Source organism: Giraffa tippelskirchi, chromosome 8 (genome assembly GCF_054371585.1).
Source record: "Giraffa tippelskirchi isolate mGirTip1 chromosome 8, T2T-mGirTip1v1.2.pri, whole genome shotgun sequence".
NCBI lineage: Eukaryota > Metazoa > Chordata > Mammalia > Artiodactyla > Giraffidae > Giraffa > Giraffa tippelskirchi.
In genome coordinates this window covers 58,256,733-58,400,911 of record NC_137282.1, presented here as the reverse complement: position 1 = coordinate 58,400,911, position 144,179 = coordinate 58,256,733, and the positions used below count along the sequence as shown (strand labels likewise).

Sequence of the window (144,179 nt, the reverse complement as noted above, 5' to 3'; positions counted from 1 at the left end):
AACTCAATGGACATGAGTCTGAATAAACTCTGGGAGTTGGTGATGGACAGGGAGGCCTGGCATGCTGCAGTCCATGGGGTCGCAAAGAGTTGGACAGGACTGAGTGACTGAACTGAACTGAACACTACACAAAACACCTAGACACCCCTTGTGAAGCTGTGATCTGAGGCTTGTTCTGTACCCATTTTATAGGACAAGCAGTTGAGACAGAGAGCGAGTCACCCAGGCAAGGCTATGCAGAGGTCAAGGAAGCTCTGAAATCAGTAACCAACAGCAGACCTGGACCAAGTCCCCTCCATCCAACTCTTCCTGCCCTCAAACCTCATGTAAGATTCATGATAATTGCACTGTGTGTATGCTCATCTAATGCAAAGTCAGAAAGGCAGGGACCATAATGTGACTTGCTGCCAAATAAAGAAAATGCTTCCATGTGAATTCTCATGTGTTTGGGGTCAGCAGAAGCTGGTTCTATATTCAGTTCCACCTCATAAACAGAGACCTCTGTGCCCAGCAAGTACATTCAAAGGGCAAGGTCACTGAGCCAAGAGACCAAGCGATGCCTGAGATCACCTACAGGCAGCATCTTCCCAAGGAGGACCCAGGAGGCCTGCTCTGAGGTCCCCAGGGACTCACCCCCAAACCCTGGCTTCTGCAGCCAGTTCTGGCCTGCTCCCACCTGCCAGCAATAGAAGTCCCACTGCTCCACGTTTCTCCAAGCATATCCTGGGTAAATGAGTCCCCGCAGCAGATGGATCCTGGCACGGATGCTGACCAGCTGCCCTTTCCCCAACAACCCCAGCCCTGATCACCTGGTGTCGCTCCATGGGCAGAGCCCCGTATCAAGATGTCAAGGCAGAAACTGTCAATCCTGATGGCCTCAAATTAAAGATGAGAAGATTACCGAGTCCCTCTGCCCATAATTACCTGTAAGTCACTTTTATTCCCCTGGTTCTCGTTCCAGAAATACCATGCGGGATAGACCCCGAGTGATCAGCAGACAGCTGCAGATGCTGCCTTTCCAACACTTGTTAAGAGGCCTTAACTCAAGAACCCTGAATCTCTGCATTATCATTCATGTCTGCCATGATCATCTCGCATCTCTAACTGCTGGTCCATGGGGGAAGGGAAACCTTCTCTCCCTGAAGCGGTCCCTTTTGACTCATTGGCTCAGTCTCCTTGCCAACCATCCACGTGGATCAGCCCCAGCAGTTGAAGGTCTTTGCCAGTGTCTCTCTGGCACAGCTTCTGATGCTGGGTCCCCTAATATCGTTGAACTTTCTGATACGGACATGGATGATAAGAGAGCTTGTCCTATGGATAAGCTCACCATGGACCATAAGAGAGCTTCCTGCACGCCCTCACTGAGGAGGGGTGAGGGGGAGAGGCTGTCCTTGCCCCCATAAGGTTCCAGGTGCCTGGGATGTCATGATCATTCCTCCCTACTCAGAGAAGGTGAGTAATTGTCTCAAGGTCACACAGCCGGTCAGTGCAATGAGTGTACTTTGATATCTGCTCTATGTAACCCCTGCTGTGCTCTCTTCAGTAGTGCTTCCTGGACCCAAAATTCTTCAGTGAAGCAAATGCATGAACGATGGTGACACCCATTTTGCAAAACAGCAAAGAGGAAGCCTGAGACCATGGAGAGCCCAGGTGTCACTGCCCAGCTGGCCCCCTGTATTTAGGAGCCATGATGAGCAACTGCTCAGAATCACACAGCCACCCATTGGACAAGGATCTTAGAGCCAATACCACTTTTCTCCCCACATCAAGTCTACTGGAAAGGAAAAGATAACATCTCCTTTGGTGGCTCAGATGGTAAAGAATCTGCCTGCAATGCAGGCAAACCCAGGTTGGGTTCCTGGGTCAGAAAGATCCTCTGGAGAAGGAAATGGCAACCCACTCCAGTGTTCTTGCCTTCGAAATACCATGGGCAGAGGAACCTGGCCAGCTACTGTCCATGGAGTCACAAAGAGCCAGACATGACTGGAGAGTCTAACACTTTCACTTTTTCTCCATCAGCTGTTCCCTTTTATGGAAGCACATTTTGGATAGGATGTAATTCCTTAACTGAAAGTCTCTATTATGGGCTTCCCGGGTGGTGCTAGTGGTAAAGAATCTGCCTGCCAATATGGAAGATGACAGTTTGATCTCTGTGTCGGGAAGATCCCCTGGAGAAGGAAATGGCAATCCACTCCAATATTCTTGCTTAGAGAATCCCATGGACAGAGGAGCTTGGCAGGCCATGGTCTATAGAGTTGCAAACAGCTGGACACAACTGAAGTGAGCACACACATTATGTACAGACACACTGTCCATCTAATGACAAAATCAGGGGGAAAGTGCACAATAACTGCAAGGATATCTCTTTTTTCGAAAGGTTAACATGAGGCCTATTAAAGACATGCATCTGAGAACTGGGTGAACACTCCAGCACAGTTTTGTGTAGGAGGAAGATGGAGAGCCACTGGATGCTTTTGTTAATATCAATACTTATCCTGGGGAGGTTTAGCTCAAAGAAGGAAGGACAGCCTCACTGAGAGATGAAGAGTTCCAAGAGGTGGAAGGAAATGTGAGTCTGCTTTTAATATGAAGATGGGTTTCTGTGAACCAACATTCAAGCCAGACTCAGCAGTTTGGAATGAAGAAATGAACCCTAGTGGCAAAGCAATGTGCCAGGTGGTTTTCCAAACATGGATGTACCTTGTTCACAGTTGGTAAGACTTGAAAGTTGAATATAAAACAAGTGTGTGTGTGTGTGTGTGTGTGTGTGTGTGTGTGTGTGTCTGGGTGTTGCCTCTTGACTCTTCCAACCTCCACTGGACTCATTATTTATTAGGCAAATTCTACTGAGCACCTCTCCTGGTACCCTACTCAGCATCTTCTGTAGAACAGAAGGTTGATTTTCACGTGCTGGGTTTACTCAGTACCTGCATTTGCTCCAGGCACCAGGCTAGGTTTGGAGACACCATGGGAAAGAAACTGAACCTTTGTTTTCAGGAGACAGTTGAGCAGATTGAAAGAGACTCTGAAGTCTATAATGTGCTAAATTAAGTTGTTGACAAGTGAGATGTTTTTGACATTAAGTTTAAGTGGGAAAAAAAAATCAAACTTACTTGGTTTTAGGTCAGCAATTCAATAGAATGTTTCGTTGGAATTACTTTGCCCAAAACCTTTCTCTTTAGCGGCCATGATTGTAATGGCTTCTCTCCATGCTGCTTGTGGCTGGGGTAAGTGGAGACACTGTCTATCCTGAGTCAAGTGGTGATGCACAGAAGGAACGCTGAACACATTTGCAGGTGGTGCAGACTACTCTGAGTGGGCATCTGCAGGTGGCAGGTTTCTCAGTGATGTTCTAGTTTTGCTTTTGATGTTTGAAGCCCAGACATATTTTAGGCTCCAGCCTTCCTTCCCTGAACCTCAACAGTGAAGCTTCTCCAGCACTATCTCCTAACCCTTCACACTCCGTCACATTGCATTAAATGTATATGGGGAGGGGTGCTTGGCTTAGCCTTAGGTGGACTGGGAGTTCCCCAAAGATGTTTTGACTCATCTTTGCATCCCTAGCAGATGGCTTTGTGCTCAGTGTATAACAGATATTCAATACATGTCTTGAATGGATTCAAAGATGATGCTTCAGTCCAAATAAGCAAACTTCCTGTGTGGTATATTCACTCATCTGTGGTATGAGCCTAAAGTACAAGGAAAGAGGGACCTGCCCAAGTAACATCTGCTCACCTGTGGTAAGAAGTTACAGGGACTTCACACGGTCATCTTCTGTTCCTCTTCTGGAGTGTGGTCCACAGACATACATTTCTTCTCCCACACTCTTGTCTAGAAGAACATCTCACAGGCACTGGGGGATATGACAGGGATTCAGGGTCTCCCCTGGAATCATGGAAGTCCCTCTCAGAGCCACCAGTTCAGAAACTGAACTCACATTCCCAATGGAGTGCCCCGCACGTTAATGGACACTGGCAAGACGAGTGTCACTCTCACAGCTGGTGGGGGTAATCACCAGACGCGAGTGGGGCTCAGGGCTGGGGAGGGGGCTGAACTGGAGAATACATTATTTTCTATGACATAAAATCAGAAGAATTTGCTTTAACTTGCCTTTAGCTGCTGGAAATCATCAGAAAGCTGAGACCTGAAGACTGAGAAGCAGTTTGCATGTGAGGGCCTTGGCTGTACATGGTGGGCATGAGAGGATGCATTAACAGTGGACCAGGGGGTCCAAGCGCATCAGCAGCCACACCAGGGGGAGGCTACCTCTGGCAGTGATGCTGTCAGAACCTCATGGGAGACTCCTTGGGCTTCCCTTCAGCCAAAAATGAATGTGGGAACTGATTTTCTCTCTTACACCCAGATGGAATTACTGATACTACATGTGTATTATATATAAAGAGTACACTATCTGTATTACATATACGTATATATGTGATGTATATATATATATACATATATATATATATGTATATATATATATATATATACATGTGACAGCTTCCCTGATAGCTCAGTTGGTAAAAAATCTGCCTGCAATGCAGGAGACCCCAGTTTGATTCCTGGGTCAGAAAGGTCTGCTGGAGAAGAGGTAGGCTACTCACTCCAGTATTCCTGGGCTTCCCTTGTGGCTCAACTGGTAAAGAATCCACCTGCAATGCAGGGGACCTGGGTTCAACCCCTGGGTTGGGGAGATCCCCTGGAGAAGGGAACGGCTACCCACTCCAGTATTCTGGCCTGGAGAATTCCATGGACTGTATAGTCCATGGGATCACAGAGAGTCGGACACCACTGATCGACTTTCACATATTATGTGTGGGCTTCCCAGATGGCACAGTGGTAAATAATCCACCTGCCAAAGCAGGAGACACAAGAGAGGCAGGTTCGATCCCTGGGTGGGGAAGATCTCCTGGAGGAGGGCATGGAACCCCACCCCAGTATTCTTGCCTGGAGAATCCCATGGACAGAGGGGCCTGGGGGGCTACAGTTCATAGGGTTGCAAAGAGTCAGACCTGGCAGAGCAAAGGACACAGTGAAGCATATATTTTGTGTGTGTGCTTGTGCTAAGCTGCTTCAGTTGTGTCTGATCAGTGCAACACTATGGATCGTAGCCCACCAGTTCCTCTGTTCATGGGATTCTACAGGCAAGAAACTGAAATCGGTTGCCATTTCCTTCTCCCGGGGATCTTCCTGACCCAAGGATCGAACCTGGGTCTCTTAGGTCTCCTGCATTGGCAGGCAGGTTCTTTACCACTAGCACCACCCGGGAAGCCCTTCTAATGCTTAAAGCTATCTTATTCATTCATCGGTAATTTCAGACATTTCAGGGGTAATATAGGAAACCATGTTGTGGGTTTCCGCTCCGTTTTCTGGATGACCTTCTTAGTGGGTTAGTGGTCATTTAGTCACTCTCCCCCAGTCCACTTCACAAAGTGCCTTTTCAAGGCTTGTGCCCTTTTTTTTTTTTAATTGGGTTATTGGCCTTTGGCTTATGGATTTGTAGCTATCTTTATACATTCTGGATACAAGTTTTACCAATGTCTTCTCTCTCTCTGTGGCTTTCTTTCCTATTCTCTGACTAGTGTCTCTTGGAGAACGAAATTTCTTTATCTTAATATAATAAAATGTATTGGCCTTTTATGTAATGATCAGGGCTTTCCGTGTCCTGCTTAAGAAACTTGTCTATCTCATGATGGTAGAAAATAAACAACAAATTAAATGCCAAAAAATGGAAAAAGAAAATAATAAAGATAAGAACATAAACCAGTATTATTTTCTATATTCTATATATAGGTGTTAATACACAGTATTAGAAACCAATACAACACTGTAAAGCAATTATCCTCCGGTTAAAAAGAAATAAAAATTTTAAAAGAACATAAATCAATAAAATAAAACCAAAGAAAAAGCTTCTTAGAAAAACAAAATTAATTTTCTAGCATGAATATTAAAAAACATAAAGAGAGAATATACAAATACAAATATTAGGAAAGATAAAAGTGATGGCTATGTAGGTTTTACACACATTAAAATAATAAAGATATGTTAAAGTCGCTCAACTGTGTCCGACTCTTTGTGACCCCGTAAACTATACAATCCATGGAATTCTCCAGACCAGAATACTGGAGTGGGTAGCCTTTTCCTTCTCCAGGGGATCTTCCCAACCCAGGAATTGAACCGGAGTCTCCTGCATTGCAGGCAGATTCTTTAACAACTGAGCTATCAGGGAGCAGATCTATAAATTTGAAATATATTTCAAAATTTGAAAACTTAGATAAAATGGAAAAGTTGTTGGCAAAAATATTGCCAAACCCAGCATAATATGGAAAATAACAATAATTATATATTTACTAAAGGGAACTGTCACCATATCTAGGGGCTTCCCTGGTGGCTTAGACAGTAAAGAATCTGCCTACAATGCAGGAGACCCATGTTCAATCCCCGGGAAAAGAGAATGGCAACTCACTCCAGTATTCTTGCCTGGAGAATTCTATGGTGAGATGAACCTGCTGGGCTATGGTCCATGGGGTCACAAAGAATTGGACACGATTGAATGACTAACACTTTTACCATATCTATAAATACTTTATTTAAATACTTTATTTAAATGTTTTAAAAAGGTAAGTGTTAAAGAGGCAGAATTAAGCTGTCATTTCATTATTAAAATGTAATATGCTTTTTAAAAAGAAATCTAAATTAATCTACAGATAAAAAATACTAAAATAATAAATCAGTTTACTAAGTCTAGTGGATACTACACCAGCAAAGATGATTAGAAAATTAAAAAAAAATGTTTCAATATACTTTATAATCTCGAAAACACCAAAACAGAAGACTTCCACACAGAAAATTATAAAATTACTACTGAAAAAAAAAAAAGAAAAGAAAACCAAAACCTGAATAAATACTGGGCTATGCCTTCTCTGTGGGTTAGAAGATGAAGTAGACTATGATGTTAACTATCCTCTAGAATAATCTCAGAATTTTATGTAGTTCCAATTAAAGTCAAATAAGTATGCCTTTTGTTATTTATTTACCCTTCTGAAATTTTGACTGGGATTTTATAAACATTATAGAATAGTTTGGAGAGAATTAAAATCCTAAGATATAACACTTTCTACTCCACGGATATAAACTGTATTTGAACTGCTGCAGAGAGTAGGGAATCAGGGAGGCAGAGACATCTGACCTTGGTTAACAACAGGGAAATCACTACCGAATTGACTCAATGAAAGGCAGTGTGACTCATTTTCATGGTCGACTGCGTACATGTAGTAGAGAGGAAATCAGAGCAGAAAGAAGAGTGGGTTCCCCGAGGAGACCCAAAATGAGCTGGCACAGTGGATGATCAATGGCCTCATCAATAACCACCAGCCAAGCCCAGGAACCTAGGCTGAGGACCCTCCTGGGGACCGGGCACTGGCCATTACTGCCACTGCACAGAAGCTTCCTCAGTTAATTGAATGTTCACAGAAGGCCCTGATCCCCTCTCTGTGATCATTAATTCTTTAAGGCCAAGACCGGGGTCACCAGCAGATTATTCACACAGCAGGTAGAAACAGTGCCTTGACATTGGAAATTGCTGACTGCAAAGTGCCATATACCCAAACTCAGAAGAGACTCCCAGGAGGTCACACTGAAAAGAGCAGATCTTCTAAAGCTGGCACTGTTTTTAGGAAGAAGAAGGCAGTGAGTGAAAGATTGAATTTTCCAAGATGGCCTGGCCCCCCGGGGGGTGGGAACCAGGACAGCAGACCAGGTTCCAGATCCCAGGACTTCTGTCCTTCCCTCCTCTCTCTGTGCCAACCCCAGGCCTCAGAATCCTGGGGCAGTGCAGGATTTCCTGAACCAGTTGTGCATTTCCTTTGAATTGAATTAGGCTTCCCTGGTGGCTCAGAGGGTAAAGAATCTGCCTGAAATTCAGGAGACCCAGGATCGATCCCCAAGTTGGAAAGATCCCTTGGAGAAGGGAATGGCTACCCACTCCAGGATTCTTGCCTGGAGAATTCCATGGCCAGAGGAGTCTGGTGGGCTACAGCCCATGGGGTCACAAAGAGTCGGACACAACTGAGCCACTTTCACACTTTCAGAAACACACACACACTTTCTCTAACACACATATACTATATTTTGCAACTATATTGATGCTACTGTGATTAATAATATAAAAAATTACTCCAAACTGTTACTGAATTCGTATCTTTTACAATAATATGTTTCCTCAATTAGTGTGTTAAAAGTGCAAGCATCTCATGAATTCTCACTAAATTGATGAAATTCCAAAAGAAGTCCTTTATTGGAAGCATTGAAAAGCCACTGCCCCGCTGTACCCTGCTCTTATTCTTTCTAGCTTTCCATTCTGAAAGAAATAAGACAAAGAGGTAAAAAGCAAGAATTTGAGAATCTCTTTCTTTTATGTCTTAGATGATAAGAATATCTTTGTGAATTCTGTGCACTAGCCCACAGGCATGGTAAACAGTGAACACTTTACATTCTTCTTGAAAGGTAGCAATTTCTAAATTGACTTGTTGCCACTGGTATCAGACCTATGAATGATGTGCAGGAAAAAGTAGGCATTCCATTACGGATAAAATTTGAAGCTCCAAACTACTCAAATGTTTTCTCACATCACAAATTACTTTGAATGCATCCTTAAAATAGGACAAAGGAGCAAATCCATAGGTGTTTTAGGTATTTGGCATTTAAAATCTACAGCACTGTCTTCTACAGTAGACAGAAAGATTACATGTGTTCACATAGAATATCATCTTTATTTTCAGCAAACAAAAGTAAACGCAGTTGCAGCACAGAATGTCCTTGGATTGTGCAGTCTCAGATGTGTATTCTAATTGAGGCCACCCCCCATACAGGTTAGGAATATAACATTTAAAGCAGCCTGATGGCTCATTGGGTAAAAAATCCACTTGCCCTGCAGGTGACACAGGAGACTCAATCCCTGGGTTGGGACAATCCCCTGGAGGAGGAAATGGCAACCTACTGCAGTATTCTTGCTTGGAAAATCCCATGGACAGGGGAGCCTGGCGAGCTACCATCTGTGGGGTTGCAACGCATCAGACATGACTGAGCGACTGAACGTACATAGATAAGAAGCACAGCCTGATAATCTGTTGTGTTCCTTATAGAGAATTCGTAGTGCTTCTGAAGTCAGACTTAACAGACGGAGGAAGCAGCAATTTGCTCATGTTGCTGAACAAACAGTGCTGAGCCATTAGGTGAACTCACAGCTATATAAAATCACAAGAATTTCTATAGAATCTGTTGTTCTCTCACAGACCCTGTATTTGTGCAAATTCAACTTTGGAAAACCTAAATGTGCACATGCGCATACACACATGTGCAAGCGTATCTGTGTATCTGTGTGTGTGTGTACTTAGTCACTCAATTGTGTCTGACTCTTTGAGACTCTTTGGACTCTAGTCCACCAGGCTCCTCTGTCCAGTGGATTTTTCAGGCAAGAATACTGGAGTGGGCTGCCATTTGCTTCTCCAGGGGATCTTCCTGACTGAGGGATCGAACCCACATCTCCTGTACCTCCTGCAATGGCAGGGGGATTCTTTACCTGCTGAACCGTCAGTGGAGCTGAACCTAAATGCAGGCTTGGTATTTACTCTAAGGCATCAGACTCTCCAGGGAAACAGAGACAGAGGCCCTGGTCTCTGCAGAGGTTTGCTGAAGACCATCCTGAGGTGAAGGGAGGAGGACGCAGGGCAGTGCAGAGGGACAAACTGAGGCTGCACTGTCACGATGGTCTCAGCTGATCCCTGGGGGGCTCAGGAGCTTGGATGACCCTGCAGAGGGGTCCCTCTGCCTACCAATCCTAAAGGAGGGGCCCACTGATAACCTTCAACACATGCTCCTGCCACAGGGCTCACCAGCAGCTGAGTCAAGGACCAAGAGGAAGCCAAGCACAGCCCACAAGAATGACCTGTAACAGTCAAATGAATGAGTTAAGAACAGATCCCTTTTACTGAGAATCTGCATGCATCAGGCACCAAACTGGGCTCACACAACCCTTGTTTACTGCTCATGAGCAGTCCCTAAGTTAGGTGCATTCCTAGAGCTGCTGTTACAAAGGCCCACAAACCAGATGGCTTAAAACAATGCAAAGCAGTGTCTTCAAAATTCTGGAGGCTGGAAGTCCAACATCAAGGTGTGGGCAGAATCGTTTCTTCCTGAGGACTCTGGGGAGGGGGGAAGGTCTTCTGTGCCTCTCTCCCCCTGAGCTGGGGGCACCAAGGGAAGAGGGTGAGCTGATTAGGGTTCAGAAACTTGGGTGAGCATGTGGGGAAGTTGCATCACCGGTATTGATGGTCCAACTCAGGACGCTGATACTAAACCTTAACTGTGGGGGTGTTTGTCCGGCTGGTATTCTTGAATCTGAGCCGGTGCACTGGGGCTGGTTTGGGGGCGTGGGTAGAACTGGAAACTGGGGCCAACAGGCACTGTCACGGTGAAGGCAGGTTCCTAGAATCATCACACTGAGCAGATCAAGTCCCACTCTGACCCCCAGCCTAGCGGTCTCCCTCCAGCAACTCCTTTGTTAGAACCTCACGAGAATCAACTGGCAAAGCAGAGACGTGGTTGGAAGAGCCCCGGCCACAGCAACGCAAAGCGGGGTCCAGAAGAATGAGACACTACCTCCATTCCAACCCACTGGGATTCAGAAGATCTCAAGGAGGGGCTCAGGTTTGTGACACCCTCTACTCAGATCCTGGTCATTCAATTTCCATGGCCTTAAGGTGGACATTCAAGAACAGCTGCATGTGAACTTCTTTTACTCTAAAACCAAAATCCAAGAACTAATGGTTGTTCAGTGGCTAAGTCGTGTCCGACTCTTTGCGACCCTGTGGACTGCAGCACGCCAGGCTCCTCTGTCCTCCACTATCTCCTGAAAATTGCTCAAATTTGTGTCTAATGAGTTTTAATGAGTTGGTGATGCTATCTAACTATCTCATCCTGCAATTTCTGATAAGGACCCGCCTCATTAGCCAAATGTAGATCATAAGTAAGGAATTAATTGTGCTCGCTTACAAATACATTCAATAGCAGGGCTTAGTAAAAATGTTTTTTAAATGTTCCAGCAGGGGAACAGCAGCTGCAACAGCTGACCCTCAGAATAAGGAAGGAAATATGGGATATAAAAGTTTAGTAAAGTCAATCAGATGCTGTCCATCAAATAAAAAAATCTTGGATTTAGGATGGCAACATGTAAAATGAAGTTAATAATCTAGAAAAAAAAAAATGTCCTTATGATTGGAAGCCAAGTAATAAGTCCTTCAGCGAAGAATAAGGGATGCTGGCTTCTAAAACAACAGTCTAGGCATGTTTCTCAGGCAGTCATACCTCTGATCTGTAAACAGATATTTTCTAGAAATGTTTAAGCTGAATGTCTATAAATTGAATTATACTTTGCTTACACTTCAGTCTCTCAGGCTCTCTATTTCATAAAAAAAAAAATGAACAAGCAATAGAACAATTTCAATGTCCTATGCAAGTGCGACTTCATGGAACCCTAGAAGTCTCTATTTTTTTCTGTATCCGACAATCCTAAAGTGTAGCATTTATGTGACTGTCACACTTTCCCATTGTTTTTCACACCTTATAAACCTTTTCTGAATTTGCAGGATTGTGACAGAGTCTCTCTGGGCCCCAGTTGTTTAAGGACATTAAACCAGAGCAGAAAAACAGTTGTATCTTTGCATAAAGTAGGACATGGGAGTCATTAACAGAGGTAGGCCGAAAGGGAGACCCTTTGTTTGATCTCTGACCTTCTGAATACAGTGGAGACTTGGCCTTGACTTTCCACTGGATGTCCAGTTTCTGCTTGTTTCTGTCCCAAGACATACCCGTTGGCCACCAATCACTCCTGTGTTCCCAGCAGGCCGAATCGGTGGCTCTGCGCCCCTGGCTCCTCTTCCCCAGGGACCCATCTGTCTTCTCCTCTGGACCCCTGACTCATTACTCACAGCGCAGTTGAGAGGAGGAAACGCAGGCATCAGTTAGGTGGAAAGGCCTCAAACTATCACTCTGTTGCTTTCTACCCATGAGACCTCTCGGTAAGTTCATCTGCAAAACAAGAGATGTTGATTTTGCCAACCTTGGAGGGCTTTTAACATGATTCAATGAGACCGTATGAAGATGTCTAGCACACAGTAGGAGTTTCACAAAGAGCCCCCTTACCTCAGCTCATGATTTTGTGTTTGTGACCCTCTGTGAGTCAGGTTCCTGGCTAATCAATCATTCAAATGGACAGAAGGGGGAAAAAAACCCTTCTGACAGACAGCTTGGTGACCATCTCTCTGTCTTCTGAGCTTGCTTTGAGATACTGAAGGAACATTTTGAGATAAAATCCAGCTACATTTGTACAAGTCACTGGTAAATAGAGACATCTGAGGTCTGATATCACAGTATTAAAGTCAGAATGTGTAAGCACCAGAAAAAAATGTCTGGACCATTCGCACTAATATCCTTGTTTCTCAGCTAGCAAGGGGCACCCTTAGATTAAACTGGTACCGTGTTTCTCAGTATGGGGGTGGGGGTGCTATAGCTAATGATGTCAGAAAAAGAACAGACACGTTTTTCTCACCGCTCTGGAGGCTGCAAGTCAGATCGGGGCCTCAGTGGTGCAGTGAGCGCCTGCTTCTGGGTTGCAGACTTCTTGTGCCCCTACATGGGGGCAAGGGCAGAATTAGAGCAAGTTCTTGTGTCTTTTCTTAAAAGGGAAGTAATCCCACTCATGAGGGCGCGTCCTTGTGACCTGATAACCTTCAAGAACCCACTTCCCAGTACCATCACACTGGGGTTAGGGTTTCAGCATATGAATTTGGGGAGACACGGACATTTAGCCCATTGCATCATTTGCTGGACAAGTGCTGAATGTATATGATCCCATTTAGCTCTCACAGCAACTCTAAAAGGTAAGAATCATTCCCAGTTCATGTGCAGTAAAACGTCAAAGGATCATCCAGCCAGCGAGCAAAAGTGTCAGGACTGAGGGAGGCCCAGGCATTTCCCACCTCACTGTACCACAGCCGTTCAGCCTTCTGTGAACTCCAGACAGAGCGGCCTTCATCGTCACTTTCCAGGGCTGGACACTGGGTATTTAATCTTGCCTGGTGCTTCTGATAGTCTAAAACAGGATCAAGTGAGAATGTGGAACGGATCCCATGCGGATCCCCTATAAATCATGCAGCTCAGACTGCAAAACAAGCAGGTGAACATGTGTGCATGCACACATGCACACATACATAGGTAAATTTATGCTCGATGCAAGCCGGAGTAGGCACCTAGTACTGTCGAATACACTTTGGACCAGCAAGTCTTATAACGTTGCTCCTGGTGAGTTTGGATCTATGGAAAATCCTCTTCTTAGCTGGTACCAGGGGCCTGAGGTGGACATCCTCTCTAATAGTGAGTGCAGTTTCGGGACAAAGAGGTCAACCAGGAAAGAGTGGGTGCCCCAAGTCCAACCCCAAGCCAGCCTTGGGGTCTGTGGAGTGCAGAGGTCACAGAGCTCCCCTTACGGCTGGAAAAGGCTTGAGAATATTCATCTCTCTGGGAAGTAATGGTTTCAGTGTATTATTCTCTCAGTAGCCTAAGAAATACTAGAGAATGAAGAGATAAGTGGAGTTGACAGGAAGAAACTTGACAGACTGTGAGAGCCCTGTGGGTCTCTCACTGCTTCTTTATTAAGCAGGAGAAAAGCCAATTGCCGAAGCACAGACCGAATGCCGGGATCCTGGAGTGTCAAATGCGATTGGCTTCAACAAAGGGGCCGGCATGGACTGACGGATTAAAACTGCTCCCCGTGGGTCGGCTTCCCTGCCTGTATGCATCCTGGAAATCGATGGGCACTCCACGAGGCTCACCAGGCTGTCTCTGAGCATAATTAATTAATCAGGGCATTAAACTACCGGAATGAAATCTACTTTTCATTACGTGCATTCTTAACAAACAGTGACTCCAGGGTATCTGACACTTGTAAGAGTTTTAAGGTGACTGTATTTTATATAATACGAAGAAAACTGATGTCATGTTCCCGATGTTCTCATTTCACACTAATTTTCAAACAATATGTTCAAATTGTATGAGACAACTGAAAAGTTAACATTCTTTTTAGCTCAGGAAAAACTCTGATGATTACTGTGGCCTCACAGTCCAGCATTATGCTTCCAAGTTTTCACCGTGGTTATAGAATTAAGAATTAATATTAGAAATCTCCTTTTTAAAACTTTTTACTAGGAATTCAGTGAGATGTTGAGAAGAAAGATAATTTATACACATTTTGTGTAGCCTCTGAGTTGCATTCCAGTGTGACCATCAACAACTCTAAGTTTTATGCGCAAGCATGCACGCGCACACACACACACACTCACACACACTCACACACGTCACTGCCCCTTTTCTAAGCATCTGGTCCTGACGGCATGTTTCTATTTTCTGCTTCTCCCTCCCACACCTTCTGAATCTGATTGCTCCTTTCCTTGTGATGTCTTTCTCATAATCCTCCCTACTCTCACAAGCTGTTTTGCCATAATTTACCTAACGATTCAAGTTCAAAAGTGCAACCAGTTTTAAACAGGAAAAATAAAAACAAATCCACATGAAGATAGATTAAAACGAAACCTCAAAAACTGAAAGGATAATAAGAATCATAAAAGCAGCCAGAAATATATATATATTTATATATATACACACACGTGTGAGTAGGAGTGTGTGTGTGTGTATTTGTAGAAAGAGAGACGAGGACAGTCCTTCAAAGGAATGAGAATCCCAGTTGACTTCTTGTTGACAGCCACTGAAGTCAGAAGACAAAGAACTGGCATCTTCAATGAGTAGGGGAGAAATAATCTATATCCATTAGATATATCCTCCAAGAATGAGGGCTAAACAATTGCTCTTTATATCAAAGACTGAAAGCACTGGCCACAGCAGGCTAAAGGAAATTCTTAAGAATACAGGCCAAGTAGAGGAAAAATTATCCCAGGTCAAAGGTTTGAAATGCAAGAAGATAATCAAAACCACAATGAGGAACCATCTCACGCCGCTGGTCAGAATGGCTGCTATCCAAAAATCTACAAACAATAAATGCTGGAGAGGGTGTGGAGAAAAGGGAACCCTCTCACACTGTTGGTGGGAATGCAAACTAGTACAGCCACTATGGAGAATAGTGTGGAGATTTCTTTAAAAAAAACTGGAAATAGAACTGCCATACGACCCAGCAATTCCACTGCTGGGCATACACACAGAGGAAAGCAGAATTGAAAGAGACACGTTTACTCCAAAGTTCATCGCAGCACTGTTTATAATAGCCAGGACATGGAAGCAACCTAGCTGTCCATTGGCAGATGAATGGATAAGAAAGCTGTGGTACATATACACAATGGAATATTACTCAGCCATTTAAAAGAATACATTTGAATCAGTTCTAATGAGGTGGATGAAACTGGAGCCCATTATACAGAGTGAAGTAAGCCAGAAAGAAAAACACCAATACAGTATATTAACACATATATATGTAATTTAGAAAAATGATAATGATAACCCTATATGCAAGACAACAAAAGAGACATAGATGTATAGAACAGTCTTTTGGACTCTGTGGGAGAAAGTGAGGGTGGGATGATCTGAGAGAATAGCACTGAAACATGTATGTTATCATATGTGCAACAGATCGCCAGTCCAGGTTCGATGCATGAGACAGGGTGTTCCAGGCAGGTGCACTAGGATTACCCAGAGGGGTGGGATGGGGAGGGAGGTGGGAGCGGGGTTCAGGATGGGGAACACATGTAAACCCATGGCTGATTCATATCATTGTATGGCAAAAACCACTACCATCAGTTCAGCTCAGTCGCTCAGTCGTGTCCAACTCTTTGTGACCCCATGAACCACAGCACACCAAGCCTCCCTGTCCATCACCAGTTCCCAGAGTCCACCCAAACCCATGTCCACTGAGTCGGTGATGCCATCCAACCATCTCATCCTTTGTCATCCCCTTCTCCTCCTGCCTTCAATCTTTCCCAGCATCAGGGTCTTTTCCAATGAGTCAGCTCTTCACATCAGGTGGCCAAAATATTAGAGTTTCAGCTTCAACATCAGTCCTTCCAATGAACACCCAGGACTGGTCTCCTTTAGGATGGACTGACTGGATCTCCTCAAAGTCCAGGGGACTCTCAAGAGTCTTCTCCAACACCACAGTTCAAAAGTATCAATTCTTTGGCTCTCAGCTTTCTTTACAGTCCAGCTCTCACAACCATACATAAGCACTGGAAAAACCATGGCCTTGACTAAAAGGACCTTTGTTGGCAAAGTAATGTCTCTGCTTTTTAATATGCTGTCTAGATTGGTCATAACTTTCCTTCCAGGGAGTAAGTGTCTTTTAATTTCATGGCTGCAATCACCATCTGCAGCGATTTTGGAGCCCAGAAAAATAAAGTCAGCCACAGTTTCCCCATCTATTTGCCATGAAGTGATGGGACTGGATGCCATGATCGTAAAGTAATTAGCCTCCAACTAAAATATATAAATTAAAAAAAAAAAGAAAATAAGGACAAATAAAGTAGAAGTGCTAGTCACCCAGTCATATCCAACTCTTTGCAACCCCACGGGTTGTAGCCTGCCAGGATCCTTTATCTATGGGTTTCTCCAGGCAAGAATACCGAAGTGGGTTACCATTCCCTTCTCCAGGGGATCTTCCAAACCCAGAGATCAAACCGCGGTCTCTGCACTGCAGGCAGATTCTTTACTGTCTGAGCCACCAGGGAAGCTCCATCAAAGTGGAGATAAATGGGTAAATCTAAATAAAATTTACTATACAAAAATAATGTCTCTTGAGGATTAAAAAAGCTTTAAAATAACAATGATAAATTAAGCAGGTAAGAATAAACGGTCAAGTGTTATCTCCTTGCATTGTTCTAAAAAAAGGATGAAAGGAACAAGTTGTTTTAAAAGTAGTAAGTTAAGTAGATGGTACAATTTCTAGAATGAGTATTAAAAGAACAACAGTAGAATGCCTGACTTTTATACCAGTGAAGAGGGAAATTTGATTTAAAAAATACTCTGTTACTAGCTAGTGAGAAGGTGCTATGTAACACAGAGAGCCCAGCCTGGCACCCTGTGAAGACCTAGGGGAGTGGGATGGGGTGGGAGCGAGGCTCGACAGGGAGGTGATACAGGTACAATCATGACTGATTCATGTTGTTGCATGACAGAAAGCAACACAACATTTTAAAGCAATTTTCGTCCAATTAAAAATAGATGGAAAAAAATACTCTGTTAAATTAAGGAACAACAAACAAGAGAAAAATACACAGAACTTGTGGGGAAAGTTCAAACTACAAAGTAAGATGTACATTTAAGCCCAGATATACCAGTAAATATAAACAGAATACTCCCATAATAAAGAGCTTTAAAAAACCTGCAAGAAAAACTCTAGGTCCGAGTGTCTTGTCACAGAGCTTTTCTCTGTAAAAAATAAATAAATAAATACATACATACGTATAAATTCATTTGGAGAATAGAAAACACCTCATGTCACTTTCTGAAATTAATATAAAACCTTAACATAAAATCTGACAAGAATGGTAGGTGAAATGAAATTACAGATCAATATTTCTCAAATATCCCTTGGAGAAGGAAATGGCAACCCAGTCCAGTATTCTTGCCTGGGAAATCCCACAGACAGAGGAGCCTGGTGGGCTACAGTCTGTGGGGTTGCACAGTTGAGCACAACTTAGTGACTAAACCACCACCATACAGAAAAAGTCTAAATAGAATATTAACAAATCGAATCTGCCAAAAAGTATAGTTATCACGAATAAATTAGGTTTAACTCCACAGTGCAAGTTTGGTTTGACTTTGGAAAATCAACTGATGTAATCCTACATTAAAACAGAACAAATGAAGAAAGTCACAAATGCGGAAACAGCGCTTGATAAAAAAGTGTTTTCATGATAAAAATCACAAATTGCCTAATAAACTAAGAATAGAAGAGATTTTTCTCAGTCTAATGAAATTATTCTACAAAAGAAAATCTATAGCAAATATTGCAATTAATCATTTAAAAGTTAATTTTTTTGTTTTGAGATTAGGAACAACGAAAAAAAATGGTGCTTTATATCACAAGTTTCTTTCCACAGTGTACTGGAGGGCCCAGTCATCAGGATAGGCAGTCCACAGGGTTGCAAAGAGTAGGACACGACTGAAGCGACTGAATACACGTGCATTCAGCAACCAGGTAAGCCAGCAAACAGGAAACCCGGGAAACATCTCCCAAACCACCCCCTCCTCCTGACTTCACTTTTCATCATGTTTCTAATCATGCAGACACGAAACTCTCCATTCATTTTTTGTTCTTTCCTCTCTTTCTCACCTCCCTGCATAGCTGATCAGTTGCCTAGCCCTGGGCAGTTTTCTCCATGTGGTTCAGTCTGCATTTCCAGTCCTTCCTTCCTGTTTGCACTGCCCACCCTCTCAATCGCCACGCCTTCAGCACCTCCCCCCGAATTCCCATACCATGCTCCTGACCATCTCTTTGCCTCTGGTCCACCCGTTACCAGACTATTTCTCCCACGATTGTATTGCTTGGTGGTGGTGGTTTAGTTGCTAAGTTGTGTCCGACTCTTGCGACCCCATGGACTGTAGTCCGCCAGACTCCTCTGTCCGTGGGATTCTCCAGGCAAGAACACTGGAGTGGGCTGCCATTTCCTTGATCACTTTGCTTGATCACCGTGTTTGCTAAACACTGGGGACTGTGGCTGCACTCCCTATGTTCTGGACCCCTCATGTGAGTCTATGTGGTCACCGTTCTCCATCAGCTGCTGATCCTTCCTTGTCCTACCTCTGCACCTCTGCCCAGTAACCCCTCCTGGATGTTCTCTTTCATATCTAGTGTCTTAAATTCTATTTATTTTCTCATCATCTCACTTAAATGTGACTTGCACTTGAATCACCTGAGCTTAAGTTTGCCTTCTTCTGAAATACCAGCCTTTGTGATCTCTCCTTATAAGACTGCTTTTCCAACGATTTGGTTGCAGTTTCCCATACAAGTTTTGGGTTATTATTATTATTATTGAAGTATAATTGCTTTACAATGGTGTGTTAGTTTCTGCCGTACAACGAAGTGAATCAGCTATATGTATACATATATTCCCTCCCTCTTGGGCCTCCCACCCCCCCCCCAGCCTAGCCCTCTAGGTCATCACAGAGCACTGAGTTGAGCTCCCTCTGCTATATGCACATGCATATACGGATTTGTTTCCTTTTAACCCACTAGGTTCTTCATGAACTAATGGCATGATGCCTTAGCTTTCCACTAGCCATCTATTTTACATGTAGTCGTGTATATATGTCAAAGCTGGTCTCCCAATTCCTCCCATCCTCCCTTCCCCCCTCATGTCCACAAGTCCATTCTCTATGTCTGCATCTCGTTTCCTGCCCTGCAAATAGACTCATCTGTACCATTTTTCTAGATTTCACATATATGTGTTCATATATGATATTAATTTTTCTGCTTTTGACTTACTTCGCTCTGCATGACAGGCCCTAGGTCCATCCACATCTCTACAAATGACCCAATTTCCTTCCCTTTTATGGCATGTCCCCTGAGGAAACCATAATTCAAAAAGACACACATACCTTCAGTGCTCACTGCAGCAGTATTTACAATAGCCAGGAAAAGCAACCTGAAGGTCCACTGACAAACGAACAGGTGAAGAAGATGTGGCCCATATGCACAACGGACTATTACCCAGTCCTTGCATGTTTTAGTCTTGACTCACTAGATAATGAGCTGTCTTTGGTCACAGACATGAGGTCATGTTACTTTGTAGCCTCGGTGATACTTAACAAGGTATTTTCCTCATAAAAGATGATAAATAATGAAGCATCCATGTTTTCACTGTTTTCTTATGCCAAAATGTCCACTTAATGGTAAATTGTTCTAAAAATTCAACTGCCACCTGCTTCTCCAGGAAAAAAAATGTATGCTATCAATTCCTTTGAGTAACACATTGGACACATAGAGAATTGATTAAATGTGTTCAGTTTTAAAAGCTTTCTTATTTTGGATTTCTATATCTTCAACATGTTCACCTCACCATATAGTTTCCTCTAGATAATTAAAGGTTTCCAGAAAACTATCCAAGAAAACTCAACTTCCTCTAAATGTGGAGCAAGAAGACCAGAAGTGAGATATTTATCACCAAAGAAAACACTAACCAAGTGATCATTTACACTGGTCCTTGAGATAAATTAATCTTTCAATCTTCTCTGGTGGAGGATAATACCTGCTTTTAAAATTAGGAAATGAAATATAATTTGGTCCAATGGAGAAGACAAGAAAGAGGAGGAGGAAGATGAGGGAGACGAGGAGGAGGAGAGGAGGAAGAAGAAAGGAAAGAAGCCATGATGCATGAGCTCTAACTGCACAGTACTTCAAATTTTACTGTCTCTATTCCTTCCTTGGAAACTAAACGCCTGCTGCAGTAGAACAGGCTTCTCAACGACAGGCTGCTGGACGGCCACGTTTAATTACCTGAACAATCAGAATGCAAGATAAAAAGCAAACAAAAAGTCACAGGTCATCCAGAACATCCATTGTAGCCATTCATTCTGATCTGGTCACATCTCGGCGTGTTGCCTAGCAACTCTCAATCGGACCCCCTTCTGTCCTGTACGACCTGTGAATCAGCTCACCAGAAGGTGCTTCTTGCTCCTAGTGGTGGGGCTGGGGGTGGGGGTGGGGGTGGACTGGGTATAGAAGTCAGGATTCTCACATGCTTGAGGTCATCTTGTCTACTCCCAAAGGAGGGATCCATGTGCACCCACTTCTATTTCCGACTCTTTGGAGACCCCAGGGACTGTAGCTCTCTGGGCTCCTCTATCCATGGAATTGTCCAGGCAAGAATACTGGAGTGGGTAGCCGTTCCTTATCCAATGGAGTGGGAAGCCTCCCTTTCCAGGGATCAAATCCAGGTCTCCTGCATTGCAGGCAGATTCTTTACTGTTGGAGCCACCAGGGAAGCCCTTTATTTCCAAAAGTCAGGGCAACTCTGAGGCTGTTTAGGGTTTCAGGCAGTCCAGCCACAGTAGACAACCCAGCCATCTCTGTGGCCTCTGACACTTTAGAGGAGGCTCCCAGGGCTCTAAAGCCATCAGGACACTTCAAGATTCTTCTGGAAGAGTTCATGTTTCCTGGGTTCATTTTTCACTTCACTAGGGAAACCCCCCACCCCTAATGCAGACCAGCTCTACCTGTTCACTAAGTAAAGAACAGATTCTTCAGCTTCTGGGAGGTCCGACTGTCCTGGTGCTCATGGAGATGGGCAAGAGATCGACATGGATTTTCTCAGGAGCTCCACTGGAGGCAGCAGCAGTCCAGTCACTCCCCAGCATCCAGCATCGCCCAGGATGCTACTCTAGAGTCTCCATGGATCAGTGTCCCCTGTGGCATTTCTCAGAAAAGTCGTACGGCCTCGTTATCCTATCCCTGAAGGTGGCCAGAGGAACCATCCCCACTGGGACTAGCTGAGCATGAATGGAAACACTGGATCCAGTCCCACTGAACCCACAGAATCTCACATCCCACAAAATCATCCTAGTTCAGTTGAAGGGCACTAGCTTTGCCCTAATGCCTAAATTCTTGGCAGAATCGAGGCAGCAAAATTGCTCCCCAAGGGGAAAAATTGATTGTTGGAGGAAATCTTACACATTGCAATGGCTGGTGGCTCTTCAAAGATGAAAGCTGTTTAGCAAAAATCTGTTCCTACTTTTAATGTATCTCATCAAATTAAATTAGAACTTTCTCCTTAGTGGGATGATACTGAAAACAAGTTCAGAAACACTGACCCAAGGCTTTTGAGTAAAGTTGACCAAAAAGTTCATCAAAATTAAAAACTATATGTATTAAAGAAGCACTCAAGGAAGTAAAAGGACAATCTAGAGAATGGGGGAAGTGTTTGAAAATCATGGACCTGGTATGAATCTTGTATCTAAAATACAAGGAGACCCCAGAGATATTATGAGTTCATTTCCAGATCACTGCAGCAAGGTTAATATAGAGATAAAGTGAGTTACACAAGTGTTATGGCTGCCCAGTGCATATAATATTCATTGTGTGAATATTCAACAGAGGGACTCATGCTGAAGCTGAAGCTCCAATACTCTGGCCACTTGATGTGAAAAGTTGACTTATTGGAAAAGACCCTGATGCTGGGAAAGATTAAAGGCAAAAGAAGAAGGGGGAGGCAGAGGATGAGATAGTTAGATAACATCACCAACTCAATGAGTGAACTCAATGAATGAGTTTGAGTGAACTCCAGGAGATAGTGAAGGACAGGGAAGCCTGGCGTGCTATAGTCCATGGGGTCGCAGAGTCAGACACAACTGAGCAACTGAACAACAACATAGTGCATATAAAAACTATATTTACATTATAGTTTGTGTACAATAGCATTATGTCTAAAAAATAATATATATGTCTTAATCAAAAAATACTTTATTGGGACTTCCCTGGTGGCCCAGTGGTTAAGACTCTGAGATCCCAATGCAGGGTACCTGGGTTTGATCCCTGGTTAGGGAAATAGATCCCACATGCCACAATTAAAGATCTCTCATGCTGCAACTAAGACTCAGTGCAGCCAAATGAGTTTACAAAAAAAAAAACCCTTTATTGCTAAAAGATGTTAAATATCATCTAACAACATGGGGTTGCCACTACCTTCAATATGTAAAAACCACAATATCTGTGAAGCACAATAAAGTGAAAGAACAATAAAATGAGATCTCCCTGCATATAAAAGCATTTTAAAACTCAACATTAAAAAAGATAAATAGTCCAATTAAAATATGGGCAAAGAATTTGAATAGATATTTTCCCGGAGAACATACACAAGTACATAAAAAGAGGTTCAACACCATTAGTAGTCACCACAGGGACATACTGCTTCACACCCACTCAGGCTGGCTTTAATCTGTAAAGGAGAAAATCACGAGTTGGCAAGGATATGGAAAAATAGGAATCCTCATCATTTCTGCCAAGAGTATAAAACAATGAACCCACTGTGGAAAGCACTTGACAGGTCTTCTAAAATTTAACATAAAATTACCATATCACCCAGGAAATCCATTCATAGGCAAATACATAAAAGAACTGAAAACACATGTTCACACAAAACTTGAATACATAAATTCAAAGTAATACTACTTACAACAAACAAACAACGGCAAGGAGTGGAAACAACCCAAATGTCCATCAGTTGATTGTGTGGATAAACAAAATATTCCGGAATATGTATAACATTCCGTAAGATGGAATATTATTCAACCATAAAAAGAAATGAAGGCTTGAAGCTCAAAAATATGCTAAATGAAAGATGCCAGACACAAAAGGTTATACATTATATGACTGCATGTATGTTAATATGAAATACCCAGAACAGGTAGATCTATAGCATCAATTAGGGGTTGCCAGGGGCTGGGGAGGGAGGGGAAGACTGCTGCGGTACAGGGTTTCTTTTTGGAGTGGTGAAAGTGTTCTGGAATTATGTTTGCACAGCATTGTGAGCATTCTAAAAACCACTGGAACAACGCTCTCACGTGTTGAATTTCATGATAGGTACACTATGTGCTCAGTTGCTCAGTTGTATCCGACTCTTTGCAGCCCCATGGGCAGTAGGCCACCAAGCTCCTCTGTCCATAGGATTCTCCAGGCAAGAGTACTGGAGTGGGCTGCCATTTCCTCCTCCAGGGGATCTTCCCGACCCAGGGGTCAAAGCCATGTCTCTTGCAATTCCTTCATTGACAGACAGATTCTTTACTACATCTGGGAAGTCCCTGTGACTTATATGTTATTTTTTAAAAAATTGGCCAAAGTGTTTTTCCTGGACAAACCTGTAAGATGCAAGTGTGCATTCTATTTAAGATGCAGAGGTTAAAGTGGGGCCATGATCTTTTAATCTCAGTTCTTGGGCTGATGTCAAGAAGAGATATCAACCTGATTATAGCATCCCCAGGTCACTACTCCCCAGATGCCACACCATCCTAGACTTTGCAAATTTTCTCTTTTTTCCCCCCAGCTTGGTGGTTTATTTTTTTCAAAAAACCAAAAAAATCTGGTTATCTTATTTTCTTCCTTGTCCATCATTTTCCCTAACAGAACAAGTTACAAAAAAAACTGGGGAGGGGGGTTTATATTATCTTTGCAGACTGACATATTTGAGGAGGACCTGTGAATAATAACAAGGATTCAAAAGCTCTGAGATTTACTCCTGAATCAAGCAAAGAGCAAAGGACAACACAAGAAGGAATTTTGTTGACAACAATCTTGTAATACGACCTTGTTTGTAATACAATGATGTTCACAATGGGATATCCCTTGCCCAAACACCAGACTCGCTAAAATCACCCATCTGCTTACAAACTGGAGGAACCAGTGCAAACAGTCATCTGAAGAGTGGAAACCAGAATGGGTAAGGCTTCTCTGGAGGGGAGACCCTGACATCAGCAGCTCCTCGCCTGGGCCACCCTCCCTCACTCTGAGTCCTGGTCTTGTTTCATCTAAGAGGGTGGAGCGGATGCCTAGCTTTTTCAGTTCTTCCACCAGGTCCCCGATTTGGTGCATCTGCAGGAGAATGTCAGAGCCCCCCACGAACTCGCCGTGGAGGTACACCTGCAGGATGGTGGGCCAGTTGGAGTAGCCTTTAATGCCTCACTGAAGCTGGGGGTGGCCTAGCATGTTGTAGGCTGAGTAGTCACAGGATGTGCAGCAATACGTTGCTGAAGCCACACTGGGGCTGCTCCGGCGTCCCCTTGAGGAAGGCCAACATCCTTGGCCTTCTTCACCAATGCGTCCAGGCGCTCCGACCAGCTGCACGCTGGAGCTCTGCAGGCCGCTGCCTGGCCCAGGGACCTGCTCATCCCTGCCTGTTGGCCAGAGCCCTGGACCACTGGCGACCTGGGCCCAGCCCGCAGCTGCAACTTTTCCATGGAAACAAACAAAATGATCTCCAGCAAAAGAAACATTTAGCCAGGTAGGGTGTCATCTGTATCATCTAATTGCACAAAGCTCAGTGATTAAGCCACTGATTGCTCCCGTTAAGCAAGCACAATGATGCCTGGTAACTGCTGGGAAGATTAATCATTGCCCGGTTCTGGTGATGTTCATGATGAATACCTATGAAATCAGAGAAGAGATGAACTCAGATTTATATGAGGATTTGGCACGGAAAGCAAGCAGTGGCTCTATTTACTCTCTGCCCATCTTAGCAGAGGTTCAATAAGTGGAGTTTCAGCTTCCATTATATTGCTCTGAGGCAAGAAATATTAATACAAGACAAGTACCATCACAGAGTGATAGCCATCGAGAACCCGGGAGGAATTCTCCGCTGATAACAATCTCTGAGGCAGACTTTGCGGCATTACACGAACTGAATTTACAGCCTCTGCTCTCAAAAGATTAGAGAGAGATTATTCCTAATATAGTCAGTAGCCATCCCCTCTAGAATCAGAGAACTCCACGCTTGCTGCTTCAAAAGAGATTCTGAGAATGGGTCTATGATGGCATTTTTTTTAAAGTAGAATCAAAGTCTTTGCTTGGTTTTAGTTGGGCTGCTGGCATTATTACCGAATTACTTGGAAGCATGTGCCAGGGGTGGGTCTGGCTGGTGGCAACAAGGTGGGTGAGTTGAACTGGCCGTGGTCTTGGAAGTGGGGAAGGAAGGAGGCAGAAACACAAGTGAGAATCTCAAGGTTGTGGGGAGGCTTCATCTAGAATGGGATGTGGGGAGGTCTGGACTGCCCCCTCACCCCGCCCCCTGGCCCCCTTCCCCCACTCCCCACCCGGTCCCCCACTCTGCCCTTCCCTGTCAACTCGAGGCCTTTGTTCCAGCCTCACTGGAGAGAGGGGACAGCTGGTCACCCTCCTCAGCATAACAGCCCTTTTGATTCTTGAAAACGGTTATTACATCACTTGACTAAATCATCCTTTTCCCTCTTCTCTGATTCACAGTTTTGCAAGCCCTGAAGCACTGTCACTGCTCTCTGCAGGACCCCCCCCAATCACCCCTGCACGCAATTTGCAGACTCTGGTGGGACGCCTCTATTTATTGGTCTCTCATTATGGGAATGAGCATAATGATTTAGCAGAGGCCTTTCTATCTGCGTTTTAATACCAATTTGTCACTAATTCCCCTTGTCGCTTCCTTGTTAGCTTCCCAGCAGACACCCCCTCACCACTAATGAGCTGGCTCCTCCTGCTAATTAATCTCCCCCGGACCCCTCCCGCCCATCTGACTCTTGGCCTGAGTGAGAGATGCTGGTGGGGTCCCCGCAGAGGCAACAGCAGCTGTTGGCACACCCAGGGAAGCCTGCCGGCTGCCACACTGAGACCTGGAGACAGAACAATAGTTGGAGGTGTCAGGGCACTCTCCACTTCAAACCCTGCCCCCCAAATCTCCTAAAAAAGAACAGGAAAGTGAAACGCCAGCAAAAACTATCCCCTCATATTTCAAAAGTAGTTTAAAAAGAATAATGGATTTACAAGAATTATAAGGATTGAAAAAAAAGTCTAGATTCTTTCGGCAATCATTTCCATGATTTCTCCTGTTATTATCAAGAGAGTGTGTGTCGTCAACTCTCAGATCCACTCACCCCAGCGGGACCACGTGAGATGCTGCCTAGCTGATTCCTCTCATGGTGCACCAAGGACCACAGCCTCTCTCCAAGCATCCTGCATCTTGTTCAGGATGCCTTCCATCACCTCCCATCAAGCGTTCCTTATGAAACATACAACAACCTCTTTGAGCTCAGTGTATGTTGATATCCTGCCTCACAGACTGGTTTTCTCCAGTGACGTATTGTTCTATTTCAGGCTCAGTGACGTTTTTCCTGAAATTTATCTAATCTCTGTGATGACACAGAGTGTGTGTCCTTAGATAGCCCATGCTCTGCCGTCTTCAGAAGCACCTTCCCCACCTTTTCTTCGTTTTCTTAACACCCAAGAAGAGCTGCAACATGGTGAGTTCTGCTGCCATCCATTTTTCCAAAGCCTTGAGCATAGCAGGCCATTCCTTTATGAAGTCTTCTGCTCAGGGCTTTCCAACTTATTCAGATGCGGTTAGCAGAATAATACATCCATCGTTCACAAGAACACAGCCAGGTATTAATAGGAAGTTCTTCTCATGACGGGGTGATTAATTTGGGTTGATTTTTTGTGCATTCTTTTGCTTTGCTGAAACTGAAGTCATTGACTGGCAATAAACTGGCCTTGGGTGAGATGCAGTCTTTGCACTGAAAGCTAAAAGAGTATAACTGACCCAATAAGGGAGGGTCCTGGATGGCCCCCACTCCAGCCAATTAATTAGCTGGCATCAAGCCTTGCTTTGTCTCACAGGCTGGAAAAGGCGTTATAATTAGATTTTCCTGTCCTTGCTGCAAAATAAGGGTTGATTGTCTTGCATGCCCAGTCACAATTGCACCACGCTTATTGCGGGTTTAATCCATGTGCTGAGAAATTATACGGGGATCGAATGCATACTGGCATCGGAGAACAACTCCAGATTGCTCTCAATGGTCAAATTTCTTCCGAAAAATAAGTGCTGATTTACATGAATTTACATCTGAAATGCAAATCACAGGGTTCCCCAGAGGCAGCAGAAGGAAAGTTTGAAGGCAGCTAGCTTCTCCTTTATTTTGAAAGCAGAAGTCCCGTCGGTCTTTAGAGTGGAAACCCCCAAACAGGTTTCCATCAGCAGCCCCGCATGCAAAATATAAAGCGCCAGATTACGTGAACACAAGCCCCTTTATGCTCCGGGCAGCAATTCTGAACCATGAGCTTCCATCTGTGCTTGATTTACAGCAGGCGGTTGCTCCACCACCTGTTAACAACATGGGAGATATAGGCATTCCTAGGGGGATGGGGATGCTTCTGTTTCGAAGAAAACCGTGGCTAGGAGTCAAGTGGTGGGGCTTCCCTCATGGCTCAGAGGTAAAGAATCTGCCTGCAATGCAGGAGACCTGCGTTCGATCCCTGGGTTGGGAAGATCCTCTGGAGAAGGGAAAGGCTACCCACTCCAGTATTCTGGCCTGGAGAATCCCATGGGCAGAGGAGCCTGGAGGGCTACAAGTCATGGGGTTGCAAAGAGTCAGAGATGACTGAAGTGACTTAGCACAGCACAGCACACAGGAGACCAGTGGAAACAGTTGGCTACGTCATCTGTCACTCCCGGGAGTGGATCAGGAGAAGTCAGTTTGGGTGTTGAGGTCAGCATTCACCCAGTAGCCTAGGGACGGGTTCCTGTGTCTGGAATGAGAAGTGACATTCCAGGTAAGGGGCAGGCGTGGGTGCAAACATATATGTCCGTGCATTGCACTCGAGTGTGAGTATATAAGAATGTGAGTGTGTATGTGCATGCACGTAGGTGAGCACAAGCACTTGTGGTCAAAGTCTCCTGTATGTTAAGTGACATGTTGAACATATGCCAATTGAAAAGGAAATCTAGCTGTAAAAATATATATTTTTTTTAATTTAAGAAAATAACCCATGTACATGACATGTTACAGGTTGAATTCCATACCCCCTGCCTCAGACCCACTGCTCCCGGCCCTCCAGGAGAGGAACTCTGCGTCATTAGAGAATTCAGCCGGGCCTTACTGGACAATACAGGAGGCAGAAAGCAAGCATAGCATGATGACTTTATTATTCCAGTAGACATGGGAAGAGCTGGGGGAGGCCTGATTAATAAGGCGCCGTTTCTTCTTCAATATGGATTTACTGTTTAGACTGAAAATCAATACCTGACCTTGAAAGATTGTGTGTGGGCTTGTTCTCAGAGGCTGAAGAGTTACAGACAGACAGGCATGAAGATGCAGCTCAGACTGATGGTCTTGGTGAATCTGAAGGGCACTGGTGCCCGGGAGGGAGGGAACCTCTCCCCGCAACCCTGGCCCCACCAAGACGCAAGCAGTGAGAAGCGTCATCATCTAGTGGGCTGGGGTCCCATCAATGGGCACTGTCCTGCAGACCCACCAGGAGCTGCGGGAGCAGATGGTTGTCTTGTCGAGTTGTCCTTCTCTGGAAGGAGTCTGCCAGAGTGCCAGGGGTCTCCTGGGCTGTGACACCAAGAGTTCTTCTTGCTTTGCCCAGATTTCAGAGACGGCTGCCCTCTGGGAGCACAAGAAATCAGAAATTTGGAACACAGGTGCACAGAACAAAGAGAGGATGACTTGCAGCAAAATGTACTTTTTCATGAGTCATAGCCTTCCACAACTTTCTAGCTCGAGCTTCTGTTATTACAAAAATAACAGCTTAAAAAATATCTACGTTCTATGACCATGCATGCTTGCGTGCTAAGTTGCTTCAGTCGTGTCTGACTCTGTGAGACCCTATGAGCCGTAACCCGCTAGTCTCCTCTGTCCATGGGATTCTCCAGGCAAGAATACTGGAGTGGGTTGCCATACCCTCTTCCAGGAGATCTTCCCAAGTCAGGGATTGAACCCAGGTCTCCTGCATTGCAGGCAGATTTTTTACCATCTAAGCCACCAGGGAAGCCCTGGATTGTACTATTATCCTAATTTAAAGGACAGTCTTTTTCTCTTCTTTCCTTATTCTTCCCCCCTCCCCAATTATGGAAACCCTCTCTCTATTCCTACCTGATGAGGAATTCCTGATGAGGAATCAGGTTGCAACACTTCATTCAGAGCAAGGCAGTTACATGAACACATAGAAAATATGCATCACTTGTTTACAGAAATTAAAACATACAAGTTTCTCTGCAGCTCATCATCCTACCTGCACAGTACTTTGCAGAAATCTTCCCAACTCATCTGATGTAGCTGTTAGTGCATTCAGTAGCCCAACTTACGCAGTGCATACGTCAGGAATTATTCAACCATTCAGCAATTCCCCTACCAATGGGCAATTAATTGTATGCTGATCAGATTTGCCACCTCAAAATAATACATTTGTCCATCTATGCCTGCAAAACTCCTGTGTTCACATCTGGGAAATGGATTTCCAGGCGACAGATACTAGTTTGTGAACTGTAACAGCCCTCGACAAAGAAGGGCGCACTTCATAGCCCATCAGAAACGCCCCTTCTCACATTCTCTCTACACCTGCCCCAGCAGTGGGTCCCTGGTTCTTTGTTGGGTTTTGATGTCAGATGTGGATAAAGTGGCAGTTGCTTTCTAAGCTAATTTGCATTCCCCTAAGGTTGGTGAATTTGATCTTTTCATAGGCTTATAAATCATTTAGATTTGCTCTCCTCTGGATTTGCGATTCAGATCTTCACCCATTTGTCTTTTGCGCTGTTTGATTTATAAAGCTCATCATGCTATTTTAAGATTTCCCCAGTGGCTCAGTGGTAAAGAATCCGCCTGCCAATGCAGGAGATGCAGGAGACGCAGGTTAGATCCCTGGGTCGGGAAGATCCTTTGGAAGAGGAAATGGCAGCCCGCTCCAGTATTCTCGCCTGGAGAATCCCATGGACAGATAGCCTGGCGGACTATAGTTCGTAGGGTCGAAAAGAATCAAACACGATTGTGCACATACGCACATGCAAACCCTGAAGCTCAGCCGGGAGGGTGTGCATCTCGGCTCTGCGTCTGGAGAACTACGCTGCCGTCTCTTGCTTCAGCTTCCTCACGTTTATGCTGCGGATAGAAATTCTATCTCACGGGGATACAGGAAGCCATGTTGGGAAGTGTCAACTACAAATTGGCACTTACCAAGAGCCAGTGACTGAACAACATAGGCGCTTGCCATCTGCCTTTGCAGAGATTGAACCCCACGCTGCTATAGCTGCTGACCTTTAACAACCCCTGAGGGAGTTCAGGGTGGAGTGAGGCCCTCTGTGCTCCAGGGAATCTGGCGGCACAGCTCTTTGGGTAGTTGGATGTTTTTAGAAACAGATTTTATGATCTCAATCCTTCCATCTCTTCATACCTAGAGAAGCACTAAATCCCTTCATGGTGACATCAGACCCTCATGACTAACAAAAACCTTTGGTAAATTGAGTGCTTCGTGGCACTGAACTCCCCCTTCACCAAAACCTTATATATTGACGGTCCCCCACTGCCACTTTGGAGCAATCTCTCAGAGCCAACTGAGATGATGCCTCCCAGGCTGCAGTCCTCATTTTGCCCCAAATAAAACTTAACTCACAACTCTCAAGTTGTACATCTTTTTTTTAGTCGACAGAAGGTACAAAGATTTATAACCCAGATGTTGGTTAACTCAAGCTTGTTTCTATTTATTCAGTGTACGATATCACAGGATTTACAAACTTTAAAAAAATTTTATGTTGTAAAAATATGTATTTATTTTCTATTTTTTTTAATTTTTTACTAGAGTATAGTTGATTTACAATGTTGTTAGTTTCAGGGTACAGCAAAGTGATTCTTTTATACATATATGTTCTTTTTCAGATTCTTTTCCATTATAGTTTATTTAAGATATTGAATACAGTTTATTATAAGATATTGAATATAGTTCCCTATGCTACACTGTAGGTCCTTGTTGTTTATCTATTTTATTTATAGTGTGTATATCTGTACAGAGAAAGACAAATATCATATGATATCACTTATTTGTGATCTCTAAAAAAAAAAAAGTGATCCTGAGCCAATGAACTTCTTTACAAAGCAGAAAAGATTCACAGGCATAGAAAACAATCTTTTGGTTACTGAAGGGAAAAGAGTAGGGAGAGATAAATTTAAAATGTGTCTTCATTTTTAATTTTAAGGCTTCCATTTTTCCTGACTCAGGGAAGTTCTCATCTTCTTTCAGTCTGTGACACAGCTGTCTCAGAGGGTCACAGACTTTTTAACCCCAGAAATATAGGTTTCTCCTTTTCGGGCTGGAGGTCCCTCCAGTTCCTGCCTGCTTCTGCTTCCACCTAGAATTGGGTTTTGGGTTTTGGGTTGTGGGTTTTGTCCCAAGCTGATCAGTCCCCTGTGGTTGGGCTGGTAGAATCCTGTGCTATCTCTTTGTAACCAGGGTCCTGATGAGAGTCAATTACTAGGTAGGTTGATAAGAAGTCCAGGGTCCCGAGGAGGAGAAAGGGGTCTGAGGCTCTTGAGGAGGAGAAAAGGACAAACGTTTTTTTTCTACTGGGTCTGGTCAGACCTTTCTATTGTTAGTTCTAATCTTGTTAATTTAAGGTGTGTGTTGTGGGAGTGGGTCTGTTAAAAGTATATAACTCCCTTGCTAACACTAGCGAGGGGGCACTCTCCCCCTTCTGATATCTGTGTCAGAAGCTTTCCCTGTCTCTTTCTTATTTTAATAAAACTCTGCTACACAAAAGCTCTTGAGTGATCAAGCCTGGTCCCTTGTCCCTGGTCCCGAAGCTAAATCTTTTTCTTCAGAGATCACAAATCTGACATTGTTCACTGTAAGCTATCATTGGGAGAGGCTGAAACCCTAAGATCCTCAGGCAGCACTGCATGCAATTCAGTAACTTCCTCTCACAGTGCAGGCAGGCTTTAGTGTATAAAGGGTATGCAATCGAAGTTAATTTAGTGGATAACTTTATTTCTTTAATGCTTCCCAGGTGGCTCAGTGGTAAAGAACTCACCTGTGAGTGCAGGAGACACAAGAGATTGGAGTTTAGTCCCTGGTTTGGAAAGATCTCCTGGAGTAGGAAATGGCTACCTACCCACTCCAGCATTCTTCCCTGGAGAATTCCATGGACAGAGAAGCCTGGTGGGCTACAGTCTGTAAGGTTGCACAGAGTCGGACACGACTCACCAACCAAGCACACACACACCAATGGTTTAAAGTTTTACTATTAAATAAGTGATTGTTGTCTTTGTTTTCAAGCATTTAAATAGAAATTTGCATTATATTTTGAAAGGTGCTTTCCAATCATTATTATTCTTCCTGGAATTTGTATGAGATTAAAGGGTGAGAATCCCTCTTTTGCCATAAAATATATTAGAAACTAGATTACTTAGTTTTATCAACAATTTGTCTTTTGGCAATGACTTTGTCATGTGCTTCCTTGGGCATCTTTCTCACTGCAACTCATACTTTGATTAGTATCGATTTCTGACTAATTATTCTACTTTCTAATTAACTGCTTTGGTAAGTTAAAACAAATTAATGGAATTTCTTTGTATTCAATTGCTGAATTATTATCTTCACTGAGATTGCAAATCATTTGGGCTTACCTGGTGGCTCAAATGATAAAAAATCTGCCTGGAATGCAGGAGACCCAGGTTGAATCCCTGGTTCAGGAAGATCCCCTGGAAAAGTGAATGGCTACCCACTCCAGTTTTCTGGTCTGGAGAATTCCATGGTCAGAGGAGCCTGATGGGCTACAGTCCATGGGGTTGTAAAGAGTCAGACATGCCTGAGTGACTAACACTTTCATTTTCACTTTCACTTTGGCAGATATACATCTTTATGCTTCTTGTTGCCAATGACTCAAGAAATTAATGATTTAATTGGTTAATTAATGACCATCATCAATATTGGCTGCACAGTCCAAAGATGAGTGGAGAACACATCTTCCCATCTCATTGGCTTTCATCATATTCTCTTCTGCACTCAGAGTGGGAAAAAAATACCCTTCTCCAAAACAAAAGCTGCTTAGCAGCCATTCTACCAGTGCTGCAGAGTCTGTTTTTTTGAGACTGGAGTACATGTCTGCAGTCTGCACCTGTGTGGTATTTAATTCCTCATGACATCAGAAGATAGAATGCAAACACTGAATAAAATGGCATTTGCTGTCAAGACCAGAGTCTGGGATTTTACTATCCTCATGACACTCAAGAGGAGGCTTAAATTTTGTGTTGGTCCCTAACTGGAACACTGCTAGAGCTTTGGACCATCTTGAGTTGATGACTCTTGCCACTCCAATGCCCTTTTGGGTCATGGTCTTCCAGGTTCAAAACCTTGAACAGCCCTGCTTTGGAGTCACATGGACCCCAAACCGTAAGTCAGGCATGTGAGTGCTGTAGCCGCTTTCCCTCCACCCATCTTTCCATCTACTCTACTTGGTGTATTTTGTGCCCAGGGCTCCAGAACCCCCAGCTGACTTGTTTCTCTGTCTCCCCTGTCCCCGGGGCTGACGCCCTGCTCTGGTCCCATCACTTCACTCTGAGTGGACCTTTCACATTTCTCCATGTCCGGTTTCCATCTGCCTGTCCAGGACGCTGTCTTGTCCACTAGTGCTCTGTCTCCATGGTTGCTCAGGGTATGTGCATGCTGCATGCTAATTTGCTTCAGTCTTGTCTGACTCTGTGCGACACTATGGACTGTAGCCCACCAGACTCCCCTGTTCTTGGGATCCTCCAGGCAAGAATACTGGAGTGGGTTGCCATTTCCTCCTCCAGGGGATCTACCTGACACCACGATTGCCCCCATGTCTCTTAGGTCTCCTGCGTTGACAGGCAGGTTCTTCACCACTAGTGCCCCCTGGGAAGCCTGAACTCAGGGTATGGGATGTGTTAAATAGTTCTCAGGGTCCTGGGCCCATCTCAGAAGCTAGACCTTATTAGACCTTTCCAAGGAAATTCTCCTCTGGCTTTGAGGCCCCAAGATCTCCTCTAGGAGGTGGCATATGAGTCATGCTCATGCCATAACGCACCAGGTTACAGGGAACAGCCATGTCACTCCTGTGACAGTGGCAGCTGGCAGCTCTCAGCAGAGTCCACCTTTGGAACTTACTTTTGGCTGAAAAAAGACACCTCATTCAAAATCATGTCTCATTCCCAGGGATGGCCTGTGAACAATGACTGCGCAGTGAAGCAGGACCAAGGCCCAGCCCTCTCCTCCAAGTGTTTGTTGCTGTTCAGTCCTTAAGTCCTGTCCAACTCTTTGCAACCCCATGGACTACAGCATGCCAGGCTTCCCTGTCCTTCACCATCTCCTGGAGCTTGCTCAAACTCATGTCCATTGAGCCAGCGATAACATCTAACCATCTCATCCTCTGTTGCCCCCTTCTCCTCCTGCCTTAAGTCTTTCCCAGCATCAGGGTCTTTTCCAGTGAGTTGGTTCTTTGCATTAGGTGGCCAAAGTATTGGAGATTTAGCTTCAGCATCAGTCCTTTGGGCTTCCCTCGTGGCTCAGCTAGTAAAGAATCTGCCTGCAATGCGGGAGACCTTGGTTGGATCCCTGAGTTGAGAAGATCCACTGGAGAAAGAAATGGCTCCCCACTCCAGTATCATGACCTGGAGAATTCCATGGACTGTATAGTCCATGGTGTCACAGAGCCGGACACGACTTAGCAACCTTCACTTTTCACTTTCAGTCCTTCCAGTGAATATTCTGGATTGATTTCCTTTAGGATTGACTGGTTTGATCTCCTTGCTGTCCAAGGGACTCTCAAAAGTCTTCTCTAGCAGCTTGGCAGCAGCACCACAGTTTCAAGGCATCAATTCTTTGGTGCTCAACCTTCTTTATGGCCCAACTCTCACACTCATACATGACTAATGGAAAAACCATAGCTTTGACTACACGGACCTTTGTTGGCAAAGTGAAGTCTCTGCTTTTTAATATGCTGTCTAAGTTTTTCATAACTTTTCTTTCAAAGAGCAAACGTCTTTTCTTTCCATGGCTGCAGACAATGGGACCAAGGAAAAGGACCTTCTCAGCTCCAGACCTGCCCCCAGGATCCACTGAGGCCTGTGTTGTGACTGCATAACTCTCCAGCACCCCATTCTGCCCAATCCTTCTGCCTTCCTCCCCCTTTAGGTGTGAGTCCCCAAAGGGCTTCCCAATCAGCTGTCTGCACGCAGAGCTTCTCCATCTCAGATGTGCTTCCTAGGAAACCCCATCCAGGACACAAGACTCTGGGCAGAACGTGAGGTCACAGAACATCTCAAGGTCAACATTTTATCCTGCAGAACAATGATTGCCTTCAGTATTGGAAGATCCCATCACTGTCTGTCAAACTGAATGGCTCATTATATAATGAACAAAGATGAAAAGTAGATCATCTTTAGGGGGCAACTGCAGACTGTGCTCCCTCTTCTCACAGATAAACCAAGAAGAATCAGTGAAATGGTAGAAAGATCCAGCGATTTTAAGCAATTTTTCCACTTCTCACATGTGGCACTCAGAGAGTTTATAACAATTACTAGTGTCATCATGAAGCAAGACAGTTCTTCAAAACGCGCTAAACACATAGACCATAAAGAAGGCTAAGCGCCCAAGAATTGATCCTTTTGAACTTTGGTGTTGGAAAAGACTCTTGAAAGTCCCTTGGACAGCAAGGAGATCAAACCAGTCAATCCTAAAAGAAATCAACCCTGAATATTCATTGGAAGGACTGATACTGCAGCTGAAACTCCGATACTTTGGCCACCTGATATGAAGAGCCGACTCATTGGAAAAGACCCTGATCCTGAGAAAGATTGAGGACAGGAGGAGAAGGGAGGTACAGAGGACAAGATGGCTGGACGGCATCACTGACTCAATGGATATGAGTTTGAGCAAGCTCCAGGAGATAGAGAAGGAAAGGGAAGCCTGGCGTGCTGCAGTCCATGGGGTCACAGAGTCAGACGTGACTGAGCGACTGAACAAGACAACAAAGCCAGATCCCTCATTAAGAAATAAAGCTCATGCACTGACGACCATGTGTTTATCTGGCTTTCCAATTTTGTGTGTGACAAATAGGCATTCTGTAGAAGTTTATTCTTATTTCATCTGGAGAAGCAGGGCTGGACTGGATTGCAGTTTTGACCAAGGCTGACTGTGCCCCATAGAGCAGAGGGGGAAAACACTTGCTGGCTTCAGCCTCCTGTTGTGAAATATGATGTGTGCAGGATGGAAAAGTAGTTGTGAGATTCATCCACATGGCCATGCACCTGGGAGTTGAATGCTCCATGCGATAGATAGCTGTCATCACACCATGAAACCTGAAAGGACTCACAATCTGTAGAAGATGAAGAAGCATTTAGATGAAAATACCCACAATGTCAGCTGCTCCAGATGTCGCAGTCTCCTTCTCCACCAAACATGCAGGTGGACACACTCAATCTGCGTCTCTCCCACCGGCTGGACGCAGTGTGTTCTGTTGCCATCATTTCCCAGCTGTCACACTGAGCAGTTTCCAAGGGCCAGGAGCTGTGCCGAGTGTTTTACCCACATCTACCTTGGCTCATTGAATCTTCACAAAAGCCCTGTAAGATTAGTGTAATTATCGCTATTCTGCGGATGAGAAAATTGGGGCTTAGAGATATCCAGTAATTGACTCAAGTCCCCACTGCCATTAGGTGGAGCAGGAGTGAAGCCCGTGTGATACCTGAGTGCTCAGCTGCTCTGCCTCCCGGCTTATTAGGTGCCCTCCACCCCCAGAGCCCAGGGCCCAGCAAGAGAGTGCATTCCCCGCGGCAGCAGAGGTATCAAGTCGGTCATCTCCGTAGTGTCTCCTCCCTACCCAGCACCTAAAGCCCTGCAGCAAAGGAGAGGGGGTAGAGGGTGTGATGAAAGAATGAGCAAAGGAAGACAGCGAGGTGTCTTGGCATAGTTTTCAGAGAAAACTCCATGGTGGGGAAATATTATCAGTCACCTCCATGCATGTGGACTGAGTCCCTTCGGTCCTGTCCGACTCTTTGCAGCCCTATGGACCATAACCTGCCAGGCATGGGATTCTCCAAGCAAGAATATTGGAGTGGGTTTCCATGCCCTCCTGCAGTGGGTCTTCTCAGCCCAGGGATTGAACCCCCATCTCTTAGGTCTCCTGCATTGGCAGGAGGGTTCTTTACCACTAGTGCTCCCTGGGAAGCCTGTCAGTCACCACTGGCCATAATAATACTGTACAACCAACACAAAAAATCTGACAATAAGCATTTACTTACCTTCGTACACCTGCGAGTTCGTAGATTTCTAGCTGGGCTCCACGCATCTCTCACCCTCCTCCTGGGACCAGGGCTGACTCAGCATCTTCTTCCGCTGGTGATAACAGATGGGCCAGGGAGCAAGCCCCAGAGCACAGGCACCTTCCAAGCCTTTGGCCACACTGTGTCTGCCAGCGTTCCACTGAATGAGAGAAACGTCCAGGGGTATGTGGGGCGGGGCAGGGTAGGGCAGGGTGCAAGCGACTCCGAATGACGCGCTCACCTCCCAGGAGACCAGAGCTGCCTCCCCCTACGGCAGTTGCTGCCGCCTCCTCTCCCCTCCTGCAGAGGATCCTCAGAACCCTCTTGGGCCCGTGACACCCAGCATCTTTGCCCACAGTGGAGTCAATAAGTCTCTTTACGGGGAGCAGCATGAGAAACACTCACCAAATGCAAACTCAAAATAAATATTTCAACTGGACGCATAAAATACTTTCACTATTCGTGGCTTTGGGTCAGCCACGCTTCTGGGCCCCTTTATTGACCTGATCTGATCGGTCAAGCTCTGTTCTCGTTTGGAGTCACCCCCTTGTCCCACGTGTGGCCGGTTCTCATACAAACACTGGGGCTGTTGTCATCCCTTCCGGAGCGAAACTCTAAATGTGGAGGAGACTTGTTTACAGGGTCCTTTTTCTAGCATCGAAGGCTCCCTATTTCGGCAACTTTTGAAAATGTGAATGGTAGAGACATGGTAAATATAAAGTGTTAATTAAAAAATCATTAGATGCTTAGTAAAGAGAGAACGATACTTGTGTAGATTTGTTGGCATAGTGACATTTATAAAGGTCTCGGTGTTGCAAGTTTACATAACAAGAATGTCTGTGAAAGAAAGTGAAAGTGAAAGTCGCGCAGTCTTGTCCGACTCTTTGTGACCCCAGGGCCTATACAGTCCATGGGATTCTCCGGGCCAGAATACTGGAGTGGGTAGCCTTTCCCTTCTCCAGGGGATCTTCCCAACCCAGGGATCTAACCAGGGTCTCCTGCTCTGCAGGCAGATTTTTTTACCAGCTGAGCCACGAGAGAAGCACCAGGCAAACAGGAGAGGATGAAGTGCACCCAGCCAACTTGCCCCCAGACCCACAGAGAGCAGTGTTGCAGCTTCCTGCGACTGTCCAGGTGTCACACCAGTTGGTGCCAATAACAGAAAGGGAGCCCATTGCTCATAACACAAGGAGGCCACGAGTGAGAGCCCGACAGAGAGAAGCTAAGACTCTGTCCTAACAGGTACCAGCTCAGGAGTCAGTGCAGCAGGAGAGCAGGAAGGGCGGGCTGTGCACACATGGAGGCTGTGCTGCCTTTGGGGCTCACGGAGGTTGGGAGAAGCCAGAGGGCACCCCAGAGTGTCCCCCTGCTGCAGAGAGTCCAGGGCCCAAGGTCTAGCCTGGCAGCAGCTCTGCCTGATCCACCTGGGAGCCATGCCCGTTCCCCCCAGTCCAACCCAGATTCACTGGTCGAAGGACAGATCACCGGGCACTGGGACTGGGAGCGTTTGGGGAGCAACACAGACCTATCGGGGCTTCTCTGAAGCAGAGAGAAGGAAGGGGGGATTACTGCAACCCCGAGGTTGTCATTAGCAACATTCAACTTTCTGTAACTTTCCTCTCCCTGAAATGCCATGAGCTGTTTGTTTCATTTTATTTGTGAGGCTTCATTACACAACGTGGGCTTCCTTTGTGGCTCAGCTGGTAAAGAATCCGCCTGCAATGCAGGAGACCTGGGTTCGAGCCTTGGGTTGGGAAGATCCCCTGGAGAAGAGAAAGGCTACCCACTCCAGTATTCTGGCCTGAAGAACTCCATGGACTGTATAGTCCACAGGGTCACAGAGTCGGACACGACCGAGCGACTTTCACTTTCACTATTATACAACATTACACAGCAGGAAATTGTTCCACCCCTCCCCCTTCCCACTCCACCACTCTGGTCCTTTGAGGATCACTCTTGGGTTTTGGGAGGCTTCCCTGAAGTCTCAGACGGCAAAGAATCCACCAGTGCAGGAGACCTGAGTTCGATCCCTGGGTTGGGAAGATCCCCTGGAGAAGGAAATGGCAACCCACTCCAGTATTCTTGCCTGGAGAATCTCAGGGACAGAGGAGCCTGGTGGGCTGTAGTTCATGGGGTCACAAAGAGTCAGACTTGGTTTTTCTCTGTTCTGTAACAATTAACCATGGGGTCCCTAAGTCTATGGGTAGAGAGATGGGAAGATCCAGGAAGAGAGTGTCACCAGCTCAGACGGGAGGAAAAGCCACCACGCCTCCCCAGAGGGCGAGGGAGCCTGGTTGTGTAGCAACTGAGGCTGTGGACACTAGACATGCAGATCTAGCAGACACAGCTCTGACAGAGGGACACGCGATGTTAAAGAGATAAATGTGTGCAAAGCCACAGATCGTTCCAACCGCCTGGAAGGGAAGAGAAGAGGACTGACAAGCAGAGGGGCTGAAAGCAACAGCTCTGTTGACTTGTACATTCACATTTCCCTTACCATAAAGGGCTAAGGTAAGAAATAATTACTCCCCGAGGTGCCCAGACACCAAGCTTTGAGCCCAAGCAATAAAGAAGATGGATATAGATGCTCTGGGAGAAAATTATGGGCATACTGTCTTACAAACATGGTCTATACAGTCCGTGGAATTCTCCAGGCCAGAATACTGGAGTGGGTAGCCTTTCCCTTCTCCAGGAGCTCTTCCCCAACCCAGGGATCAAACCCAGGTCTCCCACATTGCAGGCGGATTCTTTATCAGCTGAGCCACAAGGGAAGCCTAAGAATACTGGAGTGGGTAGCCTATCCCTTCCCCAGTGGGTCTTCCTGACCCAGAAATCAGGGTCTCCTGCATTGCAGGCGGATTCTTTACCAACTGAGCTATCAGGGAAGCCCACAGGGTGATATCTATGTGTGTAATTCTAAGACAAAAAGGAAAAGAAACTTGGATATGGGCATGAAAAAGCATCAGAATCAACTTTACCTGAAATGCTTTCGGATGTAAATGCTGGGTAGTGAAGTGATCTGTGTGGGTATCACAGGAAAGCTCGGGAATCCATCCACGTGGTGCTGGGGGCCTTCCCTGGAGACACACAACCTCCCCCACAGCGAAGCAGGGATTCGTGTGCACCTGCTACCCCCAAACTCCTCTAAATAATGTTGACAAGGGCAATTTCTTACCCAGGAACAGAACAGATAAATCTAAATTTCAAAACTGGACAGATACAAAGGACAGAAGATTTGATCTGGATAAATTAGTGGCAAGATAGCCAGGGGGGGATGCTCAGGCTCCATACAGAAAGAGGCGCTGCATTTGGAAGAAAAAAAAAAACTCAGAAAATGCCCTGGCAGGTAGGGAGGGTGATGAATTGTGTGGGAACACAGCCCAGCTCTGGTGCCAGAGAAGATAAATTCCCTCCCGAGTCAGAGGAGGGGAGGCGTTTAGAATTAATGTGCAATAATGGCCCTTGTTTCGAGTCTTGGTAAACCTACGTTGAAATGGTTTGTTCTCTTTTGACTCTCCTGTTATCAGAGGGAGCTTCCACCATTAGTGGAAAGGTCAGTGTCCTGGGAGATTATGGGCAACTTGGATCCAGCCAGAGCAAACATCCCCAGGAAAAGGTTTGATGGTGAGAGAAGAAGGAGCAAAACTGCTCTTTCAGAATAAAGATAATGTGACGTGGCTTTAGTGCTCTGCTGTAATCAGGACACATTTTAACTGTGTTCACACAAGAGTCTGGCTGACGGTCAGTGCAGTGAGGTTAGCAGTTCCCAGGGCCCCAGAAAATCCAAGATGGTTGGCTGGCATCACCGACTCAATGGATGTGAGTTTGAGCAGGCTCCAGGAGATGGTGAAGGACAGGGAAGCCTGGTGTCCTGGTGTCCTGCCTGGTGCCCATGGGGTTGCAGAGAGTCGGACACGATCGATCAACAGCACAGCCTGTCCTGGCTTCCCTCCATCCGTGCCCTGCTCCCATTCTTCTGCATCCTAAGGATGGAATGGGCAGCCTTGCTCTCAGTTGAGCACCGGGGCCCATTGCTCTGTGCAGCTCTGCAGAGACCAGGAACTTCCCAGCCATCACCCCTGTTGTTGGCTTCCCCCGCTGAGGTGTGCCAGGCCCCTGAGGTCTCAGCCCTCTGATCTGTGGCCCATGTCTCCTGTTCCCACTGGTTGAAACCACCCCTGCCTCCATCTCTGGGTCCAGGGAGGGCTGAGTGGCTGTGATCCTCCGGCCTGTGCCTGGTGGCCTCTGGGCCAGTGAGATGATGCTGAGCCTGCATCCCAGGCCAGTCCCACAGCACGAGACCTGGCTGGGGTCTAGCAAAGGATGCCCTGTGCACACTGGGCCTGCCTGTTCTTCTCTGGACCAGAGCATCTGCCCTGATGGGAGCATCCTTGCTAGTTGGTCTTCCTGTGTTTAACCAGAGAATAGGAGATTTAGCCTTTAACTAATTAATATTCAGGGCAGGATTATGCCATGTTGTGGTCTGCATAGCCCATTTGAAAACTGAAATCCAGCCTTCCATTTGGTACACCGTACTGCCTGCTGGAAGCAATTGACTTTCCTTGAAGCATCAACTATTAAGAGACGGAATCTGGAGATGGAGTCAGGGTGTGGATATGCCGAGCTCCCCTCAGAACCAGGGCGAGACAGTAAGGCTCACAAAGTCTAGGGGAGCCGGCGGGCGGAACTCTGATGTGGAGAGTGCAAGGATGGTAAGGTCCCTTTGGATCTTGTCTTCGGAGAAGAAACTCACCCCGCATCAGAGACTGGATTCCAGTATTCTTGCCTGGAGAATCCCTTGGATGGAGGAGTCTGGCAAGCTGCAGTCCCTGTGGTTGCAAAGAGTCGGACACGACTGAGCAATTTCACAGCACAGCAGTGGTAAAGAACCCGCCTTTCAATGCAGGAGACACAAGAGAGATGGGTTCTGTCCCTGGGTTGGGAAGATCCCCTGGAGGAGGAAATGGCAACCCACTCCAATATTCTTGCCTGGAGAATCCCATAGACAGAGGAGCCTGGTGGGCTACATTCCATGCAGTTGCAAAGAGTCAGACACAACTGAACACAATTGACTGAGAACAAAGAGTCTGTGCTGGCATCGCCCCAGCTCCTCCCACTGGAAGGCGGTTCCTCTGGTATTCCGAGGCTCGTAGGTGGTGTGGATCACTGACCACCTGTGTGAGGGTCGGATCCCATGGCCAGTCATGTCAGGAGCTGACCCCAATCACGAGCAGTCCCATACCAGCTCTGGGACCCCTGGGCCCTGCAGCCAGACCCTAGGGCCTGGCTTTGCCTGCCAGGAATGGCACTGGTACTAGCCTGGCTTCACCTATCCATGGGCAGGCACCAGCCTTGGGCTATATCCTAGACCGCAAGTCCACCCACCAGCGGGCCAGCATTGCTCAGGGCCCCTTGGGGTTCCATAGCCAGTTGCCATGTGACCCAGCCCCGCCCACCAGTGGCTGGCACCCCCCACACAAGGCAGGGCCTGGCAACCAAATGGACTAGGGCCAACCAGGCCGACCAGGCCACCTCCCATAGTCAACCTGCCACAACAGGAGGGCCCACGCAGACCACACAAGGGCACCCCTGGAGCACAGAGCTCTGGTGACGAGAGGAAAGAGCACTGCTGGGACACTCAGTGTGTCAGCTACAGAAGGCCACTTCTCCAAGGTCGGGATGCATAAGCAACATACCAGATACATAGAAATAAAAACAAGCTAGGCAAAACAAGGCGACAGAGAAACACGTTCCAAAACAAGGAACAAGATGAAACCCCAGCAGACCTGAGTGCAATAGAGACAGGCAATCTACCTGAGAAAGTGTTCAAAGTCACGACTGTAAAGATGATCAAAGAACTCAAAAGAAGAATAGAGGACACCCTCTGGTGGTCCAGTGGCTAAGACTCTGTGCTCCCCATGCAGGAGCCCAGGTTCGATCACTGGTCAGGGGACTAGATCCCACATGCCACAGCAAAAACATCCTGCAACTAAGACCTGGTGCAACCAAATAAATAAATTAAATATTAAAAGAAGAATAGATGTGCAGAGCAAGAAGTTAGAATCTTTTTTACAAAGAGTTAGGAAATACAAGGGCTTCCCTGGTGGCTCAGAGGGTAAAGAATCTGCCTGCAGTGCAGGAGATCTGGGCCTGATTCCTGGGTCAGGAAGATCTCCTGGAGAATGGAATGGCAACCCAGGCCAGTATTCTTGTCTGGGAAATCCCATGGGCAGAGGAGCCTGGTGGGCTACAGTTCATGGAGTCGCAAAGAGTCGGAGGCGACTGAGCAACTAACACTCACTTTCAGGAAATGCAAAGAACAATCAAATTAATGAAGAAGAATACAATAACTGAAATGAAAAACACCCTAGAACAGCAGTCCCCAACCGTTTTGGCACCAGGGACCTGTTTCATGGAAGACAATTTTTCCATGGACTGGGGAAGGGGGTATGATTCAAGCACATTACATTTATTGTGCCCTTTATTTCTATTATTACTGTGTCAGCTCCACCTCAGATTGTCAGGCCTTAGACCCTGGAGTTTGGTGAATCCTGCTCTAGAAGGAATCAATAGTTGATCAAATGATACAGAGGAATGAACTGACAAGCCAGAGGTTGGAGACACCGAAATCACTGATGCTGAACAGGAAAAAAGAAAAAAGGATAAAATGAAATGAGGACAGTTTAAGAGATCTTTGGGACAGCATCAAGTATACTAACATTCACGTTTCAGGGGTCATAGAAAGAGAAAAGAGAGAAAGGAGCAGAGAAAACATGTGAAGATGAAATAGCCGAAAACTTCCCTAACCTAAGAAAGGACACAGACACCCAAGTCCAGGAAACAAAGGGAATCTCAGACATGATGAACCCGAAGAGGAACACATCAAAACACACTGTCATTAAAATGGCAAAAAGTAAAGATAAAAAGAGAACACTAAAAGCAGCAAGGAAAATCAACAAGTTACATACAAGGGAACTCTCATGAGACTACCCACTGACTTTTCAACAAATCTTTGCAGGCTAAAAGGAAGTGATGCAATATATTCAAACTGATAAAAAGGAAAAAACGACAACCAAGAATACTTTACCCAGAAATGAGGTATAGAGGGAACATACCTCAACATCAGGAAAGCCAGGTGGCACTAGTGGTAAAGAACCCGCCTAACAATAGAAGAGACATAAGAGGTGCAGGTTCGATCCCTGGGTCGGGAAGATCCCCTGGAGGAGGGCATGGCAACCCACTCCAGTGTTCTTGCCTGGAGAATCCCATGGACAGAGGAGCCTGGAGGGCTACAGTCCATGAGGTCGCAAAGACTCAGACATGACTGAAGCGACTTAGCAGCAACATATTCAGTGATGAAAACCTGAAATCATTTCCTCTAAGATCAGAAACAAGACAAGGATGCCCACTCCCACCACTTTTACTCTCCACCTAATTTCCCTCCCACGTTCCATCACATCCCCAGGGCTCTGGCCCAGAGAGCCTTGGAGGTTTCTAGAGTCTGGAGAGTAAAGGTGCAAAGGCTCAAGCTTCAGGTACTGTAACTAGACCAGGGTTAAGTAGGGTTCAGCTGGCTGTCCTGCCTCTGTCTTTCCAATAACTGACTTCCAAAAGGCCCTCTTGTCCAAGTCCTGCCCACCTGGGACACTGCTGAGGGACAGTGGGTGTCCATCCCATGGGCATACTTAAGGATACAGGTGATAGGACCAACTTTATTCTTGTCGGAATTATGAACTTCCATTCCACGGATACACAGAGAGTGGTTACCATTTGCATCCTCAAGTAGCCGTGTGAGAGGAAACCATCTTTGGTCAACATGACCTTCAGAGCATCTGGATCAGCCAGGAACACCTAACTTTCAATCCTTTAAGGAGAATGTTGAAACAAGAAGATGTGTCCTGACTGTGTGTTCTTGTGGGATACTTCTGTTCTCTCCTGGCAGGCTTCCTGGCTTTCCTGTCACCTGCTGACAGCCAGGGTTTCATCTTGACTTCAGAGAGGAAAAGCCGACCCTCATCTGCAGACAAAGTACAGGGACTCGGTGGTGACCTGAGGCTGCTGGTTCAGGGGGGCCAATATATGACCAAGGGATCTGCTATTGTGGCAAATACCAGATAACAACCACCTTTTTAAAGAAAAATTACCTTTTCACCTTCATCAAAAAAGAGGAAGACCTTAAGGTAAGCAGATATTAATATTTTCCAAAAATGGCTACAACATGATTTCCAATTTCCAAAGGTGCTCTTTCAGAACCTTTGTTTTATCAAGAGTTGGACTTTGATTCTCCCCTCTCTCTGTGTTTTCAGGAAGTCGCTTCAGTCGTGTCTGACTCTGTGCAACCCCATGGACCGTAGCCCGCCAGATTACTCAGTCCATGGAATTCTTTGGGCAGGAATACTGGAGTGGGTTGCCATTCCCTCCTCCAGGGGATCTTCAACCCAGGGATTGAACCCTTGTCTCTTAAGTCTCCTGCATTGGCAAGCGGGTTCTTTACCAATAGTGCCATAGCTGTTGGTCTCTCAGTCACGTCCGACTCTATGGACTAGCGCCATACTTGGGTGTACATTCACAAATGTCTCAGAAATTAAATGTGGCATAAATGGAGGTTGTGACTTCTGGGGCCAGGCCAGGAAAAGCCACCCAGATTCCACTTCCTTGTCTGTCTGTCTCTCTGTCAGGGTAAGCACCTCAGCTTGGCCATGCTAGAAAGGCCATATGGAGAGACCACCAATGTCTGAGAGGCCCCAGCAGTCAGTGTGCCCCCAGCCCAGGCACCAATATGAGAATGAAGAAGCTTTTGAGGTGACCCCTCCACAGGGACAGTCTGGCCACAATTTTATGAAACATCACAAGCCAGAAATTCCCAGATGAACCATTCCTGAATTCCTGACCACAGAAACCAAGGTCATGGTTGTTTTACCACTGTTTGTCACACAAGGGTAGATAATGAACACAAGGCAGAAGTGCACACTCTTTGCTGATTCACCATTTGTGTGGGGAAAGACTGGAGCTTCCAGCTTCCTAGCACTGCCTTTCCCCATCTGACTCACAGAAGAAAGTCATTCTCCATATCAATAACCTCAGATATGGAGATGACACCACCCTTATGGCAGAAAGTTAAGAGGAACTAAAGGGCCTCTTGATGAAAGTGAAAGAGGAGAGTGAAAAAGTTGGCTTAAAGCTCAACATTCAGAAAACTAAGATCATGGTATCCGGTCCCATCACTTCATGGCAAATAGATAGGGAAACAGTGCAAACAGTGGCTGACTTTATTTTTCTGGGCTCCAAAATCACTGCAGATGGTGATTTCAGCCATGAAATTAAAGATGCTTACTCCTTGGAAGGAAAGTTATGACCAACCTAGGCAGCATATTAAAAAGCAGAGACATTACTTTGCCAACAAAGGTCCTTTTAGTCAAGGCTATGGTTTTTCCAGTGGTCATGTATGGATGTGAGAGTTGGAGTATAAAAAAAGCTGAGCACCGAAGAATTGATGCTTTTGAACTGTGGTGTTGGAGAAGACTCTTGAGAGTCCCTTGGACTGCAAGGAGATCAAATTCGTCCATCCTAAAGGAGATCAGTCCTGGGTGTTCATTGGAAGGACTGATGCTGAAACTCCAATACTTTGACCACCTGATGCAAAGAGCTGACTCACTGGAAAAGACCTTGATGCTGGGAAAGATTGAGGGCAGGAGGAGAAGGGGATGACAGAGGATGAGATGGTTGGATGGCATCACCGACTCAATGGACATGGGTTTGGGGGGGCTCCAAGAGTTGGTGTTGGACAGGGAGGGCTGGCGTGCTGTGGTTCATGGGGTCACAAAGAATCGGATCCGACTGAGTGACTGAACTGAACTGAACTGAATGAAGTTCTCCACTGAACCATAAAAGCCTTTAAAATACAAATATGCAGACAGGAAGCCCAGAAAGCCAGCAGGCACTCGTGACACTGCAACACACACACTGCTGACGCACGAGGGTCACCCCCTGACCCGGGGCACTGTTGGCTTCACCGCAGGCAGAGCTCAACGAGGCACATCCCCCTGGGAGCCTGGAGCAGGTGAGCCGTCTGGCACAGAGCTGTGGGGACAGAGGGCGGGTGGGGAGGTGGGCATGCCAGGACTGTTGCGGGGAGAGGGTCAGCATTATCAGGGAACAGGGGAGTTTTCTTCACACAGTTTTGCATCCGGTGTGATTATGGTATGATGCTGAGCATTCATGGATCTAACTTCCTTTTCTTCCATGAAACCTCCCAACTACCCCACAAATCAGTGGCAAGAATGGCTGTTCCTGTTTTCTAGTTAAAATTCATGGAATAAGGAGTGACTTGGTGCAACACAGTTCCTTAACCTGCAAATGAGAATCAGGATGTACTGGGATATATTATTTGTGCAGACATATTATCTGTGATGGGTCAGTTATTACTGTAATTTAACCTTCAACTTGGTAATGAAAAGGTTATGCTATATAAAATGCTTTGTACTTCCCAAGAGAGATACTCAAATATGTCGCAGTGATCTATGGGCCCGGTGGAAACAGCTGACACATAAGATGACAGCTTTTGTAAAGCTCAGACAGAGTGAGGAGAGCAGGTTGGACTGTTGAGGAAGAAGCCTAGTTGTTTTAGAACGCAGTGCCTTCCCCATCACACTGCTACAAAGAAAAGCTATTCCACCTTTTTAATGAAAAGAGCCCAATCATCTTAAGTGACTTGAAACTCCCCCAAATAAGAAAAGGTGACCAAGGACCCACCTTCATGTCTCCTCTTCCTACTGAGACATCAATAAAATGAGAGCAAAATGATTACCAGAAAGACAGAGATGGGGGAGGGAGAGAGGGAGGGAGGGAGGGAGAGGGAGGAAAAGGACAAGAGAGAAAGAGGAATAAACCCACAAGGGCAAAGGGAACAGAAAGAGACTTGTCAACAAATGAGACATTTTGACACATTCCAAGAAGCTTAAAAACTGATAAATTAGAAAAAAATCATGCTCTGAAATTCACAGAAGCTAGATAGAGCAGAGAATAAGAATAACAACCATTCTAAGGACAATGATCATAATGACCATAATATCAGCTAACACGCATTGAGTGGGGCTCATGTTCAACCCAGGAGTAAGCCTTTGACATACATTTTCACATCCAGTGTTCACAGCAACTTTGAAAGCATCAGCGGGTTGCTATCTCCATTTGTCACTGAGGAGATGGAGGCACAGAGAGATGATATCACTTGCCTGAGGCCCCAGGACTGGAAAGCATAGAAGCCAGGATGGGTACCCAGGGAGCCTAATTCCCATCTCATGCCACACCACACATCTTATATCATATCTCACATATCATGCCCCAAAAGGGGGATACTCTGTCCTATTCAGAACCCAAGAGAAGCTCTGGACCCAAAGATAGCAGGGCTTATGGATGGGTATGAAAGGGAAACCAAAAACAGATTTGGAGGACAGAAGAATTGAAAGCATAACCATGAAATATCTGCTTGAGTTGCCCCCACACCCTCTGCGCTCCATCCCCAGGTTTTGGTGAACACAGGGCCCCAGCATTCCAGGCTCCTCCAGGCAAAGTAGGTGTGATAGATGCATAGGGGATGATGGACACACTGACAGATGAATGAATGGAAGAATGGACGGATGGACGAATGGATAGATGGACGGATGGATGGATGGACGGATGGATGGATGGATGGATGGATGATGGATGGATGGATGGACGAATGGATGGATAAGATGGATGAATAGATGGATAAGATGGATAGATGGATGGATGGATGGATGGACGAATGGATGGATAAGATGGATGAATAGATGGATAAGATGGATAGATGGATGGATGGATGATGGATGGATGGATGGATGGATGATGGATGGAAGGATAGAAAAGACGGGTGAATGGATGGATAAGATGGATGGATGGATGGATGGATGATGGATGAATGGATGGAAAAGATGGACAGATTGATGAATGGATGATGGATGAATGGATGGATAATATGGATAGATGGATGGATGGATGATGGATGAATGGATTGATAAGATGGATGGATGGATGGATGATGGATGGAAGGATGGAAAAATGGACAGATTGATGGATGGATGATGGATGGGTGAGTGAATGGACAAGTGTATGGACAGATGGATAGATAAACAAACAGATGAATTAACCCTTTCTTCAAAGTCAGCCATCCCCTCACTTACTCCAAAGTAAGCCCATCAGTCAAAGGCCTCCCCCCATACACAGAATATTCAGGGGCCAGATTTCCACACTCCTCAGCAGAGAAACTCTCACCAGCCATCAGGATATATGAACTCATTCTGCCATCCTTGAAATAACTAGACAGCAAGGATCATGAGACATATCAAGAAAAACATCAGAAAGAAAGAAAAGAGACAGACTAGAGAAACTGACAATTCCACTGACCTTTGAAGGATGTGCTACTTCAGAGAAGACCCCTGCAAAGTGAAGCACCTTCTCTGCATTGAATTCTTCAGAATGCTTTGTAAAGTTACTGCATCCATCAAATATACTCTCATGACTTTCTCCCTACCCCACTTCCCTCAGGCCAGTGTTTTAATGTCACCATATTATCAGGGCCTTTCCTGCCTACAGGCTATGAAGCAGCCATCCCCCTGCATCCTGCCCCCAGTCAACCCTGGTACTCCTCACCTATCTAACCTGCATGTCTGCCCCCAGAGAGCTCAGCACCACAGTGCACACCAAGTGATGCATTATCTGTTCATGTCACGTGGGCCCCCCATATACGATGTCTTCATGAGAGCAGGCGGTTTGTGGGGCCGGCAGGTCTGAAGCCTTTAGGGCAAGCAGAAGTCTGGAGACCCAGAAGAGAGCATATATTGCAGCTGAAATCCAAAGGTGGTCGATCAGGAGGCAGATTCCGTTCTCCTTAGGGGACAACAGGCTTTTCTCGTAAGCCCCTCAGCTGATTAGACCAGGCCCACTCACAGCATGGAGGGTCACCTTCATTCACAGTCTAATGATTTAAATGTTAATGGTGGCTCAGTGGTAAAGAACCCCACCTGCCAATGCAGGAGATATGGGTTCGACCCCTGGGTCAGGAAGATCCCCTGGAATAGGAAATGGCAACCCACTCCAGTATTCTTGCCTGGGAAATCCTATGGACAGAGGAGCCTGGAGGGCTGCAGTGGGCTACATGGGATTGCAAAAGAATTGAACACTGACTGAGCACGCATGTGGACAGGCGAGGCGACATGAAGACCCAAATCCTGAAGGACCCTTTGTGCCTTCCAAGGCAGAGACTGTGGGAACGCTCACAAGAGACATTTCCGGGAGCTTTGAAGTCCTACCACAAACACAAAGTCTAGACCCAAACTGCAGTCTGTTGACTCTTACTAGGAAGCACATGTCATCTGTCTTCCCCCACCGCACAGCAGTGCTGCCCCTGGAGTCCAGACCTCTGACGTCTCCCTGCATGGGGTCTCAGCATCCCCTGAGCTCCGGGCTCTTTGGATGTCGGTCCCCCTTCCCTCTGCCCAACCCCCTGTCATCACAAGGAAGCCGTGTGTCCTCCACAGTCCCACCCCTTGCTCCCCACACTGCCGCTTTCTTCACAGCATCCTCCAGGCTGAAATGCCTCCCTTCTCCCTTCGTTTCTGGGTCCCTGGATGCCCGCAACCCACACAGCCTGCGTCACTGAGCTAAGCATTTCCTTTGGCGCTGTCCCAAGTCCTGGCCAACTGCCACATGCGTGCTAGCTTGCTTCCTCCAGGCCAACGGACGTGGGTCTTCCCTCCTGCTGCAGTGGCAGTCATCCCATTAACAGTGGGAGCAGAAGCAGCAGAAAAAATTAACTACTGCATTTTTATCTTGGTCTTGGTGTCTCCTAGAACCCACGTTTATGTTTACTTGGGCTGATGCATTAGATGAACGGGTGTTTTCTATTTCAATTACAGGTTTTGCCTCTAATCTCTACAATTTTTATAGCCCTACTTGAATGCTATTTTGATGTGTGTGTTAGCTACTCAGTCGTGACCGGCTGTTTGTGACCCCATGGAACTGTGGCCCACCAGGCTCCCTCTGTCCATGAAATTTTCCAGGCGAGACTACTGGAGTGGGATGCCGTGTCCTCCTCCAGGGGGATCTTCCCAACCCAGGGATGGAACTCAGGTCTCCCACATTGCAGGCAGATTCTTTACTGTTTGAGCCATAGGGGAAGTTATTTAGACATGACTAAATAATGAAATTCCCTAAAATGATACCATGCATTGAAGTATTTTTAGATTGTAGGAAAACACGCAAGAGTGGAAGGAGAAATACAGGCAGCCTGGTTTGGAGCACGCTGTCTGGTTCCAGCCATCAGATTGCAAGTGGATGAGAGTGTGAGTCATAGGGTGAATTGCAGACGCCAAGTGTCCACCTCCTAATTCCCCCATTAGTGTGAGCTGCAAGGCCTCTCCGTGGTCCCCGATCGTGTGTCTTACATCAAGGATGTTGACGGTGGCCAGGTCCTCCCAGCAACTCCAATGAGCAGCTCTGGGAGAGGGTCCCTCTCACCATCACCTCCAGTGCCTCTAATCAGGGCTGAGAAGCCTGCTGCCAAAACTGGCTTAATTACATATTCCTCAGAAACAGGATTGGGTTTACTGCAGCCCTGCACGGATGAGGCTGTAAACAAGACTGCTTCTTCCTTCCATGCCAAGAAAATACCTGTCTTTGTGGTCAGATAAAGTGCGGGAGGACCAGGGGTCCAGAGCAGAAGGAGCAAGGAGGTGAGGACTCCTCGGATGGGGTGGGGAGAAGCTGGAGTCCTTAGATGACTGCAGTGTAGCCTCAAGGGAGGGCTCTCACCACCCACCCAGGCTGCCCCTAGTCACCAGGACCCAACCCAGGGCCACACAGGGTCCTCCCGGGGTCCAGCTCCATGCTGTCCAGTGCCCCAGCCCTGCAGACTGCCAGAGCTTTTCTCTGCCATGAACCTAAATCCTTGGTGCTTGTGTCTGCAGTCCCTACACTTGCTGGCTTCGCCGCAAGAGGCCCTGCACCCCCGTTTACAGTCCTTAACTCTCCCCTTCCTGCCCACATGCTCATGGGACGTCTTAGATGCTGGCAAGTTCACTAGACCCAGAAGCAGGGGTTGCCAACTAGGAGAAGGGTCTGTTAACCTAGCCTGAACCTTTCCATTCGGCAACATTAAACATAAAACTAAAAGGAGGTATCTTCTTGTCGGCCTCGCATTTCAGTCTAGCCCACCACTGGTCCTATTTGCAATCTGCCCATTGACTATCTTAGGGATCAAGTCTGATCACAGCTGCTTATTGAAATAAAAGACAAACTCTTGCTAAGACGTTCCATGTGCTCTAAAAGGGGCCCCAGCACAGTGTCCGGTTCCTTTGTGTTATGGACTGAATTGTGAAAACTGTATCGAAGTGCTAACCCTAGTATCTCAGAATGTATTTGGAGGTGGGGCATTTAAAGAGGAGAGTCAGGTGTCCAGTTCCTTTGTGTCATGGACTGAATTGTGAAACCTGTGTATTGAAGTGCCCACCCTAGTACCTCGCAATGTGGCTGTATTTGGAGGTGGGGCAGTTAAAGAGGAGAGTCAGTTGAAGTGAGGTCATTGCACTAATCCGATGCAACCAGCGTCCTTATAAGAGGAGGAGATGAGGACACAGAGAGAGACCAGCAGCAGGACCACACGGATAGAAGACCCTGTGGGGAGACATCTACACGCCAGGGACACAGGACTGCGGAGAAACCAACCCTGCCCACTGCTGATCTTGGACATCCAGCCTCCGGAGCTGTGGTTTACTCTGCCCAGGCCGTGGTGCTTTGTCATTTCCCCGCGCACCCAAACCGCACCTCATCATTTCCAGGTGATCTGCAGGCTCCTTCCTCTTCTCACCCTTTCTCAAACCATCCTTCGCCCTGGAGTCCCCTCCTCTCTGCTGCCCTTGCAGCCCTACCGGTCAGAACCTTTGCCCCCAAAGTGTGTCATGACTTGCCGGCCATCCTGGGAGGTGTCTCACTCCCCCACAGGACACCTGGGAGCGTCTCACAGGAATGCATTCAGGAATAAACATGTGTCGTTCACTCACTCACGGGACTTCTGCTCACGGAGTCTGCCTCTCAGGCTCAGCTCAGGTCTCAGATTAAAGCTACAAGTTACTAGATCACCTGGCTCATGTGCCGCTCAGTTCTCCCATGTGGATCCTGCATTTCATTCTCCGTTCTACCCTTGCTCCCCCAGCTCTGTGCTTTGCACTAAGGTAGGTGTGCTCATCATGGGCTTCCCTGGTGGCTCAGACAGTAAAGAACCTCCCTGCCATGTGGGAGATGCGGGTTCCATCCCTGGGTGGGGAAGATCCCCTGGAGAAGGGAAGGGCAACCCATTCCAGTATTCTTGCCTGGAGAATTCCATGGATAGAGGCACCTGGAGGGCTACAGTCCATGGGGTCATCAAGGATTAGACACGGCTGAGCAACTAACACACACATATCATATCATCATCACGGGCATCTCTCACTGTCGTCATCTGCGGCCCCTTCTTCTGAGAGCAGCAACCCCTTGAGGGACCCCTCTTCCTTTCCCAAACGATTGGCACAGGATTGGCCGTGTCTGTGGCTGCCCTGCTCCCAGGCGCATGCTAAGTTGCTTCAGTCATGTCTGACTCTTTGCAAACCCATGGACTATAGCCAACCAGACTCCTCTGTCCATGGGATTTCCCAGGCAAGAACACTGGAGTGGGTTGCCATTTTTTCCTCCAGGGGATCTTCCCAACCCAGGGATCGAACTTGCATCTCTTGCATTGGCAGGTGGATTCTTTACCACTAGCGCCTCCAACAAAGGACACCCTGAATATAATCAGCATGATGACTCGTGCCATGGTTTTATCGCCATTATTTGTGTCCCTCCTGTTGATATACTGAATTTGGTCATTGAAGAATCTTGTTTTTCCAGGAAACGTGATGTGATTGACCCATACCTGTTAAGTCGGACCCCTCGTTTTATAGATTTTTTCCTAGAAACTATCATGAAGGGCCTGCAATGAAGGCATAAGATCAACATACTCAAAACTTCAAGTTGAGAAGAAACTCTTCGCTGCACGCACTCGGGCACCAGTCAGTTACTGTTCTCGTAAGTTACTGAGGACCAGAGGTCACATCCGATGGCCTCTGGCAGTGGCTGAAGTTGTGACCTGAGAGCATAGGCGCCCTCATTCACCGGTATGCTGGAGGCAGGGGCTCTGAGAGAGCAGGAGGAGGCAGGGAGCATGACGGGGGACAGACCCACAGGCAGGGACAGAACCACAGGCAGAGGCAGACCAGCGGGGCTGCAAGAGGGGTCCTTCAAGGCCCAATGCCCTCCAGCTCCCACCGCTTTTCTGCTCCTCGCTGCTCCCCCGGCATCCACGAGCTCCCGGTGACTCACTCTTTGTTGTAAACTAATCTTGTTGGGTTTCTATCACTTCTAACTAAAAAACAAAATTCATTCCTATGACAAGGCACTCAATGTAGTCTCTAAATTGGATGTAATTATAGCTGTTTTGGGCATCCCTGGTGGCTCGGTGGTAACGAATATGCCTGCAATGAAGGAGGTACGGGAGATGAGGGTTCCATCCCAGGGTTGGGAAGATCCCCTGGAGGAGGGCATGGCAACCCACTCCAGTGTTGTTGCCTGGGGAATTGCAATGACAGAGGAGCCTGGTGGATGGCAGTCCGTAGGGTTGAAAAGAGTCGGACATGACTGAAGTGACTGAGCACGCAGGCACATTGCTGATTTAGAATAAATGCTGTGGTGTATACAAAAATAATGAAATGCAATTGTCTCACATCCATGTCCACACCTCCGCTAACCGGAGGTCCCGGTATATACACCCCACTCGGTGGCATCCAGAAAGTCTGATACGTCACTGTTTATATGCATACGGAGGTCCTAAGACACTTGGGAAGCTGTGAATAAACATCCCATTCATTCGATTGGCAGCATCAAGCTGATTATCAGCACCGCCTTGATGGATGGTGCAAAAAAGGTGAACCCTCAACCCCCAGATGCATTCCTGTAGGCACGGACTTTGCCGGGGCGGGGACAGCATCCCAGGAAAGCAGTTTATTCCAGGCACCTCTTCCAGTTCCTACTCAGTCAGTCTGGAGGAGGCGCCCTTTCCAACTGCCTGCATGGAGGGGACTGGGCAAATGAATGAGTTCCTCTCTGGAAAATGTCTCAGAGCTTCTCGTGAAAGGTGGGAAATAAATACATGTTGCTCTTCCCATTTGGTATTGAGGAAAGATCTCTTCGAGAAGCAAGCTCTCTTTCCTCCCCTAAAATCTGGAGTGTTTTCCAGAAGCTGCTGAGGTGGGGAGAGTCCAGGGGAATGGGGGTGAGGAAGGGGGGCCTGGCACCCCCTGCAGACTTGAAGGATGTCATGGCAGGCTGCATGCCCCGCTTCTGGCCAGACGCCAATCCATTAAAAGCAAAGAGTAAAGATGTATTCCTCCACTGGCGTTATATCTGCACATAAAATCTGGCCCCGTAACTGCAGACCAGTGCCAAAATCTGTTTTGTTCATTTAAATTTCTGTATTTATTTTAATTAAGCACTAGCAGAATGCCATTTGCACTGGCATATTGAATACCTTTGTAATTAACAGCACCAAGCTGGAGAGATGGGCTTCCTTCGCATTCTTTTAATTAACTGAAATATTTCAAGGACAAGATCAGAATCAGCAATAATTTCTTTACAGAGGCAGAATGCGGGGGCTAGGGACTATGCCATTCATTGACAGTAACTGTAAGTTTTAAAAGTCAAGGACTTATCAGAGTATATTTCTGCTTTTAGAGTCATTATCAGGAGTAAGAAAGCTTAGCAGTTGTGTTAAATAATCTGAGTGAAAAAAAAATCATCATTCAATATGGAAAGAAAGTTAGAAAATTCTGATTTGCTTCAACGGGGAAAGCAACAGTAACCATTCAAAGTGCTAATAAGTCATGTAGTCCAGTTCACCACCTGAACCTCACAATGTTGGTCCTGAGTCTGTCCTTACGGCCTCCTTCAATCAGACAAGTGGGTCCATCTACACTTTGCCATTATTCCTTTTTCTCTAACACCCCCCAAACCCTCCCAACAGAGAAAGTATTTAGAGGAATTTTTTCTGTTGGTTTGTTGAACTGGAATTCATTCCCCAATGTACATCAGGTGTGTGTGTGTGTGTGCATGTGCTCAGTCGTGTCTGACACTTTGCGACCCCAGGGATTGTAGCCTGCCAATTTCCTCTGTCCGTGGGATATTCCAGGCAAGAATACTGCAGTGGATTGCCATTTCCTTCTCCAGGGGATCTTCCTGACCCAGGGATCAAACCCATGTCTCCCTGCATTGCAGGTGGATTCTCTACCACTGAGCCACCTGGGAAGCCCATATACATCAGATGCCATTCTTTGTTACTCCAGAGAGCAGCCATGGAGACAGCAGCACAGCTCCTGCATGGCCAGTAGGTACACAGAAGCCACGCGTTTGCATTGACACTCAGAGCTCAGGGGAAACAGGACCCTGCCTCTCCTTCACAGGGGCCCAGCCTGACTCTGCTGCATCTCCATTTAGTCCTGAAAGACAATAGTTACCGCCTCATTGAAAACTGTCAGCTACAGCTGAACACAAAGAAATCAGCCCATTCATCTGCAAACTACATCCTCCCTGCTAAACTGCACAAGTGCACATGTGCCCTTGCTACTATAAAAGGTAGGGGTGGGGCATCGAGGGTTCTTGGGGGTGGGGGTACTGCTCTGATTCACATGCTCTGTGCTACATATAAACTCTTGAGACTCAGCAAGATTTCTTGTTTCATTTGCTGAGTTGAACAGCCTTGTCTTTTTCTCCCTTTTATGCACCTCAGCTCTGAGCTGAATTTTCACAGATGCAAACTGCCACGTGAAATCCCTTCGATATTAAATTCCTCAACCGTCGTAAAAAAGGGGGAATTGTCTGCCATGCTAAGGAAATGAAATACATTTTAGATTGGATAATCTGATGAATATGCTATCCAGTCCCAAACAACTTAATAAAAATCAGTCAGTACAGTTCAGTTGCTCAGTCGTGTTCGATTCTTTGCAACCCCATGGACTGTAGCACTCCAGGCCTCCCTGCACATCAACAACTCCTGGAGCTTCCTCAAACTCATGTCCATTGAGTCAGTGATGCCATCCAATGATCTCATCCTCTGTCGTCCCCCTCTCCTCCTGCCTTCAATCTTTCCCAGCATCAGGGTCTTTTCCAGTGAGTCAGTTCTTCTCATCAGGTGGCCAAAGGATTGGAGTTTCAGCTTCAACATCAGTCCTTCCAATGAATATTCAGGACTGATTTCCTTTAGGATGGACTGGTTGGATCTCCTTGTAGTCCAAGGCACTCTCAAGAGTCTTCTCCAACACCACAGTTCCAAAGCATCAATTCTTCAGCGCTCAGCTTTCTTTATGGTCCAGCTCTCACATCCATACATGACCACTAACTGTCCCAGCTGGGATGCTATTCACGTGTCTCAGTGCACCCTGTCCCCATCATCCAGGACTGTGCACGTCATGGCCCTGCAGATGCATCACGTGGTCCCTGTGTCTGGAGGCCTGGCGGGCGCTGTGCTGCTGGTGGGCAGGGAGGCGGGATTCTAGGCCCCTCATCACTGCCTGCGCAGAGCCGCCCTCTGTCTTGTTCAAGGCGAGGCAGGTGCACTCACAACCAGGCCTGCAAGCTGCAGGGACAAGACAAACACTGCTCGGGCCCTGGGCTGCCTGAAAAGAAGCATCCGGAATCAAAGGGATCCAGGTGTCTAATGTTGGTGAGACTCATCTCCTGGCCAGGAGAGCAGACAGCAGCTCTTGAGAGGCACAGAAACAAAACCCCGCAACTGCTAGGTTGCTGTGGGCTCTGCCTGGCTGGCTCGCTCTATTTTTCAATTGGAGTATAATTGCTCTAAGGCTTCCCTGGTGGCTCAGACAGTGAAGAATCTGTCTGCAATGCAGGAGACCTGGGTTCGATCTCTGGATCAGGAAGACCCCCTGGAGGAGGGCATGGCAACCCACTCCAGTATTCTTGCCTGGAGAAATCCCATGGACAGAGGAGCCTGGCAGGCTACAGTCCATGGGATCGCAAAGAGCCAGACATGACTGAGGACTAACACACACATTATTGTTTTGCAATGCTAGTTTCTGCTGTACAACAAGGTGAATCAGCTGTGTGTATGCATATCCTCCCTCTCTCTTGCACCTCCCTCCCACCCCACTCCCCACCCCAGACCTCCAGGTCATCACAGCCCCGAGCTGAGCTCCTTGTACCCTATAGCAGCTTCCCACACCCTCCTCCACACACATCCCCAACCCTGGGAGGCTGGTGCCTCTGAATACACGTCCACTGGAGGAGGAGACACGCCACGGGCTGGAAGGCTTCCTGGAAACTACCTGCTGTCTCTACCCTGGCCAGGGCCCTGGCCTTCACTTGGCGACCACAGGTGGGACTGAATTCTGCATCGTCGAGCCCCTCCGGAGCCACCCGGGGCCCCGCACTCATCACGAGAGACTGCGCTCCAGGCCTTGCCTCATGCCCTCTGAACGCTGGCAGGAGGCTGGTTTTCTCAACTCAGTCCAGCTGGGGGATGGGGAAAGAGGACACTGGGATGGCTTCAAGGCAGGCCTTCTGTGCTGGCATTTGGGACCAAAAAGAATTCGGTTAACGGTGGGGCGGGAGCGGGGAGAGGCGTCTCTAAGGACCAGTGAGCCTGGCTCCAGTGGAGTGGGGGTCATCTCTAAGGACCAGTGAGCCTGGTTCCAGTGGAGGGTGGGGGTCGTTTCTAAGGACCAGTGAGCCTGGCTCTGGGCCCACGTGCAGGGTAGCTGGCTGGGTGCTCCTCTCTTTCCATCGTCTCGGGTGCAGCACAGCCCCACTGTCTGTAAACCACTCCTGGTACACAGAGGAAAGCAGCACCCAAGCAAGGAACGAGTCAGCTCTGACACCAAGGAGACAGATGATAAATGGAAATGATGAATCTCTGATGCCAGCGCAAAATCAGGTGGGAGGCATCATTTATCAAATTTCCAGCACAGCCTCCAATGGAAAGACCTTGGAGGTTTTCAGTTGTCTGATGGCTAAGTGGAAACCTTAACCAAGGGTTTAGATAAAAATCCAGCATGAGATGTTAATATAGGAACCCACACTCACAAAAGGATAAGGCCGACTTGTCCTAGCTTAGTGCCATTCCTTTGCATCTTTGCTGCTACATAAACCATTGATCATGTTTGCTGGTACATGCTGACATGTCATTTAGGACAGCACAACCTGGCTACCTAAGAAGCGCAATTCACTGTAAGCTTTAAAGATGATCCTTGCCTCCACAGTGCTTCTATTTCCCTGGCAGCTCGAATCCAAAGCAAGATCCCAGAATATTTGGCGATTTCAGAGCTGTTGCTTGAGCCTGGTGACCCACCCCCACTGCGGGACTCCGGCCTGGTCTCCATCAGCACCTGTCAACAGGCTTTAGTGTTTAGTGATGATGCACTTGGCCTGCCCGATGTAGGGCGGGGTGGGGGGCCAGCGATGTCCTGTGATGGAGCTTTCCCAGCGGGGTCTCCCTCTCGAGCTGTCTCCATCACGCCCTTCCCTGGCTGGACCACACATTTGTTGATATCCCCTCCCCAGGAAAGGATGCGTGGCCTTTGGATGGCTTTTAATCTTCATCTGAGACACAAAGGTGCGTCTCTTGGTTGTGGCTCGATTCCAATCTCAGAGAAGAACCAGCGTCTGATAAAACCGTGGAAGGTTAAACCAGAAGTAGTCTCACCATACAACTGGATAAACAAGATCCAGGGGGCTGTGTGCCCAATTGAAAGTGGCCGAGGGCTTGTGGGCAGGAGTGCAGGTCTCTGGACTTTCAACGCTGGGCTCGTTCCACAGCTGGTCAATGTTCTTGTTCCTGAACACCTGCAGACCTCGCACTGCACACCTCTTCCTCAGCATACACTGATCAACCTGGTTCGGTGGAGCAGTAAGCCCCCTGACAGATTTCCAACCCTCTGTGTATAACCACTCTCTGCTGAGGACACCACGCTAACAGCAGAAAGCAAAGAGGAACTAAAGAGCCTCTTGGTGAGGGTGAAGCAGGAGAGTGAAAAAGCTGGCTTAAAACTCAACATTCCAAAAACTAAGGTCATAGCATCCAGTCCCATTACTTCATGGCAAGTAGGTGGGGACAAAGTGGAAGTAATGACAGATTTTATTTTCTTGGGCTCCAAAATCACCATAGACAGTGACTGCAGCTATGAAGTTAAAAGATACTTGCTCCTTGAAAGAGAAGCTATGAATAATCTAGACAGCATATTAAAAAGCAGAGACATCACTTTGCTGACAAAGTCTGTGTAGTCAAAGCTATGGTTTCTGCAGTAGTCATGTGCAGATGTGAGGTTTGGGCAACAAAGAAGGCTTTCAAATTATGGGGCTGGAGAAGACTCTTGAGAGTCCCTTGGACTGCAAGGAGAACCAACCAGTCAATCCTGAAGGAAATCAATCCTGAATATTTATTGGAAGGACTGATGCTGAAGCTGAAGCTCCAGTACTTTGGCCACCTGCTGAGAAAAGTCAACTCACTGGAAAAGACTCTAATGCTGAGAAAGGTTGAGGGCAGGTGAGAAGGGGGCGACAGAGGATGAGATGGTTGGATGGCATCACTGACATGGACATGAGTTTGAGCAAACTCTGGGAGGTGGCGAAGGAAAGGAAGCCTGGTGTTCTGCAGGCCATGGAGTCACAAACAGTCAAATGATGTCTGAGCAACTGAACAACAGTAACAGCTATTCTGGAAATCTTATGTAATGCCTTTCTCAGACATTTAAAAGAGAAGACAAGCTTTTTGCAGGATATATGTACATGACTTTGGCTGGAACTCTGAGCTCTGAGGTGTATTAAGCCTTTATAACATAACTGTGAAAATGAATACACTGTGTTTGCACCCTTGCTTTCGGCCGGGTGTGTTCAGCCTGGAATTCCCACCTGTTTTCTCTTGTTCAATTCATCAGTTTGTCTAAAGGAAGAGGACCCCTCCCAAGATGGGGAAGAAATCTTTGCTCTATGTCTGAAGCCAGGACTCAGGTGTGAGTTGCCCAGGCACAGCAGATGACCCAGGTCAATCCATCTAGAAAATGCAGAAGAGGCAGCCTCAAGGAGCATGTTTTATCTGCAAGGAGTCTCACTTTGCTAAATAAATCGGTTTTTTAAAAAATCACTGAGCATCTACTGGGGAATGCCTTTCATCTTCATGTTGGAAAACCAAACTTGGGTCCACTTGCCTGAGTGCTGTAAAGCCAATCTGTGGACACAGGGTTGTGGTGAAGAAAAGTGCAGGGTTTATTGCAGGTGCCAAGCAGGAGTCCAGGCAGCTAGTGCTCAGAAGATACAAACTCCTCGATGACTTTCAAGAAAAGGTTTTTAAAGACAGTGAGAAGAGTTGTAGGGTGCAGATCACCTTGTGGAGATTCTTCTTGATTGGTAGGTGGTGAGGTAATCAAGAGTTGGGCTTACTACCTCAGTTGGTAAAGAATCTACCTGCAATGCAGGAGACCCCGGTTTGATTCCTGGGTCAGGAAGATCCCTGGGAGAAGGGATAGGCTACCCACTCCAGTATTCTTAGGCTTTCCTGGTGGCTCAGTCAGTGAAGAATGTGCCTGCAGGAGACCTGGGTTTGATCCCTGGGTCGGGAAGATCCTCTGGAGGACGACATGGTGACCCACTCTAGTATTCTTGCCTAGAGAATCCCCATGGACAGAGGAGACTGGCGGGCTGCAGTCCATGGGGTCACAAAGAGACAGATATGACTGAGCAACTCAGCATACACAATCAGGAGTCAGCATCATCAACCTACGGGTTCCAACTGCTCTGGAGTCTCCATGCTTGTGGGCCCCACACAGTTAACTTCTCCTACCTGGTGGGGGTCTCAGTATCTGCAAAACAGCTCCAAGGACATGGCTCAGAATATCGTCTATAGTCCTTGAGGAGCTAAAGGTATCTGACTTTGTTTAGTGACTAAACTATTATTATTATTTTGTTTTGCTTGACTGTTTTCCCTTCTTTCTGTATTTTCTCACTTATCTGATTAAATGTATTTTTTGAAACGTGGGAAAGGTCTGGAGGCTCAAGCTTTTCTACAGGTGAGAGGCAGGTGAAGGACTCGGGGGCAAGGGTCCTGCCCAGTTTCATTCTTTCGGCTCCTCTCTGACCTCCTCTGCTCCCATCGTGACCTGGACCAGGCGTGTCTGTAAATGCTTCCCCCAGCTCTCACTCAGGAATGAGATGGCGTCTTGCTATAACAGAGGATGCTGACTGCGTACAGCCTCCTAGACTTCGGCATAGGCAGGAGCTGGGAGAACAGGCCGGCTCAGCGGCTGCTGGAGCATTCCAGGGGCGGCTCGGTGCCATCACCTGGTTTGCTTCCCCCAGCATCCTCCACACGGCACCCAGCCTAGTCCCGTGGAAGCATGTCCTTTCCAGAAACATTCCGTGAAAAGGAGAGCTCAGAGAGCCTTTTTTTTTAAAAGCATTCTACCCTTCCCTCACACCATTTAGTTCCCTAAGGATGGTGCTTCTGAGTAGGTTTAATTGTTTTTTTACCCTTAGCTACCCAGACTTTAATGAAATCATCAAATCAAACTGTGTCTTTTGCATCCTAACTATGAGTGTCATATGTAAGAGAGCCGTGACTTATTCTTTTGTTGATCAGATATGCACACGTTCCCGTGACAGCCTGTGCATTTTACATTAAGCAATGGTTTGGTCGTGTCTGGGCTGAATCACGTTGTACCATTTACCCAATGATCTTTCCTTCTATTTATTAAAAATCCATTTGTCTGTGTCTGGAAATTGGCTAGGTAACTTGACAAATGCGTTTATCCAATTTATAAAGGCCCCTTGTAATATCTTGCTTATGTCCGCGAAGAGAAGACTCTTGGTTTCTCCTTCTCCAGCCCTGTTTTTGTTGCCGTTTGCTTTATCACGTTTTGGCAATTTAGAATTGCCACCGGAAATAGTCCTGTCATGGGCATCAGTCAGGTACTCTTTCCAGTGCGTCTCCTCCAAGAATAATGACTCCAAAACTTTCACTGTAGAATTTTGCCCCAGGAAGCTTCCACCCTGAGTAAACATTCCAGATCTAGAACAAACTATCCTTTAATAACAACAACAAATACACACACACACACACACACACACACACACATATAATACAGCATCATTTCTCAGTATTCTCAAGAAAGAAGCATGGAATTTACTTACTGTATGAATTATCCTTTTTTAAAGTAATTTTAACCTACTAACTAAGGAGAAGAAGGCCACAAAGGATAAGATGGGAGGATGGCATCACCAATTCAATGGACATGAACTTGGGCAAACCTCGGGAGATGGTGAGGGACAGAGAGGCCTGACGTGCCGCAGTCCATGGAATCACAAAGAGTTGGACACAACTTGGCAACTGAACCCACAACACACACAAAACTGAAAGCTCGTTGAATAAAAACTCCAAATAGAATGAAGGTGTTAGCTATTGAAATGATTTCTTGAACTTGCCTTTCTGCAGAATAAATTTCAAGCTATTTCTAAGTAATCTTTTCTAACTCAAACATAACTTCTTAGATTAACGCAATTAATGCCTACACCAAAAGCTAAATATTTTGAAGAAATAATAACTGGCTTATGGCTTTGAAAAGCAAAAAAAGGAGAAAGAATGAGGACTGCTACATTTTGGTCTATACTTGGAAGGCAGCCAGCATTTATTCATTCTCATTCACAGTTTTTATTCATTGGATCTTTTGATCTAAGCCACACTTAAATACATACTTCTAAACTAGATGCTACCGGAAGGTTTATTTTGCACTTAGAGTGTCTTTTTCTTTCTGTTTTTAGTGAAGGGTGTGGAGGCTCAGTTATGTTTAAAGAGAGTGAGGGCTGTTGTTCTTCACTTGCTAAGTTGTGTCTGACTCTTTGCGACCCATCCTGGCAGCGCGCCAGGCTTCCCTGTCCTCTGCTATCTCCCGGAGCTTGCTCAAACTCATGTCCATTGACTCGGCGATGCCATCCAACCATCTCATCTTCTATCACCCTCTTCTCCTTTCTTCTTCTCCTTCTCCCTGAGGGCTGTTAGGTTAATATTAGCATTACTTCTCAGTGACCGAATCTCAGATTTTAAATAGTAAAGAATCTGCCTGCCAATGCAGGAGACGCTGGAGACAGGGGTTTGATCCCCGAGTCAGGGAAGATGTCCTGGAGTAGGAAATGGCAACCTACTCCAGTATTCTTGCCTGTAAAATCCCATGGACAGAGGAGCCAGGTGGGCTACAGTCCACGAGGTCGCACAGAGTCGGATGTGACCGAGCACACCCGCATAAGAAGCAGAGCCGGTGTGGGCTCACACCCAGCTGTGCTGTGCTGGGGGTCCTGTGTGACTTCCTGAGGGGCTGTCTGTGCCATCTGCACAGTGTCTTCTGGGCACGGCTTTGGCCCTGGCAGCTTATTTGGAACTCTGCTCAGTCATTTCTGAAAGCACAGGTCCCTTAGGTTAAGGCTGGCAACACCACTGGCAAATGGAGCCTAATCTCAGAACTGTGACTATTTCTGGACACCACGGTAAGGATGCCCCTGTGAACTCCCTACCAGGTTGGTGCCTCGCTAAGACCCTCACGGCACGGAATGGGTATGTTTCAACCTGGACCACCAGTGAGAGAGGTGCCCATGTCACTCCCATCCTCACTGCCCGTCTCAGGGGCAGCAGCAGGAACCAGGTGGAATCAATGTGTACTGGCAAATGAATGGGTTAATGAATGGACCAGTGTGCTATCTGGAAAACAGTGGAATTTTCTCAGCCTTTAAATTGGTTTTCTAGAAACTCACTTATGAGCCCAAACAATCTCACTTCCCAAATTTAAATCAGATGTTATATCTGATGTTGAGACTTTTTTTACTTTTAAAGTCACTCAGACATGTCCGACTCTTTGCGACCCCATGGACTATACAGTCCATGGAATTCTCCAGGCCAGAATACTGGAGTGGGTAGCCATTCCCCTCTCCAGGGGATCTTTCCAACCTAGGGATCAAACGCAGGTCTCCTGCATTGCAGGCAGATTCTTTACCAGCTGAGCCACAAGGGAAGCCCAAGAATACTGGAGTGGGTAGCCTTTCCCTTCTCCAGGGGATCTTCTCAACCCAGGAATTGAACCGGGGGTCTCCTGCATCGCAGGCAGATTCTTTACCAGCTGAGCTATCAGGGAAGCCCCTGATGTTGGAAACAAGGACACAAGTGTTGGGGAAATTCCACCGCTGTGACGGTAATTCTGTATCCCTCTCTCACCGCCAACCCCTCCTCTGCCCTGCTGTGCCTAGCTCTGTGCCAGGCACTCAGCTCTTCAGTTGCATCATCAAGCCTGCCTCGGCCTCTGGCTTGAGATGAGGTTCAGCCATGGAGTCACTGGCAGATCTTGGACTCGGAAGAGGGAAACGCTGAGGTCTGTCCTCTCGGCTCTCCCCCTGCCTCCCTCCCGTAGCTCCAGCCATCCACATGGAGTGACGGTTGAGAATGGCACCCTCCTCCCCGGGGGCCTGCACGCACTCTCTGCCGTCTTCACCCTAGAAGACACTGCACCTCTAGAGCCTGTTCACCTAGGGATCCTGCTGGGCTCAGATCCCTCCCTCTCACCTGACATCCAAAGGAACTCAAGATTTAAAGTGAAAACTTCAGACCATATGAGCACTAACCTAGAATGTGAGTGTTTGGGGACCTTAGGCATCAAAAAGTCCCTCTGCCAGTGGAACTGGAAACCATAAAGGAAAACAAGACAGCTGTGTCTAAGAAAAGTTAACTTCTATACTCTAAAACTATCACATATGATAAATATAGTAATAGCAAAAACCATCCCAGATAGTGCTCGATGTAAAGAATCTGCCTGTCCATGCAGGAGATGCAAGAGACTCAGGTTTAAGCCCTGGGTCAGGAAGATCCCCTGGAAGAGGAAATGGCAACCCACTCCAGTCTTCTTGCCTGGTAAACCCCCTGGACAGAGGAGCCTCGTGGGGTCAAGCCCATGGCGTCGCAGAGAGTTGGACATAACTGAGCGACTGAGCACGCACGCATTTACCCCAAATCTACATCTCATCTTTCCCTACTCTTGATTCTGAGCAGAACCTGGTCTTCTTCAGGGATGCATTTAGCCAGGTGTCTCTGAGGAGGTGATCGTCCCAGACCCTGGTCCTGGGCACCAGTGCGTCTACAGCCACCACCCGGATCTGTGGCCCTGGCCGGTGCTTTGTTTTGAGATGACTGTGCACCCGGCCAATGAGAAATCTTTGAGAAGTCACCCCTCTCCTCATCCTCAATGTTAGGTTTCACTCTGTCCTTTCACTCAAAATGATGGCTATTTATTCTTCCATCCCTCATTCGCTGGTTGATCCCATCTGTACATACATTCAACACTATCAGCTTTAGTATCTACATTCAACACTATCAGCTTTAGTATCTACATCCAACACAGTATTTATTTAAAACAATTTGAGAGCAGACTTGAGTTGAGACAAAGGCCTTCCCCATCAATGGAGATCAATCGTTTAAAAAGAAAGCAGCCTGAAACATCAGTGAAGCCCCAGCATCACTCTTGACTGTGGTCAGCTGGGTCAGGGGCTGCTCAATATTACTTAATGAGATCAAAATACAAAGAAAACAGAAAAAGAATACTAAGGAAGTCCAGATGATGGGACCCTCCATGATGTCTGTTTAGTTCAGAATGGGAGAAAATAATAGCAAACGAAGCAACAGACAAACAATTAATCTCAAAAATATACAAGCAACTTCTGCAGCTGAATTCCAGAAAAATAAACGACCCAATCAAAAAATGGGCCAAAGAACTAAACAGACATTTCTCCAAAGAAGACATACAGATGGCTAACAAACACATGAAAAGATGCTCAACATCACTCATTATTAGAGAAATGCAAATCAAAACCACAATGAGGTATCATTTCACACCAGTCAGAATGGCTGCTATCCAAAAGTCTACAAGCAATAAATGCTGGAGAGGGTGTGGAGAAAAGGGAACCCTCTTACACTGTTGGTGGGAATGCAAACTAGTACAGCCACTATGGAGAACAGTGTGGAGATTCCTTAAAAAACTGGGAATAGAACTGCCATATGACCCAGCAATCCCACTGCTGGGCATACACACCGAGGAAACCAGAATTGAAAGAGACGCGTGTACCCCAATGTTCATCGTGGCACTGTTTACAATAGCCAGGACATGGAAGCAACCTAGATGTCCATCAGCAGATGAATGGATAAGGAAGCTGTGGTACATATACACAATGGAATATTACTCAGCCATTAAAAAAAATACATTTGAATCGGTTCTATTGAGATGGATGAAACTGGAGCCCATTATACAGAGTGAAGTAAGCCAGAAAGAAAAACACCAATACAGTATACTAATGCATATATATGGAATTTGAAAGATGGTAACGATAACCCTATATGCGAGACAGAATAAGAGACACAGATGCATAGAACAGTCTTATGGACTCTGAGGGAGAAGGTGAGGGTGGGACGTTCTGGGAGAATAGCATTGAAACATGTATATTATCATATGTGAAACAGAACACCATTCCATGTTCGATGCATGAGACAAATGCTCAGGGCCGGGGCAATGGGATGACCCAGAGGGATGGGATGGGGAGGGATGTGGGGGGGGGGGTCCAGGAAGGGGAACACATGTAAACCCATGGCTGATTCATGTCAATGTATGGCAAAAACTATTACAATGTTGTAAAGTAATTAGCCCCCAACTAAAATAAATAAATTTATTTAAAAAAAATAAAAAGAAAAAAAAAAGAAACAAAGGGCCCGAAGAGAAACATATTCTATTATTTATCAGCATCCCTCAGGCAGCCGAATCAAATCTCCAGCTTCCTCTAAGAAAGAGCAGAAGCATCAGCAGCAAATTTCCTGACCCACAGAAGTGGATGTGGCTGCTTGACTTGAACAAGTGCTCACCTGCGGTCAGCACAGAGCCCTTGGGCATACCGTGTTTCTCCACATCGGCAAAAAGGTGCAATCCCTCCTCTATCAGAGGACCCCCAGGTTCCAAGCAATGGGAACACGCAAAGCAAAGCCAAATTCAGAGTCCTCTGTTGAGGTCAATGTACTGGCCCAGGAAGAGGATGAAACATGTCAGCCGTACACAGGGTTCTGCAGGAAAACTCCGGCTACTCGATTCTTCCCCTTGGATCAGAATTCCAAAGCTACCCCGCCACGCACTGTGTCCTGTCCTCTCCAGTTTCCCTTCTGAGGACAAAGCCCCTTGACCTCCCTCTCCTCACTAGCTCCCCTTCTTTCAGGACACTGCCCGTGGTCACCAGGAGCGTTAGCCCCTCCCGGTTTTACCCAAAGTTCTGTTTTCATTCCCGGCAACTTGAATATCTGTTGTATGGCACCAGGACAAATGGTTAAGAAGGGTGTATATTTAGAAGATGATCCTTAAAAGCCATAAATAATCAATAGGTATGTTCTCACAAATTATGTGTATGTTCTCTTAAATGTAATAATTATCACTCATGTATGTTTATGTTGTTAACACCCCTGCTGCTGCTGCTAAGTTGCTTCAGTTGTGTCCAACTCTGTGCGACCCCATAGATGGCAGCCTACCAGGCTCTTCCATCCATGGGAATTTCCAGGCAAGAGTACTGGAGTGGGTTGTCATTGCCTTCTCCATTAACATGCCTAGCCATTCTAAATATCCATGTTAGGTTACTTCATTGATCAAAAAGCTGATTCTTGTGGCATGCAGCTAACATCTGCTGGCTTGCTTGTCTCTCTCTGGGAACAGCATCTGATTCTTTTGGCTACCTGACACCCCTCTGCATGGTTCTACTGGACACGATTAATCAGAGAGAAGCGACCACAGCACGGGGTTTGGTGGCAGACCTCACGGTGTTTGGTCCTGTTTTTCTTAGGAAACCGGTGAGGAAGTTGAGACCAAGTGAGATTATAAAAGTCTCCCAACATCAGACAGTGTTTTATTGTATTTGCAAGAAACCAATACAGATTCTGCTTCTCCCAGCGATGAAGGTCTATTCAAGCCATATCTCTTTGTGTTCAACCAGAGAGGCAGAAGAATAAAAAGCCTTATTTTTTGAAGCTGCTGGATTATTCTCCTAGGGCTGCCTCAATAAATGATCACAAAACTTGTGCCTTTAAACAGCAGATCTGTATTCTCTCACAGTCTGGAAATCAGAAACCAGAAAGCCATGAAGACTCCAGAGGAAAATGCGCTCCATGCCTCTTCCAGCTTCTGGTGGCTCCGGAAATCCTCCAGGCGTCCCGGCTCGGGACACAGCCTCCACTCTGCCTGGTCTTCTCACTCCTCTTCTCTGCCTGCCCGTGTGTCCTCTCCTGGTATCATTCAGTCATCAGTCGCTGGACTCAGGGCCTATCCTAAATTCAGGATGATCTCATCTCAAGATCTGTAAGTTGTTTACATCTGCAAAGACCCAATTTCCAGTAAGGTCCTGTTCTGAGGTTCCAGGTGGACATGAACTCTGGTTGTTCTTGTTGTTCAGCCACTAAGTTGTTTCTGATGCTTTGCAACCCCATAAACAGAGGCTGCAACACGCCAGGCTCCCCTGTCCTTCATTATCTCACAGAGTTTGTTCAAATTTGTATCTATTGAGTCTGTGATGCGATCTCTCCATCTCATCCTCTGCCACCCCCTTCTCCTTTGGCCTTCATTTTTTCCCAGCATCAGGGTCTTTTCCATCAGGTGGCCAAAGGTTTGGAGCTTCAGCTTCAGCATCAGTCCTTCCAATGAATATTCAGGACTGATTTCCTTTAGGATGGATTGGTTTGATCTCCTTGCAGTCCAAGAGACTCTCAAGAGTCTTCTCCAGCAACACAAGTCAAAAGCATCAATTCTTTGGTCCTCAGCCTTCTTTATGGTCCAACTCTCACATCCGTACATGACTACTGGAAAAACCATATCTTTGACTAGACGGACATTCGTCAGCAAAGTAATGTCTCTGCTTTTTAATACACTGCCTAGATTTGTCATAGCTTTTCTTCCAAGGAGCAAGCATCTTTTAATTTCAAGGCTGTAGTCACCATCTGCAGTGATTTTGGAGCCCAAGAAAATAACTGTTTCCAATTCTGGGGGAGAGGTGCTATTTGTCTCACTACAAACACTTACAGCTAAGAGAGATTTCACAGTCACCCTGTTTTCCCTGTCACACTGAACTCAATTCCAGGGAAGTGGCACTTCCTGGAAATCACACCCCTTCTCTGGGGCCCCTTCTCTGACCGACTTTGTTTCCCACTCACTCCCACACTTGTCTAATATGATCAGGCCATGCACAATGGCTGATGGTCCCCAGACGGACTGTCGGGCCTTCAGCCTTATGGACCTGTGTGGACCCCTCTGGTCACATGCTTTGTTGACCCCCACTTGTCTTTCTGCGTCTCACAGTCATATACAGAATTCCCCTTTGGGATTATAATCAAGCTATATGTGCTTATGCTCGTCCGCTCAGTCGTGTCCTACTGTTTGCAACCCTATGGACTGTAGCCAGCCAGGAACTCTCCATGCAGGAATAAAGGAGTGGGTTGCCATTTCCTCCTACAGGGGATCTTCCCAACCCAAGGATCAAACCCATGTCTCTTGAGTCTCCTGCGTTGGCAGGGAAATTCTTTACCAGTAGCACCACCTGGGAAGCCCAATAGGTGATGAAAACAGTAGAGAATGAAAAGAATAAATGAGTGTCCATTTGTCTATCTATCTACCTATATATTTATCCATTCGTCCATCCATCCATCTATACCTATATACATACACACATACATTTACATATCTACCTATGTTTCTAAGCAATCAGTTAATTATCTTTTTGGCTCAAGAAATGGATGCATTATGTTGTAAAAGATAAAGAAAAGAAAGACACATATAAGCTTTGTGTTAGCAGGCTTCCCTGATGACTCAGACAATAAAGAGTCTGCCTGCAATGCAGTAGACCTGAGTTCTGTTCCTGGGTCAGGAAGATCCCCTGGAGAAGGGCATGGCAACCCACTCCAGTATTTTTGCCTGGAGAATTCCATGAACAGAGGAGTCAGGCCGGCAACAGTCCATGGGGTCTCAAAGAGTCGGACACGACTGAGCAACCAGTACACACACACAAGGGGGATTTTGGTTTATAACAGTGCCTGGAATACAAGAGTTACTTAGCAAATACTGTTGAATGAATAAGCTTTCTGTCTCAGATTTGTGAATTTTATAAACCTTTCTTTTTCATCTACTCTCTCTGAACCACAGAAAAAGATAAGATCTATTAAAATTCAGATGAAAAAATGTCCTATAGATAAAAATCATCATTCTGTATCAAGGTTAACGACCTATATTATAAACATTTTTTTTCAAAACAACTATAGATAAAATATTAAAAGATTAGAGTGGTCGTTTGCTTAAGAAATTATTTTAAAAGCAACAAATACATCCAAATATTATTTCTTTGGAAGAAGTCCTTTGAAAGTCGATTGGCCTCAGATGATGTTATTTAATTTCATGGGAACAGGACTGAAGAGGTACAGATAAATCTATTCTGTTTATTTTATTTTTGATATTCAGGTGAGAATGAAATGGGGTTCTCTGATGAACAAAAAGCAATCAAAATCCATGAGTCAGGGATAGAGCTAAATAATACATTTTTAAAAAGCTACTAACTGGTAGGAGACATGAAAATACATAGACATTGCTTGACCATCATCGCCAGTCTTTCACAGTAGGATTCCTACTCTCGGAGGGACCATTGCCTATGTTTGCTGTGAGTTTTATGGATTTTGTGATACTGCAGTCTCTTCCTAAAAGAACAGAAAGCATTATCTGGTGGAGGGGTGAAGCCAGCCCCGTGACAAACTGTCTACGACCTAGCATCGCCTTCTCTTAAGGATTTCTTCCCTCATCTACACTTTGTCCCAGGACCTGGGGCTTTACACAGTCCAGGAGAGAGAGTCCTGCTGCCCACCTGCCCATCAGAAAGAGACCCACCTGGTCCAGGAGGGCCCCGCAGTGAGTCCGCACTCCCCTCTTTCCAGGGCTGCTCATGCGCTCCTGGCGAGTCTGTGCCCTGATGCTCTCTTCTTGGCTGAGCTGAAATGTCTTCCCTTTTTGTTCTGGGTCCACATCTCCACTGCTTCCTCCACGCAGACACCCCCACCTGCTCTTATGCTTACGTGTGTCCCCGACTCAGATCTAAATTCCCATCCCCGGAGCCTCGTAGTCTTGGCACATGAGACAAGCCCAGGGCACACCTGTTGGGGGCAGGTTGCTGTGGGCAGCAGGGAGGGAGCTGGGTGAGGTGCCCAGGGGGCTGAGGCTTGTGGCAGGGCCTGGTGGATTTCAAGTCCTGAAGATCATGGTGATGAATTTGGCTTTTCTCCTGAAGGTGATGAGAAGGCTTTGGAGATTTTGAACAGAGGAGTAAGTAGGAGGCTTATATTTAAAAAGTTCACTTTGGCTACTGTAAAAGACACCACAGGAAGTATGGGTGGAAGCAGGCAGGCAAGTTGGGAAGTTACCATGGTAACCAGGTGAGAGATGCGGGTGTCCTGTAGGAGGAGATGGGTAGGAGGAGCAAGACGGGTCAGACCTGTGTATGTTTCAAAGCCCTGGTGGAAAACCTTGCTGAGGGATTGAAGGTGGTATACGAGAAAACACAACCAAGGAGAACTCCATGGTCTTGGCCCGAGTTTTTGGCCACCAGAGGATGGGCCATCGAGGGGAGAACTGGTTGGAGTGAGAGGTAATGGGAGCCTTTTCAATCATGTCACAGCAAGACATGTCTCAGACACGGAAACAGAGATGAAATTAGGAGATGGAATTGGACGTCTGGAGCTCTGGAGAATGGGGCTGAGGAATCATTGTGGGGGCGTGGGAATGTCACGAGCAGATAATGATATTACAGCAAAAGTGTTGGGTAAGAACACCTAAGGATGAGAATAGACGGAGAAACCCCACAAGGTCCAAGGATAAGCCATGGGGCTGAAAAGAGGGGGAGAAGCAAGTAAGGAGGCTGAAAGAAAACCCAGGGTGAGCAGGCCAAGTCCTTATTATACTCAGCGAAATAAGGCAGAGAAACACAAATACTGCATGATATGACATCTGTGGAATCTAAAACGTAAGACAAACTAGTGACTATAACAGGCTTCCCAGGTGGCACTAGTGGTAAAGGACCCGCCTGCCAATGCAGGAGACATAAGAGACCAGGTTCGATCCCTGGGTCGGGAAGATCCCCTGGAGGAAGGCACAGCAACCCCCTCCAATATTCTTGTCTAGAGAATCCCATGGACAGAAGAGCCTGGCTGGGTACAGTCCATAGGATTGCAAAGAGTCGTACATTACTGACTACACAACCTAGCATGCACACAGCGACTATAACAACAACAACAACACAACTCACAGATATAGGGAACAAACTAGTGGTTACCAGTGGGGAGAGGGAAGAGGGAGGGGCAAAATAAGGGCAGAAAAATTCTATGGATAAAATAAATAGGCTGCAATGATGTATTATACAACACAGGGAAATAACCAGCACTTCCTAGTAACTATAAGTGGAAAGCAACTTTTAAAAATTGTGAATCACCATGCTGTACACCTGTAACTTACATAATATTGTACATCAACTATATTCCAATTTTTAAAAATGAAACAAAAAAATCATCCTAAGAGAAAATTAAGGAGCTTGTTGCAATGGTAAGCAAAGATGTACGGGAGAAGGGTATGCAGAGTCTCAGGAGGTTTTATTTCTCTTTAAGATGAGAGGGAGCACGGGTTAGATTTTGGCTTGGGAATGAGCGAGAACAGGAGGAGAGAGTCATGCAGAAGAGAGAAAGGAATCTTCCAAACACATGACTTCAGCATTAGAATCGCAGTGAAGATGAAGTAGGTACTTAAGTTCACCAGCCGACAGGCACTGAGACCGAGAGACCTGTTAAAAGGATGAATGGATAAGGAGGGAAGCACTGGTGACCGAGGAAAACAATAGACTGGAAACACTATGAAAATGTACTGCACGTAGGATCTACAGTTTTTCTCAGGAGCAATTCAGTGTTTGCCCAGAAAGCCCTTGTTCCACATGATTCTTCTTAAGGGACAAAGCCAAGCTCCCGTTGCTCTGGATAAAAACCTCACATTATGACCTGTGAGTGGACGCCCACAAGTTTCCAAACACATGACCCACACGACAGGACATGCCTGAGGATAAGCACCCATGGGTGGACAGCTCTCCATCCTTTCTCTGCGATGACGTCCAACAGAGCTCCTGGTGGGGGTTTGAGAATGACTAATAAGTGTCGTATGAACTACATTGTTAGCAGTTGTTCACAGTTTCCATGTTTCAGGAAGATATTTGGCCCATGGCAGAGAAATGTAATTACACTGTCTTATAGTGGGTTTCCTTAAACCTTTATTTCTCCTAGAAATAGTCTCACATTTTTCTGTTTGTAGCTAGAGAAGATACACTTTCAGAAAACCTGGATTTGAAAATGGTTCACCTGCTTCCTAGTTCTGTGCCACCACACGAGTGGTCCTTCTCCCTTAGCTCCGTTTGTTTCTCTATAAACAGGTGCAATAGCACCTGCTTCCTAATGCTGTCATTTAGATTAAGTGAGACAAAGCATGTGAAAACACCTGACGGAGTGCAAAAAAAAATTTATATATAGGAGTTACCAAATGAGGGAAATATTCATTTCTTTAAAAAGGTGTCAAGGCTGGAACAGTCTGATCATGTTGGACATGCTGTTCCAAGGCTGGAACAAGGCAGATCATGCCTTGTCCTCACCAATCACTCATCCACACGGCAGTTTTCATTTTTGAAAGCAGTCCTTCCTCTTGTGCATGTCTTATAACCTCGTCACCATGCCTAGAATCTGACGATCATCACACCCTTCCTATCCTGCATTTCATGTTTGAGTATTTTCCATATAAATGATATTTATGTTCCCCCCAAATTAGTTGGAAAGTTGAATTCCTTTGTTTTAGATTTTTAATTAAACGGCTTATTTGGCATCAGTCTTTAGATCTTAAAATTATTTTAAAAAAGTGTCAAGAAAGAATGTGAATTGTTGGCAGTGCTATTTGTTTTGTTGTGGTGACATTTACCTCTTCATCCGGAAGGCATTCCAAGCCCTTGGAGTGACCATCGCAGGCGGGATGTGGGACAAACAGCTGCTTCTGTGCCTGGAGCCTGGGAAACGTGTGTGGGGAGCAGCACAGGAAACCCTGGGAACTGAGTTGAATTCTCCGTTCTCCCATTTCTTCTACTCTGTCCTGCTCCGACATGAAACAGAAGGCACATCAGAAACTGGGGCATTTGAGGAGGAGGATTTCTTTACCCAGGGATTGTTTACAAAGGTTCGGTATAAGGAGGGCCACAGGCAGCTTTCAGCAAAACAGGGCTTGTCGCAGAAGGACTGTGGCCAAGCCGACGATGGAAGAGAGGTCGGGGAGAAATGACCAGACCACAGGAGGGACTCTTGTAGCCTGGTCAGCGGGGGAGAAGCCCGCCTACAGGGACTCCTCTGAGAGGGCCCCAGGAGGGTAAAGTCCAGTGGGAGCCCAGGGCGGAGAAGAAGGGAACGGTGAGTGGGGAGATACAGAGGGGTAATCAGAAGAGATCTCGAACTCCCCCCGGGAGAAATTAACCCTCTGAGCCTCAGTTCCTCAGTCGTGAAGTAAGATTGACGGTAGTGCCTCCTTTATAGGGTTAAAATTAAACTACATTAAAAAATGCTTTTAAACACAGACCATAGTTCACACACAAAAAAATCACTAAATAATGATACTGTCATCATCTACCCCCCAAAGAAGGAAAACAGTGCCGTCAGTCCCCAGCGGCAGTGTGAGATCCGGAGAGCGGGCGCCGAAGCAGGACACAGATACTAATCCCGAAGCTGCTGCCCGAGCAGGACTCGCCTTCTTTTCTGCTGCTTCTGCCTCTGGGCTTCCCCTTTTTTTTTTTTTCATTTTTTAACATTTTTTTTTAGAATATAGATGATTTACAATCTAGACTTCTTAAAAGGAGTAATAATGAGATGACTCCTCGAGGAACTAAAGCAAAGGAAAAATGTGGAGTTAAAGGTTGGAAGGAAAGCAACCTAAATGTCCATCGACAAAGGGATCGATAAAGATGTGGTACATATATACACTGGAATACTATTCAGCCATCAAAAAGAATGAAGTAAATCCATTTACAGAGATGTAGAGAGACCTAGAACATGTCACACAGAGTGAAGTAAGTCAGGAAGAGAAGAACAAATATTGTGTATTAACACATATATGTGGAATCTCTAAAAGTGGTACAGATGAATCTATTCGCAAAGCAGAAATAGAGACACAGATGTAGAGAACAAACCTATGGGCACCAAGGGGGACGAGGGGGCAGGGATGAACTGGGGGATTGGGATTGACATATCTACTCTACTCTGTATAAAACAGCTAATTAATGAGAACCTACAAAACTGGACTTTCAAGTCCGTTGCCCACGTTAGTTGGGATTTTCTGTTTTTGTTTTGTGCAATTGAGTGGGAAGAGTCCCTTGCAAAGTTGGGATATTAATTCTTTATCAGATATATTAGATCCAAAATTTTCTTCCGTTTTCCCCCACAAAGGTTGCCTTTTCACTCTGTTGATAATTTCCTGTGCAGAAGCTTTTACTTTGATGTAGTTCCATGAGTTTAATTTAGCCCTTCTTCCTTGTGCTTTTGGCGTCATATCCAAGAAATCACTGATAAGACCAGTATAATGAAAACTTTTCCGATATTTTCTTCCAGGAATTTTACAGTTTCAGATATCACACCTTTAACCCATCTATGGCTGATTTTTTTTTATAATATAGGAGCCAGTTTCACTCTTTTGTACATGGCTGTGTTGTGTTAGTTGCCCAATCATAAGGTCAGAGAAGCCTGGCAGTCTACAGTCCCATGGGGTTGCAAAGAGCCGGACATGACTGAGCGACTAATACCTTCACTTTCGCAGGGGAGGCAGGGAAAGTAAAATGAGGAATTGTTCAATTGATAAATATAATTATTCAAGATGAATAGCTTCTAAAGACCTGCTGTACACACAGCATCTACAATAACAATACTGGATTGTGCACTTAAACATTTGTTAAGAGAGTAGATATCAGCAGCAGACGAATGGATAAGGAAGCTGTGGTACATATACACAATGGAATATTACTCAGCCATTAAAAAAAATACATTTGAATCGGTTCTACTGAGATGGATGAAACTGGAGCCCATTATACAGAGTGAAGTAAGCCAGAAAGAAAAACAACAATACAGTATACTAATGCATATATATGGAATTTGAAAGATGGTAACGATAACCCTATATGCGAGACAGAATAAGAGACACAGATGCATAGAACAATTTTATGGACTCTGAGGGAGAAGGTGAGGGTGGGACGTTCTGGGAGAATAGCATTGAAACATGTATATTATCATATGTGAAACAGAACACCATTCCATGTTCGATGCATGAGACAAGGGCTCAGGGCCGGGGCAATGGGATGACCCAGAGGGATGGGATGGGGAGGGAGGTGGGTGGGGGGTCCAGGAAGGGGAACACATGTAAACCCATGGCTGATTCATGTCAATGTATGGCAAAAACTATTACAATATTGTAAAGTAATTAGCCCCCAACTAAAATAAATAAATTTATAAAAAAAAAAAAAGAGAGAGTAGATATCATGTTAAGTGTTCTTACTGCAAGAAAAGGGAGAACTAAGAACATGAGGAAGTGTTGGCAGGTGACGAATGAATATGCTTATTATCTTGATTTGTGTGATGTTAACATGGGTATTTACGTATGTCTGAGCGCATCAGATTGTACAGTTTCTATATTAATTCTACTTCTTTAAAAGCTGTTATTTATTCATTTATAGCTTGGAGTTTTAAAATTCTAATCTATTAAACCAGTAGGAGTAGAAAGGGATGCTGGATGTAGAGGGGGCTAGTTATTGTGATCAAGTGAAGAGGAGGCAGATGGTGACTGCAGCCATGAAGTTGAAAGACACTTACTCCTTGGAAGAAAAGCTATGACCAACCTAGATAGCATATTAAAAAGCAGAGACTTTACTTTGCTGACAAAGTTCTGTCTAGTCAAAGCTATGGTTTTTCCAGTAGTCATGTATGGATGTGAGAACTGGACCATAAATAAAGCTGAGCATGAAAAATTGATGCTTTTGAACTGTGGTGTTGGAGAAGACTCTTGAGAGTCCCTTGGACTGCAAGGAGATCAAACCAGTCAATTCTCAGGGAAATCAGTCCTGAATATTCATTGGAAGGACTGATGCTGAAGCTGAAACTCCAATCCTTTAGCCATCTGATGCGAAGAGCCGACTCATTGGAAAAGACCCTGATGCTGGGAAAGACTGAAGGCAGGAGAAGGGGATGACAGGATGAGATGATTGGATGGCATCACCAACTCAATGGACATGAGTTTGAGCAAGCTCCTGGAGCTGGTGATGGACAGGGAGGCCTGATGTGATGGACAGGGAAGCCTGACATGCCTCAGTCCATGGGGTCACAAAGACTGAGTGACTGAATTGAACTGAGTGAGGACACCAAGTACCACCAAGGAGAGCTAACAGCCATGAATTGTGTTACTTTGTTACTTTATACATCAGCCACAAGAGACGCATTTATGGTTCTACCCAGCTTCAAGGGGCTTGGATGGGCCAATGCATGGAAGAGTTTAACCGGTATCTCCAACATCACCCTTCGGCTGTGCCACTGGGCTACCCAGGCGATTCTGCTGTTCTCCTTCTTCCGGGACTGGCTGTGGTTCATCAGAACTTCCCTTCACTTCCATGAGTGCATGTCTGTGCAGCTTGGATGTATGTTCTAGAGTTCAGACCAGTGATAGCAAATGCAGCTCATCTCCACAGACAGAGATGAGAGCATCACAAGGATGTCATGGAAACTGCAGAGGCAGAAGAAACAGGATCCCAGGCTTATCCTACATAGCACATGCACACACTCACTCACCTCTACCAACTGCACCACAGAGTTCAACAGCTTGATCATAGGATGTGCACGTCATCTGGGTTCACAGACCCCATGGGCCAGGTTCAGCAAGCACGTCATGGCCTAGTGTCCTGGCCCTAGGTCTACTGTCAACAGGTGGTCTGCAGTTTCGGGCTTTGGGATTGCTGGGTTCACACTGTGCCATCCACTGGTGCAACAAACTGTTTGGAACTGGATGTTTGGTATGAAGGCTTTGGGCTTCCTCGGTGGTTCAACGGTAAAGAATCCACCTGCAATGCAGGAGACACATGAGATGCTTGTTCAATCCCTGGGTTGGGGAGATCCCCTCGAGGAGGGCATGCAGTATTCTTGCCTGGATAATCCCATGAACAAAGGAGACTGGCGGGCTACAGCCCACGAGGTCGCAAAGAACCAGGCACAACTGAGCATGCGTGCATGAAGGCTTTTTATGACCGCAACCATATTTCACCTCTTGCCATGAAATAATCATGTGAGCAGTGCAGAGAAATACACTGCTAACAATTTAGCATTCACTTTTAATAAATAGGAAATGTTTTACAGGGAACTGCAGCCCATTATAGAAATCATAACTTGTGCTAGGTGTCAGGAACATGTATACTCAATTTCGCTGCACCCTGTGCCCAGCTACGAAACCTGAAACTCTGTCTGCATTATATATTATCATTAGGATAGATTATAACAAATCTACTAGAAAAAGTCCTGTTGAACACAGCATGCACCAGTTTAAATGAAGACACCAAAACACGTCAGTCTTTCTTACAGAGATGGCAGAATCGAAATTGCCCCTCATTTAGACAAGACGACTGTAAATGCTGAAATACAGATTATCGTGCATTCAAAATGAGCCTGCCTGTATACTTCTCCTGCTAATTTATGCATTCTGCCAGTGCCTGGTATAGCAAGCCTCTTATTTTCTTCTGAACTTTTCAGAAAATACCAGTATTTGAATCTTGAAATTAGATTGCATTTAAGTGACAGCACAAAGCTCTTTCCCAGTGCACTTGTGACTTGTATTTATGATAATCTGCATGGATCTGTCATCTAGTCTGGAATTCAGACCTAAGCAAGACCTCAGACGTCAGTGACACAAAGGCAGCACCCTCGTTCATCTCACAGTTAAAGCAGTAATAAAAAGACGTCAGGTGACACAAATACCAGTATTTCAATACATTTGAAATAAAGGTGAGGAATGAGTCAGCTATTTATTTTACCGATTAAAGAAAGAGCTTTTTCCTACATCCAAATGAGAAGCGGTATTCAGACACCATATGGTCATCAGTTGAGGGCGGGGGGGGGGGTGGGCAGGGGGGAAGTGAATTAAATGTTTAAATGTATGATTTTAGCTACAAATAAATTCTCAGCCCAAGTCACATGCACTCTATACTAGTAAAAGAACCAAAGCTGATAGATTTTCTCTTTTTTAATTAATGTATTTTTTAATTGAAGGGTAAATGCTTTGCAGAATTGTGTTGACTTCTGCCAAGCATCAACATGAATCAGACATAGGTAACCTATGTCCCCTCCCTCTTGAACCTCCCTCTCACCTCCCACCCCATCACACCCTCTAGGTGGTTACAGAGCTCGGGTTTGAGTTCCCTGAGTCATACAGCAGATTCCCAGTGGTGATCTATTTTCCATGTGGTAATGGAAGTTTCCCTGGTACTCTCTCCATACTATCTTTCACAGCAAACTTGGAGAGATGAAAGAACAAATATCAACAACAATGATTTTGCTGTAAAGGAAAATAGTTATTTTATATTTCTTCACTAGTTGAAAGGGGGTAGAGTGATAGAAAAATAGGGGAGTTCAATTTGTTGAATTCTATACACACAGCACTTCTGTACCTTGATGTTACAGTGGAAATGCCCCTTCATCTGCTGAGTTCCCTTCACAGTGTGAAATTGAGCTGTGTATTTTACACATGGTCGTGTATAGTGGGAAGCAGCTGTATAGTGGGGGTGCTCAGCTTGTTGCTCTGTGATGACCTAGAGGGGTGGGATGGCAGGGAGGCTCAAGAGGGAGGGATATATGTATACATACAGTTGATCCATGCTGTTGTACGACAGAAACTAACGCAAAATTGCAAAGCAATTATCCTCCAATTAAAAACTTGTTGAAACATGCAGTAGAGGACTAGGTTGTTTCGTACATCCTTGCTGATGTCTCCATGAGTTAAACCAGTCCACACACTACTTGCTCCCAAGGTTGAGACTGAAGTATCACCCAGTGGGCTTGCAAAGGGTGATGATAGAGAGTAAAGACTGAACTAGGCTTGGAGACAGGGAGGGTCTGGGCCAAGGGGCTGAGGGAGGCTGGGATAAAACTTCTCATCTCTTGGTTTAAGGAGGACCTTGAATTTGGCTTTGCCCCTTTGAATTTGCCCTCTCCCTCTCTCTATGTGTCTACCATCACCTTCCTGTCTTGTCCATACTCTTAAGTTGAAATTATAGAACTCCAAGCAAATGGGCAGAGGGCACTTTGTCTTGCCCACGTTCACTGAAACTGAGTTCTTAATCCAAGGCTCAGCTGGGATGTAGATCTGTTCTGCTCACCAGTGAGAAACAGCTGAGGGAGCCTGGGTCTCTAATCCTATCACCAAAATACCATCCCAGTAGTGTGTATTGGCATCATGCAAAATGCTGGGCTAGATGAATCACAAGTTGGAATCACTTTGCCAACAAAGGCCCATACAGTCAAAGCTATGGTTTTTCCAGTAGTCTTATATGGATGTGAGAGTTGAACCTTAAAGAAGGCTCAGCACCAAAAAACTGATGCTTTCAAACTGTAGTTCTGGAGAAGATTCTTGAGAGTCCCGTGGACTGCAAGGAGATAAACCAGTTGATCCTAAAAGAAATCAACCCTGAGTATTCATTGGAAGGGCTGATGCTGAAGCTGAAACTCCAATCCTTTAGCCACCTGATGAGAAGAGCTGCAGAGAAGGCACTGGCAACCCACTCCAGTCCTCTTGCCTGGAAAATCCCATGGACGGAGGAGCCTGGTGGGCTGCAGTCCATGGGGTCGCTAAGAGTCGGACACGACTGAGCAACTTCACTTTCACTTTTCACTTTCACGCACTGGAGAAGGAAATGACAACCCACTCCAGTATTCTTGCCTGGAGAATCCCAGGGACGGTGGAGCCTGGTGGGCTGCCGTCTATGGGGTCGCACAGAGTCGGACACGACTGATGTGACTTAGCAGCAGCAGCAGCAGCAGCAGAGAAGAGCTGACTCACTACAAAAACCCTGATGCTGGAAAAGATTGAAGGCAAAAGGAAAAGGGAACAATAGAGGATGAGATGGTTGAATAGCATCGCTGATTCAGTGCACATAAATTTGAGCAAATTCCAGGAGGTAGTGGAGGACAGAGGAGCCTGGTGTGCTGCAGTCCATGGGGTCCCAAAGAGTCAGACACAACTTAACAACTAAATAACAGCAACAGTGTGTATTGAGCAGCAACACAATTCTATGTGACTGTAAGAGCAGGACAGCCACGGACAAGAGAAGCTACAGGAAGGAAGTTTTAGCTGATCATAAAGGAAGTGCTTCCTCACAGAGTTGCTGCAAATGCAGTGGGCTTTGGACGGAGGGATGGGGTTCTCTGGCTCTGGGAAAGTGAAAGGGTTTCCATGTTTGGTGTCATATGAGTTCAAGATCTAGCCATCAAGGGGGAGAGCTTCTGCATGTGGACAAGGACTGCGGGGGGTGTTAGGATTCCCAGGATGTCCTGAATCAGAAGTTGTACAAAGAAATGGAGCAGGAATACCCACTGACGATGCATGATGTCTCTTAGGTGAAGGAGACACTTGACAGTAGCATTTGGCTTTGTCCACATTTGCAGCATCACTTCAGACTGTTTTAAAAATTTTATTCTTGGAGTAAAGCTGCTTGGAGGGAGGCTTGGTGTGCTGACAGTCCATGGGGTCACAAAGAGTCGGAAATGACTGGGCAAATGAACAACAAATAGTTGCTTTACAATGGCGTATCAGTTTCTGCTATACAACAGAGTGAATCAGCTTTATGTATAAGTATGTCCCCTGCCTCTTGAACCTCTCTCCCATCCCCCATCCCACCCAGGCAGAGCTTCCTGGGCTATACAGCAGGTTCCCATTAGCTATCAATTTCACACGCCGTCGTGTATACCTCGAGAATGTCATACACAGTGGAGCAACTAAGAAAGAGACAAGCAAATATCACATATGAAGGCATATATGTGGAATCTAGAAAAATGGTACAGATGAACCTATTTGCAGGGCAGGAACAGAGATGCAGACTTAGAGAATGGACTTGTGGACAGAGAGGTGGGGAGGAGAGAGTGGAACAAATTGGGAAATGGTACCTAGACTTCCAATAGCTAAAGCTGGCCCTTCTGAAAGATGGACAATGAAATCTGCCAAGTGGCTTACACAACCCTGGATGGCTGAGCTGGAATTTCCCCCTGCTGAGTCAGATGGAATGAAAGCTACAGGGAGGCAGGGAGAGAGCCCCAGCCTTGGAGTTTGGTCAGAGGAGAGCTGGGATCCCCATGTTATTTATGCTCATCAGATAGACCTCTGGAAAGTCACTCAACCTCCCTGAGCCTGCCTTCCTCACTTTACTAAACATCCTGCCACCTAGAAAATTACACTCAGTAAATTACAGATGGCACAGCAGTAAAGAATCTGGCTATAATGCCGGAGACACAGAGACGCTGGTTCGATCGCTGGGTCGGGAAGATCCCCTGGAGAAGGATGTGGCAACCCACTATGGTGTTCTTGCCTGGAAAATCCCATGGACAGAGGAGCCTGGGGGGCTGCAGTCCAGGGGGTCACAAACAGTCGGACAGGACTGAATGAGTAGGCATCATAAGGTTAATTGAAAATGCTATATAGTGAATGTGCTTGAAATCTTTACACAGAGAAGTCTCCCCCAAGCACTCTGTAGGTGTCACTCGGTTTGACATCAGCCTCTCGGTCAATCACAGGAGAAGCCACTCACCACCCACAGCGACAAGACTCCCCAGAGATGACACAGGAAGACGCAGTCCCTTCTCAGAGCTGGATGTTTTCACAGTAATCTTTTTTCAAAACCCTGCTGACCAGCAGTACCCAAGAGCACTTGAAAACTGTCATGGTCCAGCCAGAACACTCAGCCAGTATCCTAATTTTTCCAGCAGCTTCAAAAGAAGATCTTTAAAAGCCAGCTGCCCAGTTCAGCTCTAACCTGTGTGTACATCCGTCTTAAGTAACTAGTCAGAGCTTTGCTCAGCTCTACGCGGAGAGTCACAAATACACAGCTATATGCAATTCAAAGAGGTGATCCCTCAGTAATCTTGTGGAGTCTGTTATAACTTTGTTCAATTACATGTCTTTTCTCTTGTGTATTTTTTAATTGTTTTGTTGTTGTTTAGTCGCGAAGTCACGTCCGACTCTTTTGCAACCTCATGGATTGTAGCCCACCAGGCTCCTCTGTCCATGGGATTCTCCAGGCAAGAATACTGGAGTGGGTTGCCATGCCCTTCTCCAAGGGATCTTCCTGACTCAGCAATTGAACCATTCTTTATCGCTGAGCCACAGGGGAAGCCCAATTTCTTAATTAATAAACTTCAATTTTAAGAGCAGTTCTAGGTTCACAGCAAAATCCTGTGAAAAGTACAGAGTCCCCCGACCCCCCTGCCTCCACGCACGTATATCCTTCCTCCACCACATCCCACACTGGAGGGTACATCTGTGACAAGGACGGACCTGCAATGACTCATCATTGTCACCCAGAGTCACGTTGTACCTTCTATAGGTTTTGACAAGCATGTAATGACATGAACATGTTGGGCTTCCCTTGTAGCTCAGTTGGTAAAGAATCTGCCTGCAATGCAGGGGACTCAGGTTCAATTCCTGGGTTGGGAAGATCCCCTGGAGAAGGAAGCAGCAAGCCACTCTAGTATTCTTGCCTAGAGAATCCCCATGGACAGAGGAGCCTGGCAGGCTACAGTGCATGTGGTTTCAAGAGTCAGATACGACTTAGCAATAAACCACCACCAATGACATGTATCTACTCTTAAAGTGTCCTACAGAAGAGTTTCACTGCCCTAAACGTTCTCTGTGCTCTGCCTGTTCATCCCTCCTCAGTCCTAACACCTGGAAACAACTGATCTTTTTACTGTTTCCATAGTTTTGCCTTTTCCAGGATTTCATGTAGTTGAAATCATACACTATGAAGCCTTTTCAGATTGACTTCTCTCACTTAGTAAAAACCCATTTAACGTTTCTCTTTGTAGTTTTGTGACTTGATAGCGCATTTGTTTTTCACACTGAATAATATTCTGTTGTCTGAATATTCCAGCGTTTACTTACCCATTCACCTACGGAAGAACATCTTGGCTGCTTCCGACTCTTGGCAATTTTGAATAACGCTACTATAAACATTTGTTTGTAAGTTTTTGTGTCGACATAAAATTTTAACTTCTTTGGGTAGATACCAAGAACCTTCACTGCTGGAATGGATGGTAAGAATATGTTTTTTAAGAAACTGCCAAACTGTCTTTCAAAGTGGCTCTACCACTTTGCATTCCCACTAACAGCAAATGAGACTCCTGTTGTTCCAAGTCCTCATCAACATTTAGGTGTTGTCGGTGCTCTGGATTCAGCCACTTAAATATATGTGTAGTGATTTCTCAAGGGCATTCTGGGTGACTCAGTGATAAAGAACCCACCTGCCAATGCAGAAGATGCAGGAGACACAGGTTCCATCCCTGGGTCGTGAAGATCCCCTGGAGGAGGAGATGGAAACCCACTCCAGTATCCTTGCCTGGAGAATCCCATGGACAGAGGAGCCTGGCAGGCTACAGTCCCTGGGCTCACAGAGAGTCGGACACGACCGAGCGACTGAGCACACACGCCAGTGATTCCTCGGTGCTGTTTCCTTTGTATCTCCCTGTTGACATGCGATGCGGAGCGTCTTTTCATGTACTTATTAGCCACCTCTATTTCTCTATGGCTAGCTGTCTGTTGAGGTCTCTTTCCATTATTAAATCGCTCTGCTCATTTCCCTATTGTTGAATTTTAAGGGCTCTTTGCAAATCTTGGATCATTTTTTACAAGACATGTCTTTTGCAAATACTTTCTTCCACTGTATGACTTGTCTTCCCCTTTTTATGAAAGTTTCTTTCACAGAACAGAAGTTTTAAATTTTATCAGCCTTCACCTTCGAGCTTCCCAGGTGGCACTAGTGGTAAAGAACCCACCTGCCAATGCAGGAGATGTAAGAAACAAGGGTTCAATCCCTGGGTCAGGAAGATCCTCTGGAGAAGAGGATGGCTACTCACTTCAATATTTTTGCCTGGAGAATCCTATGGACAGAGGAACCTGGCGGGCTACAGTTCATAAGGTTGCACATAGTTGAACACCTCTGAAGTGATTTAGCACACATGTACCTTCTAGCAATACTGGCCCACTGGAAAATTTAAAATATGGCTTTGCTTCTCCACCTCCTGTGGCCTTGACCACCTGGGAGCTTTGACTGTGACATTCACTGTTGAAGATGGTCCTGCCCCTTACACCCAGAGACACTCATGGAGATGCCACCCATGTCCCCCATGACCTGCAGACACACACAGAGAGAGGCTGCTTGCAGTTGCCCTGCTGAGACCCAGCCAGCATTCATCTGGATTTGGGGGGTGTAACATGCAGATGACAATGAGGCCTCCAGCTGTTAGACCACATCAGATGAGAGAAGGAACAGGAGCGTGTCATTACCAGCTCAGAACCTTGGTGATTACGCCTGTCCTCTAAATGACAGCATTGATTAAATAGCAATTAATTTCTCAACAGACTGAATTAAGTAATCAAGTAAGCCACAGGTAATACAATTACAACAGTTATTTAACACTTAATGAAACACTCTTATAAGTAGCAGTATGAAAAGTCTTCCCTCTGTCTTGAAGAAGCACCATTACTATGGAAAGACTTCCTGCCAGGATCTAAGGATCCAAATGACTATCCATGGTCCTCTTGTGGGACTAAATAATCAAGTTTAAAGAAGCCCAGTTTCTCATCCACTGGTCAGTCTGGCCCTGCCCCTCAGCAGTGGGACCAACATGGACCTGATGGGCTTCCTTCAGGAATCCAAGACCCAAGTGACCAAAAAGGGGAGAAAGAGGAAGAAACCAGGGCAGCAGGTGAACACATAGGATCCTGATGGGGACACATCCCAGGCTCAGTCAAGCTGGTTAAAAAAAGAGAGAGAGTGAGAGAGAGAAATGAAAGTTGAGTTCCAGATGGAAGTAATTTCTTCCATAATCATCTTTCTGGCTTCAGGGTCCTTCGGCATCTCTAGTCAAGTTCTGGGGACAAAGTGCTCAAGGTCACTTCCAAGGTTTTCCTCAAATTTGTCTGTGGCTGGTGACTGTTCTCTTCCGCAACCATGAACAGGATGGGGTCAGCAGTGCCCTGAAGATGTCTTCTTCATAGACATAGCATCTGCCTGCTGATTTATTCATCCTGAAATGTCCTCACAGGAAGATGCAAACATGTTCATAAGAACAGCTGTGCCCATCCCATTCAGAAGACTATTCATTTATATGTTGAAGGGATCTCAGGTTTTTAATAACCTTCCCTTGTAATACGGTATTATTAAACCAATGGATTGGGCAAGACAGTATTGTGGAAATATCATCTGTTAATAAAAAGAGCTCTGTATTCTTTCTCCATCCATGGAAGATTTTATGTTCAGTCATTCAGTTCAGTTCAGCCACTCAGTCATGTCCAACTCTTTGTGACCCCACGGACTGCAGCACACCAGGCTTCCTTGTTCATCACCATCAAGTCAATGATGCCATCCAATCATTTCATCCTCTATTGTCCCCTTCTCCTCCTGCCTTCTATCTTTCCCAGCATCAGAGTCTTTTCCAGTGAGTCAGTTCTTCACATCAGGTAGCCAAAGTGTTGGAGTTTCAGCTTCAGCATCAGTCCTTCCAATGAATATTCAGGACTGATTTCCTTTAGGATAGACTGATTGGATCTCCTTGCCATCCAAGGGACTCTCAAGAGTCTTCTCCAACACCACAGTTCAAAAGCATCAATTCTTTGGCGCTCAGCTTTCTTTATAGTCCAACTCTCACATTCGTACACGACTACTGGAAAAACCATAGCTTAGACTAGACAGACCTTTCTTGGCAAAGTAATGTCTCTGCTTTTTAATATGCTGTCTAGGTTGGTCATAGCTTCTTTTCCAAAGAGCAAGCATCTTTTAATTTCATGGCTGCAGTCACCATCTGCAGTGATCCTGGAGCCCAAGAAAATAAAGTCTGTCACTGTTTTCATTGTTTCCCCATCTATTTGCCATGAAGTGATGGGACTGGATGCTGTGATCTTAGTTTTTGAATGTTTTTGAGTTTTAAGCCAGCTTTTCACTCTCCTCTCTCACTGTCATCAAGAAGCTCTTCAGTTCCTCTTCGCTTTCTGCCATAAGGGCGGTGTCATCTGCATGTCTGAGGTTGTTGATATTTCTCCCGGCAATCCTGATGTTAATGACATCAAAACGCAACAGCTGAAGAGTGTCAGCACTTCCTGGTTATTTTTTTAGGGGGTAGGAAGGACTTTGGTAACTTTGCTCCTGTTTTAGCCTTAAGTTAAGATAAATAAGCCTTCCTTTGCCACCTCCACCATAGAGTTACACTGACCAAAAAATAATAAAACTTATTGACAATGCAGTTTTTAACCTCCTGGTATTATCATGAATATTTACTATCTGGCTGGGAGTTGGCACAAGGCTGTGCCTCGCGGCTTCCCTTCCACGGCCGTAATCCATTGTTAGGAGAGTGTTGCCATGGCAACAGAAGGCCGCAGAAGGCAAAGATACTGACAGTCACCCACACAAAGCGTGGATCTGCGGGCTAATTAAAAGGTTCTGGGCTCAGGGTCACCTTGGAAAGGAGCAACGTCAGTCAGAAACCCGTGGTCACAAAGGGCTCCGTGGAGACGCCCCAGGAGCCCCCAGATACTCCGACCAGCTGTCCCCATTGATCAGTCCACTGGTGAGGAGCTCACAGGTCATCGTAACTCGCTGGCTGGGTCAGACTAGGAAATGATCAGGATGCGTTTTTTTGCCAGTAGGTGCTTGAAGCAGCGAACTGGAGTGATCGATCAAAAGCAGGCGCTTTCTTCAGATCCTGATTTAGATACAATGCCATTTGTAATTAAAAATTGCTTTCAAAGCTCAGGGGCTGAGGGTGGTATGTAGGGGAAGTGGGCAGTTTAAGGTTTGCCCTCAGAGTCTGGAAATGAGGTAGACTGCCATCAGTCTAACCGAGGTTGGAGCAAGTTCTCTCCTTGGACCTTGGTCAGTGGATGCTCCTTCCGGGGGTTCTCAGGACAAGCTTCTGAGCTTGCCTGGAGCTTCTCCAGGAAACCAAGTAACGTCAAGAACATAGAGTCAGGATCTGGCCCCCAAGCCACCCATAGCTGCCCCTTGACACGTCAGCCCTCCTTATCCAGCTCCAACAGGACTCTGCAGCCACACCTCACACTGTGCCCCATAAGGTATTCGCCTCCAGAAAAACAGCTTTGCCACAAACCCAGAAGAACCTGGACTCCTCCTCTGACCCTTTAGACATCAACAGATGCTATGTAGAAGCCGAAAGTGAAATTCTCAGAGAAACCAAAGAAGTCACAAGAAGGGACATAATTTTAACACAAGGGCCTAATACCTAGAAAGAAAATCCCACAGTCAGGCTCTGAAGACCAAACCCTTCACTGTAACTTCATGGGCCTCCTGAAAGCCTGAAGCCACACAGTCCTAGCCCACCCACCTCTGTGAGCACCCTGGTCTTGGAACCTCCTTTCAGACCCCCAGGCAAAACAGTCCCAACATCTCAAGTCATCTGGAAATATTATATGGGGTTCGAGAAAAGGCAGAGAAACCAGAGATCAAAATTGCCAACGTCTGTTGGATCATAGAAAAAGCAAGAGAATTCCAGAAAAACATCTGCCTCATTGACTACACTAAAGCCTTTGACTGTGGATCACAACAAACTGTGGAAAATCCTTAAAGAGATGGGACTACCAGACCACCTTACCTGCCTCCTGAGAAACATGTATGCAAGTCAAGAAGCAGCAGTTAGAGCCAGACTTGGAACAACGGACTGGTTCCAAATCGAGAAAGGCTTATATTGTCACCCTGCTTATTTAACTTATATACAGAGTACATCATGCAAAATGCTGTGTTGGATGAAGCCCAAGCTGGAATCAAGGTTGCTGGGAGAAATATCAATAACCTCAGATATGCAGATGACACCACCCTTATGGCAGAAAGAGAAGAGGAACTAAAGAGCCTCTTGATGACAGTGAAAGAGGAGAGTGAAAAATTTGGCTTAAAACTCAATATTCAGAAAACTTAAATCAGAATCTTGTCCCATCACATCATGGTAGATAGATGGGGAAACAATGGAAACAGTGAAAGACTTTATTTTCTTGTGCTCCAGAATCACTGCAGATGGTGACTGCAGTCATGAAATTAAAAGATGCTTACTCCTTGGAAGAAAAGCTATGACAAATCTAGATGGCATTTTAAGAAGCATAGACATTACTTTGCAACAATGGTATGTATAGTCAAATCTATGGTTTTTCCAGTAGTCATGTACGGATGTGAGAGTTGGACCATAAAGAAGGCTGAGCACCAAAGAATCGATGCTTTTGAACTGTGCTATTGGAGAAGACTCTTGAGAGTCCCTTGAGCTTCAAGGAGATCAAACCAGTCAATCCTAAAGGAAATCAGTCCTGGATATTTATTAGAAGGACTGATGCTGAAGCTGAAGCTCCAATACTTGAGCCATTGGATGTGAACAACAGACTCAATAGAAAAGACCCTGATGCTGGGAAAGATTGAAGGCAGGAGAAGCAGAAGACAGAGGCTGAGATGGGTGGATGGCATCACCGACTCAATGGACATGAGTTTGAGCAAGCTCTGGGAGGTGATGATGGACAGGGAAGCCTGGTGACCCCCAGAGACAGGCTCACCCACTTCCTCCTCTTCTTGCCAGCGGCCAAGGCTCCTTTCTGAGAGACAAAAAAGACCTCAAGTTGGCTCTGGATTCAGACTTGTGTTTCCATCTCAGCTCACCCCCAGTCTCAATGTGACCTGGAGCAAGTTGCCTCATGTTTCTGCTCCCCTCTTTCAAAGTCTTAAGAAGAGGCAGCAATGGTGCTTCCTTCCCAAAGTTATTGTGATGATTAAATAAGGGAATCTTTGTAGATGCTTGGCAAGATCTGGAGTATAGTAAGCCCTCAGTAAACACTGGTGCCTATCAGGCATTGAATTGTCTCTCCTGATACACTGAAGTCCCACCTCCAGGACCCCAGAATGTGACCTGATCTGGAAACAGGGTCTTAATAAAGGAATCAAGTTAAGATGAAATCATCAGGGTGGGCCCCTAACCAGTATGACAGTGTCTTTTCTAAAAGAGGAAATGGGGACACAGAGACAGACACGCATAGAGAAGAGGTGATGGGAAGACACAGGGAGGGAACCACGTGAAAATGGAGGAGTGAAGGGCTGTGTCTACAACAAAGAAAGGCCAGAGATGGTCAGCAGACCCCCAGAAGCTGGGGGCAGACGAGGAAGATTCCCCGACAGGTTTCAAAGGGTCATGTTATGCTGACACCTTGATTTTGGACTTTTGATCTCCAGAACCATGAGATAATCAATTGCTGTTGTGTAAGCTATGGTCCTTTGTAAGGGAAGCAATAGGAACCACTTCCTATTAGAGTACATGTGGATAGACCCTAACTCAGGAAGCCCCAAAACTGCAGTAGTTTGTTTTTTTTTTTTAATTTTTATTTTATACTAGAGTTTAGGTGATTTACAATGTTGCATTAGTTTCAGGTACACAGCAAAGTGATTTAGTTATACATTCATGTATTTCTATTCTTTTTCAGATTCTTTTTCCATATAGTATTGAGTAGAGTTCCCTGTGACATACAGTAGGTCCTTATTGATTAGCTGTTTCATATATACAGTGTGTACGTGGGGTTTCCACAGTGGCTCAGCAGTAAAGAATTTGCCTGCAATGCAGGAGATGCAGGTTTGATCCCTGGGTCAGGAAGAAACCCAGTATTCTTGCCTGGAGATCCCGTGGACAGAGGAACCTGGCGGGCTACAGTCCATAGGGTCGCAAAGAGTCAGACATGACTGAAGCGACTTAGCACACACGCACACACACAGTGTGTATATGTGAGTCCAAACTCCTAATTTATGCCCCTCACCTTTCCACTTAGGTAACCATAAGTTTGTTTTCTACATCTGTGAGTGTGTTTCTGCTTTGTAAAGAAGTTCTTTTGGATTATTTTTTAGCTTCCACATATTCGTGGTATCATATGGTATGTCTTTCTCTGTCTGACTTACTTCACTTAATATGATCATCTCTAGGTCCATCCAGAAAATGTGGTGCCTTTAAAAAGAAGCTTCTCATTGACTGGTCAGGTTGTGTTAAGTCCTGGGCAGGTGGAACCCCCTGCCTTGTGGGCTCACCAGGGACCCAGGTTCCTTCTGTCTTGTTGCTCCACCATCTGAATTTCAATCAGTGGGGAAGGGCAGGAGAGGGTCTGGGATACTTTATGTTGGGGGTTCGGAGCTCAGGATGTGACCTGGAGGTGCAGGCATCACTTCCACCCACTTTGTATCAGCAGGGGCTGAGTCATACAACCACATCTGGCTGCAAGGGGTGGGGGTGGATGCAGCCTCCAGTGTTCCTTGTTGTAATTTGTTATTGTTGCTGTTGTTTAGTTGCTAATTTGTGTCTGACTCTTTGTGACCCCGTGGACTGCATCACACCAGGCTCCCCTGTCCATCGCCAACTCCCAGAGCTTGCTCAAACTCATGCCCATCGAGTCAGTGATGCCATCCAACCATCTCATCCTCTGTCGTCCCCTTCTCCTCCTGCCCTCAATCTTTCCCAGCATCAGGGTCTTTTCCAGTGAGTCAGTTCTTCGCATCAGGTGGCCAAAGGATTGGAGCTTCAGCTTCAGCAATAGTCTTTCCAATGAATATTCAGGGTTGATTTCCTTTAGGATTGATTGGTTTGAACTCCTTGCTGTTCAAAGGACTCAAGAGTCTTCTCCAGCACCACCACCAATTCTTCAGTGCTCAGCCTTCTTTATGGTCCAACTCTCACATCCATACATGACTATATGGACCTTTGTTGGTGAAGAGATAATCTCTGCTTCTTAATACACTGTCTAGGTTTGTCATAGCTTTCCTTTCAAGGAGTAATTATTATTCAGTGAATGGGAAACCCAATATTACATTTGATGAGAAAACAATGCAGAGATTAAATTATGTCTAAACCAGGAACCTGGGCATGTGCCACATAATGGCTGAAGTTTGACAGAATCAGTCCATTTAGAGAAAAGACCTCCTCCCAAAATATCTGGGCAGAATCTCCCAAGAGAGACTCCTGGAGGATGGCCCCAGCTGAGCAGGCCATAGCTGCCCTGACTTCAGGGTTCTCTGTGAGAGAACTGGGCCTCCCAGTGACCAGTTGAATTGCTCTCTGCAGATGAATTGTCATTTCTTTAGCTGTGGCAAGGTTTGGGTCATCCATCTGTCTGGTGGTTTCATTAGTATCTATTTTTACTCATAACAAAGAGATAAATAGGCAAGAACTTCATGATTGATGTAAACCTCTTTGTTAAGAAGAGTCATTCATCACTAACTGCCTTAGAAATTACAGCCCAACCGTGCACCTTCGGAAATAATTTGAAGCATAAAGATGCAACTATTTATCAATTAATTTAAACTCCAGTGAGAGTTTTGCAGACACAGGCACTTTAGGATTTGGTCTAATGGATTGAATTTAGACTACTCTACAAATGGATTCTGAGATCAGGGTTATATATATTCACAAGCTGAGACTTTGTGAAGTTTTCTTGGCGGAATGAAAGAATATATTAAAATCTGGACTCCTTGCGTGTTTCCCCAGAAGAAATCAGCAGCCAGTTTCTTCTACCATTAAATTAATCCAGAAAGTAAATGAACATAATATGAGAAACAACTCTGTTGAGGCACCCAGGTATTTTAATGCCAGCCATAGCCAACAAAGTTTTGGCCCTGTTATGCTGAAGCCCTTTGAAAAATATGTCAAATCTTATCAACTGGAATTTGAAAGAGACAATTAAAGATTTCCAGGAAGCTCTTGTGAAGATCAAAATGAAGGTTTATAGCAATAGAAACAAATTTGATTTCTAAAGTGACTTTTGGTAACATCGTGTTAATGACCTTTAGGGAAAATCTCAGGAGAAGTATTAGGTCATGGAGTGACCTAATGAAGCAATGTTGAGGCAGGAAATGTGCAAATTAAACATAGCATCATTTGTCTTAAATTGATAAGAGATAGAGCACAGGAACGAAGTCTCCAAAACATACAGCAGAAAATCAAGCCTGATTTAATTTGATGAATGTCACCCAGCCTCATGATAATGTATACACCATGAGACCTTATTCCCAAGATTCTATAGGTGAATTTGTAGCCGGAGAAAAGAGGTAATGATTCTACAGAAGGAGGAGAAAAAGGAGGGGGAGGGAAAAGTGTGAAATGCCTGAATTTATTCTCCCCCAATTGGTAAGAAATCATCAAATGACATGGAAATAGGGTTTAGGTCAGGCCTAGAAACTGGCAGAAACAGGCCGTCTCATCTGGAGGTGTGCATGACAGCCCTCAGCCCAGACCATGCCCAAGGCCTTGGACACCCAGGCCAGGGGAGAGCTAGAGACTAGCTCTCCCCACCTCAGTGCGCTTGCGCTGCTGGACTGCCACGTGGCAGACCCAGAGACAGAGACAGAGGGCTTCACCCAGAGGGGACCAGAGACCACCCGGCCCAGAGACTCGAAGCTGCAGACTCCTCAGCTTCTGGAGGGTCTGTCCCCTGCACCCAGTTCTGCCCACGTCGAAGGCAACACCTCGGAGTAGATACAGCCATAATGAGGCTCCAGCATTACGGTCCCAAATTTGGGCTGCCTCTTCCTCCTTCAGCATCCCTCTTTGTTCTCAACGGCCTCAAGTCTCGTCCTTCACCCCCAGCAACCAACAGACTCCAACAGCCAGCCCTCTTCTTGACATCTCCACGACGTATAAACAGGCATCTCAAACATGATACGCCCCTCTTCAAACCTGCTACTCCTCCAACCTCCCCCCACCTTTGTGCATTGGAGCATCAGAGCCCCCGTTGCTCAGACAAAACATCTAAGAATTATTCTTGATTTCTATCTCTTTCTCACATCCCACATTCAACCCTGCAGCAAATTCTATTGACTCCACCTACAGAACATAGCTCAAAGGCATTCTCTTCTAGAAATCACTACTCTTGCCAAGAGTCCCAACCAACAACTTCCCTCACCTGGATTATCAAAATAGCGTCCTATCCTTCTCTCTACTTCTGACTGGAATCCCTCCAGCCCACTCACCTCACAGCAGTCGGAGGAGTCTTCAAGAAGCACAAATCAGACCATGTCACTTTCCTCCCTAGATCCCTTTTCACAGAAATTCTGTGTCCAATGAAACTGGTAACTACATGTTATAATAATATAGTGACCATATGATAATGCAGACTCTGTAGGCAATTGTGTGCTTGGCAGTGGAATCCTTCAAAGACCCCACAACTGTAATCTTCAGGTGCAGACCCCCACACAGAGCTCCAGACCCTCATATCTGAGTGTTCGCTTACTGCCTTCACACTGCTGTCTCAGCACCATCTAAAGCCAAACATATCAGATGCTGAATTCATCATCACCACCCACATCCTTCCCATCACAAATCTGGTCCCTGTCTGGCCTGCTCCTCAACGAATGGTACCAGCTGCACAAGCCACAGCTTAGGCATTATCCTTGGCATCTGCCTCTCCTTCCCCAGGGACATCTGGGCAATTCAGCTCCTCAGTATCTCTTTAAACCAGCCACTGCAATCCTCACTATGGCCACACACCCTCACTGGTCAGTGAGAGTCTTACCTTTCACCTAATTGGTCTTCCTGAGTCCACTGTAGCCTCCCAAGCTGATCTATTTCCAAACAAGTGGAATCCCAGTTCTGTGTTACATATTCTCAGCGCAGTGTCTCCATCTCTTCAAGGGATGTATCTAATATATTCTTTTTTTTTCATTTCTTTCCTTTTTCTTTATTTATTTTTAATGGGAGGACAGTCGCTTTACAATATTGTGTTCATTTCTACCATAGATCAACTTGAATCAGCCATAAGTATACATATGCCCCCTCCCTCTTGAACTTCCCTTTCAAACTCCCTGCCCATCCCACCCCTCTAGATTATCACAGAGCCCCGGTTTTGAGCTCCCTGCATCATAGAGCAAATTCCCGCTGGCTATCTAATTTTCTATATGGTAATGTGTATGTTTCAACGCTACTCTATTCGTCCCACCCTCTCCTTCCCCACTGTGTCCACAAGTTTGTTCTCTATGTCTGGATCTCAATTGCTGCCCTGCAGATAGGTTCATCAGTGCCATCTTTCTAGATCCCATACATATGTGTTAATATACGATATTCGTTTTTCTCTTTCTGTTTTTCTCTTACTTCACCCTGTGTAGTAGCCTCTAGGCTCATCCACCTCATTAGAACTGACTCGAACGCATTCCTTTCTATGGCTGAGTAGTAGTCATTGCAAATATGTACCATAGCTTCTTTATCCATTCATTTGTTGATGGACATCTAGGCTACTTCCATGTCCTAGCTATTGTAAGTAGAGTTGCAATGATCACTGGGGTGCATCTGTCTTTTTTGATTATGTTTTTCTCAGGGTACATGCCCAGTAGTGGGATTGTTGGGTCGTATGGTAGTTTTATTTCTAGCTTTTTTTAAAAGAAATCTCCATATTTTATTATGATTACCTGATGGACCATCAACTCAACAGAGTATAAGCTGTTGGGGAGGATGAAGCCAGGACATGACTGTAGTGACTTAGCACACACACACATATGCAAGAACCCAGAGCTGGGTCTGACTTGACGACCAATTTTTGAGTGAATGGCACTGCCCTGCCCACATATTTTCATGGAGAATCAGAAGTCTGAAACGAAGCACTCTTGTGAGGCCTGGAGGACTAGGCTGGGGTGGCAGAGTAGATGTTTGGGTACAAGTAAGCCTTCCCTTGTGGCTCAGCTGGTAAAGTGTCCGCCTGCCATGCAGGAGACCTGGGTTCGATCCCTGGGGTGGGAAGATCACCTGGAGAAGGGAAAGGCTACCCACTCCAGTATTCTGGCCTGGAGAATTCCATGGACTGTATAGTCCATGGAGTCGCAAAGAGTCAGACGTAACTGAGCGACTTTCACTTTCTTTTCACTTTCAATCCTTCTCTTTCTGGAAAAGAGCTTTGGGTTCTGACATCAACTGCATCTGAGAAAATTCTCTGTAAACTTGTGTAGAAGGGTAAATTAAAACAACAAATTAAAATAAATTTTCATTTAAATATTAAAATAATAGTAATAATAAGTATTACTAATATTATTTCAGAACTTCAGAGTCCTCAGGACATTTTACTTTGCGTTATTTTGCATTATTTTGCATTATTATTTATTTTGCTTTATCAAATACTGCCAAGACATCTGAGGGAAGCCTCAGCCACCAAGCAGAGCCACTGCAGCTCCATTCACTAAACAGTTTGCAATCTTGGAGGAACAAGGAGTGGAAACAGCCCAAGGAATGCACGGAGCTGACATGAGCTCAACACACAGCCTCAGACAAGCCGAGAGTGAACTGAAAGAGCTTTATGATTCAGTGAAAGATGGTACAACCCCCCAACGATGGATTAGAAGTGGTCTAAAGAATGACAATAGCATCTTCTTCACACTTTCTCATCTGCCTTTTCAAGCTCCTCGCGTCCTCCATTATCCCAGATGTCACCGTCAGGACCCTCTTTACATCACTGTGTGAGTCCTGATCGCCTCCCCTTATAAACTGCTCCTGGCTAGAACGTCCATTATGGATGCCCGCGCCTCACATCTGTAAGGGGGCGACACTGATGCGGTAATCTATCACCAAGCAACACGTCATACGCTGTGCATCAGGAAGGACTTGCTCTGTATTCCAAACAGCCCTCATGCCAGCATTATCATCTAAACAGTGAGGGCTGCCACCCTAGCAAAGTCAGGCAAGGTCCTCGCCTCGCCTGAAAGCTCCTCTCCCCACAAGAAAACTGTCTGTCTTACGCTCTCACGGAAAAGGGAAAGGGCTCTGAAATGCGTCCTGCATGCCTGACTTTAACTTCAGAGGGCCAGAGGATGGCCTCGCTGAAATTCAAATGCAGCCGCTCATTTCATCACTTTATTCGAGCTCTTCTGTTTTGTTTCTTTTTGATCCCCAGTGGAACCGTGTAGTTTTCGTGTAGCCAGTGCTCAAGGGTTTCGTAAGAAATAGTCTTGCATATGCACACACACACATCACACACACTCTCTCTATAGCTACAGAATATGATACAAATAGAAAGCTGCCTTGTAAAATACCCAAGGCATTGTTCTGCTTAGGGAAAGGTCAAAAGCAGCAAAGAGTGATGGGGAGTCAGGGTGGGGAATGTCTTTGTCAGCAGATTCCAAGTCATTCCCCAACAGACTCCCTACCAATGATTGATTCTCAATCCCCAGGGTGCCTCCGAATGGCTTAGAGAGTTTTGCAAAGATTCCTGGATTCAACCCCAGAAAGTCTTGATCTAGCAGGTCTTGTGCATGGCTGCAGATCTGTTTTAAACCAGCAGCTTGCTTGATTCAGAAGCTGTCTGTCCAAGGAGCAACCTGGGCTGTGACCCAGAAGCTGTCACCCATTGGCTCAGAGCCCTTCTGTCATCCCCCCAGAAGATGCCCTGACTCTGCCCCAGGTGGGTCGCAGGTCCCCTCACATGGACCATCTTGTCCCCCAGCCCTTTGGCTCAATGTCCAGCTCCCCTCTCTCTCGAACTCACCCCACCCTCCTAGGAGATCACATGGCACCTGCTCACTGCCTCCCTTGCCTGCTGGACTTTCTCTGGCCTCTAGAATGGCCCCTCCAAGTCTCTCCAGCACATCCCTTCCTCAGCCCCCACCACGGTGGCTTTGTCCCAGGTAAGCCTCCTACCCAAGCAGAGCCAGTCCAAGCCCCGCCCTGGGAGATTCGGAAGCTTAAACCAGGTAAGGATACCAGTGTTCTCTCTAACACATGGGGCTCTACATGGACACGTTTCCACGTGTTCTCTCAGGCAGCTAGAACTTCACCTTATTACCCACATTCACTGAAGAAGGCTTTCTTATCTCTCCTTGCTGTTCTCTGCAACTCTGCACTCAGCTGGGAATATCTTTCCCTTTCTTCCTTGCCTTTCACGTCTCTTCTTTTCTCAGCTATTTTTAAAGCCACCTCAGACAATCATATTGCCTTCTTGCATTTCTTTCTCTTAGGGATGGTCTTGATCTCTTCCTCCTATACAATGTAATGAACCTCCGTCCGTAGATCTTCAGGCAGACTGTCTACCAGAACTAATCCCTTCAATCTATTCATCATCTTCACGGTATTAATCATAAAAGATTTGATTTAGGTCATGCCTGAATGGTCTGGTGGTTTTCCCTACTTTCTTCAATTTAAGCCTGGATTTTGCATCATGGATCTGATGATCTGAGCCACCGTCAGCTCTAGGTCTTGTTTATGCTGATTGTACGTTGGGCTTTCCATGCACGTGTTTTCCCTGTTCACACAGAGAAAAGGAGGAAGAGGGTGGACAGAGAAACCTGGCAGAGGGGAGGGGTGCCTGGGGGACTCCCTCCTCCCATACCTACTCCTACCCGAAAGTCTTTCCCGAGGCCAGCTCATTCTCGTCTGCACATCTCCATGATACAACCTGTGTTTGTTTGCTAAGACTGCCATAACAAAGTACCAAGGAACTGGGGCTTAAACGACAGAAGTTAATTTATTTTCTCACCATTCCGAGGTCCGGATGTGTAAGAGCAAGGTCCCGGCAGGTCTTCTCCCTGTATCCCCACATGGTCCTCCCTGTGTACCTTTCTGAGTCCTAATGTCCTCTTCAACACAGCACCAGTCATACTGGATCAGAATTCTCTGTAATGATCTTATCTTAATTGCATCAGCTCTGTTAAATAAATACCTATCCCAAAGCACAGTCACATAACGCAGTACTGGCGTTAGAACTTCAGTATATGAATTTTGAAGAGACACAGTTCAGTTCAGAACCTCCCCCAATGTTGTCATAATAAATCCATCTTTTTAGTTGAAGCTCCTCTGAGTTGGAAGGTCTCCTGCCTGCAAATCGTAGTCCTCCTCACCTCCAGTGTGCCCCAGGGCAGCTCTCCAGGCAAGAGAGCTTGGGCACTGCTGGTTTGCTGTTCTTTGCCCTCACTGGACCAAAAAAATGCCTCATCTGCTGAAATGAGTCTTCCCAAGGTTAGAACATGGCACGCAGCACAGGTTCTGGGCTTAACATCTGTACCACATGTGTAAGTGGACATCACACGCTCCTCTTCCCACCACGGGAAATTCAGAGAAGGAAGCTCTCTTAGAAAGCTTTGCTCAGATTTGCAAGTTATATACTTTTGCTGTTCAGTTGCCAAGTTGTGTCCAACTCCTTGTGACCCCATGGACCGCAGCATGCCAGGCCTCCCTGTCCATCACCAACTCTAGGAGTTTACTCAAACTCATGTCCATTGAGTCGATGATGCCATCCAACCGTCTCATCCTCTGTAGTCCCCTTCTCCTCCCGCCTTCAATCTTTCCCAGCATCAATGTCTTTTCCAATGAGTCAGCTCTTCCCATCAGGTGGCCAAAGTATTCTGGTCTTATTCCTGGTGCTCTTCAGCCAAAAAGAAAGTACTGTGAGGAATTATTGCCTAGATATGGAGAGTTTTTACTGGCATTCTAGGAAGCCAAAGATTTCTGAGTAGTGTATGAATCACAGGAAGAACGCTGATTATTTTTTACCCAGAAACTGACTGTATTTGATGATGAATAAATGTAATAGTTCATGATCTGTAATCTCCTTTGATGACATTTCAAAATTACTTGAGAGAAACCTTGCAGAAAGGGACATGATTAGGGGGGAAAATGTGAAAAAAGTGGAAATGTGAGTTGCTCAGTCTTGTTTGACTCTTTGCAACCCCATGGACTTTAGCCCACCAGGTTCCTCCATCCATGGAATTCTCCAGGAAAGAATACTGAAGTGGGATGCTGTTCCCTTCTCCAGTGGTTCTTCCCAACCCAGGGATTGAACCCCAGTTCTTGGCGATCACAAAGTAAGTGTAGCAAAATGATAACACTTAATATCATACAAATAAGATTATTTATTGTTGATGGAAACACATATCAAACTATAAAAAACATGCCCAGCAATGATAAGTGAGTGGAGAGGGTAGGAAAGTTAATAAAACTCAACTGTAATATTTTATGCCTTTAAAGGGATGAAGTATTAAGAATCGATGTAGCTGTGTCATAGTTCTTGATGATCCCTCATATTGTTCTCTGTATTTTTCTATCTGTTTCAAATATTTTCATACTGAAAACATTGAAAACGAATGAAGTGAAATATGAGTAAGGCATCCCTGAAGAAATCTACATGGGTGAGTTTCAGCTGTAGCTCACTTTTCTCTGATGTTGATCCCGGGGCTCTCCTGCAGGACGGCTAACAGCCCAGAGATGGAAGCCAGAGATTGGAAATCCAGGAAGTGTCCACAGAAACCTGATGTCCACTTCTTTCCTGAGTGGGAGAAGCCCCCTCCACACCTGAAGAAGGCTGGAGGCAAGGCAAGGAGCTCCAGGTCAGGAAAAGATTGCCCACCCTTTACCTGATTACCCACAGCCAGCCATCATGTAAAAGCTTGCACTGTGGTGTAAAGCCCAAGCTTTCCCACTCAGCAGGTCCCTCCCACTTCTTGCTCACAGAGTCAGACCTGCCTTGCAACTCTCTGGCCTTCTCACGCTCGCTTTTTCTTCCTTCACAGAAATTTCCCTGATAACCTCTCAGATGTTATCAGGGAAATCCTACCTCAGTGTCTGCTTGTCTGAGGACCCAAAGTAGCACCGTTTATTTCCAACACCAGCAAAGGACAAAAATATAATGGAGCTAGTTGTTTTTCAGTGGATATAAATAATGAGGAAAAAATAATGATGAAAATTTAGAAGTTTTCTACAAGGAAAATGCAAACAATTCACTGGTATCCATAATTGAAAACCCACTTTAAAATAAATTTTATGATCAGTACATTGTTTGTAGATTAATTTTTGTCAACATTTTTAGATTCATGAATGATTAGCAATCAGTAAGAAATCACACTTGATGAAACTAACAAACTATAGAGATAATTTATAACCTGATTTCTGCTTCATTAATTTAGCCACTCAGGATGCACGGAGGTCCTCGCTCGGCAGTGGCTGAGAATTACTCTGAGAAAAAGACGAGCCAGATCCTTGTCAACCTGTGCTCATTGCGGCTTCATCTAGGACCTACATTTTCTCATGTTTGCGTTGATCAGCGCTTAAGGGTTCCTAGTTTTCACCCTGATAGTCGTTTGTATGAATGTCCTAATCTCCAAACAACTGGAGAAAATAAGTACAGCAGATGCACACAGAGTTGTTAATGCTACTATGTTCCTTGAACAAAGGAATTCTATCCTGCTTTCCAGGAAATCTGCAGTGAAGAAACAGTGGCAACAGGTGGCTACTCGTAATGCGGCAAACCCATGGGTATGATTCTGCTTTTGTGTTAGCCTGGTTTCCCAGCTGCACACGATCCTATGAAGCAGCAATACTGCTGTTTGCCCTATGAACTTCAGTACCACTGCCCAGCACTCTCTTTTAAATCTAAGACTGTTCTTTTCACCTACCTAAGTAAGAAACGACATTTATCTCCAAAAGCATCTATTGAGCATTTGTTGTGTGCTAATGTTAAATTCTCACAGCAACCAAATGAGACAGAACTACTATGGTTGCCGTTTTCAGATGAGAAACTAGGCACAGAGACGTTAAGCAACTTGCCCAAGGTCACACAGCAAAAAGAGAGACAAGACATGGTCTGAAACGGGGCAAGCTACAAGCAAGGTGTGAAGCTGAGTAAACAACCCTTCTGAATTTCAGCTTTATTTTTAAAAGGCCAACAACCTAAGATTTTATTTTTTAATTTCGTTTCATGATTTCAAGAAGACAAAAATGGTTTTTGGTATATGTCCAATCAGGATAACGTTATCATGGAGAAAAAAAATCTGCCAACACAACACATGCCTTTATAAGCAAGTCAATGCCTTTGCAATGATGTTCTCTTTCTTTGACAAAGAGATTTTTATATTTTCCTAGAAGCAGACAGCCTGCCGCTCAAAATTTATTAAAAACATGTTTAGCATTCTGCCCCAGTCCTTTTTCCAGTTCTGAATGTGAAAATGTTTTTTTATTGTTTTGCATGATTGCCACGTCGACCACCAAGCTTGGGGTCAGTGGTCAAGCTTGGAGTCAGCAAGGAGTGGTCGTTGTGTACTTTCTCAGCAACAATGTGATACTTAGAAAGCTTAGAGAAGCTGATAATCTGGATAATGTGCTGTAAGACCTGTAACATATAATAGATATGACCATCAGTCAACTCTCTATATCACAATTCTAATTAGGATCCAAAAGTGTTAGTCGCTCAGTCGTGTCTGACTCTTTGCGACCCTACGGACTGAGGACCAGGCTCCTCTGTCTATGGAATTCTCCAGGCAAGACTACTATTGTGGGTAGCCATTCTCTTCTCCAGGGAATATTTCCGACCCAGGGATTGGACCCACATCTCCTACACTGCAGAATTCTTTACCATCTGAGCCACCAGGGAAGCCCTTAATCAGGAGAGGTGGCAATTTTTTTAAGCATTTGAGATATTTTAAACAATTAAGTTATTTGGCAGTACAGCTCTCAGTCATGGCATGTTTGTTCATGATCCCATGAACTCTTGAGTGCTTTCTTCTACTCTGTCTCACCTGCCCAACCAGAGAACAGTTCACGGACAAGAAAGTGGTGGGAAGAGGAAGGGAGAAATGCATCCTAGAGGCTCTGGCTTCACTTGGCCTGGGATTCTCGTTTTTCCTTAAGTCAACAGGCTTATGAGAACAATGCATGGCAGGTTCCGCCTGTAGGCATCAACATTTGCACTGAGCCGGAGATGCCTGAATCTCCTCATCACGACCCTACATTCTTGGTCCAGCCAGCAGTCTGGACTCCGAGCAAGTGTCTTTAATCTCAGAAAGTCAGTCCCCTGTTCTATAAAATGGAACAAATGAATCCTGGGATCTGAAAATAGACAACAGGTGTGAAGTGCTGTGTTCAGAAAGTGTGGGAAAGAGTTTGCATTCAGAAAGAGTTTGCATTCAGAAGACTTTGGCTCTGCCAGTTAGAGAGCTAATGGAATCGGTGATCTGGAAGGTGTGAATTGCAGCTGGTGATGAGCTCTTTTTGTTTCCTAGTTCCAAGTTAGTGGCATTGCATGTTCTTCACTTAAATGGGAGAAAGTGTCCACTGGTAATTATCTTGCTCTCAGTCCTTTTGAGGAGGAGTATCTGGGTAAGTGGGCTTCCCTGGTGGCTCAGACGGTAAAGAATCCACCTGTAATGCAGAAGACCCAGGTTTGATCCCTGCATCAGAAGATCCCCTGGAGGAGGAAATGGCAACCGACTCCAGTATTCTTGCTTGGAGAACCCCACAGACAGAGGAGCCTGGTGGGCTACAGTCCATGGGGTTGGAAAGAGTCAGACATGACTGAGCAGCTAACGCAACACACACATCTAGCAATGGTGAGAAATTGATGGGAGAAGAAAGGACTCAGCTGGTGGGAGCAGCAGTCCTGAGGGTATCTCTAATGATCTTAGACCAGAGGTGCCCACATCTGTTGAGGACTAGGCTCGTGTTCAGGACTCTGTGGAAACAGTAGAGGATCACTGAATCTGGTGCTGAAGAACCCAAGCTTGAAAACACGTTTCTTATACCAATGAACAAGCCAAAATCCAGCATAACTCAAAAGAGTTGTTCAAGGGCATGTGGCCATTCAGAAAGAAATGTACCAATCTCACGACCTCCACAAGGGTTTCCCTACTAGCTTCCATCAGTGACTTTATGTTCGTATAGGTTGGAGCAAGAAATCCAAAACTGCTTTGTTATCCTAGCTTGGATGTATTTTGTACTAATTTTAAATACATCCAATTGAAAACTGATGCTGAAGCTGAAGCTCCAATACTTTGGCCACCTGATGTGAAGAGCCAACTCATTCAAAAAGACATGATACTGGGAAAGATTGAAAACAAAAGGAGAAGGAGGCGGCAGAAGATGAGATGGTTAGATAACATCACCAACTCAATGGACACGAATTTGAGCAGACTCTGGAAGATGGTGAAGGACAGGGAAGCCTGGCGTGCTGCAGCCCATGAGGTGGCAAATAGACACGACTTAATGACTGAACAACAGCAACAACTGAAATAAGTAAAAGTCATGATGTTAGCCAACAAAAATATTTGTGTTGGACTTCCCTGGTGGGTCAGTGGTTAAGACCCTGAGCACCCTCTGCTTGGGGCACAGATTCAACCCCTGGCCAGGGAACTAAGATCCCATATGCTGCAAGGTCAAAAAGAATATTGTGTAAAATATAGTTATTCTAATTGCTAAGATCACTTAACTACTTAAGAATTAGATGTAGAAAAGTGCAAGCATTTTAACTCCATTGGCAGAATTATATATGGTATTAAACCAGAGTCAAAAGGCAGGATTCAAAATACAATGTCAGAAAAAAGTACAGAAGACACTGAAATAAGCAAATTTAGTTACTGTCTAGAGCATCTTTCATTGTCTTTGAGCTATTGAGCAACCGTATAAGTGGTAGACAGCCAACAATAAGGAAAACGGTGCTTGTCCATGTAAAGCACGTTCTGTCTGGTGGAATGCACTAGATAATTGCACTGTGGATATTGATTAATTTTATATCTATGTTCAAATTCATTTCTATATTCCTTTTTTCTTGATGGCCTATACATGTGTGAATGTGCATGTTTTTTAATCTTCCTTTGAACCAGTTATAACATCATACCTTATTAAGTAAGGTGCAAAATAAAATCCTTAATATGTGTTACTTTTATATGTTTACAAGGGTCATTATTTTTTGTTGTTCAGTCACTCAGTTGTGTCTGAATCTTTGCACCCCCATGGACTGTAACCCTCCAGGATCCTCTATCCATGGGATTCTTCAGGCAAGAAAGTATTCTTGGGTTGCCCTTTCTTTCTCCAGGGAATCTTCCTGACCCCAGGAATGAACCCGTGGCTCCTGCATTGCAGGCAGATTTGGTCCACTGGGCCACCAGGAATGTCCTACCTCTTAAGAACACACACAAAAGATAGTGGCCAGTTTCATCCAAAAGGCTAGAATGAAAACTTTATCTCTAACTAATAAATGAAACTCTATGTCCTCCCAGAGCCTCTGCAGCCCAAAGCTATTTCAGATATCTGTGTGCTCACCAATCCCATCCCAGCTGGCGCAGCGGTAAAAATCCACCTGTCAATGCCAGAGACACAAGTTGGATCCCTGGGTCGGGAAGGTCCCCTGGAGTAAGAAATGGCAACCCACTCCAGTATTCTAGCCTGGGAAATCCCACAGACAGCGGAGCCTTGCAGGCTACAGTCCATGGGGTTGCAAAGAGTAGGACATGACTGAGCGACTGAACAGCAACGAAACAACAACAATGGAAGCTACATAAAGCAGTTACCAATCTGAAGTTCACTGTAGAGAATAGGTTTAATGGAAGTAGGTTAAGCTAGAATAAGAAAATTCAGAGGGTGGAAGTAGTAATACTCTGATTGGCATTTCCATCAAGCTTCACATCACCCTGGGAGGCAAGCACAGCTCCTCTCTCATTCCTGTGTTTAAAGGTTGTAAATGTCACTCACTCAGATGGAGGCAACAGGAAGTTGACAGCACAAGTTCCCTGAGAGCTGGCAAAGATAATGATCGCCTGGAACTGTGTTTATGCATCCTGTCAGCTCTGTGTTTAGACAATTAGGGAGTGGTTTTGACCTCCCTTGGAATCTTACTGATAAGTTTTCGTCAGTGTAAGAAGAGACTTTCTGGTTTTATCTTAATCTCCTTGAATGTGACTGATTCACGTGATACACGTTTGATGCAAATGCATCTGAAGGAAATCATTCCTCATGGAAACATACAGCTGGAGAAGGGAGGCCCTCCCCACCTCAATAGGGGACAAATTATACCTTTTTAGGGAAAATTATAAAAATATATTGCAGCCTTTCAGTTGCTAAGTCATGTCCAATTCTTTGCCACCCCATAGACCACAGTATGCCAAGCTTCCCTGTCCTTCACCATCTCCTGGAGTTTGCTCAAACTCATGTCCATTGAGTCGGTGATGCCACCCAACCATCTCATCCTCTGTCATCCCCTTCTTCTCCCACCTTCAATCTTTCCCAGCATCAGGGTCTTTTCCAGTGAGTCAGTTCTTCACATCAAGTGGCCAAAGTGTTGGAGTTTCAGCTTCAGCGTCAGTCCTCCCAATGAATATCCGGGACTGATTTCCTTTAGGATTGACTGGTTGGATCTCCTTGCAGTCCAAGAGACTCTCAAGAGTCTTCTCCAGCACCACAGTTCAAAAGCATCAGTTATTTAGGGCTCAGCATTCTTGATGGTCCATCTCTCACATCCCTACATGACTACTGGAAAAACCATAGCTTTCAACAAATTATTTACTAAGGCATTTCTAGGATGAGTTTCTTTTCAATGGGCAGAGTGAGGGAAGTATTTTAGGGGAATATGTAAATTGAGCCCAGTAAAAAGGAAAGCAAGCCCAGGGAATCTGATTTTTCTGGAGCAGTAGTGGGCTGGGGGTCAGGCACCGGACATGAAGGGTGGTTTGGAATCAGATTGAAGAGGGGTGGATCTCGCCTGCTAGGACTGGAACCAAAACAGCCACAGGAGAAATACTGAAGGGTTTTGATCAATTACCTGATGTTATTTGAGGTTGTCAGAATGAAGAATTAATTGGAATAGACTTAGCCTTGGAGAGAGAAACTAAACAAGCCATAAAGCAAGTCTTAAACAGGAAGTAATCAGGCTGGTGCCCGGCACACAGTGTGAGATCAAGAAATATTTGCTGGGAACTGGCCTGTGAAGCAGCAGTAGAAAAGGAGACAGATTCAAGAGAGACTGAGAAAGGAAAATCTGTAGGACTCATCAATGCATTGGATTTGCACCCCACCCCCATCCCTGAAGTGGGCTTCCTGGTGGCTCAGATGGTAAAGAAGCCACCTGCAATGCAGGAGACTGGGGTTCAATCCCTGGGTCAGGAAGATCCCCTAGAGGAGGGCATGGCAACCCACTCCAGTATTCTTGCCTGGAGAATCCCCATGGACTGAGAAGCCTGGTGGGCTGCAGCCCATGGGGTTGCAAAGAATTGGACATGACTGAGTGACTTAGCACAGCACAGCACCCCCAAAATAACACAGTCAGAGCTACTTGGACTGGGGGCAGGGCCAGCCTATTCAGACACCACATTCATCTTGGAAGACTCAGTACTGACCGTGATGGGATGGGTCTTATTTTCCTCAGTCAACCATGGAGAAATTCTTCTAGACTCATTTTCCGTTTCAGAGCCTAAGTCCCAACCCTCTGTTACTGGTGTCATTTAGGGGCTGTTTTTCTCCTCAGGGTTCCCATTTATCTAAAATGCTATATGAAAAATAACCACCTCATGCAAATAAAGGCAATGGTTTTTGCCCAAAATATGGCCTGGAAATATTTCCTTAGGAACGGCTGGAATGTCACAATTCACTGAGCAGAAACCTCATCTCCGGTACAGTGCTCTTCCCTGAGAAATCATTGTCATTGTTGTTCAGCCTCCAACTTGTGTCTGACTCTTTGTGACTCCCTGGACAGCAGTTTCTCCTTCACTACCTCCCAGAGTTTGCTCAGATTCATGTCCATTAAATCAGTGATGCTATCTAACCATCTCATGGTCATGCAGAACTCTCCCTTGCATCAAAAGAGAGTATCCAGCATCTTTGGCTGAAGTCGACCAGATGCCCGGACCTCCCTTAGTAATGATGAGAATAAAAACCACCCCACTCCTTTCTAAATACTCCTGTGAGGGCAGCAGGTCTCTAGATAGGAATCTGGAGCACACAAATGCTAAGACAGATATCCAGAAGGCAGCTGAGTTCATCTATAGCTTTCCAAGGAAATGACTGTGAATCCAAGGGACACGTGTCACTGGCACAGGAAAACTGAGTGACTGATGATCCAACCAGGACTCCTCAAGGGTGTAGTGGACAGAATCCTAAAGTGACCCACTGGTAAGCCACACACCCTGGTAGAATCCCCTCCTCTTAGAAGGGATCTGTGGATGTGGGGGGACATTCCACAAGTGATGAGGTTTGTTATACGGGGCAGGTGAGCCATTAAGAGAAATGTGGCACTTCAAAGTTAGAGGGATTTGATGCAAGAGGAACTTTCCATCGCTGGCTGTGAAGACAGACAAGGTTGAGTGGCAAGGAGTATGCACTGCTTCTGGAGCCAGGAACAGCCCCAAGTCAACAACCCACAAAAGGGTGGAGACCTCATTCCTACAACCGCAAAGACTGAATTGTGCCATCAACCTGAGTGGGGCAGTCAAGCCAGCCAAGACAGCACCTTGATCTCAGTCTTGTGCTGAGTGTGGGCTTCTGATGTCTACATTATGAATGGATTTTGTTCTAAAGTTTGTTAGGTTTGTGGTGCTCCATCATGTGGCACTAGGAAATGAAAACAGAGGTCTCAAGGCAGTTCATCTCCCTTTGCTATAATTTATTATCACTGTTGTTATTATTCTCAAGTATCTCAGCCTGGGTCCCAACAAGAAAGAGCATGTGAATAAGTCAACTGAGGAAAGTTAATGGAGGGGGTGTCTACAGAGATACCTGTTAGGGAAACTGGTCCTTGTGACCAGGCGGGACAGGCTGGAGAGGGAGACGGAAAAGCAGATTCAACTCTTCAACAGAGCAGGGACTTTGATACCAAAAGGGGCCCTGGACTGGGGCAGCCAGAGCTCGCATGACATCTGGCCTCTAGGAAGAAAGGTGGCACATTGTAAGATGGAGAAGTGCAGTGGCCGTGATGTATGCGACCCCTTCCGAGCTGGGACAGACTTGGGATGAGGCAGAGATGAAGGCCAGGCCTCAGTGATGCCAGAACTGTTCATCACCAGTTAAAAAGACAACAGTTGTCACTTTTATGGGCTTCCCAGGGGGCACTAGTGGTAAAGAACCCACCTGCCTATGCAGGAGACAGAAGAGATGTGAGTTCAATCCCTGGGTTGGGAACATCACCTAGGGGAGGACTCGGCAACCCACTCCAGTATTCTTGCCTGGAGAACCCCATGGACAGAGGAGCCTGGTGGGCTACAGTCCATAGAGTTGCAAAGAGTCGAACACAACTGAGACGACTCAGCACAGCACAGCACATCTCTTTTATACCGTCTAGTGACTTTGCTTTTTAAATGAATACACAACGATGTACAGCGTTGACCATGTGGCCACTGGTTTAAAAGATGCTGACTTTGTTTTCTCATTCAGTTGTGCGGGAGAAGGGGACTTAAACATAAGCTCACTTGTGCTCCCTCAGAACCCCGGTAAATGTGGCTAACAGTGTAGGTACAGAACCGTAGTTAGTTGTACATTTGTGATTTTTATCACTGTTTGTTTGTTTGCCAAGGGAATGCAGAGCTGCAGGCTCCCAGCAGAGGTAACCCTCATTTCCACCTGCAGAGGAGCCTCACACAGATGGCTGAAAGGAAAAGCGATTCTCTGTGAGTGAGATGGGCCTTGAGTTTGCAGGAAGGAGCAGTGAAAAGTACTCTAGAGACAGGGGGCAGTGTGTGCAAAGGCACGAAGTGAGTCTATTCAGGCAAAGCAAAGTGATCCAGCATGATTGGAGTGCAGAGCATGTGTGTGCACCTTGTGAGCAAGTTCACTGAAATCGCAGATGGGGGCAAGGCAAGGTGGTGTGAAGAGAGTAAATGTCAACAAAAGCAACTACTATGGTCTTTCCAGTAGTCATGTATGGATGTGAGAGTTGGACCACAAAGAAGACTGAGCATTGAAGAACTGATGCTTTCCAACTGTGGTGTTGGAGAAGACTCTTGAGAGTCCTTTGGACTGCAAGGAGATCCAACCAGTCCATCCTAAAGGAAATCAACCCTGAATAGTCACTGGAAGGACTGATGCTGAAGCTGAAGCTCCAATTCTTTGGCCACCTGATGCAAAGAACCACCTCATTAGAAAAGACTCTGATGCTGGGAAAGATTGAAAGCAAAATGAGAAGGGGACAACAGGGGATGAAATGGTTAGAAGCATCACCAGCTCAGCAGACATGAATATGAGCAAGCTCTGGGAGAGAGCAGAGGACAGGGGAGCTTGGCATGCTGTAATCCATGGGGTTGCAAAGAGTTGGATACAACTGAGTGACTGAACTACAACAAGAAAATGTCTACAGTGTGGAGATGCCGCAAGTTTGAATATAAACCCTCTCACTCACTCGACAGCTTCTCAGGATTAAAATCCAAAGATTAAGTTCCCCTTTACTCATAAATTAAAATCTAAAGAAAGGAAAATGACAAATTCCTAAGCCAAAGGAATTCAAGTACAAAATCTAAAAGCTAAAGAAAAAAATGTAAAGCCTGAAAATATTTTAAAGAAAAAAATTTTTAAAGTTTAAAGAAACTAAAATGAGGCAAAAAGTACTCTAGTTTGTTCTATCTCAACCTGGGGCCCCTCTCAGATGCCTGGGCTACACTGAGCTCCCTTCTGAAAGCTGCACATGAGTTGTCTCCCTGACTCTGGCATGGAGCTTTCAAGACATAAGACATTTCTCTTTCTCTGTCTGACTTACTTCACTCAGTATGACCATCTCTAGGTCCATCTATGTTGCTGCAACTGGCATTATTTAATTCTTTTTAATGAATGAGTCAGTATTCCATTGCCAAACAATTGATGCCTTTGAACTATGGTTCTAGAGAAGACTCCTGAAAGTCCCTTGGACAGCAAGGAGATCTAACCAGCCAATCTTTAGAGAGATCAACCCTGCATATTTACTGGAAGGACTGATGCTGAAGCTGAAGCTCAGTAGTTTGGTCCCTCCAGTATTTTGGTCATCTGATTCAAACAGACGACTCATTAGAAAAGTCCCTAATGCTGGAAAAGATCAAGGGCAGAAGGAGAAAAGGGCATCAGAGGATGAGATGGCTGGACAGCATCACCGATGCAATGGATGTGAACTTGGGCAAGCTCTGGGAGATGGTGAGGGACGGGGAGGCGGTGTGCTGCAGTCCACGGGGTCACAAAGAATCAGACACAACTGGGCAACTGAACAATCACAGCAAATATATCTTTATCCATTCCTCTGTCGATGGACATTTAGGCATTTAGGTTGCTTCCATGTCTTGGCTATCATAAACAGTGCTGCAATGAACATTTGGGTATGTGTATCCTTTCAGACCATGTTTTTCTCCAGATATATGCCCAGGAGAAAGATTGTCATACTGAGTGAAGTGAGTCAGACAGAGAAAGAGAAATATCATAGCATATCCCTTATATGCAGAATCTAAAAAGAAATTATAGAAATGAACTTATTTACAAAAACAGATACAGACTCACAGATTTAGAGAACAAACTTTGGTTACCAGGGTGAAGGGTGGGGGGAAGGGATAGGGAGTTTGGGATGGACATGTACACATTGCTTTATTTAAAATAGATAAGCAACAATCACTGCAGATGGTGATTGCAGCAATGAAATTAAAAGATGCTTACTCCTTGGAAGGAAGGTTATGACCAACCTAGACAGCATATTAAAAAGCAGAGACATTACTTTGCCAACAAAGGTCCGTCTAGTCAAGGCTATGGTTTTTCCAGTGGTCATATATGGATGTGAGAGTTGGACTATAAAGAAAGCTGAGCACCAAAGAATTGATGCTTTTGAACTGTGGTGTTGGAGAAGACTCTTGAGAGTCCCTTGGACTGCAAGGAAATCCAACCAGTCCATCTTAAAGGAGACCAGTCCTAGTTGTTCATTGGAAGGACTGATGTTGAAGCTGAAACTCCAATACTTTGGCCACCTCATGGGAAGAGCTGACTCATTGGAAAAGACCCTGATGCTGGGAAAGATTGGGGGCGGGAGGAGAAGGGGACGACAGAGGATGAGACGGTTGGATGGCATCACCGACTCGATGAACATGAGTTTGGGTAAAATCCGGGAGTTGGTGATGGACAGGGAGGCCTGGCATGCTGCGGTTCATGGGGTCGCAAAGAGTTTGGCACGACTGAGCGACTGAACTGAACTGAACTGAAGGACCTACTCTACAGCACATGGAACTCTGCTCAGTGTTACGTGGCAGCTTGGATGGGAAGGGAGTTTGGGGGAGAATGGATCATGTATATATATGACTGAGTCTCTTCCCTGTTCACCTGAAACTAACACAACATTATTAATTGGCTACACCCCAATACAAAACAAAAAGTTCAAAGACCACAGAAGTTGAGTTCTTCCAACACCATGGCCCCCCACGAGCCTCAGTCTCTAAAGAATTTGAAGAGTTCATTGAAACAGTGAGACATCTCAACACCAGTGGCACATCACTAGGTATAGACGTTGAGATCCTCCACATTATGAGTCCACGGGAGTGCTACACTCGTGGGTGTCAGGAACACCATATGTGAACTGGATGGCAGGGGTTGGAGGCCATACATTTTGCACATATTTGCCAGTTCTCCACATTGCATTTAAGAGCTCTTTTCTCTGTTCACGTGTATGCTCCATTAAAACATGTATTGAGCCCTTCCAAGTGCAGGCCCATGAAGCCAGCCCTGAATGTGGACTCAACAACTTGTGATCCAAGCCCAAGCAAATCTCCCCTCATGTCTGGTCTTGACACGATGCATTTATCATATCTTGGAAAGAAAGGGAAAAAATGTGCACTATCTCTTCCTCTCAGAGGGTCATATTTCAGACATCTATATGTGGTAGCTTAGAGGTAAAGAATCCACCTGCCAGTGCAGGAGATGCAAGAGGCTCAGGTTCAATCCCTGAGTCAGAAAGATCCCCTGGAGGATCCCACTCCAGTATTCTTGCCTGGAGAATCCCAAGGACAGAGGAGCCTGGTGGGCTACAGTCCACGTGGCTGCCAAGAGTTGGACAGCGACTGAGCACCTGAGCACACAGCAGTACCTTCTGCAAAGAGGAAATTTGCAATCATGACGCACCCGTCTCCAGAGTTCATTTAAGAGGCCCCTCCTCTGCGTCTGTGTATTGCAAATGCTCTCAGTCCCCATTTCCCTGACCTCCCCCTCTCCTGCAGGCCCCAGGTTTCCAGGGGTGACGGGCTCTGTCTAAGGGCATCACCTCTGCTTCCTCTGATGAGCTCACCTGGGTCACAGTGGTGGCCGCCACCCTGTCCTGCTGAGGAATCATGTAAGTCTATGAACGTTGCCCCCTGGACACTTTCCCCTCATCCCCACTCATATTCCAACTCGAGACCCAGCCTCAGCAGACTCAAGAACAAGCACATTGGTGCTTCCAAAGTCTGACCCCTCTGACCCTCAGGAGAACCTGCCCTCACTCTCAAATCGCTTTTGTCCCTCTCCTGTAATGCAGGCTTGGCTTAGCATATAGTCTAGGATGTCAGAGTTCTCCAAATGCCTCTAGTGGCTTATCTCCCTCTAAGCTCAGCTGAGTTTCTAACAGTGCGATGTGTTTCTTAAGCTACATTCTGTCTTCCCCATGAAATGGAAGGTTAGTACCATTTGCCAGAATTCAGTACCTCCCTCCCTTTTATCTTCTTTTAGCTTTCCAGTCTGACATTTGTTGTTCTAGCATATCACACTAGATTTTACCTTGGGAAGTATCCCACAGTGAAAGGGATTCAATCTGGAAGTTCTAAACCTGCCAAAGGCATTCACCACTCAACGCAATATTGCCTATGTGTCCCTGAGTGATGCAATCCTTCCTGGAGGTGGTCACCATCGGAGCCAGCTGAATCCACTCCCAATCTTGTGTTGCTCATCCTGTCTCACCCTGAATAGCTCTTCATTGACACACCTTCTCTCCAGGTCTTAATTCTGTACCAGCTGCCTGGGAGTTGCCATCGTGGGGTACAAACACCAAAATAACAGTTCTCCCCACACTTGCTCAGACGTCCTCTGCCTACTTTATGCTGACTCTCCAGTGCTGCCCTCTTACACCTCCAGTTCCAGGTCTGCCAGGCTGGCCCAGTCCCCAGGGTGACATACCTGTCCCCAGCGGCTCCCAGATGGTGGCCCAGATCCCCACACCCTCCCAAGCATCATCCCAGGCTGTTTACTGAGACCTCCCTTCTCTTGTTAGAGTTTTCTGGTCCCTTGTTATCCTTACTGATCTGACAAAAAAACAAGGAATCTCATTTTCAAAGCTTCCTTTGAGAGTACTTGGATTAAATGCATCTTACTTTCCCTTTCTAAAGACCTATCCTGATAGGTCCTTTCTGAAGGTCCCTATCTGAAGACCTCGGTATTTCTCCAGCCTCCTCACTTGGCTTCTGCCCCTGTTCTAAGTCTGAGGAACAGGCTTAATACCATTGCCGTTCCTCCTTGATTCCCAGAGACAACAAGATATATTCATGTGGACAGTTTCCTGGGCTTCGGTTTTACAGTAACTTTGTTCCATTTTCTTCTCCATCTTAGTCCAGACAGATGGTGTATTCTCTTTATAATCAGGTCCCTATTACTTTACTTATATGTTAATAAAATTGGCCACCTGTGTGGGCAGAGCATCATTTGGGGTCTGGGACTCTGAAACTCAAGCCACATTCTGTGCTTGCAGGAGGCACAAAAATCATGCACCCAGGAGCCGGTCTCCACTTGCACGCTCTCTCCTGGTGATCCTTTCCAGCTCCGAGGCTTTCAGTTCCACCCTCAGACTGACAACAACTCACAAATTAATATTTCACATGAGCACCGAACTAGTTCTGCTTCTCAAAATCTCCATGAGGGTTTTTAATCAGCATCACAAATTAATATATCAAACTCTTTATTCCCCCACTGGAAAGTGACTCCTGTCCCCAGTTCCCAGCTGTGCAAGCTTAAAACATTGATTTCATCTTTGATTTCTACCTTGATTTTCTTTTCTTTTATTTCTTAATTAATTTATTTATTTTAATTGGAGGCTAATTACAATATTGTGGTGGTTTTGGCCATACATTGACGTGAATCAGCAAATATTACTGCTCCGCCTGCCCCCTGTGACCCCAACATGCCCAATTCCCATCGTGCGCACCTCTACCACCATGTCCCAGCCCTCCATCACCTCTCACCTGATTGTCTTTCTGCATCTGCTCCTGCCTTCCTGCAATGCTAAGACCACAGAAGCTGGAATGAATCAGGGCATGTGGCTCCTCCAGGTAAAAGCCTTCCGACTCCTCCTAGAGCATAATTCATCTTCTTCCTGTAGCCAAGCAGCTCACACAGTCTCCCCTCTAACCCCACCCGCACCCTCCCTCCCAGTCCACCATTTTCCAGCCACAGGGCTTCTCTCTCTGCTCCTAAAGGTGCACCCAAGCCCGCCCCCTTCTCGGTGCTCAGGCACCAGCCAGTCCTTTGTCTGGAATGTTCTTTCCTTGGATCTTCACATGGCTGACTCTTCCATGCAGATCTTAGTTCAATGTCCCTCCTTAAAGGGACTTTCAATGGGACCGTCCAGCCAAAATTATCCCCGCCCCTTCCCTTCTCCTGGAGAAGGAAATGACAACCCACTCCAGCACTCTTGCCTGGAAAATCCAATGGACAGAGAAGTCTGGTAGGCTACAGTCTGGGGGGTTGCAAAGAGTCAGACACGACTGAGCAACTTCACTTTCCCTTCCCCTCTCAGCACCTTTCCATCAGATTACCCCATTGCATGTCCTGCGCTATACTTATCCCACTATCTGGAATAACCTGGATTGTTTGTTTATTCTCTTATATCCTAGGATTGTCAGCTTTGTGAGAGCAGTTACCTTAACTGGGACATTTTCCTCTTGGTTCCCACCAAAGCGCCAGTGGATCAAGAAGGAACATCATTTTTAGGCATCTCAAACCACATGGGCTACCTGAGAAGTGCCCCCCCCCCTGTCAGAAGCGAGGCAATTTATTTAACTCCTGATAAGAAAGGAGAGTTAAAACTCAACATTCAGAAAACTAAGATCATGGCATCTGGTCCCATCACTTCATGGCAAATAGATGGAGAAACAGTGGCAGACTTTATTTTTTGGGATGCCAAAGTCACTGCACATGGTGACTGGAGCCATGAAATTAAAAGACACTTACTCCTTGGAAGAAAAGCTATGACCAACCTAGACAGCATATTAAAAAGCAGAGACATGACTTTGCCAACAAATGTCCAAATCTAGGCAAAGCTATGGTTTTTCCAGTAGTCATGTATGGATGTGAGAGTTGGGCTATAAAGAAAGTTGAGGGCAGAAGAATCAATGCTTTTGAACTGTGGTGTTGGAGAAGACTCTTGAGAATCCCTTGGACTGCAAGGAGATCCAACCAGTCCATCCTAAAGGAGATCAGTCCTGGGTGTTCATTGGAAGGACTGATGTTGACACTGAAACTCCAATACTTTGGCCACCTGATGCGAAGAGCTGACTCATTGGAAAAGACCCTGATGCTGGGAAAGATTGAGGGCAGGAGGAGAAGGGTACGACAGAGGGTGAGATGATTGGATGGCGTCACCGACTCAACCCACATGAGTTTTAGTCAACTCCGGGAGTTGGTGATGGACAGGGAGGCCTGGCGTGCTGCAGTCCACGGGGTCGCAAAGAGTCGGACACGACTGAGCGACGGAACTGAACTGACTGAAGAAAGGAGAGAAGCCAGAGAACTGAGGAGACAATGCACAGAAAAATATCACTCCTCCCCCCAAAACAGCCCAGAGGAAGAGAGTGGGAAAACTTGTTCGGGAACACTGCTGCTGGAAACCAGAAAAGCAGAGCGAAGCCCCTCCTGTGCTTCTAGCCCTGTGAGCTGCCCATCCACCCATCATCTCAGAAGCTTCACATTGCATCCAACCCTCCTTTTACTCCAAACAGCAGGGAGCCTCCTATGGGTCCTGCTCCTCTTACACCCTGTCTGTGGTCCCCTTTATTCTAGCTGCTTCTGGCTGCCACAGCCTTGGTTCCAGCCTCACCATCCTCAGCTTGATCGTCACAGCAGTCACACCCTCTACACACCCATCACCCTCCACAAAGGGGACCTTTCCAAACTGGCCTCTTGTCATGCTACTACTCCCTGCTTAAAAAACCAAACTAGTTCAAGGCAGGGAAAATACAAGATGAGTCTGGAGCATTTTTTGGTGGCCTAAAGTAAGAAAATGCTCAGAAATGAAAGAAAGAAAGGAAGGAAGAGAGACAGGAAGGAAAGAAAGAAGGGGAAGCAGGGAGAAAGGCAGGCAGGAAGGAAGGGAGGAGGGAGGGACGGAGGTGGGAAGGAAGGAAAGGCGAGGATGGATGGAGACACGTCAAAAGGATACAGGAGCTGAACTGATAAAGATCTCTATGACCAAAGCTGAAAGAGTTTCAGCAACAAAGTGCATAATAATGATAGTATTGGATTGTAACACAAAGAATCCAATAAATATTCACAAGTTCATAGTGATATAAACAAATGATTGAATAAATACATCACAAGTATTCCTTGCAGAATAATTCCAACTCTCACATCCATACATGATTACTGGAAAAAGCATAGCTCTGGCTAGACAAACCTTTGTCAGCAATGTAATATCTCTGCTTTTTAATATGCTGTCTAGGTTGGCCATAGCTTTTCTTCCAAGGTGCAAGCATCCTTTAATTTCATGGCTACAGTCACCATCTGCAGTGATTTTGGAACCCAACCATGGTAATGGATATTCATGTTAGAAGAAGTTGGATATGTAGGAACTCTCTGTATTTGCAACTCTTCTGTAAATTTAAAGTTATTCAGGGGCTTCCCTGGTGGTTCAGTGGTTGAGAATCCGCCTGCCAATGCAGGGGGCACAGACTCTTCGATCCCTGGTCCAGGAAGATCCCGCATGTCGTGAGGCAGCTGAGCCTGAGAGCCACCCATACTGAAGCCTCTGCGCCCAGAGCCCGTGCTCCACAGCAAGAGAAGCCCCCGCCGCAAAAAGCCTCCTCATCATGACTAGGGAGCAGCCCCCACCCTCCGCATCTAGAGAAAGCACAAGCATAGCAACGATGACCCAGAGCGGCCAAAAATACACACATAAATGTTCAAATAAAAGGAGAGGAAAATCATTTAAAAGCCCCTTGCAAGCTTGGCAGCGTCAGTAGAATCCGACCTCTTTGCTGCAGCATCGGAACCACCCACGATCTTAGCTCCTGTTAGCTCTGGAGGGATTCCTGAGGAAAGGTCACCCTCCATGTGCCCCCCCAATACATTCAAACAGCATCACTACCCAACTGCATGAAGCTCTTCACAGCCCCCCAAGGCAGTCCAGGCTTCATAGTCACAGGCCCCAAGCCTTCATCACTCTTTCACCTTGGATTCTGTTTTCATTCAACCTCTTGGTCAAAAGTCAAAGCAGAAGTCACTTTTGCATAACTATCCCAAGCCCCCACTTCTGCCACGGGCAGGTTAACTCTTCTTGCCCCATGTCTCCCCACCCCCACACCCTGTGATGACTTCGGCCATGGCCCCCTCCCCATGGTCTGCACAACGACTAAACTCTTGGTTCCCAGGACAGAACTGGGGCATATTTATCTTCATGATCCTCAGTCAATACTAACGATGTGTGAGATTAATTGGGAAGGAGGGTGTTCCTGGAGCTGAATAAACCTGTCTGGTTAATCAGATTCTGCAGGCAGAGCCTTGGGGAGGGCAGGGAGAGCTGGCACCCTGCATCCTGGGAGATGGTACTCATCCATCACTGTCCGGGCCTTGCCATGCAGACCTGCCAGCAACCAGCAGCAAAGTGCCCACACAAAAGGTCATTTCCTCGGGTTCTGTGAAAAGCCAGGGTCTAAGCTAAAATGCATAACAATGAGGAAGAAAAGTTTACTACTCAAGAGATGAGTTGCTTTTAGATATAGCTGAACTAACTAACCACCAATGCAAACAGGGTTACTGGAATGTGAACAGGAACTGGATTTACTCCTCATTAAACCAAACCATTCAATAGAATTCCCCTTTATAGCTCAGATGGTGAAGAATCCACCTGCAGTGCAGGAGACCTGGGTTAGGTCCCTGGGTTGAGAAGGTCCCCTGGAGAAGGGAATGGCAACCCCTCCAGTATTCTTCCCTGGAGAATCTCATGGACAGAGTGAGAGAGTCAGTTCCTAGGCAGGTTGATAAGAAGTCTGGGGGATCCCTGAGGAGAAAGGGGTCTGGGGCTCTCAAAGAGGAGATAGGGGTCTGGGATTCTCAAGGAGGAGGAAAGGACAAACTTTTTTTTTCTCTACATTCCTTAGTCTTAGTCACATAAAAGGGTTTTTTCTTTAAGCCCGGAACTGATAATTACACAACAAACAACTCAGTTTAAACTCTGTACTAGGGATTATATCCTAGGGAAGGACTAGGATTATACCCTAGGTGAGGACTGATGTTGAGATTGAAACTCCAATACTTTGGCCACCTGATGGGAAGAGCTGACTCATTTGAAAAGACCCTGATGCTGGGAAAAATTGAAGGCGGGAGGAGAAGAGGACAACGGAGGATGAGATGGTTGGATGGCATCACTGATTCAATGACATGAGTTTGAGTAAGCTCCGGGAGTTGGTGATGGACAGGGAGGCCTGGGGTGCTGCAGTCCATGGGGTCACAAAGAGTCAGACACGACTGAGCGACTGAACTGAACTGAACTGAGGAATTATATAACAACAATGTATCCTGCTTGAGGACAGTTTCTCCTTCCTGAAAACCTTCTGGCTAATCCTGGAATCAAGATTGCCGGGAGAAATATCAATAACATCAGATATGCGGATGACACCACCCTTATGGCAGAAAGTGAAGAAGAACTAAAGAGCCTCTTGATGAAGGTGAAAGAGGAGAGTGAAAAATCTGGCTTAAAGCTCAACGTTCAGAAAACTAAGATCATGGCATCTGGTCCCATCACTTCATGGGAAATAGATGGGGAAACAGTGGAAACAGTGTCAGACTTTATTTTTTGGGGCTCCAAAATCACTGCTGATGGTGATTGTAGCCATGAAATTAAAAGAGGCTTACTCCTTGGAAGGAAGCTTATGGCCAACCTAGATAGCATATTTAAAAGCAGAGACATTACTTTGCCAACAAAAGTATGTCTAGTCAAGGCTATGGTTTTTCCAGTGGTCATGTATGGATGTAAGAGTTGGACGGTGAAGAAAGCTGAGCACCGAAGAATTGATGCTTTTGAACTGTGGTGTTGGAGAAGACTCTTGAGAGTCCCTTGGACTGCAAGGAGATCCAATCAATCCATCCTAAAAGAGATCAATCCTGGGTGTTCATTGGAAGGTCTGATGTTGAAGCTGAAACTCCAATACTTTGGGCACCTCATGTGAAGGGTTAACTCATCGGAAAAGACCCTAATGCTGGGTAGGATTGGGGGCGGGAGGAGAAAGGGACGACAGAGGATGAGATGGTTGGATGGCATCACCGACTCGATGGACATGGGTTTGGGTAGACTCCGGGAGTTGGTGATGGACAGAGAGACCTGGCGTGCTGCAATTCATGGGGTCGCAGAGAGTCGGACACAACTGAGCGACTGAACTGAATCCTGTTATCTTAAAATGTAAATTATGGGAGTGGGTCTAGTAAAATTTTCACAAACTTGAGACATTCTTTTGATTTATTGTAATAATTAATTCCCTAGAGAAAGAAATGGCAACCCACTCCTGTATTGTTGTTTGGAAAATCCCAAGGACAGAGGAGCTTGGCAGGTTACAGTACACAGGGTCACAAGAGTCAGACATGACTTTCTTAATTAATTAAAAAAGTACATAACTCCTTTGCTGACATTAGCAAGGGGGGTGCTCTCTGTCCCTCTTCTGATGTCTATGTCAGAAGCTTTCTCTGTCCCTTTCATACTTTAGTAAAACTCTGCTACACAAAAGCTCTTGAGTGATCAAGCCTGGTCCCTGGTCCCAAAGCTAAATCTTCTTCTTTGGAGATCACGACTCCAACACCATTCCCGGTAAGCTATCAAGAGGAGCTTGGCAGATTACACTCCTTGGGATCACAAAGAGTCGGACACAACTGAGAACTAAGACTTTCACTTTCTGTGGCCAGCTTGAATTAGTCTATGCATCTAAAGGTAGTAAGTCCCCATTCTTTTGTAAAAGCGTAAACGTTACATATTTCAAACTTTCTCAAGACTCACTCCTTTGTGCTCACTTGAACCCAAGTGACCACAGATTCTGAAGCTGCCTGCTCACCCGCAGCAGAATCTGAAAGGAAGACGTCTGCCTTGTAATTCAGACTTCAGTCTCACTGTTTGATATCCGCACTTCTCCCAGACCTCAGGCTTACTGACGTGAGAGCACTTTGGGTCTGGCTTTTTTAGGTCAGTGAAGACTGCTTTTTTAAAGTTTTTCTTGGTATGTGCTTTTCCGTATTGATTTCTCCCAATTCCAAAATAGAGTTCAAACAGTAGAGCCGTAATAGCTCTCGGATTTCAAACCCCTGCTCTTGATTTGCGGCTCTTAATGTTTCATGCATGTGGCCCTTACATAACTCTGCGTCTCCACCTCGGTATCGATTCCCTACCTTCACCTTCAATATTTGATCACAGCGATGAGAACAGCCAAGTAACTGCAGCTTTTGGAGCTGGACTCGAAAGTAATTCTTCCTGTTAATGCAGGAGGAGAAAAGAAAAAGAAGAGAAAGGAAATTGCATTTACTTCTCAGAAGAGCAGCCTACTATTTTCTGAAAATGATACTTTTATTGAGCTCTTTTTCAAGACAGGGCACTGAGAGGCAAGCTAGGAGGAGCTCCTGCTGCTTCTTTCCATCTCCGTCTTGGCCTCAGGAACAGGTGATAAGTCAGCAGCTCCCGACTCATCCCCTTGGTTCTCTGTCAAGCAGTGAAATCAAGGAAGCCTGGCATCCACCTGCCTCCGAATCACCTCCCAGTGACTCCCCACGATGGTCCTTCTTCCGCCCTCCTGAGCTCCCCACCAGAAAAGCAGAGATACGGTCAGAGTGATGCTTCTATTTCACCTGCAGTAGCCCTGCTGGTTCCCCATCATCGGGGAAATATCTGTCAGTTTCCCAGAGAGGTTCAGGGCATGTTTAACCAAGGATTTATCCACCCAGTCAACTAGCCTAAAACGGAGAAATTCTTTCTTCTATCTCTAATTATACCCTCTTATCCACATCCCACCTGCCTGGTTGTTGAGACCTGAGGCTGCCCGTCAGAAGGACCTCTGTGATGTAGCCCCTTTTCTTTCTATCTTCAGTGCACTAGTGAAGGGTCAGTTTTGATATTTCCACCTGGAATTACAGTTAAGAGGGACTTTTGCATCCCTTTCCAGAGGCTACAGGGGAGAAGGGACCAGGAAGAGGAAGCAGACGGGTCCCAGCCCCAGAAGCAAAGTGAGCTCTTGGAGGATTGATACACGGGATAATGGGAAGGATGAAGGCAAGTCTTATTTTCTAAGATCCTGAGTGAGGTTTCTAAACCTGAGTAAGACAGAACAGCCTGGAATCTCCAAAAACTTAGTTATCCAATTAAGATTGCAAACAGACATTGATTAGGATTATGACTTATATTCAATTGCCTCTTTTAGTTTCTTGATGTCATTCGATGCTAGATGGGTTTTATAATGACAAAAATGTAGTGCTATTTAACTCAGGTTGGCCCAAAGGTATAAAAATATAGCTCACCTTTTATAACATATAGCAGAAAATATCCTTGATTTTATGTCCGTAAGCCTCTCATGGCATAAAGCAGTGTACCTAAGCTTGTTAATATATGAGCCGCTGTAAATTAAAAATGTTTCATGGACTCCTAGTGTTAAGATAGTTTTTAGCCTAGTGATACTTTGGCATGTATAAACATAAAACTAAATATGAAATCTTTATGCTAGTAACTTTGAGACAACTGCGAAACTGAGATAATTTGAAAGATTAAACCACCAGTCTTAGCTTTATTAGTTATATACTTTGAACACTAAGAATTATGTCATTTTACTGAAACTAAATCAGTTTTCAGAACACAAATATGATGTAGACCATTCCTGTGCAGCTTCTACTGGACTTGACAAGTTTCACAGTGTCAACACCACAGGCCCTAGGATAATCCCAATAGCTATGAAACCACACTGAACAGTCTAGCACAGATGTGTTTGGAAAAACGGAAAAGGAGAAAGAAGATGGAGAATGTATATTTGAAAAGAAAACTGCTCAGGGACTTCCCTGGTGGTCCTGTGGTTAAGAACCCACCTTCCTATGCTGGAGACATGGGTTCGATCCCTGATCAGGGAACTAAGATCCCACATGCCGCAGGGCAACTAAGTCCATGCCCCACAACACCTGAGTTTGCTCACTCTAGAGCTGGAGTGCCACAATTCAAGAAAAGCCCTCATGTTGCAAGGAAAGGCCTCATTCACCCCAACAAAAATCCCTAGTGTCACAACTAAGACCCAGGGTAGCCAAATGAATAAATGCTGTTGTTGTTTACTTGGTAAGTTGTATCCAACTCTGTGACCCCATGGACTGTAGCCCGCCAGGCTCCTCTGTCCATGGAATTTCCCAGGTAAAAATACTGGAGTAGGGTAGCCATTTCCTTCTCCAGGGGATCTTCCCAACCCAGGGAGCAAATCCACTTCTCCTGCATTGAGGGGGATTCTTCACTGCTGAGCCACCAAGGAAGCCCAAATAAATAAACATCTTTTTTTTTAAAAGACAGTGACTCAGAACTTTATTACATTGATGAAGGACATCACCTATAGATCACCAGTCCCTAAATTCCAAAGTAAGACAAATTTTTAAGAAAGATACTTCCTGACTCAGAAATAATATGGAAGCTTATATCGATTTAACCCTCAAGCTGATAAAAATTACAAACACTGCAGTGGGGGTGGGGGAGGAACAAACTTTTGAAGGCGCTGGAGATGAGCCTAGAGAATAAGCAAACTGGAGGCACACGGTCCTTGGAGAAGGGAAGCAAACAAGTGAGCACAACACGCGACACTCACCCAGGCTTTTCTCTGATTCAAGACAGCAGGTGAGGACATAAAGCTCAAACAGGAAGCAGTAGGCTTGCCGGAATGGAAGAAACGTGGCTGAAGTGATCAGAAACTAAGAAAAAAGTCCTGGAGAGGAAGGAGACATAGGCGGAAGCTCCGAAACCTTCATACTAAATTGAGTCAAGTCCCTGCACAACTCCAAGAAGCCCAAGAGAAATATTTCAGAAACTGTCTACTACTAGAGAGACAGAGATTGTCATTCAATTCTCACCAGCTAGGCAAGCAAGCTGAATGCCTCAAGCTTCCCACTGAAATCCCTGAAGAGCCACATAGTCAGAATAAATATCACATCTTAGGACAAACAGATTCACTTTCTGACCAAGAGTAAAATCTAATTAATTAGCAGGAAAGCCTTAAACAAACTCTCAACAGGATTTAGGGGCTTACCCAGTAATTTAACTGCCTTCCAGAGCAACTATGACATCCTGCAGAGGAAGATATCAAAATCCAGAGTTCCTACAATGTTCCAAACGAAACATCAGCCTAAAGTCAAAGATTACTAGACATGAAAAAAGGAGCAGAAAAAATGGTAACCACGTGAAGAGCAGAAAAAGGCAGTTAAATGAGATTGTCATACTGAGTGAAGCAAGTCAGACACAGAAAGACAAGTATCATAAGCTATTGCTTATATGTGGAATAAAAAGCAAAAGAACTCACTTATAAAACAGAAGTAGAGTTACAGATGTAGAAAACAAACTGGTCACCAGAAGATAAGGGCAAGAGAGATAAACTGGGGCTTAGGACTGACATAAACACAGTACCATATATAAACTGGGGGCTACCCAGGTGGCGCTAGTGGTAAAGAATCTGCTTGCCAAAGCAGGAGACACGTGACGTGGGTTTGATCCCTGGGTCGGGAAGATCCCCTGAAGGAGGGCATGGCAACACACTCCTGTATTCTTGCCTGGGAAATCCCATGGACAGAGGAGCCTGGTGGGCTACAGTCCATGGGGTCACACAGTCAGTCTCTACTCAGTACACTGCAATGGCCTATATGGGAAAAGAACCTACAAAAGAAATAAATGAGTGGATATACACATATATTTATATAACTGATTCACTTTGAGTGCACCTGAAACTAACACAACATTGTAAGTCAACTATAAAAATAAATCAATAAATCGCATTGAATAGATTGAGCAAAAGCAAGCAATAAAATGATATACCATCAGTGAATTCCTTAACTTTTCATTACTTAATTTATTTAATACTTTATTCTTCAGTTCAGTCGCTCAGTCGTGTCCAACTCTTTGCGACCCCATGAATCACAGCACGCCAGGCCTGCCTGTCCATCACCAACTCCCGGAGTCCACGCAAACCCATGTCCATCGAGTCGGTGATGCCATCCAGCCATCTCATCCCCTGTCGTCCCCTTCTCCTCCTGCCCCCAATCCTTCCCAGCATCAGGGTATTTTCCAATGAGTCAACTCTTCGCATGAAGTGGCCAAAGTATTGGAGTTTCAGCTTCAACATCAGTCCTTCCAATGAACACACAGGACTGATCTCCTTTAGGATGGACTGGATGGACCTCCTTGCAGTCCAAGGGACTCTCAAGAGTCTCCTCCAACACCACAGTTCAAAAGCATCAATTCTTCCACATTCAGCTTAGCCTGATTTCTTAAGTTATCCTTTTAAATTGTTCAATTCTGGAACATCATAAAGAAAACCCAAACTGACAAAATGCTGCTCAATTTATTCAGCTCTTCACTTCAGATTGTATGGTGATTGACAATGAACACAATTTTAGAATCATTAAGGCACAGTCTTCCTCATGCTCCTTATACATTTTCATTTTCTGGTACTAAGTTTTCAAATTTTATTGTAATGTCACCTTCATTGTGTGTTTGAGCAAGATCCACCTTTCACCAAAAAAATTCAAAAGCATTTTAATCCTAAAACCAAAATGCCTAAATTCAGAGTTGGCTTTTTTGTAGACATTTTCATACATAACACTAACAAGAGATAATTCACACCCACTAAGTATGGATGGTACAGATTCAGCGTTAATTTCTTTTGTGTGCTGGAACCCACGTTCATGTTTTCTCTGAGGCTCATGGTTGACTTCCCTCTTCTAGTAAGAATTTTATGTTGTTCAAATAAAGCATCAATTTGGTATTCCTTTCATGTGGTCAGGAAAGGTTGAAAGGTCAAATGTGATAAGAGATTCTACCTTTGGTGGGAAGATTTGGAAAACAGCATATATAATTATTGCATTCATTGGGCTTCCTTGGTGGTTCAGACTGTAAAGTATCTGCCTGCAATGCAGGAGACTAGGTTCAATCCCTGGGTGGGGAAGATCCCCTATAGGAGGGCATGGCAACCCACCCCAGTATTCTTGCCTGAAGAATCCCATGGACAAAGGAACCTGGTGGGTTACAGTCCATAGGGTCACAAAGAATTGTACATTACTGAGTGACTAACACAACACCTGCTCCAAAAAATGTTATCACTAAATGTATAGTTGAGTCATGACTCCTAATAACAAATGGATTTTCAGCCAAAATTCTGCTTTGTACACTTTTCTCTTTAACAGTATTATTAGTGCTTTATCATTTATATCAAAAACTAAAACTGAAAGTTGTTCGGTCACACCTTTCTCATATCAAAGCCTACACATTTTACAATAGATATGAAACCAATGACAGCCGTTAATTTTGATGCCTTTTTCCTTCTTTCTGGTGGTTAAGACTAAATCCACAAATGTTACTTGTTCAAGAGAACATTTTGTCTTTGGTACAGGTGATGGAAATGGGTAATTTTTTTTTTTTAAACATTTGTGTGTGATTTATTCTCTGACTTTAGTAAGATATCCATTCACATCCATTCATTAAGATATAGGCCTCATTTGAATATTTCACCCTTGATAATCTTCACATGCTTTATTTTTTAACCAATATTCTAGCTTCAGCCATTCTACTGTTTAATTTGCAAGCATTTCTACTAGGAAATTTCTATTGTTTTCTATAAATATTGTAGTATGGGTATCACAAAAAAATCATCATGCTTGCTGATAGTAACCAGATAATACCATTCTTTAAGAACATTGCATCGATGTACTTCCATGTTCGCAAGTCTTTCTTCAGCGCTCTTTCTCACTGTTTGTTCAGACTATTCTCCATGGCATCAATTATCTATGTGATTTGTGTGGTTCTAGGTGCAAATGATGTTTGATGTTCTTATAATTAAGAGTTTGGATGTTTGCAGCCACAGATATCATCTTACCCAAAGCTATGTTACAAAATATGAAAAAGTAGTTGCAAAATACTTTGCCTTTAAACTTAAAATCTGTAAGTTGGTGGCTATACTTTTTTCTCCCAATCGAAATAATTGCAATGTAAAATACTCAATTTACTATCAGGCTTATGGAAAGAAAATCAGAATTGTCAATTTGAATCAGATTGCCTTTGCTAGAAACATTCACACGCTACCCAAACGGTGTGATGAGGCTTCACCTCTCTCGCCCAATTAACCGATTCCATGAACATCATTTTCCTCATCTCCTAAGAGCAGGCTGGTGCTCTGTCCCTTCCAGTTGTGGTTTGGATAAGAAACTCTTTCCCACTCTCATTGTTTGATCAAAAATTCAATCTTCCTTTAATAATGACTATAAAGAGATTTTATCTGACCTGTTTAAGTTTTGTATCTGATGAGAACAATTTTCTTGCTCATTTTCATTTTTTTCAATAATTAAATCTAATTATACAATGTATAATATTGAGCTTGCAAGTTTCATCTGAGTCACACACCATAGAGGTCTGCACAGTTTCATTGTTTCCAGATTATTTTTAAATGTGAGCAGAGCTCCTTTCATGAAGATTTCCCTATTTCCTTCTCAGCTTTCTATTTCTGAGCCCCACTTCCATAATTTCTATTGCACAAAAAAAAAAAAACCTGACTGCATTTATTCTCCATGATCTAAAGTTTATAATATGCATTTCAGATTAAAATATACAATGGAATGTTGTTTGAACTGTATTAATTTAAATATGTTTTCATCAAAAATATAAATATATGGAAAATGTGTGAGTGCTCAGTCACGTCCAACTCTTTCTACCCCATGGACTGTAGCCAGTCAGGTTCCTCTGTCCATGGGATTTTCGAGGCAAGAATACAGGAGAGGGTTGCCATTTCATTTATGGAATTTAGAAAGACTGATGGCACCAATGATCCTACATGCTGGGCAACAAAGGAGACTCAGACATAAAGCACAGACTTCTGGACTCAGTGGGAGAAGGCTAGTGTGGGATGACTTGAGAGAATAGCATTGACTCATATGTATTGACAGATAGTAATCCAGGTAATTCAAGTCAAAGCCTAAAGGAATTTAATCAACCAGTCAACCCTAAAGAAAATCAAACCAGAATATTCACTGGAAGAACTAATGCTGAAGCTGAAGATCCAATACTTTGGATGGCATCACTGACTCAAAGGACATGAGTTTGAGCAAGCTCTGGGAGATAGTGAAGGACAGGGAAGCCTGGCGTGCTGCAGTCCATGGGGTTGCAAAGAGTCGGACATGAATTAGCGACCGAAAAACAATATACAATGGCACATGTAACATATATGACCAGTGCAAGTTCAATGCATGAAACAGGGCACCCAAAGCCGGTGCTCTGGGACAACCCAGAGGGACGGGATGGGGGAGGGAGGTGGGAAGGGGGTTCAGGATGGAGGGGACATACGTATAACTTTGGCCGATGCATGTTGATGTATGGCAAAAACTGTCACAATATTGCAAAGTAATTATCCTCCAATTAAAATTAATGCATTCATTTTTAAAAAAGAAAAAGGAAAAGATAAATACATGAAATATATATCTATAAATATACAAATTATATCTATAAAAATATAATCTGAACACATATATATATACATGGAATATATCTATAAATATATAGCTATAAATGTTCCAATTAAAATAACATTAAAATGACTATTAAAAAATACACTACATGTATTATCTCAAAAAAGTTATTTTTCTTGTAAAATATTTAAACCAATTTTTACAATTGAAGGTCAAACGCAAACTGTGATTAATGAACCCAAAATTTTTTAATCAAAATCATATAAATAAATCTGTAGCTATATAAATTTGTTAAACTATAATTCAAGCATTAAATATTTTTATAGCTATAAAGTTATTTACAGGTTTCCTGCTGAAATCCTCCTAGATGCCCATGTGAAGACTCACCGTCATGCTGCACTCCAGGGACTGGTGTATCTAGACGGACCCCAGCACCCACCTCTTGCAGCTCCCACACTGCAACGTCTGGGGAAACTCACAGGCCTTTTCACATTCAGAGTGGTCTCCTCTGCTCTGAGACCACAGGGCAGATGTGGAGAAGTTGACCTGGGGACCTGAATGGTGTCAGCCAAGAGATAAGAGGTTTGCTGTGCCACGTGGAGGACAGGTGCTGTCTACAAACAAGTCTGTCTGTGTCTGTTCTCCCTACACAGAGCCCAGAGCAGGGGCAAGGTCAGCACTGCCTACTGGGCCCCTCTACAGAGCCACATGCACAGGTGAGCAGGGACGGTGAGCAGTGATGCTCAGGGAGGGGTCTTTCTAAGAGCCAAAGCCACATCCACAGCCCAGATGCCCACTCACAGAGGAATAACTGAATCATTTGCTGGGCTTTCATACAACGGATATGGAAAGCCACAGAAATGAAAGAACTAGACGGACCTGCAACAACGCAAGTGAATGCCATGCACGTAAGTTGAACAAGAGAAGCTCAAGGTAAAAAGTGATTGATTTCACTTAAAGCAAACAAACAAACAAACAGATCTTGGACTATGCCAGCTGGAAAATTCTTAAAGAGATGGAATACCAGATCACCATATCTGCCTCCTGAGAAACATGTTTGCTGGTCAAGAAGCAGCAGTTAGAACCGGACACAGAACAACTGACCAGTTCAAAATTGGGAAAGGAGTATGACAAGGCTGTATACTGTCACCCTGCTTATTTAACTTATACACAGAGTATATATCATGTGAAATGCCAAGCTGGATGAAGCACAAGCAGTGACCAAGATTGCTGGGAGAAATACCAAAAACCTCAGATATGCAGATGACACCATCCTTATGGCAGAAAGTGAAGAGAAGCAAAAGAGCCTCTTGATGAAAGTGAAAGAAGAGAGTGAAAAAGCTGGCCTAAGGCCCAACATTCAAAAAACTAAGATCATGGCATCCAGTCCCCTCACTTCTTGATAAACAGATGGGGAAAAGTGGAAGCAGTGAAAGATTTCCTTTTGTTGGTTTCCAAAATCACAGAGGACCATGACTGCAGCTGTGAAACTAAAAGATGCTTGCTCCTTGGAAGGAAAGCTGTGACAAACCCAGACAGCATGTTAAAAAGCAGAGACATCACTATGCTGACAAAAGTCTGTATAGGCAAAGGTATGGTTTTTCCAGTAGTCATGTACGATGTAAGAGGTGGACCATAAAGAAGGCTGAGCGCTGAAGAATTGATGCTTTTGAATGTAGTGTTGGAGAAGATTCTTGAGAATCCCTTGGACAGGAAGGAAACCAAACCAGTCAATCCTAAAAGAAATCAACCCTGAATATTCATTGGAAGGACTGATGCTGAAGCTCCAATAGTTAGGCCACTTAATGCGAAGAGCAGACTCTTTGGAAAAGACCCTGATGCTGGGAAAGACTGAGGGCAAGAGGAGAAGGGCGTGACAGAGGATGAGATGGTTGGATGGCATCATCAACTCAAGGCATGAGTTTGAACAAATTCAAGGAGACAGTAAAGGACAGACATGCCTGGAGTGCAATAGTCCATGGGGTCACAAAGAGTCAGACGTGACTTATGAACTGCACAACAAGTGCCAGGTAAATTATAAAGCGGAGCCATGAAGGGGTCACCACAATAGTCAATAGCTGGCATGTTGGTAGCTTTTAAGGGGATAGGAAGGGACAGTCATTGCCAAGGGTATGGGTATCTTTAGCCTGTGGGGACACTGGAAGTGTCTTTGCTATGGTCTGTTTGTGTCCCCCCAAACTCAAATGTTGGAGACCTAATGACCAAGGGGATGCTATTAGGAAATGAGCCTCTTGGGAGCTGATTAGGTCCTGAAAGTGGACGCTTCCTGAATGGGGTCAATGTCCTCCTAAAAGAGGCCCCAGGGAGCTCCTTCACCCTTTCACCCAGGTGGGGCACAGTGAGGAGTGTGAATTCGGAGGAGGGCCCTCACCTCACCACATGGACACCATGGCCGTGGACGTCCAGCCTCCAGAACGGTGAGGAATAAATGTCTGTTGTTTCTAAGCTGCCCAGATTCTGGTGTTTCATCAGAGCAACCAGGGTGGAGGGGCAGGGCAGTTTTCTCTCTGAATTGGGTGGGGCTGTATGGCGTTTCACTGGTACATTTCACAGCATCGTTTATTAAGCACGCATTTATGCCTGTGCGCTTGTCTGTGTATTACACCTCAAGAGGATATATTTTTTAAATGAATAGAGGGCAAAAATTAGGAGATAGCACCTCTAGACGACTTATTTAATCATTCATTCAGCAAATATTTATCCACACTGTGTGCCAGACTCTTCACAAAATGTTCAGAAGCAATTTCAACATTTGAGATCCCACTCTGTCTTTTAAGAAGATGTTTGTAAGCAGTCCCCTCACTTCCTCTCTGCTTGTGGCCAGAAATACTGCAAAGTGTAAGATGCATAAGTCTTCTCCTTGAAACCTGGCCCCTGCCCTTCCTGAGTGCCGGTCAGAATCAGGGCTCTTTTCTAATGATGCTCAAAACAGACAATGCAGGCCTGCATCACAGACATCCACAAACATCCTTTATTAAATACCCTTCAAACTCCCCTTTGGGCTTCCCAGGTGGTGCAGTGGTAAAGAATCCATCTGCCAGTGCAGCAAATGTGAGACATGTGGGTTTGACCCCTGGGTCAGGAAGATTCCCTAGAGTAGGAAATAGCAACCTGCTCTGGTGTTCTTGCCTAGAGAATCTCTTGGACCAAGGAACCTGGTGGGTTGCAGTCCAGGGGATTGCAAGGAGTTGTAGACACGCAAACACCCCTTCTCTCAGCTTTCCTAGGGGAGGGAGACTTGGCGAGTGTAATCAGGGCCCCTCCAGAGCTGTCTTTGGTGCTGAACCTTGCACCAAAGAACCTCTGGATCTTTCAAATTCTCCTCGTCTTCAAAACCTATCAGCTCTTTTTGGGAGGGGGTTAGTGGTTTTTATTTTAGCAGGGGTTAGTGGTCAAGAAATTTAAAACACAAATACAATAAATTCTTCCTCGTGTTTTCATTGGGGCAAAACACACTCATCCATCATTCTTTACACCACTCTGATGGACAGCTTATTTTCTAATGGACCAAGCTTCTCAATAACCTCAAATGTACACCAATAACCAGGCTCAAATGAAGGCTTAGCTCATAATCCCCATAACTCTGTGATATTCAGGAAACATATAAAAGACTGCTTGTAGACTATGTGTAACTGAAATTCATAGACCAGCATCCCAGCAAAGGTGGTCACTCTGGTCTTTGCCAGAGAAGCAGATGGGATGAATTCAAATCCTCGCAGGCAGATTCTTTACCATTTGAGCTACAGGGACGTCTTCTAAAACACCACAGGCTGGCAAATTCCATGCACTTCTAAGACTCAGTCATGGACAACCACCTTCTGACTCTAGCAGTCGAACATGATGCTCAGAATATAAGTGGAAAACTTAATATAAATAAACCACACTCGAATTCTAGTAGACTATGTAGCATTATTAAATTTTTTCTTGTAATGCTTAATATCTTTCTTGATTTCTCAATATTTCTTTACAGCATTTGGAGAACATTTTCAAAGCCCCCTTGTAGCTAATTTAATACCTATGAATTCCCCATGGATATGTAGAAAGATTGTACAGCTTAGGGGATTAAGTACTCTACATTTTATTACAAAGGTACAGGTTTAAAATATATAAAGCCCTATTATCTGAAGAATATTTTCCCTGTACATAAAATGAGTTGCTTTAGGAGAGAAAATCATTATGCTAAAAGGCACACCACATCACCATCAACAAAACAAAGTGTTTAAGTACAAGTCAAAGATTTAAAAGTCAAGAAAACTAAGAAGGAAGTTATCGTTTCAATATGATATTACCCTGTATTTATATAAAACTCTTTTAATGGAACTATTATTCATATAATTATTATTATATTATTCATATAACCTTGAGTTCCTTTCATTGCTATTCAGTAATATAATCCCAATTAGCAGTACTATTCTCGCTCTTTTGTGTTATTACAACCACTCCTCAAGAGAACTCAAGGTAAATAAGTTTAACTAAAGTTAATCTTTGGAATCCCCACTGAGGCAGAATGAAGCGGGCATTATCCTCTTTGTACACAGAAATGTACGTCCGCCAGAGGAATCCCAGATGAGGACTGCGGTGTTACCAAGGGGAAAGCGTCCAGGTATTTGAGATTAATGTGGTCCTGAATGCTTACTGGAGGCTGACTTAGGTCTCCCAGTTACGTGTCTGCGCCTCATTGGTGTGCAGTCTAACCCGATGGTCAACCGGCAGTCAGAGCACAATCCCGGGCAGGGTGTCTCAGAGGCTCTCAGAACATGTCTGAGCGCCCTGCGCGGACCAGCCCTGGTCCACTGGCATCCAGGTGAGAGGAGAGAGGGGAGAGGGGGCAGGGCGAGGGGAGGAGGAGAAACTGTCATGTCATCCTGTTCATTTCCAGCATAGTCCAAAAATCCAAACCAAGAAAAGCATTTGCTTGAAGCAGCATGCCTTGTCTCAGTAGAAATGAAAAAAATTGTCTCTATTTGCCCCTTTTGTTTCTTGATCAGATCATCATTTACTTAGGTGACAAAACAGGTTAGTTTTTAAGAACCAGGAACATTTTGACTTCCCTGGTGGCTCAGAAAGTAAAGAAACTGCCTGCAACGTGGCAGACCCAGGTTCGGTCCCTGGGCTGGGAAAAACCCCCTGGAGAAGGGAATGGCAACCCGCTCCAGTGTTCTTGCCTGGAGAATTACATGGACAGAGGAGCCTGGCAGGCAACAGTCCATGGGGTCGCAAAGAGCTGGACACGACTGAGCAACTAACACTTTCACTTTCAAAAGAGGAGTGTGTCCCTCTTGAAATCTTATATCATTTCCTTTATAGATTCTCTCTATGGTATAGCATACCCAAAGAGGGCACAAAACAAAACCGACTAGTAAAGGAGCACAAATTAAACACCAGTGTAACCACAAACTGGGTCAAGATACTGTCAGCACCTCAGGAGCCCCAAATAGCTTACAGAAAGTTGAATATTCAAAGAAAATAAAATGTTCACACCTTCTTCTTTTTTAAGGGTGTCTTGGCATAGCATCCATATAAATTTTAGAATCAGCTTCTCAAGTTACATACACATTCACCCAGTTGGCAGTTTTACTGGAATTGCATTGAATCTAGAGATCATGTTAGAAGCTCTGATATCTACATAATAGTGAATCTTCCCATCTGTAGATATTATATACTCTTCCACTTATTATTTTAAGTTTCTCTTATTAATAGTGCTCTGCATAAAGTCTTACATATGTGTGTCACCTTTTCTTAAATATTTGATCCTTTTATGCTACTGTAAATATCTTTTTGAATTTAATTTTCTAATTTATATGCTTGTAGATAGCAATTTAAAGTTTTTATGCATTATTTTAGTGACCTGACTATCCTTATTATAAATTCCAACAGTCTATTAATGCACACAATCACATTATCTGTCAGAAAAGGTTTGGCTTTCCTACTTTACAACCTTTGTACTTTCAAAGTTCTCATTATTATTTCTTTAATGTTTTTATTAATTTTTACTGGAGTATAGTTGATTTTCAATGCTGTGTTAACTTCTGTATAGCAAAGTGAATCAGTTATACATATACCTGTATCCACTCTCCTTTAGATTCTTTTCCCATATAGCTCACTACAGACTATTGAGTAGAGTTCCCTGTGCTTTACAATAGGTTCTTATTATCAATAGTCATCTATTTCATAAGTGTGTATTTGTTGATTCCAATTTCCCAATTTTTCCTTCCCCTCTTTTTCCTTTTGGTAGCCATAAATTTGTTTTCTATATCTGTGACTCTATTTCTATTTTGTAAATAAGTTCATTTTTTACCATTTTTTAGTTGCCACATATAAGAGATACCATAAGATATTTGTAATATCACTTTTTGTGCATATCACTAATTTGTAAAATACAAATGCAACAATGTATATAAAATTTCTAATGCACTATCTTAATAAGAAGGTATCCAAAGATGTGAACTAAAGAATCGTCACTGAATGGAGATCCTTTCAGCCAGCCCTTTTCTCAGGAGCCCTGACACTGGTACCATCCCCACAAAGCCCCATGAATTCCACGTATTCTGTAACTGCCAGGTGACCTACAAATCCCAGGAAGTTACAGAGCTAAAGGCGATTCTTGAGGAGCAGGTAACAACAGGGAGCACTCACCCAACATTCTGTGGTTACCTGATACTTAATAATTTGAGAAGACTCCACAAAGGTTCCCCCACCTCACCCTGGCACCCAAACAATGTGCCGCCTCACACGATGAGCACAACTTGGCACCATGGGAAACAGGTGAAGTGTTGGAGCACATGTGAGCTTCTGAGCTCTGGTTACCTGCAGAGAGCTGTGTGCTTACCACAGAGTAGATGGGACCTCATCCCAGAACACTCCATACAATTGCTGGAAGGGGACTGGAGGGCATCGGTGCCACTCTAACAGCAGAATTGACCTGGCTAGAAACGGTGACCCTGGGGAGCCCCCAGGACAGTGACAGCTAGTTCTTCCACTGGGCCAAGCGGCCTTCTTTAAGCTTCCAGAGACATGAGGAGGGGAGGCTCCGGGTCACCCAGGTTTGGTGGAGGAGGAACGATCAAGAGACACAGATGCTTTCCTCAACCAAGGCTTCTCTTAAAGGACGTTTCTTTCTGCAACTTCATGTGTGGTGTCGCCTGATGTCTCATTTTGCAAAGCAAATGGCCTTTAGAGGCTCTGAGGCCATAATGAGGGGACAGAGCTGTCTTTGGAAATACGTAGAAAGGATTCTGTCCCAAGAAAATGATCAAAACCACAGTCAAACATTTATGTACAAAGTTGATCAAAATGAGTTTGCTTCAAAAGGAGGAGAAATTAGAAAGGGTTTGAATGTGTAAACCTGAATTTGGAGCATCACAATTTACCCTCTGGATGGATGTCACACAACCTGGGGACTCTCAGCCAGCACTGAGCAACCAGTGCTCAGCAATAAGAGAGGGCCCATACTGAGTTGTTAGGTGGGAAAATAAATTTTAAAAACTTCGTATAAAATGATCTGGCATATGCTTTGGAAAGATAAAATGAGAAGTTTGGGGGGAAATAAAGCATATCAAGATATAATAATGATTTTTTTGCAGTGGGAAAATAGTTGCTGTTTATCTTCTTTTATGTACCCTCGTCTGTCTCCAAGTTCTCAATAATGAATGTTTATGATTTTATCACCAAGAACAGGTTATACTTAGAAGGCTCCATGGATTAGTGAGATGTTCCATGTGAAGGGCGGAAACCTTCACCCTGGATTCAGTCTCCACAGGTCTGGGTTCAAATCCCGGTTCAGCCTGTCATCACCCTGGGAAGTGTCTTCCCACACTTGCCCCGCTGTGCTGTCCGCTATAAAGAAAAGAATCACCCCACTTCTTAGGGTGCTGAAGAGGGCGCTAAGGGATGTGCTTGAAAGTACCAGGAATGTGTTGAGTGCTCCACTGGTCCCTGAATAGGAGCAGATTACTTTAACAGAGATGAACATGTCTGTTTCCCACACTGTCAGTGAGGCCTTGACAATGGAATCAGATCAATAACTCTAAACACATCACATTTCACTGAATGTGCTTCAGGGAAGGAGCAGCCTCACATCTTATCCACCGGGGTCTCACAGGTGGTCTTGGCATCTGGAAGCCCCTCCCCGCTGTGCCCATCATCTCCAGACACTCCCTTCTGCTTGTCTTCTGACTCCTGGGCTTGCAGGTGTGGTCTGACCCTGGCGTGGAGAGTTGCCACTTCGCTTGTAGGATGACAGAGTCTGGGCTTCATCACCAGGTCACTCGGTGCTGGAGCGTTCCATCACTTTTAGATATGTGTCCACCCTAAGTGTGAATCAGGAAACAGTTGTACACGTGGTTCCACTAAGAATGCCTTGAGGGAGAGTGGCTGTGGTCCACTCAGTGCTGGCCACGGGGGAGCCTGCCCCAAGTTGGTGTGAAGTCCAGGAGAGAGGGGTGGGTGGGTGTGGGGGCAGTCAGGGCCTGGAGAGATTTCTGTCCCTCTGTGAGCATCACCTCTGTGAACACACACCTGCTCAGGCCGCCCGCCTCGATAAAATGCTCAATATCCCGAGTCAAGGCTGCTCTCATTCTCCAGGCCACCACTCCCCATCCCCCACGCTCAGGGTCACAGGAGGCAACAGGAAGTTCCTGAAGCTCCAAGCCTCCTTTCTCCCAATTCCTGACTGTCCCATCAGGGGCTCAGACCCTCTCCCATGATAGCCTCCCTGCCTGCAGTGGGGGATGCTACTGTTGGAAAAGTACTGTACGTAGAACCCCTGAAGGTCATCAAGACTCGACGACTCACACTTAGAGGATGCGGCCAGGTCCCCGGAGGGCTGTGTGAGTTTCTGCATCAAGTGTAAAAGGCTGGGGTGTGACGGGAGGACAGGGCTGTGGAGGGACCGAGCTGGGCTCTCCTGGGTGCTGACTGGGCTTATTCACACGTGGGTCGCCTTGCTCTGCCCGGGCCCCAGGGAAGCCCCGCCCCACTGGTTCCACTGCCACCCTCTCCCTGTGCCTCAGGTTCTTTATTCAACAGTTGACAAGTGGCGTGCCCAGCTCAGACTGCCACCAGCGCATGGCCGCGGGCGGGTGGAGAGGTGGACCAAGGCAAGTGGGTCTCCTGCCCCTACTGAGCCAGGGCAGGGGCGCCCAGGGAGGCTGACAGGCAGTAAATGAATCAACACGAGTATGAGCCGAATAGCACCAGCAGGAACCATTAAGTTTGCATGCTGGTGATGAGATGCGGTGCAGAATGGAATTGGACGCAAGGATGTGGGGAGAGGATGGGGCATCGCTCAGAACTCTGAATGGCACGGAAGAGCCCTGCAGAGGTCAGGGAGGGCAGAGAACTTTCCAACTAGAAAGACTTGTTCCAGGAACAAGAAGGTCAGAAGGGTGTGAAATGAAAAGGCCAGGGTGGGGCTTGCAGCAGGCATGGAGGTACCAGCCAGGGTACCAGCCTCCCATCCAGGGGAGAGGGATGTAGACGACCATGCAAGGGCCCAAGGCCACAGCCCAGAGTCCAGTCAATCTGAAGGCTGTGGGGGCACTGATCTGATTGAGTAGACTGGTGTGGAGACCAGTCTACACAGGGGAGGGGGCAGGAGACCAGTGTGAGTTAGCTGCCATGTCCAGCAGGAAGCATCCAGGAGGTGAATGAACCCGAGAATGAAACCTGAAGCCTGATGGAGTTGTGAACACTCAGTTAGAAAGCTCAGAGCGCCTGGGGAGGCCGGTCACCCCCCAGCTCGGGTGCTCCCATCCCCTCTGTGCCGTCTCCTCTCTTGCCACGGCTCCTCCCACCACTGCCTCAGCCTCAGCCAGCCCTTGCCAGTCTCTGAACACGTTTAGCATGTTTCCCTGCTGCCTTTTGTGTGTGCCTGATGCACCCTCACCTCTTCTCCACCAGAACGTTTGCTACTCTCCATCTTTGAGACCACAGATCGAGTCTGCTGGGGCCCAAAGAGGCTGCGTGTGTCTCTGCTCCTGTTCTCCTCCGACCATGCAATCTGGTTCCTTTGTGTCCAAGCTGGAGTGGATGTTCCCCAAGCAGGAGTCACATCTGACGCTGAATCTGGCACAAGGAGATGTTCAGTAAAATGTCCAATTCACTGCACCTGAGCAGCATCAATGCTTCAAGGGGAAGCAGAGAAGTACCAGCCACGAATACCCTGGGAAGTGGACACATGGACATCCCACTACCTACGCACCATGTCTACACTGATCTTCAGCACCTCTCAACCCACACTTGACCACTGGCCGCTCCTCCTGGCCTTGATTCTGCTCCCACATCCCTCCTCCAGGGCAGCAGGCAGCCCAGTCCCCAGTGCAGACCTCGGCCCCATCCCAGACATGTTCCCTCTTCTGGCTTTAGAGATTCCACAGGAACATTCTCACTAGCCCCTTCCCTTTGTGGTCCAGGTTTCCAGAACATCCCCCCTCCATCCCATGCTGTTCCCCTAAAGGCAGCTGCCAGCCCCAGACTCTGAATTGAAACAGAGGAGAGATGAAGCCAGTGACATAAGAGGGTAGAACTTAGAGACAGGAGGCAGGACATCCCTTGCTCTTTCTGTCGAACTTTCTTCCTTTCTGTCACACAGGCTGAAGAGCATTTGCCTTGATCTTATACACGCTTGAATCTTCAAGCTGCATTTGCTGAAAATTCAATGCCACGGTTGATTTCATGCTGAGTGAAATTTCACTGTAACTTTATCTACTGTGCTGCCAATTTGGGAATTACAAAGCTCCCCCAATTAAAGAATTTTACCCATGAAGTTCTCATTTATAAATTTCTAGAGTCCTTTGGCATTAACCCCACTGCTAGAATCCAGTTCTTCAGTGTCAAAATATTAGAGTAGGACTTCCCTGGTGGTTCAGTGGTTAAGAATATGCCTTGCAATGTAGGGGCCACAGTTTTGGTGCTTGGTCTGGAAACTAAGATCCCATGCCCCTCAGAGTAACTAAGTGCAAGCCAAAACTGCTGAGCCCATGTGCTCTGGAGTTTGTGAGCTACAACTGGAGAGCCTGTGAACTACAGCTGGAGAGCCTGTGTCTTATAGCTGGAGAGCCTGTGAGCTACAATGAAAGATCCTGCATGATACAACAAAGATCCTGCATAACACAGTTAAGACCCAAAGCAGCCAAATAACTAAATAAAAATTAGAGTAATAATGAAGTTTGGGAACCTCTGTTGACATGAGTGTGTATTCCCTCACAGTCATTAGTGTAATGATTACTCTTGCAAAGTAGGGGATGGTTCCCAGTGCTAAAAGGAATGATTTTAGTGCTGAAGCTTCAGAAACATCTCTTAGGGCTCCCTGGTTCTCTAGTGGTAAAGAATCCGCCTGCCAATGCAGGAGATACAGGTTCAATCCCTGATCCAGGAAGATCCCACATGCCATGAAGCACCTAAGCCCATGCGCCACAACTACTGAGCCTGTGCTCTGGAGCCTGGGAGCTGACACTCCTGAGCCCATGACTGTACCTACTGAAGCCTGAGCTCTAGAGCTCATCTCCGCAACAAGAGAAGCCACTGTGATGAGAAGCCTGTGCACCGCAACTGGAGAGTAGCTCCCGCTCGCTGCAACTAGAGAAAGCCCTCACGCAGCAACGAAGATCCAGCACAGCCAAAAATAAACGAATGATTTAAAAATAAATAAATAAATAAAAAGATCACCCCTTGGCTCAAAGAGTGCATGCTTCAGGGAGCTGCACAGGTCAACGGGGCTCAGTGCCAATGTCCTAAATCTTCACTTCTCCTTTAGAAGCAAATCCAGTCTCCAACAATAATGCTGACACGCAAGCCTCAGGACTGAATCACGGGAAAGCTTCCAGGCAGCCTTCCCTGCAGGAAAAGCCATCCTCTGAGGCTGACTCTGCCTGGCTTCCTGCCCACACACATTTAAACCTTTCAGTTTTCCCAACTGTTCCTTATGAAGGACTTCTAGAATAGAACTCTTTTCTACCATTGCTTTCATTCATTACATACAAAAAAATGCTTGACAGTAATTAGGAATTAGTGATGAAGCCATGTGAAAATCAAACTAAGCATGTTAGGGAAAGATGTTTCTGGAGTCTGAGATGAAAGAGACTCGATTCCTCATGCTGAAGACAAAAATTGAATAGAACTGTTATTTCAGGCTGAAAGGAAGCATGCACTTTTTTATTGAAATAGAGTTGATTTACAATGTGTTCATTTCTGCTGTACAGCAAAGTGACTCAGTTGTTTTCAATTCTGTTCCATTGTGGTTTATGACAAGCTATTGTAGGAACATGTTGTTTATCCAACCTATCACTCAGTCATGTATGATTCTTTACGACCCCATGGAGGGTAGCGCCCCAGGCTCTTCTGTCCGTTGGATTCTTCAGGCAAGGATACTGGAGTGGGATGCCATTGCCTTCTCCAGGGGATCTTCCCAACCCAGGGCTCAAACCCGGGTCTCTCACATTACAGGCACATTCTTTAAAATCTGAGCCACCAGTGAAGTCCCATCTTATATTTAGTCCCATCCCTGCTGGCAAACACAAGTCTGTTTTCTATACCTTTTTGTGTTTTATAGTCTTTTTATATTTCATAGACAGGTATGCTCATTTGTGCCTTATTTTAGATTCAACATATAAGTGATATCATATGATATTTGTCTTTCTCTTTCTGAGTTACTTCCCTTGGTGTGATAATATACAGACCCATCCATGTTGCTGTAGATGGTATTTTTTCATTCTTTTTAGCATGTACTTTTAAAGAAGGTGACTCAGGCCGTTTCCTACATCTTTCAAACTATAATCAACCCTCTGTATCCACAAGTTTTGCATGCGTGGATTCAGTTGGTTGAATCCCCAGAAGCAGAACCCGTGGACGTGGAGAGCCAGTTATATTCTTGCTGCGTGAGTGCTCAGTCATGTCCAACTCTCTGCAGCCCCATGGACTGTAGCCCCCTGGCTCCTCTGTCCGTGGAGCTTCCCAGGCAAGAATATTGGCGTGGGTTGTCATTCCCTTCTCCAGGGGATCTTCCCGACCCAGGGATCGAACCCTTCTCCACGTCTCCTACATTGGCAGGTGGATTCTCTATGGATGAGCCACATGGGAAGTATTCACAGTACTACACCATTTTATACAAGGCATTTGAACACACATGGATTTTGGTATCTTCAGGGGCTTATGGAACCAATCCCCCATGGATACCTAGGGATGATTGTAATTGCAGTTGAATTAAAATTTTATCATTTAAATA

The 144,179-nt window shown here is 45.5% G+C and overlaps 1 long non-coding RNA gene across 1 annotated transcript; it reads right to left on the bottom strand.

Moving 5' to 3' along the window:
• Positions 1 to 36,586: 36,586 nt before the first annotated feature.
• On the bottom strand, positions 36,587 to 89,705 carry LOC145519058 (uncharacterized). Its single transcript, XR_014063498.1, has 5 exons — positions 86,253 to 89,705; positions 79,907 to 80,175; positions 76,017 to 76,184; positions 37,822 to 38,002; positions 36,587 to 37,143 (listed from the first exon to the last, which is right to left on the bottom strand). It is a non-coding gene; the product is annotated as an uncharacterized LOC145519058 (long non-coding RNA).
• Positions 89,706 to 144,179: the final 54,474 nt, after the last annotated feature.